The 103,671-nt window shown below is 39.4% G+C and overlaps 2 protein-coding genes across 5 annotated transcripts; one reads left to right on the plus strand and one right to left on the minus strand.

Annotated features, from left to right (window-relative positions):
• The first annotated feature begins 9,163 nt into the window (after window positions 1-9,163).
• actb2 (actin, beta 2) lies at window positions 9,164-12,874 on the plus strand. Its single transcript, XM_052553165.1, has 6 exons — window positions 9,164-9,307; window positions 10,594-10,723; window positions 10,829-11,068; window positions 11,371-11,809; window positions 11,914-12,095; window positions 12,191-12,874. The coding sequence occupies exons 2-6, from the start codon at window positions 10,601-10,603 to the stop codon at window positions 12,332-12,334; spliced, it is 1,128 nt and encodes a 375-aa protein (XP_052409125.1). The 5' UTR covers window positions 9,164-9,307; window positions 10,594-10,600; the 3' UTR covers window positions 12,335-12,874.
• A 14,202-nt stretch (window positions 12,875-27,076) lies between these two features.
• On the minus strand, window positions 27,077-88,580 carry tnrc18 (trinucleotide repeat containing 18). 4 transcript variants are annotated; one of them, XM_052549781.1, is made up of 30 exons: window positions 88,385-88,580; window positions 86,614-86,949; window positions 72,558-72,704; window positions 63,601-63,705; window positions 60,975-62,729; window positions 58,592-58,694; window positions 56,132-56,337; window positions 55,410-55,556; window positions 55,049-55,233; window positions 54,008-54,434; window positions 52,338-53,309; window positions 51,811-51,962; window positions 51,086-51,219; window positions 50,814-50,966; window positions 50,562-50,736; window positions 50,324-50,435; window positions 48,954-49,214; window positions 45,234-45,470; window positions 44,112-44,515; window positions 43,609-43,737; window positions 41,872-42,016; window positions 40,874-40,991; window positions 35,876-35,951; window positions 35,306-35,414; window positions 34,677-34,793; window positions 34,090-34,248; window positions 32,477-33,777; window positions 31,318-31,554; window positions 31,105-31,179; window positions 27,077-31,019 (listed from the first exon to the last, which is right to left on the minus strand). In XM_052549781.1, exons 2-30 carry the CDS (start codon window positions 86,822-86,824, stop codon window positions 30,813-30,815), a joined length of 8,559 nt encoding a protein of 2,852 aa, XP_052405741.1. In that variant the 5' UTR covers window positions 86,825-86,949; window positions 88,385-88,580; the 3' UTR covers window positions 27,077-30,812. The 4 variants fall into 4 exon arrangements, with proteins under 4 accessions (XP_052405741.1, XP_052405740.1, XP_052405739.1 ...); XM_052549780.1 differs by having other exon boundaries at window positions 43,609-43,734; window positions 50,063-50,435; window positions 88,385-88,579; XM_052549779.1 differs by having other exon boundaries at window positions 41,872-42,013; window positions 50,063-50,435; window positions 88,385-88,579.
• Between the last annotated feature and the right edge of the window lie 15,091 nt (window positions 88,581-103,671).

The raw sequence follows: 103,671 nt of genomic DNA on the forward strand, positions 1-103,671 counted from the left end.
CAATGTCAAGTTGATGATTACCATGCATATGGGCTCAACCATACCCACCCTAACAAAACTTTTGAGTCAAGAGTCATGGGCACGGTCTATAATTTTCCTCTCTAAAGAACAGTTGTGGCACTGAGGAGTGAACACAATGAGACCTAAACATAAATCAGACTGGATGTTTATTGACAAATGTGGTCACTCGCTTTTGTTTTCTCAGCCAAAGGGAGGGGGAAATCTTTTGTGTCCCTCAATCTTAAACATTACACTGGTTATCAATAATCAACAAATAACAATCTGCTGAGAGGAATTTAGCACCTCGTAAACCAAAGATAAAAGTTGCTGTGGCCACATCCACAAGTCAATTCAAAGATATATGGTTCTTCTGCTACAGCACAATGCCATTTTCTCTCAAAAATTCAGCAGTAGGAAGTGACCCCGAAACTCCTTTAAAGATCTTAGCCGCTGAAAATCACTTAGCACATGTTATGGAATTTAGTAGAGAAAAGGGAAATCAGAAAGAAGTCAGAGCTTACAAGGAAAGAGTCGCATATCTTCAGAGCAAAAGCAAAACACAAGCCGAGTGTGCAATGAATGAGACGCATGCTTTGATGACTAAGTTTGGCAATCACTACCTGCTAGTCCTCTCCATATATGGAGGCTGAAAAGTTGAAGATAAAGCTAAGCCCCGCCCACCAGCTCTCTACTCATAATTGTTTGCTGTCTAAACAGTGTAAGGAGGAGCAGAGCATGAGAGTGACAGTACTAGTATGAGAATGTGTGCTTGTTTGGGAGCGGTAGATTAAAAGTGAAAGAGATTTTTAAAAAGAGCAAGAGACAGTTGATTGTATATCTGGAATAATGAATTGTCACGTTAGAGTGTGAAAGTGCAATGTGAGCGAATGATGTTGAGAGAACATGGCAAAAAACAGAGAGATGAAATCAGCTATCTAAAGTTGAGACATCATCAGTAATCGTTGCCCTGCCAAGGCTGACTATATATGGATATGACCTCGCTGTCATTATTTAAAACCACTTCCTTCTTACTCATAGTGAGGCAGATTCAGAGGCAAACCTTCAGTTTTTCACTAAAGAAATGAATGAGGAACACTGTTGCTTTAACTCAAATAAACAAAACAGAAATCCAACTGTAACCTGAAGAAAATACTACAAACAAATATCAGAAACATGTCTGCATATTGTGAAGGGTGAATTTGCATAAAATACTCAAATATGCAGCAAACCAAAAGTGAAAACTTCTTTGTTAAATTAAAATTCCCCAGCATCTCTGACCAAGTGCTGCTTCATTCATTAGGCCTAAAGTTTCAATCTGATTTCCATGAGAAAGTCCCATGTGACAAGGGCCTTGAATTCTTGACATTGTTACCATGTGACACACTTAAAGATTTCCTTTTATGGCGGTTACTGTTACATCGACCAGAGGGCGAGGCCTAACACAGCCAAAGTGCACAAACCGTCTACAGTAAAAGCCCTTGAGAAAATAAATATGAAGAATCCTTCTGCGGACAAAGTTGGAGGAAAAATGCTGTTTATACTGTTATATTGTATCTTATCTCTCGGCATCAAAATTCTTCACATTATCTGGTGATGTCAAGGGTTCCTATCATACTCAAATGTCAAACAAAGTTTTACAGGCTTGTGTATGAAAATATTTGACTTTTACAAAAACATAATTGTAAATTATTTTATGCTGTTAAATGTACATTACATGAAAAATATTGTACATATATTGAAAGCTACTCTTTCCACTTGCTATTATTCTGAGCTTTGCACCACACCTGTGCCAAGAGCTCCAAAATTGCTATACAAGAAAGGACTTGTTTATTTCTTTCACAGCGCAGAGTCAGTGCATTTCAAGTCACTGAACTTAGGTTAAAGACTTGCAAGGATTGTGGCAAAAGGTTACAAACAGAACAGTCATCAGAAAACCTTACTATGGTTTTCCTTTCGATTGCTCATATTTTAAACACAATGTTATGTTGTTTTATCCAGCATTATATTAATGAGTGATGAAAAGAGATGCATATACAAAACAAATAAACAATTAAATGCGTTCTGGTGGAGGGAATTGCATTATTTTCTTTTTTTAAATTAGACAATGCAATTAGACAATTAACATGATCTTAATAGGCTCTTGACCAATTCTGCTTAAAGTAATAAAGCAACCATATGAGCTGTTTACGAAGTAATAATAAAAAAACAGTTTGTGTGCTCCAATGTTGTCTTTTACACAGTGAGAGTGAGGTGTGCATTGCACATTGAACAGTAAGTATTCTCTACTCAGCTGTACATTCCTGAGTAGGCTACACTCTCCCCACACCAGAATATTTGAATGTGATTTCCTGTGCAAACTTGCAGAAGAAGTGACATCCCTTAAAAATTAACTTCCTCTAAGACATTGGTAGGTCATTCCCTTATTTGGCAACTAACAATGGCCTTCGGTTTTCATGCTGTGGAATTTGAATCTTTTAAGGAAGGAGCTACATTTCATTGAGCATATTTACTTGACTGGGTCATATCTGAATCTGCTGAATGACAATTGTTTAGTAGTTAAGTAGATCAGTGCTCAGCTATTGGTTAGACTGGAAGTTAGAATGTATGTTTTGTGCACTGATGACCCAAACATGAGTCTCTGCCAATATTAATGCTGGATCTGGACATTGGTACAACTCACTCAGTCTAGCCAAAGATGTTGAGAGTGCCACACCTAATCAGTTTCATGTAGACAACATTCAGGATTAGGGTTGGGAATTGTTGGAAAATTCCCGGTTTCACTCAGCAGTTCCGGTTCTGGTTCCGATTCCATTAAAATCATTAAACAACTATTAAAAAAATAGTGGTAAGAAAAAATGCACAATACTCAACTAATCAAAGCTCAGTACTGTTTATTACTTACAATAAATTAAAAAATTGGCAATGTCAAAATTCAACATATATTACCGTATAAAAATTTTCAGGTTCCGATCCTGGTTCCATTTAAATTAACTACTATGTTTTTTTACTATTTTACCTTCATTGAATGTAGTGTTGCTGGAAGGTAGTATGTAATGTTGAGTAATGCTAGTTCATCAATCAGCATGTGCTTTAAAGTTGATGTCTTTTACACTATCAATAACATTTTGCTTTTCAAGCAGGAATTAACTGGTTGGCCAAATTGTCCCTTGAGGTTTAAGGCACTTGTTCATTTCCCTAAATTAATGAAATATAAACTGTAATACTTATAACCATGCATATACACACTCTCCATGAAGCCCCTATGTAACAAATAATAATGCAGTCAGAAAATAAATATTTTCTATCACTTTGTTTATCACTCTTGAAATGACCTATACACTAAATAATCTATCCCTCATACTTACATTACATTTAGTGGTCCTAGTTGAAGTCAGTATGTATATTAATGACAATATGGGATAAATATAATGTAATTTAGTGGCGGCCGACGCTGTGCGCTGCAGGAACATGTACAGTCAGAAAAAACGCAAAACGTTATCAAAGCCGCGAGTGCACGTACAGTCGGGGAAATGTATTCGACAGATAAAGACATAATGCAGCGCGTCATTGGGAACAATATGTTCAGTAATTAAAGAGACAGGGCGGCGTTTCTTTTATACGGTTTGCGATATCCTTTACGGGAAAAGCCGAATCGCCAGAACACCGGCGCATGGCTACTCACAGCGCTTGGTCACGTGTCGCACCAGAACCGTTCTCGAAACCGAAACTTAGAAATTGCTCACGGTTCCGGTTCTTTTCAAAAAATAAAACCGGTTTTGAATAAGAACCGGTTCTCGGTTCCCAACCCTACTCAGGATTGGAATGGTAGATATTTAATGAACAAGAGACATTGATACGAAACTCTTAAGAATAAATGGTCTGATGAATAGGGTAGTGACAAAATGACAGCAGGCTTTCATTAAAATAATTAGATAAAGGTTCCAGTGTAGTCAACATGACTGGCATGATTTGCAGACACTAATCTGGCAATTTCTTCTAAGAAAACCAGAGCCTTCGTGAGCTGAAAGGATCATTTCAATCTTGCATTAAGTGTATGCTATGTCGAAACCGCTCTGTGATATGTAAAATTCTATTATGATGCAGGATCTCGTTTCTGCTAGCATTACTCAACTTCCTGTAGCAGGCTCAGGCGATGCTGCTTGGCACAGTAATCTCTCCCATGCTGGTTTAAGGCTGACTGAGTCTGGAGTGCATGTCTGTCTCATTCCAGGGCCAATCCCAGCTCAGCCCTCCTCTCACAAGCAGACAGATGGTGGAGGGTAGATTAGCAGGCCTGGGTCCTGGTCGAAAAGCAGAAATTGCTAGAAACTGACCGATATGGTAGTACCATCTCACATGCCCCTACGGCTCTGGGTAAATCCCAATGCATTTGGAAAGGAAAATTGCAGGCAATACAGTAGTGGAACCAAATGCATTAATCCTGCATTCCAGTAAGTCAACTGAACATAAGCATGCATTGATAATGTATGGGTTTAATATGGTAAATAGGCATTTTATACAATCTCTGAAGAAATTCTATCAATATAAGTTATGTATATCTCAATAACAGGGAATCAGAAACATTTTTAATCTCATTAATAGCCCGTTAGCAGTAGTCAAAGTTGGGGTGGTGTGTCAATCATGGATGATTATTTTATTACTCAAGAGTGATTTGTTCTTTTTTTTGTGACCACCCATGCTTAACATCCTTTCGTTCATGAACAAAATGCCTCAGGTGAACTAATTAATTCTGTTTACTTCACACGGTGTATGTGGCTGTCAAGTGATAAAACAACAAAGTCCCAGTTGAGTGGTCACATAGTCATCAATCATTTCTCATGATTTGTCTTTGGCTTTATTGTCATAATTTTTTTTTTTTATATGATGAACGCTTGCACAAAAGGACATACTGACAGACATCAGGTAATTTGGTCAACTCAAATAGCTCAAATAAACAAAATGACTTGAATAAAGTTTTGTATATCTTCCTGATCGAGATTCAAAGATTCAAGCCATTAAAATTATTAGATTTTTACATCACTACAGTGAGTGCAACTTTTTTTTTTTAAAGAGAGTGCAAAAATTGTGTAATTATAACTGTAAAATATTGTAAAAACGCTACAGCAAAAAACGTATAATAGGTTAAAAGTAAGTTCCCGTACGATAAACAACCAAAAAGTGTAAAAGATCTAACCAGACACTGTTAATGATACAATTTTTAGAAGTATAGAAGAACAAACCAATGTATAATTTACAGTCAAAATCTGTAAATTTATATTCCCAGAATTCCCTGCATGACTCCACATTTGAAAGTATTTTGTTTAAATAATCACATTTCCCAATAGTTTTTGTTATCAGTTCTGTACATTTGGGTTTTAAATTACATCTTCTGTTTGCTTAAAGGGATACTCCACCCCAAAATAAATTTTTTTGCATTAATAACTTACCCCCATGTCTTTCCAAGCCCGTAAAAGCTTCGGTCTTCTTAACACAATGTAAGTTATTTTGGCTGAAAACCGGGAGGCTTGTGACTGTCCCATTAACTGTCAAGTAACTTAAACTGTCAAGGTCAAGAAAAGGATGAAAGACATAGTCCATCTGCCATCAGTTTTATTTATTTTTTTATGTACAAAAAGTATTCTTGTCGCTTCATTATGTTACAGTGGAGTATCCTTTTAATGTTTATTGCATTATTTAAGTGTCATGTGTGTAACCATGACAGTGTTTTGTGTTTGTGTGAATGACTCAGTCTACCTGCTATATATTATATATACTTAAGCTCGTGGAAAAGCTTCTAGTGATGGACTTCGGTTTTTCACATGGCTTTCTCTTTTACCACCTGCATTATTATGGTGGTTGTCAGTATATGTTAAGGGTACGAAACAGATTTCAGTAGCAGGAGAAATTTACTGGTTTACATTCAACATTTCTTGTTTGTAAATTACAGTTTTATACTGTATAATTTACAGGTTTTTTTTTTTGTAAATGAGTTTTTTTGTATTTTTTACAAAGTTATTCTGGCACATAAAGCAGCCAAAATCATTTCGTAAAAACGATGGCATTTTTTTCAACAGTGTAAATATTACCAGAAGTTGTCGATACATATGCAGAATTAAAAGGATAGTTAACCCAATAATTGAAAATCCCGTATGACTTCATTCCTTCTGTGGAAAACAGGAGACTTTCTGAAGACTTTTTTTTTGTCTAAATGTTTTGAAGAACTATTTTTGACCACAGAATAACTGTTTTGAACCCTAATTACTTTCATTATACGGACAAAAACTGTTCTTCAAAAAAATCCTCCACAAAATAAGTTATACAGGGTTGGGTTGACATGAGAGTTAAAAGTACCAGAATTTTTTTTGGATGACCTATCCCACTCTAAATGATGAATGGCAAAAAAAACCCAGATTCAACAGCTATGCAGAGTTATGTTTGTCAACCATATACACATGCAGACAGCCATATATGGGACCTGTGGTCCTCTACCCATTATTACAGCAAAGAGGAAGTGAAGCTTTGGTATGGTAAGAAAGGACACAGTCACAACTGTTATGCTGAGGAACACAAATGAGGAACAGTGTGTTTTTTTCTTGGTCAGTATCAAATCCTGTTGCATATGGTTTGACAGCATAAACGAAAATACAAAAGATTTCAATAGTTCAGTTCAGAATCCCTTCGGAACATTATTTGGTTGAATGTAAAACCCCCATAAATGCATCTCAAAACAACTATTACTGCATAATACTTGACTCAGAAAAGTATCTAATTTGTTTTCATGCATATAAGGAGATGGACGAGTACATATGGATCCATTTGGGTCATAAATTGTGGAGATAATCCAATCTCTAGACTAAGAGGCCAGCTGGCATTGTGTGACTTCCTTTCTAGCTTGAGTATCTGGCTTTACACACCATCAAACAACAAAGTATAAGTGAATCTAAAATCAATCAGTGGTCCTTCTGCTATTTGTGGGGGTCAAATTGTGGCCTTCTGCTGTGCTTCAATGCTTGTTTTCAAGATGAAGAGGGTTTCTGTTCAACGCTTAAAAGCGTGGTCATGATCAGTCCATGAAGACATGATCAGTCAGACAACAAATTTTCACAAAAGATTTCACAAAAACAACTCACACCCAGAACTTCATAATTATGTTTCTTATCTTGTTGCAAGTGTTGCTTAGATATCAGAAACAAGATAAGAAATCCAGCACTCTCAAGTACAATGACATTATAATGGTGATAGCCCACAACATCATTTTTATTGCTCTGGACGTCTTATGTCACGGGGCAAAGCTGAACATCATTAGGACAGTACCTTATTTAGAGATGAATGGGAATGCTGAAGTGGGGGAAGGCAGGCTGCTATCAAGGAAGGGTGGTGGTCCTCAGGGGAACTATGGACTCACAAAAGCACATCTGCTGTAACAAGACCCCAGTCCAATCTACAAAAGTTACAAAGAGAAGCATTGTTGTTCAAAATAAAAATACTGACTGCATTGGAAGATGCAAGTCACATCACATTTATCACAGATTGTTAATATTTAATATTAGTATAGTTAATATTATAGAAGTTAATATTTGTTAATCTTAGGGCAACTTGTGTGTTCGTGGGGTGGGGGGTGAACATTTGGCATTCTTTGAAAAAATAAAAATGCTGGGGGATGGGAGGAATAGACTATAGTGGTGAATATATGTCCTGTAAAATACTTTTAGACCTTTTTACTTTTGGGCTTATATACAGCAACTATCATTTCAATAAATCTTTCAATGTCATGCATGGTTTAATTTTTGATGCTAGAATTGTAATACAAATATTTTGTTTGTTGAGCACTGTTTGAGCCATAATTATACTCAACTTTTGATATCTAAGGATTCAATTCAGAGAAACTAATTTCATGTATTTTACAGGAAAAGTGCCCAAAACTTTCAAAAGTGCCCAGTTAAAAAATCTTGCACATGTACTAAAGATGAAACAACAACAAAAAAAACATTCATATAAGCCACCAAACCACACTATCCGTGATATCAGCAAGACATTTTTACATAATCAGCTGTTTTTGTTTATAACTGCCATTGAAGGCCATGTGCATTACTCCCAAGGTGCATGTTAAAAATTAACATGGATCTTCCCAACATCAATGCTGTTAAATAACAGCCTTATCGATCTTATCTATTATTTCAAACTGTGGCAACATCTGAAATATACAAGATGTTTTTATTTATTTAATGAAGTTGACATTGAACGTTTTCTTATATAAATAAAAATGTTTTTAAGATTTTATTAATATCGTATATCTCTTCAGCCGAATAAGTCAATGTTAATTTGTCTGTATGGATATCAATAATGTGTAATATTTTTTTGAATGAGAGACCAGCCTTGCCTTGAAACATCTACATAATTTCAATGGTCAAGACCAAGACATGAATGCTAACAGTAAAAGTTATGTCTAATATAAACCTGGGTTAGGCCCACATACAGCCCTCAACAACTAACATCAGTATATCTTTATCACCTTTATCACGTAACATGCACACACCTAAGCACATAGAAATATTATTTCTGTGAATTTTGCGAAGGCAGCTCACAATTACAGGAATGCAAGGCTGATTCATTCCCGGTTTCACTGCACTTTCACTGAAAACATTACCTAATAAACTCAGACCAGCTAAGTTAGTTGCGTCTCTGCTAATCATGTCACTTTGTTGTTATCCTCGTTTCAATTTAAAATAGCGTTAGTCCTATTTAGCGTAGGGAAGCACTTGGTAGCTAACCAGACATAAGTATTATGCTATTATTGTGAATACAATAAGTAAATGACCTACAGAGCTGCTGCTGTGTTAGACTGTAAACACAACACAGAATCAAGGAGATGTCCATCACTATGACCAATAACGTTACTAGACTTTGGGAAAGACTGAAAAAAGCCTTACTGGCGGTATCACAACAAAACACGTGAATACGGAAAGCAATGTATTAAAAATCGCAAACAAAAAGGCGAATTTTGATCAAAATCCCCTAGGCCCAGCTCTTCAGTTAGTCTAGCTTCCCTTTCTTTCACTCTGAAGTTGCTTGTAAGAAGCAAGTGTAGCAATGTGCACGCGACAGCCGGGTGTGTGACACTGGACCAATCAGAGCGCAGAGCTCCGAAAGTTTACCTTTTATGGCTAGAGCCGGGCATCTGGCGTCATATAAAAGAGCGCGCCCAGCTCCTCAGCGTCACTTTGAGCTCCTCCACACGCAGCTAGTGCGGAATATCATCTGCTTGTAACCCATTCTCTTAAATCGACAAAACCCCCCCAAACCTAAGGTGAGTCGAGTTGTAAGCTTATTTAATATATTAATTCGTTAATTTTAATTCAGATGTTTAATTAGATTGAGCTATTAGGCTCACTTAATTTACTGGTCGTTTTGCGGTTTACGTCAAGTAACGTTAATGTTAACGTTACAAACTCTGCTCAAATTTGTTATACTGTATTAACATGTGGTAATCGTTATACCTCTCGTCTGCTGTTATTTTAACTGTATGTAACTTAAGTGGATATGTCAGGTGGAAATGACGGCACCAGTTGTAGGCACGACGTTGAATGGTCCGGTGTGAAATAAGTTTTAAACCATTTTAATCTCAAGATGTGCCCTGGATATGTGACTTTTAACGGTTATAAATGACTGTACAGTTTTAAAGGTGTTGGCGAGGCATGTCGCACACTTGATGATGGACAGCCGGCATGTGAAGCTCTTTGTGCAGGGAGTGCTGCAGCAGGGTGTGCCCTACTTCAGCTAACGTTAGCCGGCTAACCTGCCGCGCTTAACCTGATGAAACTAATATAATCTCTCTTGATATTTAAGTGATCAAAGACACGTCTATTAGCTCCCTTTCAGCGCGTCTGACACTTTTAGTGCAAATGGCCTTTTTTTATATATATAACGTTATATCGTAATTCAGCCCTTCAGTCTGCCAGTAAGGCTGAATTGGACTATTCAACTACTTTAACTATTAAAGCTTTAAACGTGGAGTTACGTTATTCAGTTTCAATAACCGAAGTATTCTTGTCATTTTTAAATGGTTATAGTCGTGTCGGGGTAAGCAGATAGACTGTATTATATAAACTGAATGGTCTTGAGGAAGATCGTGCTTTAGTGTGAAGTCCTCTGCTGAGGAGTCATTGAAGTGACTGCAGATCTGTGACGCACTCATTTTGGGCAGACACCCGTCGAATCTCGGTTGTGTAACTGATACCAGGCGAGGATCGAAGAGGATGTGAACCTTCATTTGTGTAGAATTTAGGGAGTGGCCCTGGCGTGATGAATGTCGAAATCTGTTCCTTTTTTCTGAACCCTACGACTCTGGCTCAGTGCCACACCGCCGGCAGCCGCAAAGCGGCTCAAACCATTGCCTTTTATGGCAATGAGAGAATGCGGAGGGACTTCCTTTGTCTGGCATATCTGCGGCGCGCATTGACTCTAGCACCAACTAGCGGTCAGACTGTAGAATGCAGCACGAAACAGGAAGTTAACTCCATGGTCACATGCTCACTGAAAAACTCCTGTATGGCAGCTGTGCACTTCTAAACAGGGCTTCTCATTCTTTTGCAGTTCAGCCATGGATGATGAAATTGCCGCACTGGTTGTTGACAACGGATCCGGTATGTGCAAAGCCGGATTCGCTGGAGATGATGCTCCCCGTGCTGTCTTCCCATCCATCGTGGGTCGCCCCAGACATCAGGTGAGAAACGGAGGATTGATTTCAGGCTGCTTAATAATGGGAGTTATTTTTACTTACTAGTTACTTGACCTCTTATCTAATGTTAACACTCTTGTCTTGTTCTAGGGTGTCATGGTTGGTATGGGACAGAAGGACAGCTACGTTGGTGATGAGGCTCAGAGCAAGAGAGGTATCCTGACCCTGAAGTACCCCATCGAGCACGGTATTGTCACCAACTGGGATGATATGGAGAAGATCTGGCATCACACCTTCTACAACGAGCTGCGTGTTGCCCCAGAGGAGCACCCCGTCCTGCTCACAGAGGCCCCCCTGAACCCCAAGGCCAACAGAGAAAAGATGACACAGGTTGGTTTTTGGCCATCAAGCGGTGCTTTTAAGTCTGTAGTCTGTCCTGTGACCTCATTAAGTTCTCCATTCACTCACTTCCTCCAGGCTTTGTGTCCTCTGAGCTCCTGAGTTTCTCCTCTTTTGCTGGAAGCAGCAGGTTATCTATTCTGCCTGCTTGTTTTTGCAGTTTTGTCACACTCTCGTATTTCTGCACTTGTTTCTTTACTCCAGATTTCCAACTAACCTCTGCATGGATGTGTGGATGGTGTGCTGTAGCGGTGTTTGGCATAAAGTTAACCTCTTAAACCCTCTCTTTCCAGATCATGTTCGAGACCTTCAACACCCCTGCCATGTACGTTGCCATCCAAGCTGTGCTGTCCCTGTATGCCTCTGGTCGTACCACTGGTATCGTGATGGACTCTGGTGATGGTGTCACCCACACTGTGCCCATCTACGAGGGTTACGCCCTGCCCCATGCCATCCTCCGTCTGGACTTGGCTGGCCGTGACCTGACAGACTACCTCATGAAGATCCTGACCGAGAGAGGCTACAGCTTCACCACCACAGCCGAGAGGGAAATTGTCCGTGACATCAAGGAGAAGCTCTGCTATGTGGCTCTTGACTTCGAGCAGGAGATGGGCACTGCTGCTTCCTCCTCCTCCCTGGAGAAGAGCTATGAGCTGCCTGACGGACAGGTCATCACCATTGGCAATGAGAGGTTCAGGTGCCCAGAGGCCCTGTTCCAGCCATCCTTCTTGGGTAGGTGTCCTATTAAACATTACCCTGTTCTGTGTGTGTACTTCTAGATTTGAGTTGGAGGAGATATGAAGAACTTTGGGTAACCATTCATCTTCCTTCTGCAGGTATGGAGTCTTGCGGTATCCATGAGACCACCTTCAACTCCATCATGAAGTGTGACGTCGACATCCGTAAGGACCTGTATGCCAACACTGTATTGTCTGGAGGTACCACCATGTACCCTGGCATTGCTGATAGGATGCAGAAGGAAATCACATCCCTGGCCCCCAGCACAATGAAAATCAAGGTGAGCTAGGCTCTGATTTAGGACTTCCTCTCATCAGTTTGTGTCTCCACATGTGTGGCACCTCTGCATCTTACTAATTGTTCATCTCTTCACAGATTATTGCCCCACCTGAGCGTAAATACTCTGTCTGGATCGGAGGGTCCATCCTGGCCTCCCTGTCCACCTTCCAGCAGATGTGGATTAGCAAGCAGGAGTATGATGAGTCTGGACCATCCATCGTCCACCGTAAATGCTTCTAAACGGACTGTTACCACTTCACGCCGACTCAACTGCGCAGAGAAAAACTTCAAACGACAACATTGGCATGGCTTGTTATTTTGGCGCTTGACTCAGGATCTAAAAACTGGAACGGTGAAGGTGACGGCAATGTTTTTTGGCAAATAAGCATCCCCGAAGTTCTACAATGCATCTGAGGACTCAATGTTTTGTTTTGTTTTCTTTAGTCATTCCAAATGTTTGTTAAATGCATTGTTCCGAAACTTATTTGCCTCTATGAAGGCTGCCCAGTAATTGGGAGCATACTTAACATTGTAGTGTATGTAAATTATGTAACAAGCCGACGTGTGGTTTTTGTACTTTCAGCCTTAAAATCTTGGGTTTTTTTTTTTTTTCTTTTGTTCCAAAAAAACGAAGCTTTACCATTCAAGATGTAAAGGTTTCCATTCCCCCTGGGCATATTGTAAAAGCTGTGTGGAACGTGGCGGTGCCAGACACTTGGTGGGGCCAACCTGTACACTGACTAATTCAATTCCAATAAAAGTGCACATGTAAGACATCAACTCCTGTGTGACTTCCTGTGTTTGTGACAAAATTAACTTCAAGCCTTTTGGTAGATTCAGTCTTTAAGGGCTGCCTTTACTCAAGGTGTTATGTAGGCCTTAACATTTCTGTTAGAGCTCCATTCAGAGCACCAGAATAAAAGTGGACCGTTTTCTTGGCCTGTTAAATGTAGCTTTAGTGGTGGTTATTCCCCAAAAACAACTTTTCGAAATGGGCCTATAATGCAGTATAATTTGCTCAAATGATCTTTTGAGCATATCAGACTAACTATACTAAATTCACTTGTTCAAATGATCTGTTCTGCTTTCCCTAAAACAAGTGTCTTGAATGTTCTTAAACTTGGTTTGAAACTGCCTTTAAGTTTCCATGAGCTAAAATATCAAGGACTTAAGACTCTTAAAATTCAAATGTCTGCCACCATGGCTGACACATAACTGTTCATGCATATAAACCCAAATGTATTCCAACAATATGACTTTGGGGTGTTAAATGTATGAGCATAATCAAGCTGCTATTAAAGTAGCTGACTCAAGGGGCTAACAAAGTCATTATCTCATCTGTTTGATATCAGTTTCTTACATTTATTAGGGAGCGGTTGTGAATGCATAATTGCTCCTTTATATTGATAAAGTCTACAGTACATCGTCGTAAGAGAGCACGGATGCCACCTTATGGTCAGATGATGCTGCATCTTAATTTGTGCTTCACATAAGAGTACAGCAGATGGCGCTACACTCTCAGTAAACATAAGTTCTTGTTGCTTTGCTTTAAGAAAACTGAACCGAGACCAATAGTTACTCAATCAAGGTGCAAGAGACTCCGTGTTTTCTCCTGGGAAGAATCCACAAAAAATATTTTAGTAAGAGTGATATGAAATAGAAAAACAAAACGTGGCACATATCCAATTTGCGCTAACAATATACTCCAATAAGTGGCTGGTGTTTTTAGGTTGATCCTTGTGTGCTTGAACTTCGGTTATTGATGTAGTAGATATACTTATAAATATGGGTGGCCTAGTTGCATATAAATTACTGCAAGCTGTTCCTCGTCTGACAGCACTTGATGAAAAATGATCAAGACATTTTCCTGCTGTGTACATCTGTGCGAGTGTACAGCATAATACAGATTGTGCTTTATTAATAGCTGAGGCAGCTATCGGTGTATTGAATAACAGCATCAATATTCATTATTTATCCAACCAACATACTCCCATATTCTCTTTTTAGATTTATTTCATATGTATATGTTATAACCACTGACCATTTAGTCGTTTTTATATAGCTGGCCTCAAAATCTTTCATCATCAAGCAGCGAACATAAACGATTTACAAATGAATCTCTCGAATCTCATAATCAGCCGAGTTCATCTGAATTCGCTCTCTACCCCCAACACAAGCACACAATGTCATTCTTCCCTTCAACTTCCCACGCAGGGACGCAGTTCCCCTCCATTCATGATGAAATAATTACACAGAGGAGCAAGCCACTAATAAGTGAGTAGTGGGCGACAGAGGCATCAGCATTCACAGCGCTATTTCTTATTGATTGCGCAATTATTTGAGACTCATTTAGTCCTGTCCCACAGACATGAACGTTTGTGATTGATTGCTTAATGCAAATTAGACTGCAGGATGTTTTAATTTTATAATGAACAGAAGCGAGGTGTTGTGCCTGTGATATGGACGAGCTCCAGTGTCATTAGATCTATTTTGCTCGGGCCCCTGCAGAGCTGTGGTCAAATGAGCACCGGGGGTCTCAGAACAAATTCGTGGTGCCTCACAGTGTCCGGTCCGACTGAGCGTCTTCTGCTCACAGCAGTCACCTACAGCACAGACCCTCTGTATAACCAGTGCTATTTTACTCTCATTGAGATGCTGTTATTTTACTCTCATTGAGATGATGTTATGATTTATATATATATATATATAAATGTTTATGTATTTTTATATATTATTTTTATTTCAGTTTGAGTTATTTTGCGTAATCTTAAAATCGGCTTTGCAATGAGCTAAAACTAAATTGAGTAAAATGAATATTTTTAAATGGAACACCAATTAACTTCATAATTTATTTTTTAAAAAGCAAATCAAATTTGTTGTCACCTTCACCCCAAAAATAAACTGAAATATTTAATGAAAAACCAGTCTGTCCTATAGGTTCTATTAATTGTAAATTTTGTAAATTTTTAGCTGAAGTTAATTTTAGTTCAACAACTTAAAATAAATATAAAATGAGAAATTGCCTTGACAACTCATTGAACTTAAGTTAATTTATTTCAGTTACTTTTTTAATTTTATTTCAGGAACAAATAATTTTTTTTTTTTTTACAATGAAACACTTTTATTGATGTATCTAATTAATGAAACATCTGTAACATGATTTGGTTAAAATCGCTCAGTGGTAGTGTAAAAAAACAAATTTTCTTTACCCTGTCAAAAACAGCTCTTTTCAGAGCAAGCCATTTTTTTGAATTTACCTTTAAATGTTAATGAGCTCTGCTGACCCCGCCCCTCTCTTCTGAGCTGCTTTTCGGAGAGATGGTATACTTTAGCTGCATTCATCGAGAAACTTGCTAATTAGCAAATTATGAATGATATAAATACTGAATGATTCAGTGCTGGAAAGCCACTGTCAGTCAAACTATTGTGGGAGGGTCCTGTTTTGTGATGTCACACAGACAAGCATCTGAAATCGTCTGGATTTGTGAAAGTGGTAAAGATTTTAGTAGATAAAAAAAACCTCTGGGTGGATTTTGTGTACACACACTGCCAACATACATTTCAGTTCAAAAAGCTTGTAAAATTGCATGTAGCACCAAATGAGCCCTTTAAAATATATTTTGTGACAAAGTGACAAAGGTTTTTAATGGTTTTAGTTTGAATTAACAATAAGAACCTGATCCTGGAGCTGAAAGAGAGGAAAAATGTTCTGGTTTTCGACTACATAAATATCTGTGCTGCCAGATGTTAAGGATCTGTGATGATCTAGGCTTTTTCTGAATTCATGAAATACATTTTTTCAACATACGGTGAAGTATAATTGATTGGTTACAGTGTCCTTGTACAGTTTCATTTGAAAAGAGCATCTCTCACTTATAGTACAGAGTCCCATTTCCTGCAGAGCCCAAGGGACAGGTCTAATGGCAGGTAACTCATCATTAGGAGACAGTTCTGCAATATGTTACAATTCTCATGAGAAGCCACTTAGATGCTACTGTTTCCCTTTGCAATTTATATTTTTATTTCAGTTCATCTGAAATACAGCTTTTAAATGACTGTTTGACACAAAGAATTTGCATTGTGAATGCACAATGAACTACTCTTTCTAGAATTATATGTAAAAAATAATGTCTCCTAACTCTGATATAAATTAAGCCATTTCATTAAAAGCATGGGGAATGTGCCACACTCAAGGACATTGAGAAAGATGTTGTCTGAAGTGATGGATGATCCACGAGGGGCACCCAAACGCAGCCAGTCTGTCCTTTGAGCAATTTAACTCTGGCTTCAAATGAAAAATACTGAGAAAGTGAGACCAGCCACCTGGACGTCAAATCTTCAGCTATTCTAATAAATAATATCTCATCTTTCATCTTCCAGTCTTAGAATAATAAATCAAATCATGCAAATAAATAAATGCTTAATTCCAAGTTCAATTTGCTTGCGGATTAGAGGCTTTCTGAGCCGTTGAGGGATTCAATACAATGTCCCTATTCACCGGATGTCACATTCATCATGGCTTTCATTACAGCTCTGCACAGGCTCGAATTATGTGCTTTACGCTGTCATTCCACAAAGTCAAGGTGTTGAGATCATCGCTGCTTTTCTTTGTCTTGTGCAACAAACACGTGATTCCACTTTAAAAAGAATCAAACCAAGGATTCTTTATTTCTCCATGCACTAAACAATAACAAATATTTGTCATCTTTTCAAGCACTACAGGAAGCATTTGGGTGCCTGTTCTGCATTTCATAACTGTAGGCCTGTTTTTCATTAAGCAAAAATATGAATATACCAGCCTGCTTACACCACTAAAATCTGCTTTGTACCATAAATACTAATAACAACCATAATGACATGGAGTTAAACAGAAAGCCATGTGATGAATTAAAGATCATCATAAATATCCCTTTCTATGAACAATTGCTAATGCTATGTTGCAAGGTTACCCTTACTAAGACAAAATAGCATCACTGTAACACACAGCTGTAAACGCTGACTGAACAACATACAGTGTCACATAACCAAAATAAGCAAAACTGTTAACGGTGCTGTAAATGGTTTACTACTTTTTACAGAAACATTACACGAGCTAATAAAATGTGTATTGTGTTCATTTTAAATGCTTTTTACAATTATAGTATGAAAAACACAACAACTGGGTTGCTGCAAATCATTAAAACTTACCTATAATGGAAAAAGGGGTTTATTTTGATTATTGCTAATTGTATATATTTGATATATCAGCCCTGTGAGCGTATCAGATGGTGCAAACGCTCAATCAACAGCTGAAACTGCTATATTATAATCATCATGATCACAGCATGTAATCATTGCTTTAATTTGTATTCGTCATTTCTGCTTAAATACTGTCATTAACTAACTGCATGATTTGTATTATCCTAGAACTAGTGCATTTAGAGCCTTGCATTTCTATCATATGGATATTACTTTGACACATTCACCTCTGATAACAGATTACCCTTCACTGTAATGTAGAAACATGCATTTCATGTAAAGCTGCGTTGCAACGATATGCCTATGCAAACACTTCACAAAAAATAAAAAAATACAAATTATAATAGTATTAAAAAAATAAAGAAATCAAGTTTTTTTTTTTTACCATTGCTTAATGTATATACCATTGTGAAAGTCTACAGTATAACCTAAATCCCCATAATGCACAGCTGTAACCCTTTAGTTAACCTAACAAAAGTTTGTGTAATTACTCATGTCGTTCTAAACTTCACATGAGCTGTGATATAACACCCGAGTCATACTCTTTAAGGTTTAGGAACTTGACAGATCTTGATCAGCACTCAATTTCTTGTATGGAAAACATCAGCTTTCTTCTTTTTTTGTTCCACAAGAAAAAAAGAAAAGAAAAGTCAAACAAGTTTGGAATGACATAAGGATGAGTTTGTGATGACAAAATTGTAATTTTGGGGCAATCGTTCCTTTAAGTGTCTTACTGCATGACTGAAACACTTATTATGTGGTGCACAAAGGCATTAATCAGTATGTCCTGAGATAAAATGAATGTTTTCCACTAATAACTATCTTATTATAACATTATGACACCTGAATATTCTTGTGGGACGACTCTCTGCAGGCCCTAATCCTCTGACTGATCTCTTCACAGCCCATCGATCCTGCTGTCTTCATTTAAACACAGCTTTGTGTTAGTTGTAATGTGCACACAAGTGAGTAACAGCAGCCCTCCTGTGCTCTGTTTGCATGTCGTCAGGGGAGCTTTATGTCACGCTCCAGCTCTGAACGGATATACGTCCAATAAACAAAGTGCTCAGCGATGCCCTTACTAAAAAGTGCCATGTGCCTTGGACATTTTCTACAGAATATGTCAGTCATATAGAAGAGGCACGGGGGCATCACTGTTATAAGGGTTCGTGAGATGGTGCCCAGATGGCACAGCAGGTGCAGAGTCCCGCTCTGGGCACATGGTTAGAATGTACCTGTCAAAAAACACACTTCATCCTTGAATCTGTACATCTCCCTGTACATCTGTGTTTTAGCTCACGCAGCTGGAGGTGACATCCCTGCAGCATCCGAGACATTTAACAGCGCAGTCACGAGATGGGAAGGATGAAATCTCAGGAAATGGGAATTATTTTTTGCTTAGCGGTCAGCCTATTTGTCACTAAAGCTTTCAAGCTTCTCTCTATGCGGTCACCTTTCCTTAATCCTTCCTTGCTCTAGCTTGTACTATTTCAAAATATGTCTGAAACTTTGCCTCACAAGCACTTCTCATATTTATTCATTTATTTATTTATGATGAATTGCTTGTATTATTCATTTGTAAGTCACTTTGAAAAACATCTGCTAAATGAAAAAAATGTAGATGTAAAAAAAAATTGATAAAAATGAATTGAATTGATAAAAATAAAATAAAAATATTAAGATGAAAACCATCGTAGTCTAGGCAATGTTATTGTTTAATTTACATGGAATAACTAGATTTGTGCACTAACCGGAAGTAAAAAATAAAATAAAAAATCTAAATCAAACTACTAAAAACTATAATAACATATAGATAACCAAATAGTTAATATATCTAAATATTTAATAATTACATTTAGTTTTAGCATCATATGGAAGCATAATTATAAAACACAGTCAGTCTATATGACAAAAAAAAAACTTGATTGGCTTCTATGGACATAACTAAAACAAATTATTATTTGCAGTTTAGTAAGTGAGTCCGATGATTGTGTAACTGCTTTGATCCATTTAGTTTAGTGAAGGATTCATCATACTGATTCAAATCAGACTTTTTTTAACTATTCATTAAAAGAACTGGCTCATCGAGGCTTTAATTAGGGAATTAGGCCTAGTCCATGCATTTGTTCATTGAGTCATTTATTCGTGAATCGAGTTATAGTACACTGACTGGTAAAGCGTATGTTATTTTTGCCTACAGTCCACAACAATGTCCTCAATATTGACATTTATTAAACTAAGTTACTTTCAATGTAGAGCGCGTACTCATTGTAAAACTGAAGTAAAATTTTAAATCTTGGTGCTAAAGATTCAGAAGCAGTGGCATAAATTCGGTAGCTTTAGATCGACACAGTCTTCAAAATGTCTGCATAGAAATAAGGATGAGAGTCATGTGGTTTTAGAGCGAAATGAGGGTGAGTAAATGATAACCGAACTTTTTTTATTATTATATGTACAAGCTCTTCTTTTAAAGGTGTTTTTGAGCTAATGGACACTTTGACATAGAGTGCCACTTTGTTTATGTGACTCATTCCGTCAAGATGTTGAAAGCTGACAGAAATGTTGCAATCGCCCATGGTCTCTCTCTCTCTAAACCCCGGGAGAGAGAGCAGGTGGACCCTGTGCTGCAGCACAATCTCCAGATGCTGTGATCTCCAGATGAAGGGCATCAATCAATCTCTAAGGACATCGGGTGTAGAATGAATCTAATGAGCTCAGAGGGAACACTGAACCTCGCGGCCTCTCTGCCAGTCTCCGTTCATTCACTCAGGGTTGAACTAGGGATGAAGTTATTGTGTATTGTATGGAAAAAGCACTTTGCTAGTACCACAGGCAGACGTGTTATACATTCAGTGCAGTGCCTGCGAATGCTGTGCGAAACTAAAAACGCTATAGTGACTGTGATGGATTAGATTCTTTTCAAGTTAGGAAGTGCGGAGCTGTGCAAAGCCTGATTGAACATCACAGTGGCCGTCTACATGCCTGCAGTGAGCAGAAAGACCCAGCTCTCTCGGCAGGCCTGGCACCGCAGGGCAGCCGAAAGGAAAAGAGGAACGAGGTTTACTTTTTAACATCCTGGCGTCAGTCGTCGCTGAGTGAACCCTGCTTTCAACACTCGGTTTACAGGATGAAGCTCAGCGCTTCAGGCGTGTTTACAGTGGACCGGACCATCTAATGCAAGAAGGTAAAGACCCTCCAGGCAGTTTGGGTGTTGAGAGCTCCTTCTTCACTGTTTGTTCCTTCAGAGGGGCGCGGCTGCAGTGGGATGGGAGCGCTCGGTGGTGGCCCTCCATCTGGGACTCCTGTCAGAATATTTGAGGCAGACCTACCGGATCCCGCAGGAAAGGAGACCTTTACCCCTCCAGGCAACACGGATCAATGGTCTCCTCTGCCTCTCTTTGAGCAGATGAATGCATCGTATGTTAGCATGCAGCGAGAGCGCTCACAACCCTCAGTGTGTCGTTTCAGAGCATTCACTTCACACGCACTCTTTTACGCAAAGAAGCATTAGTCGAGATTTGATTAAAATTCAAAACCGCCTTGGCACTTTTCTGAGTGCGAACTGCTTATGCATTCGCACTCTCGGGCTGCATATTAAAAAAGCACGCTTTGTTATTACTGGCAAAGGAGCTGCACTGCGAGTACTTTCAGTTGATCTTGGTGGAGATGCTTTTGTCAGATTAATAACCAGATAGTGAGCCATTTGAGAACACAGCAGTCTTCTATCCGCTTCTTTATTATGAAATAGTAAAAAGAAAATGTCTCACACAATCTAAACATTTGAAAAGGCACATAATGGAAATGAGGGAAAGAAGAAAAGACTTTAGATGGAAAAGGGTGGAAACAATTTTCATCATTTCCCATTCAGTCTGTTAAGCTGTGGACAGTGAAAAGAGTTTAATTTTGTCATGAACTAAACATACGTGCATACGGTAAAGCTAAACACAGAAAAATCCATCAGAGAAAAAATATTGTGACAAATATGCAATCTATTTCAGAAAGGCTCATCTGATTTTAAGAGCCCTCTAAACAAAACAAAAAGGTGAATATATACAAATTTTAATATGAGATATTGTTGCTTGCAAAAAAATGATTTAGTCTGAATACTCAGCTATTTTTTAATGGTTGTCACTGAAGAAAAGATACTTGCCCTAAGAGTGTGTAAAGCATCGACCAGAAGGGGTTAATGCCATAATAATACGCTAAATTTTGTCCTAAACAAGCACAATAAAGCTACAAGAAAAACAAAACAAAAAGTTATCCTTACATAAGGCTACTGTGACGAGAGGTATTTAGCAGATGGAAAACTAGCCACACACACTTGGCGGACATAGTGTATGTGACGCTCCATCAAAATGTGTCGGACATCACAGTGGGCCATTTGTGGAAGAAAAATTAACCAAAATACTGAATTTCGATTCTTGTGTTTTATGTTGTTTTTGATGAAACAAAGTCTCAGCTTTCAAACTATGTCAGTTTGATTATGAAATTCAAGAAATAAATGTATTTGCATCAAGCTAAAACTGTAAATATAACTATGAATATATGCACTAAAAATGCATTCATTATTTTGGTCACCATGTATTGATGTCTTAGTTACTGATATGTATGCTTGAATAAATGAAGCATAATGTGTAAAAAAAGAAAAAAAAAAAAACCTGTTAAGATTTTTTTTTATCACTATCCACACATATTAATCCTAATCTTGTTTGCAGTCAATCTAAATACAAATTAGATTTTAATGATATTTGTGTAGAATGAAGCTTATCAACAAATTATCACCAGATTGAACTGACAATTTAATAGATGCTAAATGAAACCTGGCACTGCTTTAAGACAGAAAGTAATAACATCCTAGCCTAGCTTTTGTGAGTTATTCTTCAGGACAACAGCCAATTTATACTGGCAGTTGAGCTGAGCTTCATTACATCCCACCGTTTAAAACTGTGACAGTCAAAACTCCAAAACGTTCATCGGGCTGATTGGATATAACTTCATTTGAAGTGATTCCCTGTGTAAAAACACTTCATTCTGGGCCAAGCTTTGATGGATGAAACCAGCCCTTGACTGCACGGTTTGTGGATTCTATTGAGGGTGACAATTCTCCTTCAGTCCATTTCCTCCTCAACGGCAAACTGAATGGGCGTCGCAGGATTCACCCCCACCAATGTCAAATCATTCTCTGCAACACAGAGCCAGAATTACTGTTAAATAGCCCTCCTCAAAAGACATCCTTCCCAGGTGTGTGTGGCACATTTGCGAATCTAGCGGCTGCTGGCAGAAGAACTGTGTAGATGGCCTATTGCTGATTAAAGCCCACCTCCCTCTTTGACAAACGTCACAGCTAGAGGAGGTGAGCAGCCTTTTATTAACACCTCCATCTATCAGCCCTTCACTTGTAGAGACCAAACTGCTAATTCCAGAATAGATTGACAGTAATTTGTTAACGGTGGCTTGATAGGAAGGCAGCAGGAAAAGCAATCCTCCCAGTGATAGATCTGTTTTTTTTCCACCCAGCCTCCACTCAGACTGCATACTTTGGCAATCTTTGGGAAAAGTGCTCTGCAGGGTTTGAAGGTCCCATTTTGTTGAACATATAATGGCTCTTTATCCAACCATTGCAACCCCCGCCTCTCCTCTAAACTGCCTTTTGCTCAGTTTGATTTCCGGTTGTCTGGTTCTCACTCGCGCCTGAAAGAAAACGCTGAGCTGGAGCCTGGCTTTTCACCTCCATAACTCAACTTTGGGGCACAGCTTATTACCAGCATGGCTGATGTTGTTGTTGATGATGTTGTTGTTGCAATCAATAGCAAAGCATGTTCGACTAGGTTGAATGCTGGGAAATCATCGACGTGAGTCGCATGCAACTTCCAATCATACAATATGCGACTCGGCAACAGAAAACCAAGTGGGAATGCTTGTGAACTGCATTTTGCATTCACCCTTAAAATTGCCAAGGAACATATGCCACCACTAGATAGTCAATGTGTGCTCAAAGGCGCCATCAGAGTAAATACATCACGGCACGTCAGCGCAGCTAAACAAACGCCCCTCTCTGATGATGCACTGCGAAACAAATTGGAAACGCTTGACTGCAGATTTCATTATGAAGTCTGGTAATAAGTTCATGGGACTGAATAACCCACAGATATTATGATTCACTTCCATCATGCAATTTACCCGTGTCATTTTACTATAAAAACCATGTGCAATCTCAGCCGGCCCCTTCAAAGACAGCTAATAATGTACAAAAACACAATGCAACTGGTCATTTTTTTTGTTTCAGTAAAAAAAAAAATTATTTTTTTCTTGTAAAAGATGACCATTTCCAGCAATATGACAGTGTGATATTACCAAGGCTCTGGGCGTCTCTCTCTTGCCACAATGGGAGCCCGGAGATTCGGTGACAGTTGGAATTGGGGAGTCGGCCACTAATGTATCCACACAGCAGGATATTGGAACAACAAGGCAAATGGCTCTCATGTGAGGAGCCGAGGTCCATTGCACACATTTTCTTGGTTCATTCCTAACAGGTGCACACACACACGCATCGGCGCTGTGTGTTGTTCTCTCATTTTGTCTTAATGCTGAGGCGGTGATTGCTATGCCCCGGAGATCATAATATGAACAGGGCCCTCCCTGAAGCGGTTTGTACAGCCGAGAGCGCGGTCAGACATGCATCTCTGCGCTTCATACAGCCATAAATCCTGTTCCTGTTGAGGGGGAAGCAATTTGGTAGGCAGAGCGATATGGGCCATGACAGGACCGGGTCTTGGGCCTCAGAGCCATGAAACAGGCCTTGTGGCCCCAAGCAATGCCTGTCGACTTGTTTGCTGTCAGCACATGCAGTAATGAAGGAAGGCAGAGGCTCTGGACTGAGACTCCTTCCAATCCACAGCCCCCAGAGGGTCAAAGCACCGCAACACTGAAATGAAGCCGTTTTCTACCTAGCAATCACTTCTGAATTATTCCACTTTCCCTTTTATACCGAAGGAAATGAGACTGCCGGTAAATGTTTGTTTTTATACTGCAATCATTCTAATGGGTCGTAAAAGGTAAAATGCTCCCACAATATGGACGACCCTTGCTCAGAGGAACTTAATGTTTAATGCAGTCCTAAAACAAACACTTAATCATATCTCCATTCAAACGCAGCTTGTGATCGGTAATGGTGAAAATCAGCCACGCTTCCACTCGGAGGCCATTTTACGCTGGCCTTGGTGATGGAAGACGCAAAATGGACTCTGGATATTGAGGGGAAATGTGGAGAGGAAAAGTCAACCATTAGCGTGTAGAACTTCAAATGGCATCCCTGGTGAGAGATTGAGCTGCCGACGTCCTCTCCATCACAGTACGCTTCCATCGTTTGGCGCGCGTTAATTGTTCCACGCCTCAGTTCGTTAAATGAGCACTCCTGAATAGTTTATCATGATGGAGGGTATGAATATTGCATGCTTGCTTTCTGCTTTTTTTTTTGGTCTTATTAGCATAATGTTTCTTTGTGTAGAGCTGTGGCCCCTTCTGACAGAGGATCATTGCTAGTCGTCAGAGAAGAAGGTGGCCTTTGGTGGGTTTATTGGAGGGTTTAATTGCTTTTATGTGATTTGACAGCAGCGGTTGACTCCCGCAAGGCCGTAGTCCTGCTCTTTAAAATACTCACCTTTTTTGGGGGGGTGGAGTGGCGTTATAATGCATGTAGCCACGGAGTATAATATATGTTCCCTTTGAGCTACCGCATCTCTTTGACTGTTGTCATTTTCACACACAGCAGGAGTCGCCGATTACTCGGGGCACATTATTGAACCGTAGACGCCTTTGCACCCGGGGCTCCCGTCCTCTCATTTATTTAAATACAATTTCATGATAATTCTGAGGTGGTACACCTTTGTATATTATTTTATTCACATGTGAATTCTCTCGTGCTGAAAGCACAAGCAGAAGAGTCATTAGTCTGTAATTTATCATTTTGTATGTGATTCTCTGATAGCACCTTGTTGCAAGTTGTTCACATACTCAAAGAGACACAGAGGTCTCTAAAAACCTTTTTCTCATGCGATGCCACTGCGCAAGTGATTGACATTGAAACCACCTGCGTTCTGATGTGTTGACTTGTCATCAATGCAGCAGGTTCGAACACATCTTTAGCCTGAATGGATCGCAGGTTGGTTTTGGTTTTGAGTGCCTTTACACTTGGAGATATGGATGTATTTGTTTCTCCTGTGTCTTAATGAATGTGATCCATGAAAGGATCATGAAACCCTGATGAAATACAGTGAACCCAAATGTTGGAGTTAAAGAGATAGTTCAGTGCAAAACAAAAAAATCATCATTTACTAATTTTGTCTTTGCAAACCTGTATGACTTTCTGTCCCTTTAAGAGTGAACTATTTCAGCTAAGCCTACTTCACAGCTATTTGTTTTAATCATAAACAATCTTTCTGCTTATTTCTAACATTAAAAAACGCATGAGATCATGATGCGCGCCTCTATATGCAAGATGCATTTTGTCAGTAATAAAATTTAGGCGCACTTCTGTTAGATTGCATTATGCTAATTTTATGCCACTACAAGCAAAATCAAAGACATGCATTTTGAAATCTCATCCGCAGTGCTAATGGAAATTGAGTAGTTGAGCTTTTGATGGAGAAAAAAAAAAATAAGCCAAGGGCCTTAAATTCAACATGATTTGTGACAGCACAAAGCAAGCATTCTTTCCGATTACACAAGCACTTAAAATGCAATCTCTTGCTTATTTAGACTACTGGAAGAGTGAATGGTTTCAAACAGGGAGGTCACAGTCACACTAGCCCACTAACAATAGGAGTTCACTCCAAAGAGTGCACTTTAATTCTAGTTCACCATGGTAGTCTAGAGATCAGCGAATACGCAAACATGTTTTGCCATCTTGGCAGGGAGGTGGCTCATTTCCAGTTGAAGAAATAATTTATGAATGGTCAACACAGCAAACATGACTCCCTTGGTAACATTAATTGCTCAGGAAATGACCCCCCCCCACCCCAAAGCAAGCTTGGTTCTGTCAAATTCACTAAAAATGTTGCACTAGCATTAGCAAAATGAGCTCAGCTTCAGTTCAATGCAACATCAGCTGCTATAAATTGTAAATTGTTCCAGGAAGCACTAAAATGGCATCCCGATGGCTGTGACTGCTCACAAGGGAGACTAAGAAACCACCTCTTGCCTAACAAAACACCCTGGTGACCTTTTGAATCTATTGCACCAGTGTGAACGGTGTGCAGTGAATCATCACGCATGCTGAAAAACACTCTTTCAGAAATGAGATTTTTAAAGGAAGAGAGGGAAAACATTCCATTGCCGGTTAAATGGCTTAAGGACTACCTTAACACAAATAACACTCATTCAAGAGCACCACAATATTTTCACAGAGGACAGCATTCATTTTCCTCAATGTGGACATGAATATGCAATTCTTTTTACAGCATTCCTGCGGTCACATGACTGAAATTTCAGTATGATGATGGTCATAAGGAAGATTACACTACAAGTCTTATTGATTTGTTCTCACAGGCATCTTTAAAGATGCACTTATACAGCAAATGACAGGAGCTGTAAAAAGCTCATCAAGTCATAATAACAGCTCTACAGAAAGGTTCTGGATCCAAATACGATGTGGATTGAGGAAAATCAGAGCCAGAGGGTATTACATACTCGATTAAAATAGTGAAAAATGCAGCAACAACAACAACAAAAAACAGACAAACTCAATTCCATTTCATGACATTTATTGATGAACTAGAAAATACTGAGATACTAAAAGAATTGAAAAACACTGATAATGCTGGTTGCGTCAGTAAAAAACAAAACAAAACAAAAAATTCAAATTCCATAAGATCACAAACAAGTCAACAGTAATCTTTAATATCGGTTCCAATGTAAAAAAAAAAAAAAAAAAAAAAAAAAAAAAGTATTTCGTAATTTAGCTTTTTACAAGATTAAATGTGTGTACAAAGTATATCCGTACTCATCTCCCCCTCTCATAAAGGATCATTTACAAAACCTTGATGCTTTAAAATTTCAAAATAATTTCAAAACTATAGCTTTTTTTTTACTTTTTATTATTATTTTTATTGTGTAACAGGACCATATCAATGCTGAGGGAACAGCAGATGAAGACCAGTGAAGGACCAGCCTCCAGTCCACACTAACTCTCTCGCTCTCTCTCTCATCATCTCCCACATTCATGAACACGTTCCTTCCCTCACTAGCAGCTACCTCACAGAATCCAGATTCAGCAGTATTGCACATTAAGCATGGAGGACGATTGTTCCGAGAGGGGGAATGCCATCAAAAAAAACAAAACAAGATTGAACAGAATCATGCAAACAGTGAACTCTAGAACACTTCTACTCGGCTATATACGGTTTTCTAACAAGCCAGTTAAACCTTATACATCATAAGATACGCTCAAACGGACCCTGGACGAGTAGCAGAGGACTTCAGCGCTTCATCCCACATGACTGCTACCAGCAGAGGCCACTGTCTCATTCAGTGACCCAGCCTCCGTTCACGTTACACTACGCCACAAGAAGCAAAATATACTTTTGTTGATTGCTCTAATATTATTCCTAGAAGCATATACGCGATTTCTAAAACATGCAGACAAAAATACTCTAAAAAGTGCTTTTAGCTTGACTCAAGCTCCGAGTAAACTTTTGTTTTGAGGGGCACTTAATTTGTACAACTCGCTAAACAGGCAAAAACATTCAACACGGATCTGTTTTTAAAAGATCGCGTCTAATAAAAAAAAAAAAGAGAGCTTGCTTATTGTTGCTTCAGATTCACTGTGCATTTGAAGATCATTTGGCATCTGAATTAGCTTTGGGTGCGTGTAAAATCCTCAACCAAATTGGGTGACTTAGAAAAACAGTCCAAACAGGCTGAATAGCGTTTTAAGCCTCAAGACCACACATACAATGATAAAACATGTTAAGAAATACAACCTATTGAATATCAACAAGATAATATCTCTTTAAGAGAGACCGGGCAATGTAATATGAAACGTACACAAAAAAATATATATATATTTTACACATTTCAGACGGTTCTACTATACGTAATAGTGTCAACATTTCTATAATATAAAGACATTTCCAAAATACTGAGTAGGCCAAATATTTTCCAGTCGCAAAGACCGGAAGTCTCTAGTGTCCATACCCTTCTCGAACTCACTATTCTCCCTCTAAAAACAGGGAAAAATAAAACAAAACAACAGAAAGGACCAAGTGTCTAATGAACGTCAGGGCATTCATCATGGCGAAAGAATTAAAAACAGGCAATGGTTTAAAAGCCTACATTTCAGTGACATTTCTCTCACAAGTGGAAAAATACCACCAAGAGAAAATATTAAAAAACAAAAACATGAAACGTTGAACCAGTTTGGGAGGTAGAAAGAATTACAGAGTAAAAATAAAAACTGGGCTGGGCAACAACAACAACAACAACAACATTAGTAGTAGCCTCTTACCTCATCTTTTCTATACATCTTGATAACCATAATTGTTTAAAAAAGATCAGTACAGAATAAGATCATCTAATGGTTTTAGTTTCATTAAAAAACACACATAGACATGAAAAGCATTTCAGAACAGTTTCCTTCCAGCATCAAACAACACTTTAAAAAGAAAAAGACATTCATACCTCCTCTGAACCGTAAGAATGAGGCACAAATAAGAACCATAATTACAATTAAGCAAATAAGGTGTTTGCTAGTCTCTTCATCCATGCAAGGATGCCATAAATCAAATACATTTGACTGGTCTTGATTAGAGAAGCAGCGAATACATAGCCTGGTCCTGACTGCCTCTGATGACTGATGGCACTTTCTCTGGAACACAATATCAATCAGAAGGAGCTATCTTCAAAGACAACATTCAGACTTTGATTCTGCCGGTACACGGCAGCTTTTAGGGACCAAGGTTAAGGCTATTAGGAACGAACCAGAAAACGAGATGAAAAAAAATAAAAAAAACGTAGACTTGAGAAAGGCAAAAAACAACTCCGCTTTCGACTTTAAGCGCTAACAGATAACGTCACCTGCACTGCTGCCACTTGTTTATTCCAAGAAAGTGCTTTCATGCATGAGATGTAATTGCTTTCTGTGGGGGATAATTTCAGAAAAAAAAGAGAAAGCAGAGTAAAATAGACACGATAAGCAAGTGTAGCCTGATTAAACCGTGCTTTTAAACTCTCATTCTCCATCTCTCACTGACCCTGAGAAGCAATGAGAGAGCTAAAATGGTTTTCCCGCAAAGCGCTTCACGTCCACCTGAACAGGGGATTGTCAAGGGAAGTCTGTCCTGTGTAAGACCAAGGGCAGAATTTAAGTGCTTTCTGTTGTAAAACTGCATTATGGGACAACTGGCTTCGAACACAGTCAAATCCCACAAACCATCTGTCCTGTAATAGTAGTTTGATATCAAGATTACATTACGTCGTCAATGTAGTGGGCATCTGAGATTCCAGTAACGACTTACAAGATCCGTACTCTAAAACTTCCTGATATTGGTTAACATTTTTTCACAGTTTATTAAAGCTTTTTTTGTATTCTTTTGATGCTTTAAAAAAAAAATTTAATCGCCACATAAATCTATGGTACACGAAAATAAAATATATTTGTCCATATCATATATAGCTTGTATGCATGTATTTACAAACGGGCGTCATCTGCATCCGTTTCTGTCCCAGGAGAGCCCTTGACTCGTAAAAAGAAACCTTTCTGGCGCTGTGACTGAGGGCCGAGGATCGTATATAAATATTCGGATAGATCTTCTGGGCCACTCGGTGGAAAAGTGACTCACACTTTCCTATTAATAAACAGTCCTTGCAGGCTCCTTCTTTTAAGTGCTTCTCACATGGGCCACAGCTTTACGTCTGCTATCGTTTTACCTGTCGGAGTTCATTAGCCAGCCCTTGAAGTTCTGCCAGGGATCTAGCAGCAGTAACTGGACAGCTGAGCGTGTGGTGGGGACGACTCTCTGGGCAGAAGTGTGACATGGCCTGTCAGCTTTAATTACTCTTTCCATTGTTGGTCCCACAGCCAAAGAAGCTGGTTCCAAGCAGGCCTTCTCACCCGGAGAATGAGTCCTGCAGAAGTGGTGTCACCTCCATTTCAGCCGCACCGTTGATGGCTGAAGCAAACAGGACTCAGCGGTGCAGATGCAGTTGACCTCTGAGACATTTTTGATGCTGGAGATTCCCGAGAACATCATTTGTCCACCACAATCATGGAGCAGACCAAACACTTGCGATGAACTTCGACTCGATTTGACAATACGGTCACCATCGTGTTTGAAATGATGGGCATCTGTTGAAGTGATCTCAACGTCTTTGTCAGGACGTTTTCTGTACTCGTCTGATAAGTCGGGCTTTGGGTGAAGAAAACACGTCTTGTCTAGCCCTTGTATCTCATTCGCTTGGTTCCACGCGCCTCATTTGTTGATCCTCAGCAGATTACAGGCACCCCATCCGTGTTGAATATCATTCCCGTGGTGGGTTCATAAGTGCCGGCCAGGTAGTAGAGGTCTTCGCTGTCTTGGTACTTCTTAGTTTTAATCATCTGCTCATATTGCTCAAGGCTGACCACCAGGCATTTATGAGAAATGGTCTGGACGTCATTCTCATCAATGTGAGAGGACTGGTAGAGAGCCCGCTGGAAAGAGAAAGCAGAAAGAGCTATCGGTCTGTTTTCACCCAGACAAAGAGGATCGAACCATTTGCTGGATTGGTTTTCTTACCTCCATGAAGTCTTTTCTCTGGTTGGAAGCCTGCAGAACAGCAGGACGACTTTGGCCAGACATTTGTTCCCAGTTCTGCCAAACAAAATTTGATTAGTTACAAACCCAGATAAAGGCAAGACTGGGACAGATCAAGTACCGTTCCAGTACTAACATCATAATGCTGTGCCCGCAAACCATTATTCTTGTTTAGCAAAGGGGGATGAAAGTAACCTTTTTGTCATGAAGTTTCTTTCCAGGGTTGGTTTCCTCAGGATGATAGAACCATTTGACACGGACCACCATGTTGTTTCCCCAGGACTCCCACATGCTCTGGATGTGTCCAATGAAGGGGAGGTTGGGTCGTCCGGCAGACAGGAACACGGCACAGTCTCCAATACGGATCATTTCCTTGCCACGCATTATGGCTTTGTAGAAAAGCTTCTTCGCCTTCCCTTTCATTCCCCGCCTCTGTCAGAAGTTGAAGGAAAAGCAGAAGGATATTTCTTCGGGCACTTTTATGTCCTTTTATTAAAAACGAATAGGATTTTGTTTTTAATATGAAGGTCACATTAAAATTATATTGGGAAACTTTTTACAAGGCCTTTATTTGTATTTGCATTTTACAACTTTTTTAAAATAAAATGTAAATGTTTTTTTTTTTTTTACTATGTCACTTAAAAAAAGGAAAACCATTTTTTTAAAAACGATGTGTTTACCGTTTAGATTCTCTCACAATTATGGCATCGTTTTTAATAAACATTTATGCCACAGAAAATATTGGTAAATAGTCTACTTGGTTACTACTAAAGACAAAGGTGTGAATGAGAAGCATCTATGAGACAAAATGACATATGTGATGTATAAAAAATATAATATTTAAATTGTGTATAATTTCCAGTTAAGCTGTAATTTTGTCCAATTACACAAAAAAGTACAAATATTATTCAATTATGTGCATTTAGTATACATAAAATGCTAGTTTTGAAAGCCTAGCCAATGTGGTAGACTTTTTTTTTCTCAATGTAATTTGTAAAAAATGTAATTTCCAACATCATTTCATACACTAGAGTATGTGTTCAGTACTCCATGTGAATTTCATCATCTACATGTTCTACACAATAGTACTGCACAGATTATTCTAACCACACTCCAGTATAAACAAATAGAAAGACATTTTTAATCCGTCATATCTTCTGAAGAGAAATAGCACAGACACTGAACAAGAGCTGAAGCTTCTGTATGCTACGAAATGAAGCATAGATTGAAAGGGTATAATACCCTAACATTACTTCTCTGGACTTAACACCATGCAATAAATTATTTGAGATGTTGTAGATATAGCATAGGTGGGACTTCAAGAAAGATGCAATCCTAAAATCCATTGGCTTACCTGAGTAGGCTTTCCAAACCACTTCCACAGCTGTCTGGCAGGAAGGAAAGCGGAGATCTTGGGCCTGTTCTCGACGGAGGGTAGCCTCTGTCTTTTTGCCAGCTCCTTAGTAGTTGGGAGGTGGAAACCCTCTCGTCTTTTGGGGCGACCGACTCCCTGCTTCACCTTCTGTTGTTTCTGGGTCTTCTGCTGCTGTGTGTCAGACGCCTGCTGCTTCTGGAGCTTATGGATGTTGGTAGCAGGACCCAATTTTGACTTGGCCTTCTCGTCTTCCTCCTCTTGAGGTGGTACATGCTCTGCGGCTGGGGACAGTTGAGAAACAGCAACCTGATCTTCATCTGAGCTACAGGAGGATTCTTCATCACTGGTGGTGGAGGACGATGAGGAGGAAGAGGAGGAGGAGTGAGATCCAGCTGAGGACGATGAACTGCTTGTGGATGAGCTGGAAGAGGTGGGACTTGATGCCCGCGAGCTGTTGGAGCTGGTTGAGTCCTGTTTGGGCTTCTTTTCCTGCGAGGCCGCTCGCTCCTCTTCTCCATCAGACTCCGAGCTACTGCTGCTGCTGCTGCTACTGCAGTTGGGACACTCCAGTTCCTTCTTGTCCTTCTCCCCTGATTTGCTCACCTTCATCAGACCCTCACTTCCACTGCCAAGCTTACGAACACTGTAGGTGGACACGCTCTCTGTAGTAGGCGGGTCTGCCTCACTCGGCTTGTTTTTAACTTTCAGAGTTTTGTCTGCAGTGGATATTGTAGTATAGCTGACACCCATGACAGACTTATTCTCTCGTTTGGAGAGGTTTTGGCCCTCCATCATCATGAGGGCTTTGGTCTTCTTGGTTTTGGGTGACATGACTCCCTCATGGTCCAGTTTGATGAGGATCTCCGTCTGCGGTTGCTTGCGCTGCATTTTCACACCAAATCCAGATGCCTCCTCCTCAGGCTTTCGCAAGCGTTTGACCGGCTTTCCTTTCCCCGCGGGACTCACAGTCTCATTGTTGGATATAAAGGAGGCCAGAGAAGTGGAGGGCTCATTATAGAGATCCACCGACAGAACTTTTCCATAAAGCGGCGGCGAATAGACAGACTGTGGCTGGGAACGCACTTTGGCTGGGGGCTTGATTCCTGTGGTTTTCTTCTGGCTTTCATTAGATCCGGGGATGGAGGGGCTGGCTGTGCCGACTTGCTTAATTTTTCTACCTGGCCGTGGGCCGCTTTTCTGGCTGGACAGGGGCCTCTCGGGGACCTGCATTGGCATTGGTGTGTCAGGCTTTTCATGCTCCTTTGGAGCGACTTCAGGCTCTGGAACGCAGCACAGGAGGGAAGGTTTTAATATGCCAGACCAAAAACACACTTACCTCCACTAAAATGCTGGGAGGCTAAAAGCAGTTCCTGTTATGACAGTAAGCTCTTTCCAAGCAAAAGTAAGTGATTTACTATCTATGAAACCACCAATCTGGTCCACTTTTGTAAGATCACTGCATTTCTCATTTCAGTAACCCCAGTTTTGACGTCTTAATATTTAACTTGAACCAAAGCAATAACCACTTTTATAAAAATGCCAGCCAAAATGTCAATGAGGGTAAATGTTTGATTCAAAGGAGTGGAAATTACCTGGCTTTGGTTTGGGTTTTCTTCCTCTGCCCCTGCTTTTCGGAGCAGACTCTTCTGTGTTTTTGGGTGATGTCTCTTTGCCATCAGGTACATCCTTACTGCACTTCCTTCCTCGCCTTTTGGTGCAAGCTACGAGGAGCGCAGGGGACGGTTCTGCACCTGTTGGTATCAATTCAATTTAGAAAACATTATCAATAGACCCAATAAGGACAATTGTGATTGACAAAATTGACACAAAAATACTGGCACATTTCCATGTGCTTCTCTATTTGATATATTTTGAAAATGATCATCCCACAGTCAAACATACATACACGCACATTAATATTTACCTAGTGCTCTTAAATATTACACACAAGCCTTCAAATCTCTCAGTCTCACTCTTAATAATATGCAACCCCCTGGCAACTAGTGGAAAAACATATTTTACTGAATCAATCATCAAGCTTCAAGAGCAAATCCAAACACAAATCAGTGGCCGCATGGACTCCAAATCAAACAGAACGCACATGGGCTGTTTACCTAACTTCAACATTCAGGTAATGTTTCATGCGCTCCTTCGTGCCTTGGCTTCGCTGAATACTCACACTGAATCTTGTAGTCCGCCGGCAGCAGCCTAATATGAGAGAGCGGGATCCGGCCAGTGTCTCCATCGTCAAACTCCACCGTAATCAAATCGTCCAACTCCTCCATGTCCGCACTCCCTGTGGACAAGCAACAGGGTTGACGACTGATGCAAAAGAACATGCATCACCTCAATTTACCTTTCCACTGAGTGAAACAGCAAACACTGCTGCGCGAAAGAGCGACCGCATATTTCTCAGCGGCTGCCGGGATTCATACAGGGCCTTTTCATTTTCACTGGCTGACAGCGGCGGTAGCAGCGACCTCCCTTTAAGAGTTTCTTGACAAGTCTCCAGTTCCCTCCTTCCTCAGCGGGAGGGAAAATAAATAATAATAGAGCAGAGCTCTGCATGTAGGCTAACCACACCATCCTTCATTCCCCGGCTCAGTTTATGGGCTTGGCTAAAAGATTTAAGATTAAAGGAATTTAAACGACCCTGAAAAGTTCTCTTACTACGCCTCTATGCGGAGGACAGTGGACATTTGTGCATATTTTTCCATTTGAGAAAGGCAGATGCAGTGAAAAGCATTGGTTAATAGTCTGTAATAGCCAGTGAAAGGTGTTCAATTAAGTGGAACAGGAAAGCGATACCTCTGACGACCGTGCCAGGGTAGAGGCAACGGTACTGCTGGCTCCAGTAGGCTGCAATCCGGGTCCCCTGGGGAAGGTATCTAACGGAGGGGGGTTTCACATCAATAATCTGTAGGACAAAGGCAGTGAGGATCAGAGAGGATTATTAAATCAACACCTGTGTGCATTAAGACACTTTGCAGTCACCCATCTTCTAAGCCGAATAACTAATGAATCATTTTCTGGCGAGGAACTATACATTTTGTGTATATAATCCATCTCAGAGAGGTGGTAATGGCTAAGGTTGCTCTTGGCAGTGGTCCGCTTCCAACGGTACATTAGGAAGGAAAGGCGGTAGCCACGAAAGCGTGTGTGCCTAAACCAACAGACAGAGGTACTGGAGCAAAACATGCCCTTAGCTTAATAGCGGGGAAGGTGCTAAACAGCTTCTATATTACACCGTGCCTCGGGCCTGTTAGCAGAGAGAGGAAACTGAGGAGTGTGCCTGGAGTAAAACACACGGGTCTGTTGTGGTGAGGCGTAAGGTGTGTGTGGGTCAGTGAACGGTGTAGGGCAGTGTGGTGTACTGACCGCCTCCTGTAGTAGCTGCTCCAGGCAGTAGATATGTGGCCTGTTCCCCCTCTCGCCCTCCACCACCACACTGTATCTGTAAGACAGGACACGCTCATAAGCCCAAAACAAAAATCTAGGAAACGCACATCCCATTGTCATGAAAATGTTAATGCTAAATTATTTCCTTATTGCAAGTAAGTAGGCCAGGACTTTATATTATCTATCTATCTATCTATCAGTAATCGATTTGATAGTGGAAAGTGATTATTCCATTTAGCAAAAGAACTACTCCCTTTCTGAAATGCGGGTGCTATAATTTAAAAAATCAAAATTCAATTAAAAAAAAAGTCTGACAGTAATCAGTGTTGAATACTATGGTTAACCCTGTCAGGTTTAAATGTTTCAAAATGATAAACAGTTGACAACATTTGTTAGAAATTTTGGAAATTTTGGAAATTAATTAAATTTAATCAGTTACACTAATAAAGTAGACTAATTGAAATAGTTACACTACTACCACTTACATTTTAAATAGCGTAACTTGTAATCTGTAACCTATTACACTTCCAAAGTATCCTTCACGACAATTGAAGTGTTTTTCACAATCACTCACATCCAATCATAGACCCAATAACCTGCATTTTAAAATAAGATAAAGGTAATGGGCAAAGTTTTAATTAAAGCAGACTTTAAATATTATGGCGTTTTTACAAAGGCTGCAATAACCACAACAGTTTACAAAAACTATGACTATATGGCTATTGGTTAACAGTAACTAACAGCCTGCAAATCCTAGCTGATGTCGGTAAGAAGTTGAGCAAGTCTTTGGAATGGCATGACCAGATGTGTAGTAATAAAGTGAAGGGGGTCATTTTTATCATGTCAGACAGGTGAGAACACGCATGAAACTGTCAAAGGAAGCTGCTGTACCCAGTGCATAATGGTTTTGTCTAAAAATATAATGTAGTAGGCTGTTGAGGAGAGATGCAGAGGGGCTAAACCAAAAGACTCAGCAGCCCAAGAGCTTGAAGACAGGGCTCTTTTGAGAAACACACTGAGCTTTGAACCAGCCTTTATTCACAATACCCAAAGGAGCTTGGCTTTCTCTCCAAAAACCCTACCTTCCTTACTCGAGCTCAACCTTAGGGACACAATTTGGAGGGGCTTGCCCCCTTTTTCTGAATTCCTTCCCCGATAAATGTATCTTTTTGAGTCGCTTTTATTGTCAAGAAGTCAGAGCAGTGGGGATATGCTAGATAAGTCCATTTCTTGACATCACACATGAGAGCCAAAACGGGCTCTGACGCAAATGGAAAAAAGGAATTAAAAAAAGGCAGACCATGCTAAGTCAGAGTGTAGGCGGACCACAATCCAAACATAGGGTTCTCTCTCCAGATTTGGAATATTATTGGAATATTATTTCTGGAGGTTGGCAGATTTCACCTTCGAAAAATCTGCAACACCCACTTTCAGCTACACTAGTTTCCACTGCCAATGTGAACCAACATGCAAATGCCACAATACTGTTAAAAACAAAGGAAGTTTTTGGGCTTTTATTGGTTGTCTGAGGAAAAGATCAACAACAGTGTATGCTTTTTTATGTCCTTTTAAGTGTAGGTCACTCCCTATTATTGGATGCAAGCACACAAGCCTTATAAATCTGAAGGGAGGCATACATGGAGCTGCATGTTGGTGCTTCTGGATCTAAAAAATAAAATAAAATAAAAAAAGACATTGACCATTGGATGTTTGGTCTTTTTTCATTTGGATTCATGAGGGTGCCAGCAGTTCAAGCATGAACCCAGAGCCAAGCTTCAGAGGTGTCCATCACCGAGTGGCAGCCTTATTACTGTGACATGGACCTGGGAGGTGATGTGGGACAGCGTCCCCCAGATCTCTTTCTCCTGGATCTGGCCTGAGGGGGAGGACTCTGCTGGCCAAACCTGATTGGTTCTGTCTGCAAAGCCTGGGACAATTCACACCAGCTGCGTCGGTGGGAAGACTGACCGGACAAGCGGGGTTAAATATCTGTCGTGTCTGTGGATGGCTCGCCTGATGTGGGCTTGGAACATGAAAAGGGTCATTGTAAATGTTTTTGTTGGTTAAGTGGAAAGTATTTGGTACTTAAGTCTTTACAAATGCATTTTTCCTTTTGGAAATAACTGATTGGTCACTCGTAGCATTCTGCAGTCTAACATTTTTGTATGATAACCACAAAAATGTATATTCCCATGAAACTGGTTTTCCTAAATAGAAAGTGATTATCATCATTCCCAGAGTCTCTTTGTTCTCAAATAAAAAACAATTTCAGCTCAGATCTTTTTTATTTTTATACCCACTGTATTATATATTTGAGAAGTAGTTGCTCTGTGTGGGTTTATTTCAGTGTTGAATATCTTGAAACTGTACTTGAAGTACGCGAGCACACACACACACACACACACACTGCAGCATTACTTAATATAAATAAATCCTTCAGTATTTCAGCAGAACAGCATAAAAAGCAGGTTTACAAAAATGACTATTTATGTAAATGGGGAAAACTGCTCAAAAGAAAGTTATGTGTAGAGGCATAAAATGCAATTTGCCATATTATATTTCTCACTGAGATGACATGATGACATTCAGAAATCTTTGATTGTTGTCAGAACAGTGAGAGATGGGGAATTTTAGCGGCGAAAAATAAAAATTGTCTCTTTCTTTACATAGAGCCACATCTCTAAAACATAATTAAAGATACAACAGAGAGAAAAATAAATGGCGAGCCATTGAAGGATGGAGTGAAAGCTTCAATCAGTTTGCCATTACCCATAAATAATGGGCCTGTGCCATTAGCATGGTCTTCACGTCAGAAAGTGTGACAATGGCTTTGCCAAAAGACTTTTCTGAGCAGAACACAAAGGCTTCGTGAAAGCCGAGGCTCAGGCGGAGAACAGACACTTTTCCTTACCCTAGATTTCAGTTCCAATTGGACACCGGCTGTGTGAGTTATTGACTGCACAATTAAACAGTCTGCTCTCATGTACTGCAAGTACGTTCATGCCTGCAGAAGCCCAGGCTCTCCACAACAGGCTCTGTTAATGAAGACAGGCGAGGCATATAAACGGCATCGGCGGCGGCATATCAACATCTGAGTGCCCAAGCACGGATTTTCAATCTCTGGATGCTTTTAAGGTGTTGTGTAGTACGAGCCGTCACAGAATTGAATTTCCAGAGGGCAGGGTGGACAACAAGCGATCTGTTGCACTAGCGCCTGCTCTCGTCATATTAAATCCTCTCGCAAGCAGTTCTCACTGCCACACCGAACTACTTGCTTTGAAGAGCCGCGGTGTAACAGTCCTGCACAAAGGCACCTTCCCTTGCTCGGCTGGAACTGCTATTTTTAGTACAAGAGACACATGCAGAGCGAGCAATAGAGGGAGAGATATTTCACTGCCAAAATACGACAAACAGATCTCATTATGCCACGCAAATGTGCTGCAAATGAACAGATAAAGCACCACCTTTGTGCTCTCTTAATTTAGGGATTCAGTTTGTGAACTAGCATCCAGATTTTCAACATGTCGCCTGACCTCTTGCTTGCAGACCTCTGGAGTTTGGGAGAAGGGATTGTAATGGCTGCTCCTCGCTCTCTGGACTGATAAGAGGAAGATGTGTTTCTGTGCTGCATGCTAAACAACCGTGGGCCGTCGCTCTAATGAAACTAAAATGGAGGACAACACATTTCACAGAGGGCCGAAATGCAACGAAGCCCCTCTCATTAAAGATCCCCTCGACCAGATGCTGCACCAGTTTGACATTTTTCACCAAATGAAATGATCTTTTATAGAGATGACTTTGAGAGGAACTATCTCACCCCCTCAATGGACTAAATCTGTTCATCCAAGTGAATAATAGGCCATGGGAGACTACAGAAAGCATACAAAGTCCAAACAAAGCAAATCTGCCCATTTCTGTCATATCCTCCCGCAAAACACTTCACACCCCTTCTGTTTCCTGACCAAACAAAACATTGTATTTCCAAATTTTTCCATGGAGAACCCTGAACTGGACTTTGGCAATAGGAAAAATTTGGCATTATTTCAGTTCCTGTAATACTAAGTGGCTCAAATAAGCGGTTCGGTAACAAGAAACGACCAGCAGGGAGCTACAGCTAAATAGGGCACAGGAATGAACGCCAATTTTTTTTTAGTGGCATTGGTTGGAAGCCTCGAACCCAAACCAACACTTAATTCAGAGGAAAACTAAACCTTGCGTAAAGTACTGAGAAGAATGCAATCAACTGAACACATTTTGTATCACTATAATGTATTTTCTTACAATAAAACATTCTTTTGATTTGCAAATGCATCGAACACCACAAGTTTCGGTTAGGTCTTTTTACCAGGCCATCTTTGCTGTGATTTCTGTTACAAATATACTTCTCTAATCAGTGGATCTCGCTTCAGGATTGAGAATAATTGCACATGATTCATTTGGTCAATTAAACATGATTTAAAAATAATGAACAAACACAGACTTAAAGGCTCTACAGAAGAATGTACCCTTGCCAAAAACATTCACACGTTACTAAGAGTGTAAGAATCCACAACACTATATGGTGTAATAAATCCCCCTTCTATTAAAAATATTATTGTGCTACGCCCCTTCTGAATTTGAGTCTTGAATCGAGGACCTTTCCCAATCTTGACCCCGCCCTCACCCCAGTTCTGATCTGAAAATGCCAAAAAACAATTTTCTGTTCCCACAGAAACAATCAAATGTACGCTTGTACGATTTTAACACTTGTACGATTTTTTGACCATTCGTGGGACATTTTTGTGTAGGATTTAGTTGCCGATTTTCAGCTTTTAGTATTTCCCCATTCAAGCAGATAGGAGTGGGTCTAGTAAGCATTTTACACAATATTACACATTTTTCGACGACAGTTATTACAGCCTAAAAGAGATTCATACTTAGACAAACAACAAGGAAGACACAGCAGAGGGTATAAAGAGAGTGAAAAGAGTCTCTTACATGTCAGGAGAGTGAACAGTGTTGACGTGGCCGGCATACAGGAGTTTGTCATCCATAGGGATGAGGACCCGTAACCCGTCCTGCAGTTCATCTTTGTTAATGACACAGTTCCGAGGGGCTGAGGGAAACAAAACCGAGGGAGATGAGAAGAGAGACAAGCTGAAACTTGTGCTACTAAGTAAAACCTCATCACCACCTTAAAACTGCAAATGTTAGAGAAAACAGCTAGCTTCCAAAACCCACGGAGCTGCTTATGGATGCAGCATCTTAATGTGAAAACGGTTCCCAAAGGTAACTTAATTATGCTGCTCTCCAAGATTCATAATTTTTGCCAAATTCTAAGATAGAACATGTATTAATCGTGGAGAAGTAAATCCCACAGTGCATTGAGACAAGGTCAATGAAAAAAAAAAATAAAGTATTAAAATGAATTAAATTGAAACATTAATATAAAATTGTTTAATGTTAAAATATTAAAGGTAATATTTTACCCAAAATGTATGTGCTATGCATTTCTGTGCTTATAAGTGTATAGCAGAGCTAGCTTAGCAGCATACCTAATGTCATCAAAGTCTACCGAAATCAATTGTGCCACTCTCTCATGGGAAAGACTTTTGTCGTTTGTGTGGCAACACAGAGTTGCTGTCTATGCTTCCAAATCGGTCACTTGTGAAGCTTCATGCCGGTTATGATCCTGTCACTGTAGGAAGCAAGCAGCTCACAAGCTAATGCATGCAGTAACACTCAGCTAGCCACATTAACGCATGAATGCAATCAGGCCAAATCAATTTTCTGATTTTTATGCTGGATTAAGATAAGACAGGCTGTGAAATTATCTCTCCCTCACGTCATTCAAAAGACATTCACTTTTTAATTGCATGCACAGACAAGAAAATGAAGTCTGAATTAGTCGTAAAACAGCAATTAAAAACGGGGGAGCAGTGAAGGGAAAGAGCTCTGTGGCCTTGCTGACAAGAGGGAATGTGAAAGCGTCTCACCGGGGGTGCAGGGTCTTTCAGGCTGAGCGCTCACAAGGGGATTCTCATCCTCGGAGAAGCTGCTGTCCTGGTTGGGCTCAAAGTCCTCATCAGCAGCCATACTTTCCATCAGTTTGCTGACAGCACCGCCCTTCCCTCGAGCCTGCTGGGGGAATTCAAGCACATTTTACCCCAATTCCTGTGACAATATGAAATATTGAACACTGAGCCATTGTTGGTTCAGTTCTAAAGATGAGACCCATGTGCTTACTAGAGGAGAATTGATTCAGTAAAACCCATTTAGATGAGTGACAAGCTCGGCTCACAAGATGTAGGATTTCTTGATTTCGAATGCGGCAAATACCCAGAGGAGTTCCCGAGCTCCTGCACTGTGCATTATAACGTGATTTACACAGAGGATGAAGAAGAAAAAAAACAGCAGCAGTGGAGAGTTTTAAAATGCAGCGGAGATTTATCTTGAGAAGGAATAAATAAATTGTGCAGAAGGGGCGGAGAAATGGATGGAGCGAGATGTCGTTTGGTTAATTTCACTGCTTTCCCGCTGAGTGTGCAGTCTAATTAGGCTTGCTGCTCTACTGCACTCGGCCCTTTTCTCTCTCTCTTTCTTCCCCATCTCACCTCCCTCCCTTTGGTCATGGTGGGTACTGAGAGTGGGCCCATGCAGGTTGGGACAGGGGAGCAGGAAGGGGTGGCTCATTTAAATGCAAGGCTTCTCCCAATGGGCCTTGAGCCTGCCAGGTAAAATTATTCTAATCCCTTTCGCTGTTTCTCCTCGTGAAACACAGTGTAAGCACAAAATGGCTGTGCAACACTAAGTCGGTTTCAAGTATTTATTATTTGGCATGTTAAAAATGTGAAGAAATACACAGTGCATCATTTATTTTATTTACTAAGAGTGTTAAGGCAGGCCAAACAAATGTGTAAGTATGAATAAAATAAAATAAAATAATAGAAAAAGTTCAAAAATTTGGGGGTTGGTAAGATTTTTGGGGGTTATAGAAAGTCGTCTGTAATGCCCCAAGGCTCCCCAAAAGAACCGTTTTTGATTTCATTATATATTAAAATGGAATGTATTCCCATGATGGTGAAGCATCATTACTCTGGGTTTTCTGTGCCTCCTGATCCTGCAGAAATCATTCTAATATGCGGATTTGTTAAAAAAACATTTCTTATTATCAGTGTTTTATCAAACATTATATTACATACAATTATCAAACAGTCATAAATGCTTAATATGTTTGTGGAAACCATGATACATTTTTTTCAGGATCTTTTGAAAAATAGAAAGTAAAAAAAAAAAAAATTCAAAATAATTTGTATAATTTGTCAGTTTTGATTATTTAATGCCCATAATTTTTTTTAAGAGAATATCAAAAATATCCAAATATCTGAATGGAAAAATGGAAAATAATATTTAAGAAAAATGCATAAGCCTAAATAAACTGAACAAATAAGCTTTGCTTATAATACCTTTATAATACACATAAGTGGATCAAAACCTTTCATCTAAATTGGTCTTAATCCAAAAAGCGTTCTTGTCTTAGGAAAACTTTGACAAACTTTTTTGAACCACTACTGTTTTTAATAAACAATAAAAATTAAAAAAATCCCAGTTGATGGTTGTTAGTAGATCTTGGAATCGACTCAAGAGGAAACTAATTTCTGTTCATGAGTTAAAATATTGCAAAATATCAGCCAGTTGATGACTTATTAGCATTGCAGTGTTAGGCAAGTTACCTCTCTGGCTTTGGGCTTCACCTTGCTCTTGCGTCCTGGGCTGACAGGGAGAGCTGCGGAGCCGTCCGAGGGTGTGCTGGAGAGCTGCGGTGGGGGCAGACACAGGGGGATCTCCTTAACCCTCTTCTTCTGGAACATTCAAACCAGATACAAAACAAAACCATCAGCATGGACCAGAGTGAAAAGCCTCAGACAAATGCATGACAAAACCAGGCAGTTCTCCCACACTGCACTGGATAGGCAAGCAAACATTAATAGGCAGTCTGCACTGAACACTATAAAAATAAATAATAAAACAAAACAAAAAAACGAGGGAGGATTCGGTGATGGCTGGTAATTGTAGCCTGGCAAGCAGCAGTCACCCTTTTGTGTCCAACAACATGACACTCACAGCGGGAGGCTTTCTTGTCCAACAAATGTAGCAAGACACCTGCTGCTATCAGGCGCCATCACTGTTTCGTTGTGTCTGGCACATAGAACTTGGTCTACATAAATGGGCTTACCTTGTTGGGGTCTTTCGTTTCCTTGCCTTTGGCCAGCTCCTTGGGGCTCTGCGGGGCCACTTTGGGGCCACGGACGGATTTGGGAGTAAGCGGAAGAGGAGTTTTGCCAGACGGGGAGATTGGGTTGGCTTGGGCAGCATCATGGAGGAAGATGCGTTCGCTCCTCCGCCGTGTCCATTGTTCGTCTTCGCTCCCGTCAGCGGTAAGGTCGAAACTGAACTCCCGGGGAGACTTGGGTTTCTTGGGTTTGCGTCCACGCTTGCTGGGGCTGGAGTCGTCACGCATGACACTAGCAGGCGGCAAGAGCGGGAGCTCAGGAGCCGACCATTTGCCGTGCAACAGCGACGGTAACTTCTTTCTCATCTTAACGTCGCTCTCGGAATCTGTGAACTCGAACTCCGTGCCTACAATCCGGAAGACATAACCTTCAGTTATTACTAAAGCATGCAAAGTAAATGCACTCGCACATAAACGCAAAGCGCCTTTTATGAAAAGAACACCAGTAATGTAAATACTAGGCCATCTGCTATAATTTAAACCATCTACATGCGGTCAACTCATTTGCAAACGAAGTACGACAATATAATGTGCACATGTGAGATATAAACAGGGCCAGATGTGGGGGTAGAATTAAGTCCGAGCGTTGTTGCAGGGTCTTGGAATAGTTAATGAAGGCGGCTGTTGGTCTCCGCTGGCAGGCCTGTCGTGTGCACTGCTGGGAAGCCGCTCAGGATCACAGCACAACCTCATCAAAGCAAGGCCTGTCAGCATCACATGCTCAGCGAGCGCAAGCGGCGCAGCAAACACACACACACAAATGCGGCGGGGGGATAATGACACTCCATTCTCAAGGTGGGGCACGACTGATGGGTGTCTACATTGAATAACACCCCTACTGAGTGACTGCTCCAAGCACAATGTGTTTTCATCTGCCAGCACCTTTCAATTCTCTCGCTCGCCGGCGCACATGCACGACACAGCGCAACAAAAGACAGCCAATAACAATGCATCACCTTGTCACCTGGGAATTCAAGTCCCATGGGCTTGGGAAAGCAGCTGGTGTCACATTTAAGCGATTACGGATGAAACTAAGAGCATAGGGGGAAAAAAGCACTTCCTTACCCAGAAGACTCTGCCGTTCCTCTTTCTTCTTGGCTTTCTGTTTAGCCTCCAGTTGGACAACAGAGAGCGGATTGGTGACAACGGGGCTCGGGATAGCACTGGCGGCGAAGCGGGCCAGAAGACCCAGCCCGCTTTCTTCTATGGATGATGAACACAGGCCGTCGCTTTCATCAAGCTCGTAATCATACCCATCTTCATCATCATCATCCTCATAATCATCCCGTTCGGTAAAATACTCTGGTAACAGTGGGAAGAAATTAATTTAGGATTTTTGGCGAAACATGTAAGGTTCAGAAACTGATGATGCCTGTAATGCAGAGCTTTTCAACTCTAGACCTGGAGGACCAGTGTCCTGCTGAGTTTAACTAGAGCCCCCACCAAACAAGCTAATACAGGCGTTAAGAACTACTTGTCTATTACACTCTTAAAAACAAAGGTTTCATCATTTCTTTTTTTTTTTTTGGAAAACCAGTTTAGCGTTCTCAAAGAACCTTAAAGCAAACAGTTCTATAAAGAACCACTTTTTTTCTTGGTGTAAAGAACATTTGACTAATCTTAAGAACCCTTTTTTCGCTAGAATCTTTTGTGCAGTGGGAAAAATAAAGAACCTTTATTTTTAAGAGTGTGCAGACATGTGGGTTAAATAGAGGTTAAAGTTTGCAGGGCACTGGGCATCCTGCACTGGAGTTGCCCAGGTTTAAAGTAATAGTTTACTCAAATATGAAAATTTTGTCATTATTTGCTCACCTTCATGTCGTCCCAAACCTGTATGAGTTTCTTTCCTCTGCTGAACAAAGATAATGTGAAGAATGTTTTTTTTTTTTTGTCCATACAGTGGAAGTAAACCGGGTCTAATCAATGTTTTTTCAGACCCTATTAACCTTCATTGCATGGAGAAAAAAAAATCAGAATTTGGAAATAAACTAATACATCATAGGTTTGGAATCACATGAGAGGAAGCAAATGGCAAAATATTCATTTTTGTGTGAACTATTCATTTCAAACATCTTCCGTGAAATCAACACCTCAATCCCATACAAACGAATAAGAAATATCCAAAATATAAAGACCATTTCCCCTGCTAGTTTAGAACAATAAAACGATCAAACTAACCTGCATTGCTATGAATGCTAGCTTACTATCACTAATGCATCATTCTGCCAGCATACCGTTCTTTTCACTTTCACATATCCACTGTAATCTAGAACCGCAGAAGCCGACGTTCTCTAGATTCATGTGTTCTTGCTCAAACACTGCAGCCCACCCACCACTACACAAGATTACTGGTGGGGGACAAAGCCTGGTTTCATGCAGGCAGCATATACTAATCTGGGCAGGCAGGATCTAGCAAGCGCAGCTTTCAAGCCTTCAGAGCTTTAGGGCAGGATTTAAAATCAACATGGCTGCTGGCTCGTTCCAAATCGAGAGGGGCTGGGAATGCAAAAGCCCAAACCAAATAAGAGAAGCCAGTAAAGTGGCCTTGCCCAATGTGCTGAATGAGCTGAATCACTTGAGGGAAAAATGGGAATAGAAATAAGCCACAAGCGCTGCAGAAAGCTAGGGTTGCTGGCAGAATCCCTGACTAAGAAAGTCATCAATTATTAACAGTCTCTTCAGTTTGGAGCTTGTCTAAACTGATAAAGAAAAAAAAACTCTCAAGGACTAACTGTAAGACAGTAGGTACCCACTTTAAGCAACACCCCCTTTTCTCTCATTCTCTGGAGGGTGATTGAGACAGACACACAGGATGTGAGTAGCTGAAGCCAGAGGTGAGTTTGTTAAAGACATTGAATTGGTAGCAGATTGGTTATGTTCCAAAGCAAAGCATTAAAACCTGAGACATGTATCACATGAAGTGACAGCAAGCAGAGGATGTGTACAGGAAGAAGAAAGCTGAGGAACACAAAGCAGGCTCTGTGAGGACAGTCCTCCATGGCTCCTGAGACTCAACTCAGACCATTAACCACTTCACTCATGGTTATGTTCTTTTGCAATTTAAACCTTTTGCTTCCTTTGCGGTAAATTATGAAAAAAATTATGAAACTAAAATTATAGTAATTATATATTATTAAGGGAAAACAATAAAAAATGAATCAAATAATTGAAGCTTATACATAGCAGTCTTAATAACACATTAAATTGTTACCTACATCAAAGAGAAACACTACTTAATTACATAAAAATGGCCAAATAAATCAAAACCTTGCAGATGTAGATAACCTTTAAAACATTAAATTATTAATGACCAAAAATAAGGTGGTGAAGAAGAAAAAGGTGAAGGTAAAGAAGAATGTGAAGGAGAAGGTCAAGATGAAGAACAAGGTTGTGAAGAAGAAGTAGGAAGATAAGATTATAGTGATGGAGAAGATGGCGATCTCCTAAATTATATATATATTCAACCAAATACAAACATAACCATGGCTTGAGGGCATATAACAGGAGGTGAGCATGTTTCAAAGGTATTTTTAACACCTGGTTTTTTATCCAGTCTTTTTTGTTTGTCTGTTAGTGTTTTGGTTCTGTAACAGTATAAGCACAAATTAGCAGAAATGATTGAGAAGTCACATCAGAAGAGGGTGGTGGCCTACTTACAGAACAATGCTCAAGGCTCAGGTGACATGGATAGTGACCTCACGCTGAACAGCTGGCTGCTCTACTCCCAGCCAAGCCCTTCGCTTCTTATTTTGTTGCAGCAGGACAAGCAAACGCACAGACCGATAGACATTCAAAAGCATCATGGGTAGGAGAAGGGGTCAAGGTGGAGGGGTGGCCAAGCAGCTGCAGGGAGAGAGCGAGCAGTCTAGAGAAGCTAGGTTATTCATTTTTTTTTTAGTAAACCGGGGAGCTCCCTATTTTCCAAATATCCCACAATGCTTTGCCTGTTCACAGATTTACCATAGTGGAAAACACTTCATGGAGCGGTTCAAGATTTATGATCGCAGGTCAAATTCTGGTTGTGTGCATGTTGATTCAGTGACTTAAATGCAGTTATAAAGGTAGTATGCTCTACTACCAGTGCTTTCACGTTAGTTTATAGGACTAATTAAAATGTCTACAATATTATTAAATGTAGAAAACGTTAGCTAACATCCATCTTATCTGAATTCAACAGTTTCTTGTTTGTTAAATATCTGATCTCTTTGAAGAACCTAACAAGAAGTTTGTTATGCTGCTCAAAGTCATCTGGCCTAATGAATCTCATCAGCACTGCTCATGAGCGCTGAATTTATGCGAAGATCTCCTTGTGACAGCTCTTCACTGATGAAAGGGATATTTGAACAACAGAGGAAACCAGGAGTGTGGAGCGTTGCAATCTAACACTCTACAGCAGGAGATGAAGCGAAAGAGACAGAGAACACTGCACTTCTTTACTTTCAGTAAAAATGAAATCAGCATGTTTAATAAAGCTTGGGTACCAAACTGCAATACAATAAAGAACACTTTCCAAAGCCACACACATTTTAATGCACAATGGCAAGACATTCCCATATAAAAAAAACAAAACCATTTCGAAGTGACTCTAACAAGAGCCGATTATATTATATACTGGATGTGAGGTAGCAAATTCTGACGCAAGCATCTTAAAATGGCTTCTCAGGAAAAATGTCGTCATGACCAATGGTCATGGTTAAAAATACAAGACAGACCAAAAAAAAAAAAGAGCTAAAACCGAGAGGCTGCCTTCTCGATTCTGTGCATAGTGAGGTATGCTTTATTAACCTTGGTCAAATGAGTCCTCAGAGGAGCTGACTCCTGCCTCCTGTAGCAATAAAGCAAAGTGCTTATGTTTCCTCTCTTTGGCCGTCTGCTTGGACTTGAGTGATGAAGACGAAGATGAAGATGCTCTCTTGGCTGATGAGCGCTTTTTCTTGGATGGAGTGCTGCACAGGCCGGGGAGCTGTGGACGGGAGCCTGTTCTTCCCAACATGGAGCTGGGAGGCCAGCCATCCTTCAGGGAATCGTCCTCCTCTGAATCTGTGTCTGGTACAAATCACAACAGGTCTCACTCAGGATAGAGGTCCAGAAGTACCATAAACTAAAAACCGATTCAAAACAATTATACCAGACTAATATATATATATATATATATATATATATATATATATATATATATATATATATATATATATATATATATATATATATATATATATATATATATATATAGGATATATAGGAAAAATGCATCACATTTTCCACAAAAATAGTAAGCAGTAAGTTTTTAACATAAGAAACGTTTCTAGAGCAGCAAATTAGTATATCAGAATGACTTCTGAAGGATCATGTGACACTGAAGACTGGAGTAATGATGCTGAAAATTCTGATTTGCCATTGAAAATAAATTACATTTTAAAATATATTAAAATGGAAAACAGTTCCTTTAAAACTAAAATAATATGTTTTTTTTACTGTATTTATGGAAAAAAAGGCTGCCTTGGTGAGTATGAGAGACTCAACACAACACTCCTTTCAAAATCGTAACGATCCCAAACTTTTGAACGGTTATAAATACATTTATATATCAGGACAGCATTTATTTATAAATGTTATGTATCAACCCCCACCCCTTGATTAATACCATTACTTTGATAAATGCTCCTAAATAGTAACATCTAAATGCAGCTTGCGGTACTTTATTAAAGATATTACAATAAACACATAATTGTAGATAGTTATCAACAAAAACTTTCCATTATCCAAGACGAAAAAAAATACATATTTAGAAGGAAAAAGCCCCTGGGGTTCTTGTAACCAGTTTACATTACTAACAAAACACTGGAACCAACAACAACAACAACAAAATTCCACTTACAAAAAGTCTGACTTACTGTTAGAATAGCTGCTGATCTCTGACCTCATTGGAGAAAAAGGGTCTCTCCGCTGGCCTTTTCCCTTAAGGCATGGATCTGAAGGCTTAGTTTTGGCTGCCATTTTGCTTTTACCTCCTTTGAAAGACTTGTGAAAGATGCTGAGATCTTTCGACAGGCAGGATTTCCCCATCTTAACTCTCATGTCTATATCGGTGAGCATAGGGACTCTGCTTCCAGAACTAGCCCTGGACTTCCCTGAGGAACCGTCTATGAACTTACAAGAGGGCTTGCTGAGTTTGCTGAGCTTAGTGAGGGACAAGGCTTTATCGAGTTTGGATGCCAACTGCTCCTGCATGCTCACTCGGCTCTTCTTCACAGCCATTTTAGGTGCCTGTTAAAAGAGATGAAATGAATGCAATGAATGGATTTTATTTGATACAGCATGCATGTTCTTCAAAAGCAAAAATGTTCAGATATTTAGGAGCAAGAAATCCACTCCAGTATAACAGAGACCAACCTCATGAGAGAAGCTTGAAGAAGCCTCCTGCTCGCTCCAGCTCTTTTTTTTCTTCTTCAATCTCAATGCAATCTCTTCCTCCTCCTCCTCCTCATCTCGGTTAGAGGCCCGAAAGCGCTTCCTCAGCACCTCCCCGCTCTCGGAGTCCTCTGAGTAAAGCACGCTTCTGCCCAACCTGCAAAAACAACAGAGCGTTCAGCTGGAGGGCAGGCCATGTGGAGCACAGCTGGGCCTTATGAGTAACACACTCACTTCACACACTTCGAATCCAGCTTGCTGGAGGGTGGAGATAGTGTGCATAGGCCATGTTTCCTCTTTCGGGGACGTCCCGGGCCCCTGCGGGCTAAACTTCTGTTCTTCTCCTGCTGCTGGATCTGTTGTTGCTGCTGCTGCTGACGTTTATCTCTGAATCACAGGGATCACAAATAGCAGACTGTTTGTTAGAGGGATTAAACGAGATAGATTTGCATTCCTGGTCTTAATGAAGTGGTATGAAGGGAGGTAATGTTAATTGGGAGACTCACTCTTTGTCTGTCCGCCTCTGCAGTTTGACCAGCTCGCGTTGCTTCTCTTTGTAACGTTGCTGAAGCTCAGCGAGTCTCACACGGTAGTCCACTTCTGAGGTGTCCATTCCCTCCAAAGAGGATTTGGAGAACATCTTAAGAGAGGAAAACAAGATTACGGTCTGTGGTTGGACTTCCATAGCTAGTACTCTAAGCAGCAACAAAAGTATAATTAGCTATGCCAAATGTTTTGAAAAAAAAGTAAACATTGATACATGTAATAATTTAAATGGTGTTGGATTTTGCATTTAAACTGCATTTAAACGTGTAACTGAAAACACAGTTAAAACAGTTAAAAAGAAAATATCAAATGCTACTGGAAATTACAAACACTGCCTAAATTTTAAAACATTAAACACCACTAACTGTAAACAGTGAAAACAAACATTTAAATTCTACTGGAATTTGTAAACACTGCTTAGAAGTTAAAACATCAAACACCTCAAGATGTAAACAGTTCAAATAATGCAATTTGTAGACACTGCTCAAATGTACAAAATGTTACAAAATGAGCAATTCAAATGCTACTGGAATTTGTAAACATGACAAATGTAAAATGTTCACATTGCTTGTATTTAAATCAACAAAAATATTTTAAAATCACCATTCTGAGAGCAAAAAAGACTTAAGCAGAGGTTTATAAGAGGGAGAAAAAAATAAAAAGAGTAATAAAAAGGCAAGCATACAGGTTCATCTTTCTTCTGTCTCCAGCTGTATTTCTTATTAGGGTTGAGCTCTCGGGGGAGACGGATGCTGATCTGAGGTTGACACTCGATGGCCTCCAGGAGGACCTGCCTGCCAGCTTCCAGCAGACTCTCCAGTCCACAGAGCATTACAGCTGCACACACAAACACACGATCGATAGCAACATTAATTACCTCTAGGGAGCACAGGGCAGCCTTGCATTCTCCAATACATCAGTATATATGGGTGTTTCTCATGTCAGACTGACAGATATATCCTTAAACGCATGTTTTTACTCTAAAAGCTGCATGAAGAACAAGCAGCACAAGCACACTCCAGCAAATTTTGAATATATTCACTAGAGCTGAAACTATTTCTGAGCTTGTTTCAGCACATTTGACTTTACAGCACACTACAGCAAGCAAATCTCTCTCCCCAGCCACCCCGCTTCCCTGAGAACTGTTGGAGCACGCTAGATCAAGTCCCACATCCTTCAGATTTCCCTTCCTCTCTCTGAAACGAGACTCACCCTGTGTGTCATCTCTGGGTTGCCTCTGCATCTCCAGCTCTGCCATCTGGCTGAGCAGGGCCATGCCTTCCAGAGCAGTGGACTCCAGGGGACTGACGCCTACGCAGAGCTCAGATCTAGAGCTACACGCATCTGCCAGGATGGGCACCGGTCCGGCCTGCGGAAGCTCACTGGCTGTGACCAGGGCAAGCATGCCTGCCATCGGGTCTTCAGGCAGGATGGCCACCGGTGCGGAAGAGGGCTGAAGGTGAGGAGGACTGCTGTTAGGAAGGAAAGGATTGTCAAGAATGGACTCCAGGTGTTGAGCGTCCGGGACAGGATCTCTGAGGTCTACTGGGTTCAGGCTATCAGAGAGATCTGAGGGTGGTTTTGCTGGTTGGATGTCACAAACCATATGGTGTGCGTCCGTGTAACTAGATGAGGATTTGTAGACTTGGTCTACCAGACCAATCGAGGCCTCTTCAGTTTCTTCTCTGGTGGTTCTCTCAGAGTCAAGCCTAGATGTTTTGTACAGCCCTGGACGGCTTGAGGCGGCAGCATCGATTTTGACAACCTCTCTATCTTCCTCCTCTGATTCCTCATCTGGGGATGGTGTGGCTTTGTCTCTAGGGTGTGCTTCGGCCTCTGTGGGGGAGCTAGAGTCTTGGGTGGTGATGGTTGCTAGCCTGAGGCTTTCCCGGCTCAGGACGTCTTTGCTGTCTTCCAGGTTTGGCTCTTTTTTGAACAGTGTGCCGCCCTCCTCCATGGACTCTGGCTCTCTGGATGGCTGAAGTGGCTCCACAACCACTGGAGAACACAAGTGCTTGGGTTTGACATCCGCGGCGGTCGCCAAGTGCTCGGAGGACTCAGCCGGCAACGGCACATCTGGAGCCAGGCCATCAGCATCTGCAGCAGCAGCCGGCTGGAGGAGGTAGGGGTAATGGCTGCCGAAAGGTGCCGTTATCGATTGGTACGGGTAGCCCGGAGGAATTTCTGCCAAAGAAACAGAAGAGACAGGTTTTTGAGGTGCTTATGCATAGAGTAGAGGGGCTTTAGTTCCCTGCGACAGAGTGACAAAGTGATTAATAACCCCACAGGTTCTTCGGCACAGTGGCTTTATGAAACTTTCATGAACCAAATGGCTTCAGCACAAGCAACCCAAAAGCCCATATATATACACATAGGCCAACACGTTCATGCAAACTCACATATTCAGAATGCACCGTGAGCAGAAAATCTATTTATTCTGAGCATTGAACATTTTTAAAGGGAAACCGCCATGGGATACGGGTACAAAAGGGTTGCTGTCACAAGAAGTCTCTATTCCAGTGAAGTGGCAGCTGGTAATCCCATATGTGGGGATATTTGCAGGCCACTCATTAAGACTGCACTACCCTGCACATTCTGACATGAAGAATAGCACACTGCATTTGACTGCAGTCCTGTGTGGATTTTCGGTCCCCTCCCAAACATATTTCCTTAAAAACAGCCCTATGGTGATTAATGGCCGTGCATTATTAAACAGCTTTCCTTTCGGTTTTTGATTAGTGTGCTTCTCATTTACTGTGCAATATGCAAATAAACAATTATTTCAAAAGACCATGCAGATCTACAGCTGAGGCGACTGTGACCATATTAAGCAGACTCAATCCTGGACATTTAATTTTGGGAAAGCTGATCTTCCCACTTACCATGGTAAATGGATGGGAAGGGAGTAGAAGGCTGCTTCTGTAGACTGAGTGGTTCTTTCTCAGGCACTTCCACAGACTCCTCTTTGGTCTGGATGGGGGAGGCAGGAGAAGGTGATGCTGAAGCAGGGCTGACTGAGTGAGAGACAGGCGACGACGGATGGGAGTAGTGCTGTTGAGGGAGGGGCTTCTCCACTTTGGGTCTGTCCTCAGACTTCAGTGCAGTGACAGGTGAAGGCAGCGGTGGGACGGGCAGCGGTGTCAGGGCTTTGCTGTATGAGGTGGAGGGGGTCGGGGAGCGTGGGGGAGGCTTGCGTGAGTGCAGGGCTGGAGTGGGGATGCCCGAGAGACTGGATCTGGCCCCTTCAGCTCCTCTCTTGTCTGACTTTTCCTCCAAATCTGTCCTCATTTGACTTGCATTTAATCTCTCCTGCACCATCGTAAAAACAAATAAAAAAATGTTCAAGCCTAATCAAAAAATGTCAAAATATATGTTTATAACATACATAATGTTCAAAAAGTATAAAACACGTTAAAATTTATAAAAACAAAAATCTAAATATATATAAAAAAAAATTATAAAAATAAATGCCACAGTACAATTTTTTGGACTTTATATAAAAAGTTGATGCCTGCATTTAGCTTTCATGCCTGTTTCTCATGTTGAACATCCTGAGTTGGTGCAAAAAGTCCACTTCCAGGATAAAAAATTCCTGATAAAAAATACAAAAAGTCAAAACAACGATGTCGAATGATTTTAAAGTTTGGATGAGAAAATGGGATTTGACCTTGAAATCGTTGGCCACCATTGAAGTCCAGTACATGGAGAGAAAAAAACTGGCATTTTTTCCTCAAAAAACGTAATTTCGTTTCGTTGCGACTGAAGAAAGACAGACATGAACATCCTGGATGACATGGGGGTGAGTAAATTATCAAGGAATTTTAATTCTGGAAGTGGACTCATCCTTTAAGGACTACAAAATGGGAAATACAGGCATGCCTCCCAATGATTATAATGACACTGACAGACAAAGAGCCTCATACCACTAACTGTGCATTCCTCTGCAGCTCCATGACCTGTGCGGTCTGGTGCTGGATCATGTAGAGCTCCTGTTGGCGCAGGAGCTGCTGGTGGGAGAGGAGCTGGAGCTGATGGGCATGCTGCAGAGTGCTTCCTGCTGCCGGGTACATGGCCGACCACAGCGGGGGGCCTCGCTCTAACATCTCAGCTTTTAAAAGAACAGGAGGAATACTTCAGCATCACACATCAAATAGATTTATTCTGCTACGTGTCAGGGATATCACTCCCACTCACCTTTAGAAATGCATGTTTTATGTGTGTGTGTGAGAATGGAAACACAGGAAAACATGAACACAGAAACTGTGACGAATACATGGGACCTACCATAGTGTGGCAGATGCTCCGTCTGAATAACCACCACCTGCCCGGTTTGAGGATCTCGGGCAAACTGGTAAGGTGGGGGGAGGGAGCCTGTCAAGGCAGGAGAATATCCTGGAGGCAGCGCCTGATGAAGGGAAGGGGGACCTAGACCTGTACACAACAGAGAGGAAAATGGTTGGGTTCACTGTACTTGTTGTTGATGGTCCATTTGCACTTGCTTTCTGGCAGCTTCGTGAAACACTCAAGAGTTAATTCCCAAGAGAAACACCATTCCCACCATAATCTCACCCTTGTGTGTGGAGCATGGACCTCGTTGAAATCCTGCCAAGAGGCACAGCAGTTTAACTACAGCAATTTACTTAGGGGACATCTTTGTTTTTAAAGTGAAGTCTAGACAGAAACTCAAATGTCAGACAACTGTGAACTGACCGTGCTGTTCGCTGTTATTCTTGGATGGAAGATGTAGAGTGAGACTGATTGTTTCTAAGAATGGCTAAAACACTCAGCCTAGACAAAACGCTCGGGCCGTCTGGCAGGGCAACAGACTGTCTCGAGGAAATAACTCAGCGTCCAATCCCATTCACAACACAGTTCTGCAGCATTCCAAGGTCCATGACCCATAATCAGTTATTACCGTACTCATTAAAATAAGAATAAAGGCAATAGCTTGTTGTAACATGACATTATTCTTATACAACAGGCATAAGCGAAGAAAAGGTGGATACCATATGGAGAACCAGACAGCCACATGGAGGGGGCTCCTGGCCGGGGCAGCCACGGGTGGGAGGCCAGGTGGGAGGAGGGGTCAGCAGGCCAGCGGCCCGCACCAGCCAGAGTCGGTCCACCAGTCACCATCAGGTTGGGATTCAGTCCGCTAGCAGGCACCATAGGTGGATGCATCTGAGTGTAGTCTGCCAACTCTTTATTCTCTCTATGAATGACAAGAGATATACTTATTAGTGGTTGACCAATCTACAACAAAGTCTTGCACATGAAAGTCAACATCCCAACAAAAGCTTCTGTAGTTAAAAAATAAATAACAATAAAAAACACTGCCACATTAACTTTAAAAGAAACGTGGCAGCTAAAAGATGCAAAAATATCCCTTAATATATTCAAATAGATCCTACTTTTAGGGTACAAAAAATATATATATATATTATTATTCATTTATTATTCCCAATAAAGAATAAAAACGTTTTTGGTCAAGTGTCAAAATTTTCAAGACACTTGGTCAAGAATGTTCAGTACATATACTTCACTACATATTTTCAACAAATCTGAAAGCTATTTTTACTGAAATAACCATAAAAACCCCATAAAGCATTATCCCTTAAAAGCACAGTTCATTGTCATTCCAATAATTATGTAATTATTTTCGTATTCTTTCAAAATTTTCATAGGTTTTTTTCCGACTGAAAGTGAAAAACTAAAAAGGTGCTTTTAAGGTGTTTTTTTTTATCATTTGAATCTCAACAGGCACTTTCACTATAGCAAGAAAATCCCTAAAAAACCCTTTGTTTGATGGAAGAAATACATCACACAGGATTGGAACAATATGAGGAAGTAAATCATTACCATTTTTGGTTGAACTATTCCTTTAATTGCCAATTGCCAATATCCAGGCATCCACATTTGACAACCAGTAAAATGCCATGGATAATTTTACATTGCAAAAGAATGCTTATTCAAGCCCAACAGGAAGACTGGTGGCCATTTATCCCTGACTGAGACACAAATTCCCCAGTCCATGACTTCTATTCTGCCTTACACTTAAGGACAGACACTGAGGGTGGAATCCTGCTGAGAGAGCCAGTCGCTTTTATAAGCACCAATTTCCCCAGTGGGGAAGACTGACTTTTTCTGCTCCTCGAAATGAGAGCCACACTTTGAAAATGGGCTCATATTTGCTGAGAACTGTTGCCATAAACCCTTCCACTCTAAAGAAAACCACACTGAGAGTGTGACCAATGAAAGTAAAATGTTGCACCATTAGCCAGTGTGTGGAATCAAAGAAACAAAAATCGGTTCGCACTGGCTGGATATGCTTAATCCTTACAACAAGGTGAATTATTTTAACAAAAAAGTGCTTTTAATTAACACTTTCATCCAGGCTTTAAAAAAAAAAAAGCATCTATTTGGCACATATCGGCACATATGTCTGCTGAGATAATAAACTAGCTTCTACCAAGGCAGCAGAGAGAGTATCTTTAAAGATCCACACATTCAAGCTGTCACTGACTTAAATAAGTCACCTTCACAGGGCATCTATGCATTAGTCGCCCATATCACCAGCTTCCACACAACATCAGGGCTCAAAAAAAAAAAAAAAAATGTAATCAATCACTAGCACTCTTTTTCAGATCAATGCTGTGCTTTTTGGAGAAAACTGTAAAAACGTCCCATTCCATTTTCAATCAAACCTCTGAACCAAAACAGTTGACACGTTTGACTTTGTATAGCAAAAAAAAAAAAAAAAAAAAAAAGAGCCAGGTTATATACCATTTGACATTAGAAAGTGAAAGATGTGGAAAATACCCATATTTTAATGCTGAGACTTTCATTTTTCTTTTTCCTAGTAGAAAATCATCTTTTTTTCCTGGTCTTGACAGCTAACAATGTGGACACCACCAATGCCACCAGTGAGCCATGATGTATTTACTTAGAAAATGGCCAATCATGTGATAAGCTTTAGGCACTATGTAAAATAAAAATGCTTTTATTAGGCTATATAATATTTAAAAGGTAGTACTATTAATTTCTTTGTTAAACTATTTTGAATACAAAATACACACAAACACACACACACACACTATTCCTCTAACTGAGTGTATGGCTTACCACAAAAATGACCAACGTCAATGTGATTTCAGCCCTCAGTCTTGTTTAAAGCAACATCAACAGCTGTCACCACACAGTTAAAATTTACAGCCAGTGAAACATAAACCTTTACTAACCTCAAACATAAGAGTTTGAAAAGTTATCCTAAGAAATGACTTGTGAACTAAAACGGAGACGTTTACATGAATATAAATCTTTCCAGATCTTCTGACCTAATACAACTAAAACGCAGGATTGAATTAGCAGCTAGACCAATGCCCAGTACATTTTCTGAGAGCTCGCTCCAACATGCACTCAAAGTGCCCAAGGTGCTTTTTGCCAGCACTTATAAACTCTCATCTTACCTTAACACTTTCTCCTGCTCGCGCTCCACACGTCCTGACAGCAGGCGCTCGTCCCCATGACGCGTCCTCTCGTCTCCTCGCTCTTCCTCTGTGTGGATTGGGCCTACAGGACATTACACCAGTTAAAGACATTGACATCAGATCCAAAATATTTTTACCAAATTTGCTTTGAACCCACTTTATATTAGGTTGCATTAACTATGCACTTACATTTAAATAAATCATTTGATCCAATGCATGCACCTATTGTGTACATACATGTTTTTACATTGTATTTAAATTATTTGCATGTAACTTTAACTGTAATTACACTTAACCCATCCTTTACACCTAAACCCACTCTTAAACCTAACCATACCGCCAAACCAGTCCCTAACCTTTCCCCATCCCACCTCAACAGCAGGTACATTGATGTAAGTACATGTTAAGGCATCATAATATAAAGAGGGACCTCTAACTTCATAGTATCTGCCAATGTTATAAAAAAATTTCATTATTTAAGATATGTTTGATACCGATACACCACACATTTCTTACCATTCTTAGCTTACAAACAACGAAACAAGGTCTGCCAGTCTTTCAAGACTTAAATGTTACGGTTTTCTCTTTATAAATACACCGCTCCAGAAATAGCCCAAACTCTAAGGGTGTTTATCAGTCCGGACACTCAGCACCAGTCATAAGCAGTGTCTTACACATCTATGAGATTACGGACAGACCGCACAGAGGAAAAAACCCACCGGGAACCTATGCAGAGTAACAGATCACATTTACAAGAACCCACTGAGGCCCATCAATCACTTATCAATGTTTCAACACTACTGTAGTGTCATATACGGCTCAGACTGCTCTTCATAGAGACAGAGCCATTTGGAGAATCACCAGACAAAACAAGCGGCATTTCAGAATTCAAACTAAATTTAAAGAGCCCTTGAAGTCTGTGTTCAAAACGCCACAACTACACAGTCCTGTATAGTGAAAGATAAATGTGCAGAAAGTATCTGAGCGGGATTTAGTTAGGAGTGTATTGAACCTTTCAGTGCTGACAGACAGCAGCTGAGAAGAGATTGTGTTCTTCTAAACCGAGGAGGGGGACGAAAGTGCACACAGATCTCTGTCATGCTCCAGGGAAAAGGTTTCAGTCTGTTTCCAAGGTTACCAAAAGCCTGTCCGACATGCTATCCGTTTGCATCAAAAAGAGGGCAAATTAGTCAAGCAAAGCTCTGTCCCCAACACTTGTTTTAAATGTAAATTCAAACGTTCTCTCGGAGTGTGGGGACTAATGTTATTACTGCAATTTCCTTGCACACAAGAGGACATAAATGAATGCCTTTCTCCCCACCCTTTTCTGTCCCTTTCCGAAGCAGATTCAATTGCTAAGCAACAAACCTAAAGTCATATTTGAATGCACTGCTTGTTTGCCACATTTAGTAGAGCTCTGTAAATTATGTTTATAAGCAGGCGGGCATGCGGTGTCTTAGTGAAAGGTTTAACACACTCCCTATGCTAACAGGAAACGCTGTGGGCCAAAGCAATAGCAAAGCTCATGCTGTTTAAGAAATGAAACGAAAGAGGGAGCGACCTTGCTGTCAAGCATGCCCACGTAAATGGGCTGTAACCGTGGAAAATAAGACTGGGTCGATGTGTTGTTCTTCAGTTTCATTAAAGGCGCGAAAGCGTGTAACAACAGAGACCAGAAATGGGCACTTTTTGCCAACTCAAAGGGTTAGTTCTGCTGCTATTTGCTTCTGACCCTAAAAAGAACTACATACCAGTGCTGGCAGAACTGAGTCACAATGAGCAAATTTACAAATATGTTCAAAATGATTAGTTGGATTCAGATGAAAAATTACTGAGCTACAACCGGTTCAAAGTCAAGTCAGCAAAGTCAGTTTAAAGAAAAATCTAAGTTTCTGAAGGTTCGAAATCAAAATCTAACCTAGCAACATTGCATCTTTTCCTAAAGTTCTCCTTATTAATAATTACTGTATTAATCACTATATAGCTTTTTGTTTTACTTTACATTTACAAATAAAATAAAAAAAACAAATAATGCTTCACCCTTTTCATTTTACATTTAAACAAAAGCCTTCAAGTAAGAAAAACAAATAATCAATTGTAAAAATCCCTTTAGTGCATTCATCAAAAATAAATTGATTATTAAAATTACAAAAACAGTTCAAACTAGAGCAACGAGCGATTCCCTCTTTTATTGTTAGATTAACATTAAGGAGTCAGATCTTATTTTGCCAGCACGTGTCACATATATCCTTTTGTGTTCCATAGAAGAAAATAGCTTTGGAACAACATGAGGATGAGTACAAGATTACAGAATGAACTATATCTTTAACAATAATGCATTTAAAGATGTGAAGCAACAGACCTTTGATGGCTCCTCCAAGAATCTGTCTGTCCCGGTCCGAAACCAAGCTGGGCTTGCTGCTGTTGTTGTTCCTCTGGCGAGCAACAGCCACTGCAATGCCTACCGGTGGATGACGAACCTCGGCTTCGCCCTGAGAAGAGCTTCCTTCTCTGCCAAAGGATTTAGCGCTCTCAGGTCTCTCGGGTTCCTTCTTCAACTGCTTTCCAGACTGCTGGGGCGGTAGGTGCTGAACTCTGGACACTCCGGGATAACCAGCCTCCAGTTTCATGCTCCCCAGTCCTCCAAACGGACTACAGCTGTCAGATCCGTGCCTGGAACCAGACTCACCGGAGAAGTTGCCGCTGTACTTGATGAGGCTCTGCATGGCTGAAACCTCCCCGTGGCCCTTGGGACTTCCACCGGTGCCTATCGGTCTATGTAAGCCAGTAGTGTCCAGGTACATTCGCTTGGCCTCTTCTTCACCTCGGGTGCCATGAGTATGTTGGGCAGCCAATGCGGCAATGTGACTGGTAGCATAATTGCTCATCTCGAAAGGCTTCCATTTGGGTTCAGCAGAACCTAAGGCCTTCAACGGATGCTGTTCTGAATGGAGCGTAGCTGGATCCATTCTAGAAAACGGATGGGTAGACCTTTGAACCCTATCCCGCTCTTGGCTGCGGGATTCATTCTCGAATCCCGTTTTGATCGTGTGTTTTGATGTAGTGTTGGATAAGTCCCTGGCATCTGGGCTGTTTCCAGATTTATTTGTGCACATTTCCAAATGCAAGGGCTTTTTCATGGCCAAACCATTTGACCTAATTATTGAGCCTTCCTCTCGTAAAATGTCTTTCTTAACGTCTCCGTGAGGGGGAGACTCGCTCCTAACGGAGGACCGACCGTAGTCCATATGCGTTCTCTCATTCCCCACCTGCAGGGCAGATCTGTGCGAGTCCCTCTCCCTGCTCTTGTCATTTTTATTATCTCGAGCTTGGGACGCAATTTGAATTGGCCCTTTTCGCTCATCGTAAACCTCGACAGAAGGCACATAAGTAGGAGCTATCACTCTGTGTTCTTTGCCTGGCTCTTTTGCTGTAGAGTAGAGCGGGTACATGCTGGGCGGCATGTGGTGAGGGGGAGGGTAGGTGCCAGAGGACACCAGCCTGGGCGGGAGATGGGATGGGTTGGGCTGTAGGGAAGAGGGACTTGCATACGACACATGCAGAGTGCCAGCTGATGTAGCTACCAAATCGCTTCTTTTCTGCTTGTCGGAGGAAAGGTGGCCCCCAGGTCGGTTGGCTTCATCATCTCGGTCCCTGTCCCTCCTGTCCTGTTCTGTACTCAGGTGTCGTGTTGGCGTGGTACTGCTTGTCCCGGAGTTGCCAAGTAAACTCTGGTGAGTCTGTTTGGGTTTAGTGTCCGTGGTGCTCAGAGCAGGTGAGTGCTGGTAAGAGAAATGCCGAGCATGCTCCGCTGTTTTCGCAGACCTCTCAGAGTTGCTCACCCTACGTTCATCTTCCGCCTTGACATCCAAGGTGAGGTCCACCACACTGTGGGGCCGTGACTCCTCTTTTGGCCTTTCTCGTTCCTTCCTTGGGAGGGAGTGGCTGAGGTCACTCTTACAGGGCCTCTCTTTTCCCAGATCCCTACTTGAGTCTTTAGAGCTTTTGTGAGAAGGCAGGGTCTCCTTTTCCCTGGAGAAGGAGCCGGGCATGTGAGCCACTGGGCTCCTGGCCATTGTAGACTGAGAGTGCACTGAACCTTGCAGGTAAAACCCCTCTGAGAAAATGAGAACAAAATAGAAAGAGTGAGCATGACAGACCTTAAGACATCTGGTGTAAAAGATAAGACTGCTCAAAGGCCCTAAAGTGCAGAAAGTATATAAAAAGATAGACAATATATTATTAAATTGTTAACACACTATAAATGAGACACCATCTGCAAGCAGAGTACATAGCAAAGGCCATGTAAAAATTCAAGCAATAGTTAATGAATGCTAACAAAAACAATGTCCTATCTGTCTAACATAATAGCTAGCAATCTATCAAACAACTCATCCATACACACTTTAGATCTAAAGTCTAATTTCCACCTGATAACTTATTACAGAAAATAATAAAAGTGTAACATTCAGAAAGATATATATATATATATATATATATATATATATATATATATATATATATATATATATATATATATATATATATATATATATATATATATATATATAAACACTACTAGTACTTTCCTGAAGAAATCCCCAAATCAAGATATGGGAAAAAAAAAAATAGTTTACAAAAACAAAGATACACAATAAAATAAGTAAAACAAGAACATTGAATTCCTACATAAATTTAGTACAAGAAAACTACCTAAAATACTTAATACTTTTTATATTAAACAAGTATTATTACTATTATTACTATACTTGTTATTTTGCATTAGTCCTAAAACAGGCATCATTATCTATTTTTGCCTTTTGAATTTGGGGTGAACCATGACCTGGATAATTCTTCACAGTTTAGAGAGATTCACCCTGATAGATAACTTTATATACACATACAGGCATAAATGTTATGATAGTCGTAAACGCACACAAATCACAGTGATAATGGTTAAACGTGTTATTTCTCAGACATATACAGACCTTTTTGTGAGTCAAAGAGAGCATGTTGGCTGAGCTGTGGATGCTCAAGGTGGCCCAAGGGAATGTAAGGGCTGGGGTACAAACTGCTTGGCAAATGAGAAAAACCTGGAAAAGAGAGAGAATACAGACATGTTAAGTCCTGTTATTCGAGAAACTAAGGGAGTGGCCCAAACTGTCAGTACTATCTCCAGTATTTAATGCAGCATCTGTATCTCCCTGTCATCAGGCAGAGGGGACGTTAGTACAGTAACCTTTGAAAATAGTTTATGATAGCGACAGTTGAGTCATTGACTGTACACCGGTCCACAAAATCTTTTTCCAGCAGAGCAAAAATCTTTCGGTGTCATTATTCATAGCCAAATTATGCACACTTACAAATACACAGATTTGACGATTTATTATCTTATCAGTTCATGAATCTGCTTCATAGCCGGAGCAGCAGCTCACCTCAGTCCAATCATAAAATTGACTTATTACCACCCAAAGCAAAGGGGGAGAAATATTTCTCAAACCTGACATCTGGTAACCAGGGAGCGGCCATTCACACATGCAAAGTCATGAATTTCATCTAGGATTTCACCAAGGGCAAAGACGTACAAATACACATTCATAACCTCAAACACTACAAACAGCCATAAACAAAAGCTCAAGCACAACAATGCTGACACATAACATTATCCCCCCTCCTTTAAAAAAATAAGCTTTAATGAAAGACAAAAGGGTTGTCGTGGCTAAGAACAAACGGCCCTCTAAAAATAGAATTGCTCAACATTCAAAGGGGAGGATGATGTTTAGAGCGTAATCCTCTGGAAGATATATGGGGTCATGCATTTGCATTCATCATTCCTGCTTGTAGGAGATGCATTCAAAAGCGGTGGATCACATCCTTTTCTCAGAACCTCCATTGTGAGACTTGCAATGCATTGAGGGTGGGGCATGCTTGCATTTAAAACCAGCAGGACCCGAGGCGCATACGAAGTCGGTGGCTGATTTTATGGAGTGGATTTGCAGGCCTGTACCGCCCTGGCCCCCGGTGCACACATCCGAGCGCAACTCTGTATGAGGACAGGCGAATGAAATGTTTGTTTTCAGACGGCCGCGTCTTAAAGCACTCAATTACTCAGAACACCAGCAGCTGCGTCATGCAGGCTTGGCACTTTGGCGAGTGGTCAGGTGGTGCTGGAATGACTCATAAGAACACCCTGAAGAGATGAGTAACCACTAAATCAAAGAGTGCGGCGTAAACGATGTGTTCACGCTAAATGCTAGCTGCTGAAACGAGAAGCGAGAGCGGCTTCTGCTGCAGTTGAATGGCGCGAAATGAGGCTGGAATGTGCGCTTCTCCCATCCCTCTGGCAAAATTGCAACACGTTCAGAGAGGCTTTGCTGGAGAAAGGTCAAGCAGCCGTTATATTGGATTTACAGCCAAGCTAAGGGGGCACATGGCTGCTGAAGCACCTTTTAAGATTTCACAACAAATACCTGCAACTGAAGGAGGCCAGAAAGCAGAGGGTTAAACCTAATTTCCAAATAAACAGATTACAACAAGTGTAAAGAAAACTCTTCATTCTTGGCAAATTTGCGGTGTGAACAGACCGGTCTCCTCTGCGCACAGATATTGACAAGTTCAGTTTATGAACAACAGCAGGAGTGTTTTAGGTGTAATGGATTAGTTCTTACCATCAATGCAATTCAAATCAGTTCACATCAACCAATGTGGATTGACTTGTGGGTGTGCGCGGAGTGGTCAGTTCTTCCACACAATGTTTAGAGAGAGATAGAAATAGGGTAGATAGAGGGGTAGGGTCAAAGGTCGACCCATTTATATGAGCATTACCAGAGCTCTGAAGCAAGTTTTATTGGGGGCATGAATAAAAAACCCAAAATGTGTCTTCAATCTCTCTCTTTCGATCTCATATGCCATAGATTGAATTCCTAGGATATAGCAGGGCTGCTTTAAACACAGTGTCAACAACAGGCTAAATAAAGAACTGAGTCAGCCCACAAAGCTAGTGCAGTAATATTATTTAGCCGCACGATCGCCAAAATGCTAGTGGCTGAGCTGTTTATTAATGCACTGTACAGGTGGCAAAAACATTCATCGCTCGGTTGGTCTAAACAAGCTACATTTACAAGGAAAGACTGCCTTCGTTTCTTATTTTAATTAGGAGTCGGAGACAAAACATTGCAAATAAAACACCAGGGTTACTCAACACTTATCTACAATCGCAGCCTCACAGTCAAAGTAAAGTCTTCGTAATTAGTGATAACAGTAACGTGAGAACATTAAGTGTTACTGACGGTCTAAAAATACAGCCTTGTTGTTTGCACGTTGCACAGTGTGCGTCTTTATGGCACTACATGTAAGAAAAGCGGTGGTTCAAAGGCGGTCACTTTATTTAGTACATCTCAGGTGACTGGGTACTGCTATGCCGCTGACTGCATTCCCACACCATACCAAGAGATGATTGAAGGCATCCTACTCTTAGCAACAAGGCTAGAACCGCAGCGCCACGTTTATTTCGGTGTTCTTCTGCATGCCTCGTGAGGGGTGTGGTGGAGGCAGGCCTGCTCTCAATGTACAGCACATATCTAATCTCAGTTAATCTCCCTTTCTATATGGTGATAGAGAGAAAGTCTCAGGCTACATGATATCTGCAGACTAATTAGTTTTGATTGCTACTGCCATTTCCTACAGTTCTGCCCCACAATGTGCCTAATGCAAAGAAACTTCCTGACATTGATGCAGGGTTCCCACATATTTTGTCCAGTGAATGTACATGACTTCTCAGTTAATTCATGATTACTGGAAATAAATCTTTTTTTTAAGGATTACTGGGCAGAATATAGTATGCATTTTAATTAACCAATATGAACCATTTTAACTTTCAATATATAAATGTTTCTTACATGATTTTAAATCAAATATCAATACATTCAGGAAGTCATTAATTTTTTGTTCATCAAATGTCTGAGAAACTTCAGTTAATGTCTCAGTTGTTCAGCTTTTAAATGTTAATACAAATATTTACACGTTAAGACATTTGCTGGAAACAAAAGCTGTTGAATGTGAGGACAATTCTTTTTTGAGTTTATAATTAAAACATTATTATTATTATTTCATTTTATATTAAGTATTTTATTTTATGTTTAAGTATTTGCTATTGAATGTTCACATGCAGAGTTTTGCGCATAGCGCATGCATGCGTGTGTGTGTGTGTGTGTGTGTGTGTGTACGAAGTGGAGTCAGCTTTATTAACTGTCTGTGGCTTGTGTACTGCAAACACAAACAAGCTTCATCACTGTGTCCGTCACGCGACCCTGTTCCCCTTTTGAGCTTGAACTGATGGTATGTTAAACTAAGGACATTATTAACTGTCTTTACATTTATTTTGAGAGATGAAGTTAGCGAATGCATGCGGTGTTCAGCCAATCAATGCACTGGTTCAGTTGGCCAATCAGAGCACACTGCACTTGTCAGGAAGGGGGACTTTGTAGAAAACGATGCATTTCAGAGAGGCGGGGCAAAGAGGACATAAAATAATGTATATTATTTGAAAAATGTGTTTTATGAACATTAAAGCATGTGAACATATTCAGTTACACCAAATACACAAAATAATGATCTTTAAAAAAAAAAAGCATCATATGATCTCTTTAATGTTTAAATGTTATAATCTTTGTAAAATGGCACAGCTTTTCAAGTACACGCTTAAAAGATGAGCATTATATTACGGTAAATATATTTTGATAATATCAAGTATTAGTAATTACAGTTAAAACTGGTAACCATTTATGAATGCATATTAGTCATTTGAACTGAACTTAGGAAACACGGCAGTTCTTAAACGCTGAAAAATACTGGTGCGCTTCGCATCCATTCAGAAAAAATAAATTAATAAAAATCACAGATCACCTGACGGAGAAAGAAACTCTGAAGCACGGTTCGTCGAGTAAAAATATAGCCGTGCTAAATTTATACTCCAACTCGCACACTGACGAGTAAAACCTGAGAATTTATTAGACATTGACTAATATTAGACATCATTAAGTTACCCAGAGTGAAGATTTAGTCGCATATGCGAGTGATTTACTCGCAATGTAGATGGTTGATACTAACACTACTACTACTACTAATCATTTTAAAATGAAAAAGTGGTGCTTTACCATTACTGGTTTGGTGACTGTAAAGAGGAAAGATATGCATGTTTTCTGGAGCACAGAACCATTTAACCTAGCTCATTCTTTAGGGATCTATTACTAAGGACGATGGAAGGTTACGTGTAAATGGGCTACATGTGGAGAGGGGAATTTAGCTCAAAAAGGAACAGTCAAAAAAGGAGGCCATTAACATTCAAAAGCAAAGATGCTACGACATACCCTTGCTGACATAAAAGAGAAAAACTGTTCCCTGAGGTTCTATATAAAAGTCATAGAAAAAGGCTTTGAAGGAGAGGAGGTGGTTCAAGACCTGTATTTAGGCGCAGAGGGGCTGCAAAGGTCAGAAGCAGCTGCACGAATTTCAACAGACCCGTTCGTATGCACCAGAAAGAGACACCTTTTAGAATTTCTGCCAATGTGCATCCGCCTCCACACTCTCTCTTTTCATTATCTTTATTATACATCTCCAATTTCACAAACACATCAGTATTCAAAACTGTCACCTGGACCCCAGGGACACCACAGGAAGCGCAGGAGAACATCAAAGCGCTACCTGCGCCAGCAAATCATCTTAGTCAAAGAGGGGCATTTCTTTCTGAGCAGAGTCCAACGTGTGACGGGAGCGGCAGGCATGGACGCTCGATCAATCACACAGAGCCGCCCTGCAGCCACCATCATCTCCTGCTCAGTCCAAAGGTGAGCGGACCTCGACAGCCACGCATCTGATTACAAACCACAGACCGCTGCAGATAACGGCCACAGACACATGCTCAGACAAAACAAAGGAGCGAAGCCACATCGGCCCATGAATTAAAACCAGGGAGGACACATTCCAGGGATACTCTGAATCATGTCTAAAACAAACAGAGATGAGGTTCAACCCATCACACTGTTGTGGAACACCTAGTCCTCGCAAAGATCTCATTTCACATAAATTGCATATTTTAAAGTTTAAAGACACACAAGGAGTTATCATGCAAATACCCGCTACATATACGAGCCCCGTGTCCTAACAAACGGTAACATTTCACAGTTCGCTGCAATTCATGTTTATTAATTGAACTTCAAAGATAAATCAGACAGCACAGCTTCGCTTTTTCCCTCTGATTACGGAGTATATGCAATCCTCAGCAGAGGGTGTGTGCGGTGTGCCTGATTGTTCTGCACATTTCGTGTAAAAATAGCCAAATTCCACAGCTGCTACTTCGACTTCCTTCAGTTAATAAGAGCCAGGTGCACCCTTCAGAATAAACAGGCATGTTCAAATATTTTCACAGGCTGCGGAGACCGAGTACACTTCAATGTCAGCTATTCATCACATTTCTACACAGGCAGAGAGAGGCAGGCTTGCTCTGATCTGTGCCAAGGTTTTAGACAATTCATCTGTACTCTCTCTGTGGGGACTTGAAACAAAGGCCTATGGGTACAAGGCCCTTCAACAAACCTTGTTAATAATCCACCCACGCCCTTTTACAGAGCTAGCGTTGCTTTTCTTTCGATTGTTTGGTATACATGTGAACCATTTTGAGAGCTGAAATCTCTGTCTTCTCAAAATGGCAGGGGCTGGAACGGCTTCAGTGTTGAATGAATCATCTTGCTTGAGCGTGCAAGTTTGAAGTTAGAGCACAGATAAGGCCTTGACCTTACACACTGGATAAGGTGAGGAGGAGAGAATATGAAGGAAATGTGTAATGCAACTGCAGGGCAAAATAAAGATCTCAAAACTCTGGGAAAGGAAAGTGGTTTGGTGGACAGCTGAGTTTTGGGCCTGCTGATGTAACATTGCACTGACACTAAAGCTTACATTGGTGGATCGTATACATGTACTGTGCAAACTGAAATATATGCTCATAACATTATCTATAAGGTAATGCCATCTAGCTAATACGCCAGGTTTTATCTGTATTTTTTTTTATTTTTTAAAAAAATTTTGAGTTTTCAGGAAATGCTGGACGGAAACACCAAGATAAATAAATTCTCTAATGTGCATAAAGTTTTGCTTGTGATTAATGAATAAATAAAAGTTGATTTATTTATTCACTCCGTAAGATGGCATGGGCATAAACTATGGTGCTTTATCATTTATGTTTTTATGACATTTAGATTTTTATCCTGGACAGGAACTATATCTATATTAAAAAATAAATAAATAAAATACAAGAATGATTTGTGATAGCTTTTGTGAAGCACAGCCTTCAACTGCACAAAATTCTTCCACTGCGAGAGAAAGCAGCAGCCGCGTGGGCATTATCGCTTATGGTTTGAGTTGGTGATGCTTGGAGGATGGAACAAAACTTTGTCAGAGCCATAACATGCCGAAGATGTGTGCAACCTTTTGCGTTTAATCAACATCATGTTATCAATTAACATTAAGATATTGAAAATCAATTTTTGACATTTGTGAATCAATTCCGAATCATCCACATCCGCATCTCAATGCATTACGAATCACATTTTGCCCTACAGTACAATATAACAGCAGTTCTCAATTCCAGTCCTCGCGACCCCCTGCGTTGCACATTTTGTATGTCTCTCTTTAGCCCCTTTCACACTGCCATTCCGGCAAATACAGGGGTAAAGTGTTCCTGCAATTGGTCCCTGGTCGCTAGATTTGGCACTTTCACACTGCCAGTGATGACCCGGTATATGTGCGTGCTTTCACACACAACCCTTGAAGATCCAGTAATGACACGTGACATCAGCGCGTGACGTGTAATGTACGAGTCGACAACGCTAGGCACGTTATACTTTCACTGAAGCAAGCAAATGATCTCTGCGTCAGCGCGGAAAGTGAGTAACTAACTGATCTCTGCTTCATTACAGTTTGCACATGTTTTCGTCGCTAATTTTGATCTTCCTTCAAAACAGCCAGTAAAAGAGTCGCGCGATAACGCGCGTCATCAATTCGACACGGAATTAGATCTGGCTTTTGTTCACACAGCGTTCGTCCCGGGTCGAATCCCCCAATGTTACTAGGTCCCCGACCCGGGTTCAATTCGTTAATCAATTCCGGTACGTGGTTGCTTTCACACAGAAGGCGACCGGGCAATGTTTCGGAAATATTGCGGGTCCGACGTGCAGTGTGAAAGGGGCTTAAGTTAACACACCTGATTCAGATAATCAGCTCATTAGAAGTGAGTTCATGCATGAAATGTGTTACCATTGACATGGTCCCTACACAGTGTTCTAGTGTTAATTTCGTCACACAGTTTTAATTTAGTCTTAGTCTTGTACCAAATGTCCTTTTTAGTTTTAGTCATATTTGGTCATTCACATATCTTTTTTGTTAGTCACGTTTTAGTCAACTAAAAGTCTCGTCATTTTAGTCTAGTTTTAGTCAAAAGAAAACTCAAGGTATCTTAGGCAAGTTTTAGTAGACTAAAATTATTTTTATTTTAGTCTAGTCTCACATTATTACTGATAAACATTTCAGTAAAAAAAAGCGTTTCACATATCTCTAACATTGGTTAAATGTCAATTAACTGACCAAACACATTTGTTGAAAGATTTTTGTTGAATGCAAATGTTAAATGTGTCTGGTTTAGCATGTCATTGTCACTCGTGTAAGCTTCGGGTGTTGTGTGTTCAGCAGTTTTGTGTTGGCAGCAACAGGAGTATGAGACCTGTAAGGGGCCGTTCACATGTCACACCCAAAAACGTGTGGAAAACGTAGTGCAGTCTTGTCATCGTCTCATCTTAGTCATGAAAATAAAAAAAGGTCACTGAAAAATATTTAGTCTCGTCTCGTCTGACGAAATTAACTCTACAGAGTTCATTGCTCCCTACTCCCTGAGCAGGGAATATCTGTTGTGAAGTTTACTTCACTTCGGAACATTCATTTGCAGATTTCATATACGTCTGTAAATAAATACAATTAAAATTCACATCTGGCACACTTCAATGCACTTTAAATGGAACATATACATTTGCATGGAATCATGGCGAAATATCCTGTGATGTCCACTTCACAGGACACTTACATTTGAATAGAACAAATGTTTGAAGTCATAAGAGAGACATAAAAAAATGTGCAGAACAGGGGGTCGCGAGGACTGGAATTGAGAACCGCTGCAATATAATATAAACAGCACTGTTATACAAAGAGCCACCATAGCTGTAGTACTAATATATCTTAAGCTCTGTCGAATCTCTTAGATATTAGATATTGACTATTAACCAACACAAGCCATTTCAAGAAAGGAATTGGTTACAATTACGTTTCAGCAGAGCGGCTGTCAAATGTACATTAGGATTGCAGGGACGAAATTGATTTTTTATTGTCTTTTCTACAGTCGTTGCACACCATTCACACAAATCTAGTTTATTGACTTCAAAAGAGAGAGAGGGTAATCCATCGAAGACATCAGACATGACTGCATATTACACATCACTGTCCGACAGCCTTAACCAGCCACACACACACACACACACTCCCTTTCCAAAAACAATACTGCACCTTTATCTCCTCAAGCACAGTCCACAGCACATGCTTGTACTTCCAATACCAAGTCGATTTCCATTAACTTCAAATATAAGGCTGCCTAAAAGACCCTGTGGGTCATATAGTAGACAGTGTTTTTTTTCCATTAGCGCATCCATGCGGTCCTGCCTGTCACCCAGACCTCTGACTATAGCCTTTGTCTGAGTTTACTGATCTGCCAACAAACCTAATCGTTAAACCCAATACGTTCAGGCTGCCTCGTGCAAATGCAGCTCTCGCCTCGTTTTAAGGGCTGACATGCTGCTATGTTTCTCCCCATTTCTTGCAGGACAGATAGAAAGGCTGTGGTTCTTACCTTCATGAGGGTGAGAGGTCCAGAACTGGGCCATTTGCAGGCTGGCTGGGTTTGGGGCTCGGAAGGCCGGATCCGACGACCCGTGAGCACTGGAGGCGCTAACGTACCCGCCGAGGAATGGACTTGAGGCACCTGGGAAGGCATCACCTGCAAAAGACAAGATCAAACGTTTGCTTATGAAGTGACAGAATAAAACGAGGCTGCAAAAAGTCCATAAGCGCTGTCATTTGATATGATGACATTCCACTCAGGAGAATAGCCTTGGCAAAAGTGGAATGATTAGTCTGTGAAGCTCTGCGGTTTTCTTTTGAAATTCAGGAACCGCAAACCTGTTTCTATTGCCGGATGGCCTTTTAATTCCCTTCAAAAGAAGAATGTTTACTAAGAGGCACAGAAAGACCACAAACACAAATTGCTTTTGCTTGTAAACAAATGTCATGAATAATTATTACTCATCCTAAATGTTATGTTAACTGTCATTACAATAGCCACCAGATGTGCAGCTTCAAAAAGGGGGAATGTCTAAATAAAAGCATGTTTTCATTTTGCCAGCTTTGACATCGGAGCGAGAGACGACACAGAGACGTGTATTGGTATTCGGTCCGCTGCCTCCTTTGAGCTTTCAAAGTCAAACTGATAAAAACAACAGCGATAGAATCTGCAGAAACTTTACAAATGTTGACTGTAACGACTTTGGACAGGTCACTGAAATTCCACGGGAACGGATACATGCTTAAATCAACAAAGGTCCATCTATACGCCACACTATCTTTTCAAGCATGACGTTTAAACAACAGGGACAGCATGGAAATTAATGAGCCCTTCCCCCCAATTCCTCTGATACGACTGCTCTTCGTTCCCACATGCCTTTCCTCAATTCAGCATGGGAGGAGCACTTCACACTTATTACTCAAACCAGAGATGGATTCAGACACACTTTCACAGATACACACACACACAGCACTTCCTCCTGTGCTGCAGACACCTTGGCACAATGGGTCCATTTTTTGCATGTGTAAATAGTGCATTAACATGACAAGAGGAGGAGGAACAACAAGGCATCAACAGCAACATGGGCCTTTTGTAGTAGAGGTTAGCATGCGATTAACCTAGGAGGGAAGCAGTCTTGCTCTGCTGATGAACCGTTGGGCCATTGTATTGCACATCGCTAACAGCAGATGTGAACCCTTTGGACTACATCTAAACATTAACCACAGGAGAGATTAGACCTCTGGAGTGGGTGCAAATGGAGGAGAGCAGAAAGCAGAGCATGAGGAGATCCATACTTGGGAGACTTGGTAGGTTATTCTGCAAGATGAACACCAGAATCTAAAGTGTTTGCAATAAAAGACATTTATTGATGAGAATGGACAAATTATTACAAAAAAGTTCATCTAAATGAAGGCTTGCAAAAACACTGGGCCCAAACTCTAGATCTATTGACTTGGGCAGGGGTGCATTTCACACTCGTAAGCCTTTTCTTCAAACACACAGCAAGGGCACTGTCTCTTTTTTTGTTTTGTTGTTGTTGACAATTGGAGTCTAGTCCTATAACGCAAAGAATGACACATTTAGGAGACACATCTAATCCAAAGCAAAGAATGGTACATTTTTACCGCAGGGTCATCCTCATCTCAGGAGTGCAATGGTTATTGGGTAACTCCTTAACTGTCCCGTTAACGGTTCACTCCTTATGTGGTTTGAATGTAGAACCTTTAGGATTACTCTTTAACCACTATGCCAAAACAACTTTGTGAAAATGATACTTGTTCATCAAGTATCTTATTTCAAAATAACAAGCTTTTATATTGAGTTGGGCAAATATGAAACTAGGTCACAATTCAGCCAGAAATGGTTTAGGAATTATTCATAATTATTTCCTGAAATATGCTGAGTACTGCAACTGGAGAGTTTCTTGAGAAGTCTCAAGAACTGATCTTTTTTTAAATAAAAATAAAAAATAAAAAATAAAAATAAAAATAAAATCAGGCACCTATATTTAGGTCCAGTAATTTTACTCTAACAACAAAAAAAGGTTATAAGTGAGTCATTGAATGCCTTGTTTTTAAAAATGTCCAATGTTATTTTCATAGGAGCCTTATAAAAATACTTCAGATGTACTTAGAGGTTTTTGCATCTGAAGTCTTCATTTATTATTGATCCAATAGAAAAGGGGTAATATGAAGTCTGCAAAGTAACAGAAATGAACAGATGTTTGGTAGACTGTCTATTAAATAAGCATTACAGATTTGTATACCATGTGAAGTTTATTGAACCAAAAACAGCCATCTTTTAAATGAAGGAGGCTTCAAGAATAACTACACATTAATAGAATGGAACTCATGAACAAATAAACAAGACACGTATTAGTGAACACTTCTTAGTTTATTCTCCACAAAATGCATTTGAAAAAAAAAAATCTTAATTCTCGGATCGATGTAAAGGAATGAATTTTCTCATGCCTAGTCCCTATTTGATGTTGCAATGGGATCTGGATCCATTCAACCCAAGAACATTAATGTCAAGTACTGATATCAGGCAGTCAGACTAGCTGGCATTCATCTTCATCCCAAGTAGTAGTGTATATTTATTTAATGCCATGTCAGCATCTTAGGCTACTTTATTATCTTTCATTGCAAAAACAATAAAAAAAAAAATACAATATAACAAATACAATAAAAACCAACAAACAAACAAACAAAGTTAAGTTACACAATGTGTTTTTTAGATAAAAATTTCTAAAACTTTTTCTGCCAAAATTAAACTAAATAACTCCAATTGAGTTCACTTCATAGAAGAGTTTAACATACATGAAAAGCTGGACAGTCCAATAAAATATGTTTGACAGGAAGGTGAATCTTGCAGAACATGCATCGAGTGTGGTCTTCCAGCTTCAACCCAAAGGTGTTCATTCAGGTTGATTTCAACTCCTTCAAAAAGTCAGAAACATCTTGGTGTTTCCTTTCCATATTCTAGAGCTTGAGGACAATACTAAAATGTGAAGATTTGAAAAAAGTGGTATCTTGTGATGGCTCCATATCATATCCTAAAGCTTCTCAATATGGTCCATTTCACTCTCATTGTTTGTCTATGGCTGTGTACTTCACTTTTGGGTGCGGCTGGAATGACAATTTTGTCCAGACATTTGGCAATGCCAAAATGTTTTGGCTGAGAACAAGTTTAAATTCATCGTTTCTGTAGGGTGAATGCTCCACTCGAAAAGGAATCACAGTGATGTCTGCACCACGGCCTGTAACACAAGCAGCAGCTCCTGTCAAATAAATAAAACTAAACCTCACAGCCAGCATCGTGTCTGCGTGCAGTTTCCGAGCGCAGTGTGACAAACACAGGACAACAGCAACCAAAAACTGTTGCCCTGATCAGTGCCGCAAGATCGTTTTTTAGAAGTACGTCCAAGTAGGTCTCAGTGGGAATTTACAAAGTCAGTTGTTTCACATTATCTCTTAAATATTCATATTCCATCTGCAAACATTTCCCAGTGCCGTATAATCCCTCTGAACCCAGAGTTTGCAGGGCATGTTAATTGTTTCCAATCACTCAGCTTTATAGTTCATAACTCACAGTCGTCAATCTCAGATGCATGAAAAAAACAAGTTCAGTAGGTCAGGTATAGTTTGATTCTTTAACATGAGAGTTTTTCCAGAAGGATTCCACTATTTTCCTCCTCCAAAACAACGGCCACCAATGGCCACTGTCAAAGACCAGCTGAACAGGACACAGGAATTTCCTAATTGCTTATGTTGCTCAACTCGTCTGCAACCCAACGGGCTTTGCGGTGAGCTCTCACAATTCCCCTACCAACTCCCCTCAGAATTTAAGCCAGGCCCTTAAAAACAATTCAGAAAGAACTGTTGTAAATTAGAGAAAAGAGACACTAATAAGAATAAGAAAACGGGACCATTAAAATACTCAGAGCCACTCTTTAACGGTTCCTTTCAAAGCCCACCACCTGCTCTAAAAAACATAAAGAGCACTCCCACCCGACAATAGACCACATTATGATAGACATTACAATGCTGTAGACGTAAAGCATGCTCAGCAGACCAATTCACACATCAAGGCGAAACCGGATTTAATGTCACTTAAAGCAAAGACCATGACAGAATTACAGAAGTATGCAAAGCATTGCGCTGCACATGCAAAAAAAAAAAAAAAAAAAAAAAAAAAAAAAAAAACAGTTTAATGGTGAAATGCACAAAGTTAAAGTACTGTCTCTTTTATACCTAAAATCAAAATTATATGAGGGCCCCTCACCATTTTTGTTTCTTAGCATGATAAGCATTTCCACTTGGAAATGTGTTAAAATATGGAAGTTGGTCACAATTTATGTCACGCTGACTTTTAATGTGCAGACAATACTATATTTAAAAACAATACTAAAACTAAGTAGAACAACAGGCAACAATTAGTCTAAAATAGCAATATTGTTTCAATCAATGGAAACATCGGTTTGTCAACCAATAGCTAAAGTAGCTATATTTTTAATCATACCCACACTAAACACTAGATCTTATAATATCATCCTCAACTTAAGGGACACAGCTTCTTAAAACCTGGACCGGGAATTACTCATTTTAATCTTATTGTTTGGATACCCACATACATGACAGAAGGGCAAAAATCTTTGCACAAAATCAAAACCGAGCTCTAACAAGGTCCTTGCTAGTTTCTGCAGTTAAAAAGAAAAAAAGTTTAAGTGCCAGTTCCTTTTTAACTTTTAACCCTACTGGTAGCCTAATGATTATGGTGGAAAACAGCTGTTCAACTTTTACTACTAGGCTACCAATAAGATTTAAACCCCATCCTTGTTGAGCAAAGCAACACTCACTTGGTGAATGCATACATTTAAAAAAAATTTTTTTTTATCGCTTTCTGATGTTTTGGTAGTTATTTTTGCAAGCATTCCTATCCATTAAGCTTGGCACATTTTAATGGCGCGATGGAAAACAAGTAATTTGGGATTCTATCTCAGCTCAATCCATCACCTGCAAAGAAAGAAAAACATGTCAAAAACGTACCAGTGGCAGTTCTAACAAGTCAACCTGGATCTTATACAATGCACTGAATTCCTGCACCTCACTCGCACTGCAGGGCTCAAACTGAAACTTTTGTTCAGATGTTTTGACAGGAAAAGAGTGACAAAATAATTGCTGCCTATAGTGGTAAATCCAACGTACTGAGGTAATCTTTGTCTAATAAATGAGCTTCTAAGTGTCAAGTTTAGGCGTCACTGCCTATTCAACTACCAAGCCTACAACTGTGTTAAACAATGTGTCTGGGCAGCAATTTATCCGAGAAAAAACCAAGGATTATACATGGCCTTTTGTTGTACACAATAGTGAATGTTTGGTTTTGCATGCAGAGTTTGTCCTTTAGTTTGAGCAGAATAATATGTACTCATAAAAGCACATGGGAAGTAAATATGATTCAGGACAAAAGGTACTTCTCTTTATTATTTAAACAGAATTGATATACAAAGACTCAACTGAATCTATAATCTAAATAAAGTATGTGTTCTATTGCTGTCAGAGGATTTTCCTTTGAGCTCCACCCAAAGCCTGATTGGTTACCAGGAGAAACATGAGCCAGCAATAGAAAGGTCAAGCACATTTGTGACCATCAACATTCAATCCTTCCTTTCAAGACAGAAGACTGTTAAGTGTTAAAGTTACAAAAGTAGCATGTTAAGGGGGTGCCAGGAGCCAGAGCTGTGACCTTGCAGCCAAGGAATGATGTGAGCGTGAGATGAAGTTTAGCAATTTCTTGCCCACAATGAAACATGAAAATAAAGAATGCAGCATGGGATAAAAACACAGAAGCAGCTCTGTATTATGCAGCAGCTTTTTTGTTACCATCTCTACTTCAAACAGCTATGCGATGTGACGTACTGCCCCAACATTAATATCTGCGCTGAAGAAAAGCTGCTCATCACCTTTTCATTAGACAAGAACAACACTGTACATCAGTGGCACGGAAAATTAGGCTTTGTGTCCAAATTCAAGATCCCACCATTCCAGAGATTACACAGGGTGCTGTGATTTCACCTGACCCTTTCATCTTTCCTCAGACAAATTAGCACATGACGACAAACGCCGCAGGAGAGAAAAAAAAAGGTTCCTCTGAATTATTATTATTATGAATACAAACGTGAAGAGCTCATTAACACATTAGCTGATCAAATTTCTATAATAGATATCTAAACAATAAAAATATAACTATTAGAATTTACCAGACAAGTAAAAGGCAAACATTGTAGACCACTGGGAATTTCTTTAAACTGCAGCTTCACTACAAATTCTAGTGTAATAAAATCCAATTCAAGACAAGATTACTCAATGTAAAAGTAGTTACTTTACCTAAAACTGCACATTTAATGAACCACAAAAAACCCCTCTAATAATCCATGTATTCATTTAGGAAACTAAATGCGTACAACTGTGTGCATTCTGTAAATGTTTGCCACGGCTGGGCAAGCCAAAATAGTATGAGCGTCTTCAGCACTTTGTGGCAGGCACTGTAACTGGAGTCTGATATGAGAGCAGGGCTGCAGTGCTGGCTTTCATTTCACATCCTTTGTTAGCTTTTCAGAGGCACGGCCTAATCCCAGGTCAGGTCACTGCTATCCTGTGTGGCCCTTCCCCCGGCATCAACTACCCCATCCTCATGCAGGCCGGCCTCGACACTGCCCTTTGGCCCCTCCTTCAGACCCGTGTGCACATGAAGTCTCAGCAGCTTCAGCTCAGAACACTAATGAATACTGCACGTGACTCAGTGTGCTGTAAAATGCCATTATCAGCCTATAAAATCATTTTTTAGATACCAAATTATAAAAGAACTTCCAGCAAAGCAATCACTGGACCAAAGGTTTGAAAATCAAACCTGAAGAAAATCTGGAAAAAAAATAAATTAGCCAACATAATGTAAGTGAACATATCTGAACCATAAAACGATATATAGTAATATAATGCAGAATTCTTTAGAAAAAAAAAAGATTTTGTTTACATTGTGTGTACTGTATATCTATTATGTATATATAAATACATATGTATTTAAGTAATTAAGAAAATTTTTTTTATATTTTATATGTTTTTATATACACACACACACACACACACACACACAGTATATGAAACATTTTCAAAATTATATAAACAAAAACTTATTTTGTATGCTAGTGTCAATTTATAGAAATTGAGAATTTATACATCTTTGGCAGAGATACAACTATTTGAAAACCTGGAATCTGAGGGTCAAAAAAAATAAAGAGAGAAAATCACTTTTAAATTTGTTCAAATGAATTCTTAACCATACATATTAATCATCAAAAATTAAGTTTTGATATATTTAAGGTAGGAAATTAACAAAATATCTTCATGTAACATGATCTTTACTTAATGCCCCAAAGATTTTTGACATAAAACAAAAATCTATAATTCTGACGCATACAATGTTTTTTTGGCTTTTGCTACAAATATACCCCAGCGACTTAAGACTGGTTTTGTGCTCCAGGGTCGCATATAGACACTTAGTATAGAGACGTAAAAAAAAAAAAAAAAAAAACCCAGTAACGAGGTGATAAAAGTAGCTAGCAATAAATGTGATGTAAAATCGGCTAGCTATTTCTGTTTTGTCCTTTAGCAAAGACAGCCATATTACAGAGCACAGACATCCTGTAGTTTTTCTAGGCCATGAGGTTCTGCATCACAGAAACTTGATCTTATCAGCCTTCCAATCACTTACAGTCAAATTACATTTTAATAACATTTTTCCCCACTGCCATCACTTCTTGCAGATGTTAAATCGAGGATGTTCCATTTCCCACCCTTGCTGTACAATGGAATCATCATTCTAAAGGGAATTTTGTATTAGTTCCTGGCACTCCCAGTTTTTTTTTTAGCAGCATTATGAAGGAAGACTTAAGGATCAAAGGTTCAGAAAGAAAGAAGAAAAAAAAAAACTCAAAATCACCCGGACACTTAAAACAGGAAAAAACACAGCTGCAAACACCCTCCAGCGGGACCCCAGCACTCCTCATAAAACACATTCACACGAGCATGTCTAACAGCAAGGACAGTTTATTTCTAATGTGCGCAGGGCATAACCCATGTAGGATGAGCAAATGGGGTCTACGCGCCAGGACACTAAACACTTTATGTTTAATTCAGAGGAAAGTCAAGGCTGCAGGACGTTTACCCACATCCTCCCCCTCCTGCTCTCTTTCCATCAATCCCTGTGCTCCCGCCATACCACTCAGGACAAGAGGGGGTTGGACTCCCGCATTTTACCATTCACCCTTTCAGCAGAGCTCCTCGCCTGTCACAGTAGATCACAATGAGGGACAGGTCTCATACTGTCTACTACGGCCCGCTCCTGGCCCACGCTGCAGGCGGACCACAGAGTAAGTCCCACTGCCATGATACAACAGGACAGCACCGAGGAGGACTATCACACATTAATTCGGCTCTCGTTGCATCCCGTTGCTACAATCACTGATTTAGCTCTTTCACCCTCCCTGCATTTTTTAGGAAGGTTCCTGTAACCTTGAAACCTCAGTGTACAGAGCGGGAAAGGATAACACCTGGATGGCAAAGGAGGCCAATTTTACAAGTGGCTTTCTGACCCTAAAAACAGCCTTCAGGTTATAAATGAGGGTTTGTTCCCTTCCTGATTTAGGCAGCGCAGCCATTTCTGTAGAAGCCATCAAAACGATGCTATAATGTACAGCTTATTAAATGGAAAAAGCTGAAAAGACAAATGTAACAACGGACACGGCTCTGTATACACACAACCTGCTGTAACAACAGGAAAGACAGTTCTTTAAAAATTGAAAAAATTCTAATAAAACCAAGCTCCCATTTGGGGTTTTAGGAAAAAGAGGGTGCTCAAATGGAATCAATAAAACAAACCCCAAAATCTAGAGGGGAGTGAACCACGTGGAGGCAGTCATTCCTATCTTGAGGCCAAACACCAGGGTCCTCGATTAAAAACAGCCCATAAACCACCAGCAGGGCTGCAACCCCACGATCCTCTGATGCGTCATATGAAAATCAATCAATCATACATTCCAAAAGGCAGCGCACTTCAAAGGCGTATCAAGCCAAGATTTGCATTTTCCCATGATGCACGGGAACCCTGTTAAACGAGTGGGCTGAGGAGGAGAAAGGCACGTTTCATGCATTACATTTCAGCATGTTCAACAAACATTAACATCCCCCTATTAGTAAAGCTATAACAATTACTAAGGCGAGCATTACTAATAAAAGACAAGGAAGTAAAAAATAATGGATGCTTGTTCGGTCTGAACAATAGACAATCACTGACTCAAGGACAATGAGAAAGGAAAACCCATCGACCAGAAAATGCAGGTCAGAATGAACTTGGTGAATCATTCTCTGTGGTTCAGAAAGCCATATAATCTTCAGATTAATATCCTTTGAAAATCTCCGAACATGTCAGCCAGAACACAAACAATGTAAGCTTGTTCTCCTTCATCCTTCTTCCCAGCAACAGAAAAAAACATGTTTATTCTACTGTCCCTAAACTATAGCATCATAGAAGGTGAGTATATCCATCTAGATCCATCGCTTTAACGACACTGATATATAAATTGTATTATATAAAATAATGTTGTCGAGATGCAGCAAAGTACTATGCATAACAGCATATTCCTTTTCAGTGGGATGTTCAGTGTTAAATGTGAAGACCAGCAGATGGGCAGGTTATGTTCCTATAAAACACTCCCGGATTCATGTTTCTCAAACCATCTCTTTAGGCTCTCAGCATCCACTGCCCTTTGGGTGATGATTCATCTCATTTCTGCTATGTTTACAGGTCTGTTTTAAAGTGCTGCAGTGTAAATATCAAGAGGTGTTCAAAACATCAGCTTGAATCAGCTGATCTTTAGAAGTGAATCAAATGAGGTAAATGTAAGAATCTCTAAGAATCTAAACCGTTCAATTGAGAAAGCCATTTATACTCAAAAGGAAAACGTGCCTCTGATTAAAAACAAAACTGAACATTAAATACAGCATTTAAGGAAATGACAAAAAAATACACCATGTTACATAAGGCAGACAGAAACCTTAACCATATATTCGAAATTAAAACAAAATTCCAACCCCATCAATTAACATTGATGATTTACAGTTCATAAACAATGTGTGTGATGCATAGGGCCCTTGTCAGATTGCAGAAAAAATGGTTGTCATTAAGACAAATTACAGATAAATCCAGTGAAAAAAAACCTCACTTCCTATATAAATGCTCTGCAACCACTGCTCAGTAAAAGACTTTCCATAAAAGCAAAGCATTAAAGTTAAGGGACAGAATGTTGTCACTTTGAAATCCAAGAATAACAGCCATCTGGTGAATTGGATTCATGCGTGAAATTTTTGGAACAAGTGTTCAATGTTGTACATGTTTGCTTCACAAGCTGGTGCAAAAACTCCAAAAGGTACACCCACCCCTTTCCAAAAACAGAGCCACACTTACACTTCATTTAGCTTGCTCAAACATCTTCAGTTTAAGAGACAAACAATATTACGAACTAAATCACTAGTTTGTTCACGGTTCTATCCTCGCCACAGCTTTTTTCTGGACAATTCTACAAAGCCTTACAGTATCAAACAGTGGCAGGTAATGCAGTATGACGAACAGCTGGGTGAAAACCAGAACAGTTTTGAAGCTGTTGGGAAGCACACATATGGCACGAACTGAGATTGCTTTCTTTTCACCTCACATGTAAAAGGCCATGCACACTACATTCAAGACTCAAATTATATATTTTCATATACTCCACATGAAATCCCAGGCATGAGGTTTTGTTCACATGCCCCTCAAGTCTCTCACCATGTGACTTGGTTTAATTCCAACAAACCAGAAGCCACCCTCCTTGTTATCTAGGGCTGAGAATGGGGTTCAAAAGCAGCCTTCCTTTACAACTTCAACATGTCCATGTACAAAGTGCTTGAAAATATCATTTAAAAAGTTCACTTCCCAACATTGTGCCCTGTACTGAACGGTGATCAAAAGTTACAGTGCACTTACATGCTGCTCTTAACTCTTCCAAAATCTACAACTATACCGTTCAGTAACTAATATATCCAGTCACAAAAACAACATATTCCAGAATCTGGTGAACCGGCAAAACAAGAGACAGAAATCTGTTTTCTCTTTCAAAGACAGGAAATTTGGCTATTGAACAGTTATTATTGGAAAGAATGGAATGTTCATGAGTCATTCCATAAACATATGATGTATCCGCCACTCATTACAACTACGCATGAAGACCATATGTGACCCTGGAGCACAAAACCAGTCTTAAGTCGCTGGGGTATATTTTTAGCAAGATCCAAAATCCAAAAATACATTGTAATGGTCAAAATCATCCATTTTTCTTTTATGCCAAAGATCATTAGGATATTAAGTAAAGATCATGTTGCATGAAGATATTTTCTAAATTTCCTACAGTAAATATATCAAAACTTAATATGCATTGCTAAGTACGTAATTTAAAACAACTTTAAAGGCAATTTTCTCAGTATTTAGATTTTTTTTTGCACCCTCAGATTCCAGATTTTCAAATCATTGCCTCTCGGCCAAATACTGTCCTATCCTAACAAACCATACATCATTGGAAAGCTTATTTATTCAGCTTTCAGATGGTGTATAAATATAAATTGTATTAAAATGTACCCTTACGACTGGTTTTGTGGTCCATGGTAACATATATGAGAAAAAAAAAGTAATTATATACAAACAAATACTTCAGTGAGAAGTCAGGACCACTTGCAATGAGTGCATTTTAAAATAAATGCATTTATGTAATGTTCAAAAAAACATTTCTCACAGAATTACAAGGACACTGATTGGTAAGGTTAGTACCACAAAAAAAAAAAAAAACATTGCCAGGTCAAAATAATAAAAGCACACATGTGGACTGATAAACAGAGCGCCACATGCCCTTTGAAGGTCTTGTTTCTACTGATTTCTGTTCACAAGAAATTGCCAGATAAAGATAGATGTGTATGCACACACACACACACACACACACCACAGAATGCATTTTTTTATTCTTTAAAAGAACTAGATGACTCAAAGTACTAGGCAATAATAATAACAAAACAATCATCTTAGATAATCATCAAATAAGGGTATGGTGCTATCAAATGCAGTGACAATTTATTACACTACCCAAACCTTATCAGTATAAATCATCAAATAACACTGTGTAAAAATGTCCTGGTAGTTGAAGGTTAGGGTGAGGCCAATAGAACTAATACAGCTCTCTCAGCTAGATCTACACACAAAGTAAAATTGTGCCTTTCTTTAGAGATTTAAAGGCTCTCTTTGACACCTGCAGAATGTTACATCTATCTGAAAAGGGAAAATTCAAGAACTTCATTATTCACCATATAAAAAGATATATATATATATATATATATAAAACAATATACCAGTGATATAACACAGAATCACTTTTTAACAGTTTACAACACTAGAAAATCACTGATTTTATTCCACAAACAATCCAAGCACTGTTGTCATTAATGTCATGATCAACTTTGATGTAGATGGTGGTTTGTTCTACATTTGTTACAAATAATTTGCATTGGGTCGAGCCCCAGGACACAAGACAGCTATGCTACACCGCATCATTAACGCTGTTTGGCAGTCATTCGTTTAATGAAGACTTACGTTTTAGAATTTTCAACAACTATTACAATAAACAACAACTACTGTGTTATTTTAGCAACACAAGCTGCAACATTCATTTCAATTACTGCATCTGACAGAACCCACCATTTCACAATAATTGACTGAGACCGTAACTACAGCCTCAAATCTACTAGTTGTAGAAGCACATAATACACCAACAGTTCTCTCTCTAAACTCAATATCCTCACAATAAAGCTTTTTTGCAGTCTTTTATACATAATGTTTTTATCAGCATCCAATTAAGCACAGTAAAAAAAAAATGCCCCAACGCCTATAAGCCACACAAATTAGTGAATAGTTCCTGAGATTGACATTTTCATTATATTTCAAACTTTAAAATAATTTGTGCAACACATTAGTAACCTTATAATGACCACAACATACAGATCTATGTTTCTTAATAAAAACAACTAGGCCTGCTAAAAAAATATAACTAGATCGCATGAGCATACAGCATATGCTACAAATGAATCCAGCTATATGCATCTAAATAACATCATAACATTTACAGAACGAATTGTAGTATCTCAGCAAACATAATTTCCCTTTAATATACCGTGTAGACTTTTAAAGAGTATTTCTAAACACAGGGGTCAGACACTGTGACTTAACTGAGTGACAGGGAAGGCAATACTTCACTCGGAAAGAGCAATAATTGTAGTGTTTGCCCCAGCCAGAGAGGGGGAGTGATGGAAAACAAACGGAGCAATTTCAGTCATGAATCTATATTGTCGATTTTCATTGGATGCTAGTTTAAACATTAGGTCTTTCGCCCAAAATACACCTCGTGTTTTACTCAAACAGCTGAAGAATTCAACGTGCGCCAACACGCATTACTTTCCACGTTTCTAGCATTTTTCTTTTAGTGTTGTTTGCGAGCGAGGAGAGAAGAAATGTACGGGTGATTTGAGAGCTGATACTGCACTGCTTTTAAAAACAACTGTTCCCATAAATGTTTACGAGTAGCCTACCTCTGAACGCCAGTGTGTTTGTGTTTATCTGTGATGCGAGTCCTGTTTTGTGAACCGTACAAGACGAATCATTACATGTAGGCTATTTTATAGGAGTATTTGCGCACATATACCATCCGCATAAAGTTAAACAGAAGTCATTACTAACACTATTAAACAGCATTAATTCCTCCCCACGTTTCCGTAAAGTCGCGCCAAGCGACATAAAATGTAAAGATCTGAACAGCACTTCAAGATCGTTTACAAAATGCTAAAAAGTAAGAAAAAAAATTGACTTGTGTTTTCATGTTGTTGTTTTTTTTTATGATTTAGCTGAAATTAGGAAAAATAAAGAAAACTGCACTTACTGTGGTGAGAATGTAGGTTCATAGCCGATGAGAGATATTTTCCCGTGTGTAGAGCCGCCGGGTGCCCCGCGCCCAGATGACCGGGAGACGGTGGCACTCTGCCGGCCGCAGCGGCCGCGCCGAGCCGGTGTGACTCCAGGGGCAGCCCCGAGAGAAGGGGCGGCGGTACGTGCACAGATCTGGGGGGTCCGAAGTCTCGGCCATCCATCATCCACAATGACCCAACTTGATCAAAGAAACAGTCCGATCGGGTAAATCCGAGTAAGCCAGTCTTAATGGCTATAATGTCCCTAGAATCCAAGGCAAATTGGTGTCCTTATCCGGCATTCTGCCGACCTACAAAAACAAAGCAGAAGCAGAATAGTCTCGATAGACGCGGAGCACCACTGAAATTAATCCAAAATCACACGGAGACGAACACGAGCAGTGCTGTCACATAATGACGCAGTTTTAATCTCAACTAAGTTACGTTAGATCACTGGGAAAAAAAGAGAAAAACCTTTTCAAGTGCGAGCGGTGAGAATGCAAACCAACATCAAAACGTTTAATATCACTCGCGAAAAGTCAGTTTTAGGATAAACAGACGGTAATGCCTCTCGTAATCTGTTTGCAGTTTGTGGGCGAAAATCCAGCCTTTTGGTGGAGATTTGCCCTATCACTCGCGCAAAGTGGTAGGTTCATTCAAATATATTATTGTTCGTATGCATATATATATATATATATATATATATATATATATATATATATATATATATATATATATATATATATATATATATATGTATGTGTGTATGTATGTAAACTGTCAAGAGCAGTCCACTCGTGCATGCTATAGTAAAAAAAATAATGGTATAAAACGGACGAATGAAACAACCACCACCACTGGAGAACGTATAATGTCCAAACCTGTTATTGATTGTACAACAATTTTATTTTATTTTCCTTGCTTCTTGTAGGTTATCTTTTAACGGACTGTATTACTGACCTGTGCAGAAACGTTTCTCTGCAAACCAACCAACCAGGTTTATCTGCTCCATCTACACCAAACGGGCGACGACATAACGCATATAATGCTGTTTTATTATCTAGATTAGTACATTACAGCGGTAGCATCCCGTTAAACTAACAACTAATGTTACATGCATGCAGACGCAGTTTCAATCATGTAATATCTTGCTGAACAGTAGCTTCCCACTGCAGCCTTATCGTTATATTAGGCTTAAAATAAATGGTTAATGTTACAGAACCACGATTTGATGAGGTGGTTCCCCTTCTAACTTTCAAAATATGATTACATGTAATGTTATTACTTTAGTTATTATTTTTATAACAAAAACATTTACACAATGCCGTGTCCAAACACTTGGGCTTTTCACATTGCAACTTTTAGTAGTTTTGGACGTTACTGCAAATGTCGAGATTAAGTAACAGGCATCAAAACACGACTGAAAATAATGTCGGATCTAAAGTTTAGACCCGCGCATGTTACACAGCCATGCTTCATGATGGAAACAACACCAAACTGATCGACAGCCACGTTTCAAACTTTCCCGTTTCAATTTCCAGCAAGAAAACTTTTCCGCCCAAACGTTAATTTGTTGCGAAAACATTGCTCAGGGAGTTGCAGATACAGAAGTAGCGTTACTAAACCTTGCAAGCCAAACTATCCCCCGCCTTTTCACCGCGTAAACAGAACATTATTTTTTTTTAAAGTGACTTCACAAACATCATGTTACTGTGTATCGCGGAATAATAGCTGGCGACGTCTTACTTGAAATGGTGACTCAGTTTATAAAATCCAGTTTCTTCGCAAAATCCGTGAGACGTGTGGTGGAAAATTTCTTAGACTCCATTTACAAACCATCCGTAGTTACGCAGAGCGAAAGCACATACGAGGGGGAAGGCCCTGTGCGCAAACCACTGTAGCCTATCTCTCCGTAAACTCTTCTGCAATGAAACAAGCATTGTTTAACAAGCTCCGCCTCCGCGAGTCTCACCCGACGCGTTCCACAACGGAGCATCTGATTGGTCTACAGAGGTGTCCGTCAGCTCCATGTAAACGCTTTGGCTCCTCGCCAGCTCTATAGAAGCAATTATGGAACATGGAGGGTGAACTGTTTCAAGCCCCCCTTCCTTCGAGACTTGAATGATCAAAACAAGCGAAGAATTTTTGGAGGGCAGTTTCAAGGCCGCTCAAACTCGACTCATTAAAAAGACGGATGCGGACCTGGTTATAACTCAATGAGCACACACTACATCAGTCCACTCTCTAAAGCACTCAAGGTAGGAGTTGTAGGCCTGCTTTCTAGATCAGACCAAGCGATTTTGAAGCTGAGACCGGGGACCGCAAGGGGGACAAAATAGTATATGGGGGCCACCAAAGTTACGTTTTTTGGGGGCGGATTAACGGATAGGTATTAGATTAAGACAGGACTAAGCCTTTGTTCACTTAGGACATTAAAGTAGTTTTTACAAACATGCTTTACAAAGAAAAAAAACATTATTTGTGCATTGTAAGACCTAACAATGGCACTGATGTATTTTAAGATATTTATTATATTTTTTTCCAGTTTGGACAGCTATAACATTTATTTTAATCTAGGACTAGTCTTAAACCCTGTTCAGGAAACTACCCCAGTATGTTTAATGCTTGATCTTTTGTTATATAATATATTTACACTTTTATTCAGTTTTTGTCAATTTTGAGATAAGCGAAAGTATTTTATTTTACTGACAGTCATAGCTTTTAAAGGAATAAAAAGTAGGCCTACATTTAGACTATTTTACATTCAAGAATAGACATTCAAGAATAGATTGTATCTTAGGCCTGTCTCTCCAGAGTTTCTCATTCTGTCTTCAAACTATATATTTTGCAGGTAATATTTTATTACTTTGCTTTGGCTTTTGTTCAGTTACAATACTAAAGTAATTTATTATATTTAGGAAACAGAATGGTATCTTATAATAGCATTACTATAGGCTATTTTTATGCACAGTATAAAATGTTTTTTTTTTTTTTCATGGAAATATAATCCCATTTGGCAGTCCTTATAATAAATTGTCTAAATGTGAACATGTTGAACATGAGATTCTCTAATCCACTTGACTGAATGAAATGAAGGCTTGTTATTTCTTAATGTATTTCATCATTTTATGAACCAGGTGTAAAGTATGTTAGCTCGTGTTAATTTGTAAAAAAAAAAAAAAAAAATTGGATATTTCCCTGGTCAGTGATCTGTTTCCTAAGGGAAAACAGAAAAGCTGTGAAACTGGCAACTGGAGTTTTCAACAGACAAAATCACAGCCTGTGAAACAAGCTCAAGCAAGAAATATAAAAGTATATTTTTTCCAGTTTTCTGAATCACCCTTTCACTTTCATTGTCAGTCGCTGAAGCATGACATCACGATTTCATCTGAACTTCAGCTACAAACTCTAGGCTATCAATCGATCAGTTCACGTGACCTTTCCACACTAAAATAAAAAAAGATGATTAGAAAAAAAAGAAAGCTGACGCGGTTTCTAACCGCCCCTGTCGTGCGCCTCTCCAGTGAGGCGGTTTCAAGGCGTCCTCGTGAAGGCAGTAGAAACGGGTCACGCAGGAGGAAAAGACCGACGTGAATTGTCAGATTTGAAAGAGCATACCTCAACTGCAACTTCTATTGAAATGACAACAATTGTGGGAAAGACTTCGTGCTCCGTGGACTGGTCGGTTTCTCCAAGGACTCGCGGGCACAGGTTTGCTGGGGAAAGCGCTTGTGTCAGTGCAGCTCTACAGCTGCATGGCTCTCTGAATGCGTGTGTTATTAATGGCCAGCGGAGCATTTACTGTACTCTGATAAAATAACGACAGTCCTTCGGATGTTGGTTAACATACAGCCGTGCGCCTTAGCCAAATCAGAAAAACCAGCATGGGTTGTTGATTTGGGATCCTTGCGTCCGTCCTTTGTTCGGGATGACCCTTCGTCTCAAAGGTTGAGGTGGGTTTTCATGCGTGTCGTGAAAATGCACATTTACAAGTGCCAAGCCTATATGCTTTTAAAGGTTCTGTGTTTTGCTATTATTGGTCAAATGTTCTGCGCCACAGTCCATAAATAAGCTGGACCGAATATATGTTTAAGGAAATTAATATAATCGTAAACTATAGAATTGTTATATATTGAGAAGCCCAAACGTTGATTTTTTTATATATATTATTTTTTTATTGGTATATTGTACGCTATAATATATGTCTGAAAGGAGAATATGACTTGATTGAGTCTTTTATTGTATTTTACCTGTATTTGTATAGATATTTTATACGTATTTAAATATAATCTTATATGACTGTAACATTTTATGCCTTATGAAATGCCTTAATTGCCTAAAAGCAGTAAGCAATGTATACAAACATAAAGGTATTAAAATAAAATAAAAATGTCTGGTTTATTGGATGTGCCACAAACACACTTTTCTTTTCTTTTTTTTAAATCTTGCTTAAAACTGGGAGTCTTGCACATTCATTGATCCAAACAATGTACAACATCTTATATAAAGTATATATGTTTTGAGATTAGTAGCAGTTGCATTGTCCATAATCTAATGGGTCAAGAATCAGTGTATTAAAATAAGTAAAAGGTTAAACAATGAAAGTTTAACACGATTCTCACATAAAACGTGAACTGTAATGCACGGCTTGACAAAAATAATTTTGAGCCAGGCAAACCATGTTTATTTAGATCAGAAGGGAACTAAATAATTGAATAAACAAATTACAAAAGTACAGCAGTAAAAACCCACACACATTTTGCATGGTGTGTGTGTAACAGGAAAGTTTCCTGAAGTGTGCAAATAAAAGCAACCTAATGCCCTCCAAGAATTTGCAAGTCACATTGGATTGTACATCCCTTGTACAAGTGAAATGGAAGGTAGATGTTTATAATTATAATGCAAATCTTAAAGCATTGAAGACAGTAATTGCTGAGCCGCAGTTTCATTAGCTTGTGTCTTTTTACTGTTTTACAATACTCCTACTCTTTATATATATGTGTGTGTGTGTTTGTGTGTGTGAGTATATATTGGGCAAACATTATTGGACACTATATTTACATCTGACTTAAAACATCTTGAAGTTTTTTTTTTTTTTAACTTAATTTGAAATATTGTCTGTGTTCACAACTCTACAAAAATGAATGGTATTCTTGGCTACGAAATATGTAAACTGTTACCGTACAGAAGAAAGTATAAATATCTTGTGATGATCATGAAAAATGGCTGATGTCCAAGTGTTTGTAAGTCTTTCAATTTGGCAGGAATATATGAGGAATACACACATACACACACACACACACACACATATATATATATAGAGAGAGAGAGAGAGAGAGAGAGAGAGCATATTTTCAAGATTCAAAAATTCTGTATGTAAGGTAAACACAAACTCTTAGAATTTTGCCTGCATGGGTAAACATTTTATTATTATTAAATTATTTGTTTATTTGCAGGGGGCTTGAACATGCTGTAAAAATATCCTACAATCATGAGGGAATCAGTTTCCTGAAACAATAGACTTTGACTCTTTTGAGGGCATATGTACTTCTGAGATTTCTGAACAGCATAATTTCAACATCATATTTATGTTCTTCTTGGCTGACACATATTTACCAACACAGGTTCCAAAAGAAACAACAGGCCAAACTTATTGCATCCAAAGATATAATTCTATAATGTTACCTGTCTACCAGTTGAGCAAAAGGTCAATTCTATAAAATAAAGATATGATCTGCCTCCCACAGCCTCTGCTGCTTTTGAATCAGATGACTCATGCAGCCAGTGTGTGTGTGAAGCAGACAAAAGATAAAAACGCAGATTGTTGTGGTTAGTTTTAATTTTAATATGTCATTTAATATGTTGTTTTTATGGTGATTCGGTTAAAAATGTGTGACGAGAAACAGCGCCATCTAAAGGTGTCAGCCACACGTTATAGATAGAACTTAGCTAGTTTAAGTCCGTGGCTTTATTTCTCAAAGTCCTGAAAAGGCAGAGGGAGGACTGACCTTAGCAAGCTTCGCAATTCAACATAATTGTATCTAACCCTGGTATTTTAACAGCTGCCTAAACTCGTTTTAAAACGTTTTAGCCTATAATTTTCATATAATATTAGGAGACGTGACCTCAACTTAAACAAAAAATAGACATGAACCCAAGCACCGATGTTTGCACTAAACTCACATGACTAACTCTGTACATGAACAGAAAAGCTCGTTGTTGTGGATGTTAGACAAGAGTGCAATCTTTTCTACTCCATCAGCAATAAAGATTACCATTTATCAACAGATATTATTTACAGTCAAGGGCAAAGTTATGCCATGTGCTGTGATTAAATGTAGAAGAGGTGTTGTAATAACCTTCTCCATCTACACCGGCCAAAAGTTTAAAATGACTAAGATGTTTTGAAAAAAAGTATCTTATGTGCAAAATACAGTAAAAATAGCAATATTGCATTGTTATATGCATTAAATCTTTTTTGATGTAATTTGGCGTACTTCTGTGATGCCAAACTAAAACTTCAGCAGTCATTACTCTAGTTTTCAGTGTTATGCGATGCTTCAGAAATCATTCTAATATGCCGCTCGATGATTAATGGTACAAAATTATTTGTTTTTTATTATTAATGTTGAAATCCAGTTTAACGCTTTTTATTTTTGTGGAAGTCATTTTTTGATGAATAGAAAATTCAAAAGAACAGCATTTATATGAAATAGATTAAGATATTAATTGTTTATGCGTCCCATCAGCCATGACACCACAGAAATTAATTACATTTTAAAATGCATGAAAAAAGAAAACATTGGAATAATATTTCACAGTATTGCATGTGTGTCTGTGTGTGTTTGTGTGTGTGTGTGTGTGTGAATAAATTCTGCCTAGCTAAACATAAAATGTATACTTTCAAAAACAGTTAAAAAAATCTTTAGACCAATGTGTTTATTTGTTTGTTTGTTTTGAACCCATATTTTCAATAATAAAGTGTTGGAAATTCTAGCCCAAATCATTCACATCCTAATACAAAATAAATAAATAAATAAATAACAATAAATATCGGATCTTCAGAAATCAAAAATTGATTTTAAAATTTTTAAACAGTAACAAATGAAAAAAATGTATTATGATCACGTCATACATAACACCAGCAATTTTTCTGTGTGTGAGAGACAAAACTATCTTAAAAATAAGTCATATTTGCTGATAGCCAACAAATTTCTAAGCTGGAATGCGGCAGCGGATATATAAATTCTTTATACTTTATTTATATATATATATACAGTGGGGATCGAAAGTTTGGGCACCCCTTGCAAAATCTGTGAAAATTTTAATGCAGTAAGAGCTGGGGGTGAAAACTTTTGAACACAATGAAGATGGCCAAATTTGTCTTATTTTGTTGAAATATAATTTTTTTCCATTTAGTTCTGCCCTTCGTAAGCAACAGAAGATACTTGTATGTTTCCCGGTACACAAATTAAGTACAATTTACCTTGATCTTCAAATTCCAAAAGTTTTCACCCCCCAGCTCTTAATGCATCTTGTTTCCTTCTGGAGCATCAGTGAATGTCTGAATCTTTTTAAATAGTTGTGTTTGAGTCCCTCAAATGTCCTCAGTCTGAAAAAATGCTTCTCAAAATCATACAGTCACTTCTGGAAAGGGTTCAAATATGCAAAGATGCTGGAAAACTGAAGAATCTGCAGGACCTTAAAGATTTTTCTGAAGAACGCTGCTCAGTTTAACTGTTCAGAACAAACAAGGGACTCATGCACAACTATCACAAAACAGAAAGTCAGTCAAGGATCATCAGGTGACCACACAGAGTATTAAGAACCAAGGGTTCCCAAACTTTTGAGTGGGCTTTTTTTTTTGTCTTGTGGAATAAATGTTAAAATATTTTATGTACAATATCTTACTCAGGACAGTACTAAATAAAAAATAACATGCATTTAGTATGATCTCTCTTATTTTTTGAAAATTACTCATATTTTCACAGATTCTGCAAGGGGTGCCCAAACTTTCGATCCCCACTGTATGTATGTGTGTAGATAGATATATATATATATATATATATATATATATATATATATATATATATATATATATATATATATATATATATATATATATATATATATATAGAATTGCCATGCACAAGTAAAAATTATGCCCTTAAGTTCAGTCATGCCTGTTTGATTCCAACAGTTTTCCTATATCTGTGATTTGAGTCACACAAATGCTTTACATTGGTCCTCTGGGGCAGATGGAATCTACTTCACTGCTTTATCTGCAGTTTATGAAGACACAACTGCTCACTGGAAAAATAGCTCAGTGCATCAAAAGGTAAATAACCAGCTTAGAGATCTCTTCTGAAGCAGTACAACCCTTTTCTATGTCGCAAGACATGAGGAAATCTTCTTGTATTTTGAATGCCACTTATCTGAAATATCATATGTTTAGATACAGAACTTATTGCGCCTTACAGACTCGCATTTCTGAGGGATCCTTGGTTGAAATCCTCTGGGAATGTAGCTTTCTGCCTTCCTGTGCCTTCGGTCTTAGTGACAACTCGGCGCTTGACAGGCGAGTGAGACAACCTGTCACAGCGCTCAGAGACCTACCCAGGATGCCGAGCCCTTCTGGGGCTTAATCTCAGTATGGTGGGCCGCTTCTATGACAGATTTTAATTCTCTCTGGGCAACATTTATCATGCACTGTCTGCTGTGGGCGCTGGATCAAATGTACCCCAGGATATTCACATTCCAGCCAACGTGTCCCAACCCACTTTACACCATCACATATATTCATGGCTCTTTTATTCATGAGTTTGTTTGCCTTTTGTTAGGCCAGCGTCTTTTCTGTGACAAGAGAGCAGCCGCTAGAAAAGACTGCTCAGTTTAGCCCAAAATGCACAAAAAGGAATACACAGCCAGATGAGATATTCATTTTGCACATTTCACTAGATATTATGACAGTCTTCTCTTTCACTCAGATAATTGTAAGATTTTTCTTTTTCAATATTTTAATTCACAGACTACTTATGTTTAACTGGCGACATGTCAAACATGTAAAAAGTAACTGTAGCTTTAACAGACTTACAATGAGAAGATGATATTGAACTCCACTGTACATTCTGTAAATCACAGCTTCACGTACTCTGCACTTTTATGTATTTAAAATACTCTATTCTTGCACTTCTGGTTAGATGCTAACTGCATTTCATTAGCCCTTGTACTCTGCATATTGACAATAAAGTTGAATCTAATCTAAAAAAAAAAATTATGGGATATTTTGAACAGTTGTTTGGGAAAATGTAGCATTAGAAAAAAATAAAATCACTGAAATAATATGAAAATATTCCACTGTATCTGTATATGCTTGTAAGGTTGCTATAATACTTTTTAATATTAGTATTTTTTTCCCTATGGTTTCATTCTTTTATCTCTAATAATGTGCTTAAATATCTCATATTTTAACGTTTTGTTTAAAACATTATTTCTCTCTTTTTTTAAAAATATACTTGAAATTTATGCAAATTATTTAATACCAAGCAAAAAAAAGCTGTCAACGACAGTCTAGGTATCTCTCATTCACGCTGTTTAAATTCACAGTCATCAAACATTTTAGGCAGCATTTTTTGAACATTCTTAAACATTTGTTATGAAAATACACTTCCCTTTCACATGTCGCAGAAAGAACATTTCTTGGCACGTGCTAAATAAGTGTAATCAATCACTTTCAGCATTTTGATAGGGAAAAAAAATAAAAATACATACAAAACTGTAAAAACATGCTTAACATGCTGCCTAAGAAAGATATTCATCTGCAACTCTGCAGCCATTTTCCCAAATATTTCTTAGTTTCCAGTTTTTAATACAAGGACTATACCGCAAATCCATTTGTAAAAACCTTAATCTTCCTCTGGAAGAAACGTTGTGAATAAGAATGTTGTTGTGGCTTAAACATTTCCAGTGAAATCCAATCAGGGACTTAACACAAAGCGTCTATCAGACTCGGAGGGGAGAGAGAGCTTTCAGGAAATTAAACTTATTTCAATGAAAAATTAAACGCAGTTCAAATCAGACCCTATTGAGGGGGCATTCAATGCGGGTGGGAGAGCGTTTGACATTTTTAATTAACTCTGGCTTTGTAGTAGCCCTGGGTTCATCACAAACCAGCAGTGCACCTCAGTAGTCGAGATGCAGCCTTTCAAAAGGGCAAAGCTTCAGACGGTTCAGCCAGAGCCCAACGACGCACATACAGAGATATCATGAGCTCTTCCCCAATAACCCTGCACGTCTGACCTCCGCTGACCTTCCCGCTCTCTTTTTCTGCCAGCTTCTCCTGACTTCTGGTCCTCAAGTGTCAGTCTGAATAGATTTCTGTTGCCAGAGCAGAATTTAAGTCCATCTTCGCCCCTCGAGCTTTGGCTGAGTTCGCACACATATGACACTCTGTCCTCAGCATGGGGAAATAAGGCCCTCGTGAAACCACAGTGTTTGCAACCCACACCATTTCAAGAGGCTGCGTCTTATGCGTTTGGAGTCCCTTTGACGTGCCTTGTTTACAGCTCTGTGATCATAATCATATCATGATAGCTTAGCTTTTTAAACCATTTGTTCCCCTCTCACAAGTGTGCTTGGGTTCTGATGCTTAATAGTGAGATTAAATGTACTGTTGTCGTAATGATGTTGTTTATGCGGATTTGTGTTTTGTTCTATGCAAATAACACTCTGATCGGATGCACATCAGAGCTGCAATTAAACCTTAAAACCAAAAGAGTTCTTCAGTGCTTCAGAGTTGAGAATAATATCATTTTAAAGTCATTTCTTTATTTATTTAACCAACTCCACAGAAAGACTGGCTGATTACACGCTTGCTGGTGTGGATTATAGATGAGACTGTAGAATATAATCAGTGCATATTTATGTCCCAGTGCTTCTGATTTCAATCTCTTTTATGTTATTGGATCTTTGAACGTCTGGGCTGCATGTTTCCATGATATGGGGAAATGATTCGCTTTATCCGCGGTGGTGGGAAAAAGTGTGTAGCTCGTGTTGCTTTTAAACAGCTGCTGGGTACAAAGAGAATATAATGGAAAGTACACAAAATCAGAACGTACACGCACTTTGTTGCTCCCACCGTCCTTAAATAGCAAAAAGCTGGCACTGTATTTCGAGGATGGCGATGGTTGAAAGCTTGCTATTAAAAAGTCATGGGAAAAACATGACAGTAAATATTGCAGAATCGCATGCGATTCTAAGGAAAAAGGCAGATTTTTAAGAGTAAAACATGGTTTATCTCAGCTTCTCATCTGTGGGTGTTAAGGATGCTCTGCGCCCACAGTCAATTAAGTCCACATGGCTTTGGAATATATAAATATTAATTTGGAAAGAAAAAATAGCTTTAGTAATTAAATGTCATGAGCAATTTTGCATATTTTCCATCAATTATCTCTTTACAGGTATTATTACAGTATACGGGGGGACCAGGAGAGTTTTATATACACAGTCTGTCTTATGGTGCTATTGTTTACTCATTTCTTTTAAGAAATCTACAGTTTTAAATCAGAAATTAAAATTTAAAGAGTTGTTATCAAACCAACCCCCATCAAGCATTTCCTCTAAATCCACGCAGAGCATTTTAATATTAAAATGGGGGGAAATTATGATGTTATTCAGTTATAATTATTTTTATAGCACTATTTATCCTAATTTGTCTTTTTAAGTTTATCATTCAGATATTAAAAGTTGTGTTTTTAAACTAACCCACATCAAGCAATTTCATTAGCATTCAAAGCATTTCGCTTTTAAATTGATATAACTTACTTGTGTCACTGTTGGGTAAATATCTCGCATTTCATCCATCGCTATCCTTTCCCACACTTGCAATTTCAGGCAAAGGACTTCTGACTGTAGCACTGACTGTGGTTGAAAAGTGGGATGTACTAATAACAGCATAGAGACCCTAAAAAGGAGCATGAAAAGCAATTAAATTGTTTATCAGCTAGTAGTCATCAGAAGTCCAAAAAATATTTTATTTGCTTTACGAGTCGTGACAAACAAGCAGTGGAACAAAACCCTCATATGACATTTTCAGAAACTCATTGTACGCCTATTGATCCACAGAAGAGGGACAAATGACAGTCATTTTCTGCTTTGTTACTGGACTCCATCAGTTGTGCTCATTTGCTCTCAATTTTGCTTCATGTCATCAATCACATACAATAGAAATCATTTAGTTTGATGGATTAGCTTTTTGCGTCAATACACAATCTAATAAACGGCAGCCTGGTATCGTAAATAAACAGTTTATGGAAACCTATTCACATTAAATGACTAATTATAAATGCCAATGGTTATAAATGCTCTGTAGTAATGAAAGAGCAGTGCATACATTTTTTTTTTCAAAAACTTTATTTCAGTTCATCCTCTAGCTACATTTAGACACTACATTCTAGAGATAAAAGGATAAACATGAAGTACAAATGACAATCAGCACAATCATTATGTTGTTTTCAAGTGATGTAATCAAAGATTGTGCCAAAAATGAGGGTTTATCAAAGAAGACATCTTTTAGGACACTAAGAAACAAAAACGCAATATTGATTTTATGCTGATGTTTATCTTGGAGTCTAAAGAGTCTTTACGTGCATGAAGGTGACTCAGAGCTCAATGGTAAGTGTAGCTCGCTGTGAATTCTGGGAAATACAATGTGATGTGCTTGTCATCTGACCTCTCCCGTGTTAAATAAAGGCCTGATGCTTTGAATAAATTGGTCAGATGGAGAGCAGGATTGCCGTGTGTGGCACAGCGTGAGCACCACTGCATTGTGAGAGAATGACCCACGAAGCCTGCGATTTATAGCACAGCTTTTTATTTAGTGATAAAAGCTGCGGTGATGGAAGGTGACAGCTTCTAACACAGAAATAAATCACACAGAAAATGGAAGGCTTTCGCTTTGAGCCTGCATATAAAAAGTGTCATTTTGCATTATTGATCTCTTGGAAACTATGACCGGGATGATGGATGCCTACATTTCTGTGAACCTGCATGGATTTGAAAAATATCGAGTGCATGCATTAGGGATATAAATATATGGGGAAACATGTTCAATTGCTTCTGACGACGATCAAGGTTATTGTTTTTTGGGTTGGTAAATGTGTCGTGAATTATTGACTTATATGCATATGAAAGCATAAAGCTTGACAGAAAGAGGATGATGGCTTAATACAAATGGGCAATAAAGCAAACATTGCTGTAGCTACAAACCTTTAAAATCAACTACAACCGAAGTTAAACGTTTTAGTCTTTACTAGATCACAGTAATCATCATCTTCCAGCAGCTGCTGGACTAAAATAATGTAATCTTTTTTTTCTTCTTCTTCTTCTTCAGTTTTATGCAATAAAGCGGATCTGAGAATGTCAACAAAGCACCACCCCGCATTTTACCTGTGTGCAAAAACCCAGCGTGGAAGTGGCTTTGAAGTTCGCTAGCGATTGTGCAAAAATAGCGTAGCGTGACAAAAACAAACTCCCGTTAATATGCACGGTCTTATTGTGAATGCACCCACACAGAATTTTCATCTACCCGAGTGCGGTTTGCGTAGTCGGTGAATCTGAGGCCTCTGGAGTGCAGGCGTGCCAGCCTCTATCAACCACAACATGCATGCCATTTCTGGGCATGAAAACCACAGCTCACCCCCGGAGCTACGACTTAGCTTGCCAAACAATACCTTACAGTTACACGCGCTCTTTTCAGCGTTCTTTTAATCATGACATCATGAGTATCGGCTTCCTCGTCTGAAAAGGCGCCCAGATGCAGCTGCTCGTGTCACTCCACAAAGCAGACAAGTGCACGAAGATGAGAGAGGAGCTTTGCCGCTTTGGCACAAAAGCTACTTCATATTACAAGAATGAGAGACAAATGTTTGAAAGACTTTCATGAAACTGTCGTTGTCGATGATCTATATCCAGCTGACGGTGTCGGGCTAATGCTCAGGAAATGTGTGCATGTCGCTAACAACACTTTCAGATGGTTTCCTGAGTGATAGCATTGTAGTATGTCGAAATCACGCGGGCTTTGATGAAGTCTCTTGGGTCGTTCTTGCATATGAATAAGGTGTATAATAATATCTCTTATCGTATTATACAAGCGTTAATTTTGTTCCTTCAAAAGTGCTGATACATACAGACAGAAAGCACAGAGACTTTACACTGTATTTTTTGTTTTGTTTTGTTTTTGTGTTTGTGTGCTCCAGAAAAGCAGGTAACTCTTTCTTCACTACCATCTTTATGAACCAATTTATTCAAAACACAGATTCATTGAGGAAAGAAACTATAAAAGTGACTATAATTGACCTATACACTTAAACATTAACCGCTTCTAATGTCTATTTAACATCTGACAGGAAGGTCCTAGCAAATATTGCAGATGATAAACACACACATACAATAGATGTCTAGACAATATGCAAGTGAATTATTGAATTTATTTGTTCAAAAACTGGTTAAATCTGAAATTGCCCTTATACTCTCATTCCCTATTCCCTACATTACTAATAATATAGGCTTACTATATATACATACTAATACACAGAATATATGACTAAAAAGAAGAGGCCCAATTTGGATACCAAGCAGGAAGTGCTGCAGCATCTTCTGGTTCTTTTAGCATGTCACTCACAGCAGGTAAGTGTAAATAATTTGTTATTGAGGTGTGTTATGATATTTGAATGAGTGCACTCAATAATATCCACTATGGTTTTGGACACCACTATGTTGCCTTAAAAGATGCACAATAAAAAGGTACGATTTCTGACACAACAGTTCATGTTGTCTTGTTGTAGCTTTGTTTATTACTATTTTCATTGATGGCACAAAAAAGCAAGTATCTTTCAATATTGTGAACTAATATGTAAGTTAAATTGAAAAATAATTATCATTAATTTTAATGGTAAAAACTATAGAAATGCTACAGTAAAAACCTGTTAAGTGGTTAACAAGACCTTAAAACAGGACATTCCATGTAAGTTTACAGTAAAACACTGTTAAATGTACAGTTTTCAGAAGAAAAAGAAGTCAACATAAATTACCTTTTTATAATAATTGACAAATTTGGTGTTTTTCTTTCATTTGTAAAAATGTTTCTTCTTAGATTCAGTTAATAAAAAATAATCAAACCAAAATGGATTCAGACAACTTTAACATTTCTCACATTACATCACAGTTTGATCGCTATAGTTTAGAAAAAGTTAATAAAACATTGCAAGAGCTCAGAGTTAATCTGTTTCAAAACAAATTCATCTGGATAATGTCAGATAACTTTGATAGAAATGGATGCTGTTAAATTTATGTACGCAATTAGATTTTAGGTCAACCAATTACCAAGCAGTGCTTAATTTTGTTCAGTGTGTGGTGTAAAAAGGTCACATTAGCAATTAAAGAAAAACACTTGGTCAGGTCAAAATGTCTGAATATTTATAGATTCCAAATTTTATAGGTAGTCCACTATAAGAAGAATTTTTGCGTATGTCTCAGGTCACTTTATTCTGCTAACCTCACATTTAGGAACTATAGTGTCCTACAACCACTCATAAAAAATATATAAAGGATATCTGGTGTCTGGATAATTTTTGGTTTGACTGTATATCATACTTTTGTAAAATATTACTGTAAATTTAAGGTCAATCTGTAAAACGGAGAATGTTCCTACTGTATTGTTTTCTGTAAAGTTCTGACAAGCACATCTGTTTTTTGTTTTGTTTTTTACAGTAAATTAAGTTTTTTTTTACAGTGTACTCAGTATTAAATCTAAATCAGTATCAAACTCACAAGTGTTTTGTTGGGCTGCGGTAGTAAATATTTCAGCTGGATAATAATGTTCTCACTTAAAACACAGCATGTGTGGTGAACGCAAACCACAAATTTCAACGACCTTCAGCATTGTGTAGTTCTAAACTTAAGCCACGCAGTCTCTAATTGCAACTCTTGTCTGCAGGGAACGAATGTCAAACACATTTACAACACTGTCGTGAAGCAGCCCGTGCCATCTCTGAATGCTACATGCATGCAATGTTATTTCTCTGAGGATGTAATGTCTCTAAAATGTTAGTCATACCGCATGGGTGGAAACCTTCATTACTCATTTTGCCTTATGAGCTTTCTGGCTCAGACCAAATAAGCTGTTACCAGCACACCCTTCTCCAAAACGAGATACCCAGCTGTGTGGGGAGCGTAAAATGACAAAAGCTGAAAAAAGGATTGCTAGATAGGAGAAGTAAAACACAGACATGATGCTATTTCAAGCCCAGCAAAGCTGATTGCACTTTGTTTCCTTTTAATTTCTAATGGCTCCATCTCCTGTGCTCTCTGGGGTGTGTCCAAATGCATAGAAACAGCTGTCTGCAAATCTGGGTCATACAGCCCAGCCTTCACTTCCTTTACAAGAGCAGAACCCAGGGAGCATAGCAAACACAAACCATCATGTAAGACCTTTGAATGTTTTCTTTTTCTTTTTTATAATTGTGCACAGATTCAACAAACGTGTGTTATTATTTAAAAAAAAAAAAATCAAGAGCCCATGTCCTTGCTGTCAACCCGTTTTTTCCCTGATTGCTTTAGCAGAGCATTGACAGATGTAATTCTTTTTACAGGCATCCCAGACATCCTTGGGGGTACTTTATAGTGACAGTAAATGTGGCTTGGATATTGAAACACACTCTGCAATTCGCATGACAAGATCCGATGCTCTCTAGATTGCTGTACCTTATAGCTGTATTCAGTAAAACAGCATTATCTAAATACTCCTATGACTTGGCTGTCTTTTTCTGAACTGGTGTTTGTGACGCATTTGTCAAGATATAAATCACAGCTGTTTTTACAGTAATCGTTTAAAGTATCATATTACATGGGCTATATTTAAAAGAAATTACATGGGGAAATATATGATCATCCAGATCATTTTATCCTGATACATTATATATGTGTTCTAAAATATTTTGTGTTATGCTGTAATCCTATGATTATATGAAAATGTT

The sequence above is a fragment of the Carassius gibelio genome, chromosome B3 (genome assembly GCF_023724105.1).
Source record: "Carassius gibelio isolate Cgi1373 ecotype wild population from Czech Republic chromosome B3, carGib1.2-hapl.c, whole genome shotgun sequence".
NCBI lineage: Eukaryota > Metazoa > Chordata > Actinopteri > Cypriniformes > Cyprinidae > Carassius > Carassius gibelio.

Coding starts and splice junctions, on each gene's coding strand:
- actb2 (XM_052553165.1), top strand. CDS start 10,601: ATGGATGATGAAATTGCCGCACTGGTTGTTGACAACGGATCCGGTATG. Junction 10,724..10,828: donor TGGGTCGCCCCAGACATCAG/GTGAGAAACGGA, acceptor GTCTTGTTCTAG/GGTGTCATGGTTGGTATGGG. Junction 12,096..12,190: donor CCAGCACAATGAAAATCAAG/GTGAGCTAGGCT, acceptor ATCTCTTCACAG/ATTATTGCCCCACCTGAGCG.
- tnrc18 (XM_052549778.1), bottom strand. CDS start 86,824: ATGATGGATGGCCGAGACTTCGGACCCCCCAGATCTGTGCACGTACCG. Junction 51,220..51,810: donor GACAGAAGAAAGATGAACCT/GTATGCTTGCCT, acceptor TCCTCTCTTAAG/ATGTTCTCCAAATCCTCTTT. Junction 50,967..51,085: donor CAGAGGCGGACAGACAAAGA/GTGAGTCTCCCA, acceptor CCTGTGATTCAG/AGATAAACGTCAGCAGCAGC.